Below are 144,179 nucleotides of genomic sequence, written 5' to 3'. Positions count from 1 at the left end.
TTTGCCACCCATAGGGAGCTCTGACAATTCTTACACAGGCCTGCCACTGCAGCCTGAGTGAAATAACGTCCACGTTATTTCACAGCCATTTTACACTGCACTTAAGTAACTTATAAGTCACCTATATGTCTAACCTTTACCTGGTAAAGGTTGGGTGCTAAGTTACTTAGTGTGTGGGCACCCTGGCACTAGCCAAGGTGCCCCCACATTGTTCAGGGCCAATTCCCCGGACTTTGTGAGTGCGGGGACACCATTACACGCGTGCACTACATATAGGTCACTACCTATGTGTAGCTTCACAATGGTAACTCCGAATATGGCCATGTAACATGTCTATGGTCATGGAATTGCCCGCTCTATGCCATCCTGGCATTGTTGGCACAATCCCATGATCCCACGGGTCTCTAGCACAGACCCGGGTACTGCCAAACTGCCTTTCCCGGGGTTTCACTGCAGCTGCTGCTGCTGCCAACCCCTCAGACAGGTTTCTGCCCTCCTGGGGTCCAACCAGGCTTGGCCCAGGAAGGCAGAACAAAGGACTTCCTCAGAGTGAGGGTGTTACACCCTCTCCCTTTGGAAAATGGTGTGAAGGCAGGGGAGGAGTAGCCTCCCCCAGCCTCTGGAAATGCTTTCATGGGCACACATGGTGCCCATTTCTGCATAAGCCAGTCTACACCGGTTCAGGGACCCCTCAGCCCTGCTCTGGTGCGAAACTGGACAAAGGAAAGGGGAGTGGCCACTCCCCTGACCTGCACCTCCCATGGGAGGTGCCCAGAGCTCCTCCAGTGTGCTCCAGACCTCTGCCATCTTGGAAACAGAGGTGCTGCTGGCACACTGGACTGCTCTGAGTTGCCAGGGCCAGCAGGTGACGTCAGAGTCTCCTTCTGATAGGCTCCTTCAGGTGTTGCTAGCCTATCTTCTCTCCTAAGTAGCCAAACCCTCTTTTCTGGCTATTTAGGGTCTCTGCTTTGGGGATTTCCTTAGATAACGAATGCAAGAGCTCATCAGAGTTCCTCTGCATCTCTCTCTTCACCTTCTGCCAAGGAATCGACTGCTGACCGCGCTGGAAGCCTGCAAAACTGCAACAAAGTAGCGAAGACGACTACTGCAACTCTGTAACGCTGATCCTGCCGCCTTCTCGACTGCTTTCCTGGTGGTGCATGCTGTGGGGGTAGTCTGCCTCCTCTCTGCACTAGAAGCTCCGAAGAAATCTCCCGTGGGTCGACGGAATCGTCCCCCTGCAACTGCAGGCACCAAAGAACTGCATCACCGGTCCCCTGGGTCTCCTCTCAGCATGACGAGCGAGGTCCCTTGAATCCAGCAACTCTGTCCAAGTGACTCCCACAGTCCAGTGACTCTTCAGTCCAAGTTTGGTGGAGGTAAGTCCTTGCCTCCCCACGCCAGACTGCATTGCTGGGAGCCACGACTTTTGGAGCTACTCCGGCCTCTGTGCACTTCCGTCGGAAATCCTTTGTGCACAGCCAAGCCTGGGTCCACGGCACTCTAACCTGCATTGCACGACCTCCTGAGTTGTCCTCCGGTGGCGTGGGACTCCTTTGTGCAACTTCGGGTGAGCAATGTTTCACTCCTGTTCATAGTGCCTGTTCCAGCACTTCTGCGGGTGCTGCCTGCTTCTGAGAGGGCTCATCGTCCTGCTGGGCGCCCCCTCTGTCCCCTGACGCAATTGGCGACATCCTGGTCCCTCCTGGGCCACAGCAGCATCCAAAAACTCTAACCGCACGACTTGCAGCTAGCAAAGCTTGTTTGCGGTCTTTCTTCAGGAAAACACTTCTGCACGACTCTCCATGGTGTGGGACATCCATCCTCCAAAGGGGAAGTTTCTAGCCTTTGCCGTTCCTGCAGAATCCTCAGCTTCTACTTCCCAGTAGCAGCTTCTTTGCACCCACAGCTGGCATTTCCTGGGCATCTGTCCACTCTCGACTTGGTCGTGACTTTTGGACTTGGTCCCCTTGTTCCACAGGTACCCTCATCTGGAAATCCATCGTTGTTGCATTGCTGGTTTTGGTCTTTCCTGCAGAATTCCCCTATCACGATTTCTGTGCTCTTTGGGGAACCTTAGTGCACTTTGCACTCACTTTTCAGGGTCTTGGGGTGGGCTATTTTTCTAACCCTCACTGCTTTCTTACAGTCCCAGCGACCCTCTACAAGGTCACATAGGTTTGGGGTCCATTCGTGGTTCGCATTCCACTTTTGGAGTATATGGTTTGTGTTGCCCCTATCCCTATGTGTCCCCTTTGCATCCTATTGTAACTATACATTGTTTGCACTGTTTTCTAATACTATACTGCATATTTTTGGTATTGTGTACATATATCTTGTGTATATTTGCTATCCTCATACTGAGGGTACTCACTGAGATACTTCTGCCATATTGTCATAAAAATAAAGTACCTTTATTTTTAGTATATCTGTGTATTGTGTTTTCTTATGATATTGTGCATATGACACTAGTGGTACTGTAGGAGCTTCACTCGTCTCCTAGTTCAGCCTAAGCTGCTCTGCTAAGCTACCATTATCTATCAGACTAAGCTGCTAGACACCCTATACACTAATAAGGGATACCTCGGCCTGGTGCAAGGTGTAAGTACCCCTTGGTACTCACTACAAGCCAGTCCAGCCTCCTACAAGAGGTAAGTGGCAGAGAGAGTGCCTTTATAGGTGAGTGACTGGGTGCATGAGCACCTGTATGGAAGAGTAACTGGATGTGTGCATGGCTGTATGGGTGAGTGACTGGATGCATGAGTGCCTATATCGGTGAATGACTGCATGTCTGGCTGGGTGAGTAGGTGAGTATCTGGCTTTATGAGTGCCACTATCAGTGAGAGTCTGGGTGTATGAGTGGTTGTACAGGAGAAAGACTGGGTGTGTGAGTGGGTAAAAAGCTGAGTGACTGAGTGTGTAAGTGGCTGTATGGATTAGTGACCTGTTACAGGACTGTCTGTAAAGGTGATTTACTGCATGTGTGAGTGGCTGTATGGGCATCTGTTTGGCTGCATGAGTGAGTGCATGGTTGAGTTACTGGGTGAGTAAGTGGCAGAATGGGTAAGTGTCGGAGTATCTGAGTGGCATAGAGCTGAGTGACAAACTGCGTAAGTGGCTGTATGGCTGACTGACTGGGTGCACGAGCAGCTGTATGGGTGAGTCACTAGCTGTGTCCATGACTGTATGGGTGAGTGACGGGGTGCACGAAAGTTGAATGAGTGAGTGGGTGTGTGTGTCACTGCAAAGGTGAGTGAGTGGGTGCCTAAGTACCTGTATGAGTAAGTGATTGGATGCATTAGTGTCTGTATGGATGAGGGACCTGGTGCATGAGTGTCTGTATGGAAGGCTGACTGCATGTGTAAGTTCCTGTCTGGGTGATTGATTGGGTGTATGAGAGTCTGAATAGGTATCCGAGTGTGTGAGTGGCTGTAGAGGCAAGTGACTGGATGAATGAGTGGGTGTATGGGTGAGTGACTGGGTGTGTGATTGTATGGATAAGTGTGTGGTTGACTGGTTGTATAAGTGAGTAATAGGATGGAAAAGAGTCTGTATGGGTGAGTGTCTGGGTGCATGACTGAGTGTATGGGTGACTGCCTAGCTGTAGAAGTGGCTGTATAGCTGACTTACTGAGTACATAAGTGACTCCAAAGGTAACTGACTGAATCTTTGAGTACCTCGATCAGTAACTGATAGAGTGTATGAGTGTAGGAAAGTCCTTCTTTTTGCCGTGGTCACCCCCCAGTTTTTTGACTGATACTGGTGGTTACTGACTCTGACTGTGCCCTGGGCACTGCTAACCAGTCCCAGGGCCAGTGCTCAGTGTAAAATGGATTAAGCAAATTAGGCTAATTATATTTGGCTGTACCAACCTAACTATAAGACCCTAGTATATAGTAGGGCATGTAGGTTTAGGGGCCCCAGTATAGATATTACTCTCATAGGTGCACTGCTGTGGCGCCCAGTGTCATTTTAAAAGCAGGTCTGCCTTTCTGGCTGCTTTTAAGACAACCATAACCCTAAATTTGACTTTGGAATTACAAGTACTTCCAAAGTTCTAAGCTACCTTATTTTTACATATACATGATCCCTAGGGTATGCCCTAAGTGCCCCCAGGGTGGGTGCAGTGTAACTGTAAGCAGGATCTTTATGAAAGATGTTTTATGAGCCCTGGTGAGGGAAAAATAGCCACATTTGTTTTTCCCAATGTAGTGAGTAGGCTCCATAGGCTAACATGGCGATACTTTATTTAAAAATAATAGTCTTATTTTCCATAGGAAGGAGCTCAATATAGCAAGTTTGATATTACATTAAAAGTTATCATAAATCCAACAACTTGCCTTTGTCAAATCTAATATAACTTGGACAGGGAAATAGTTTTAGAACTCTTGCTAAAGTTACCAACTTCAGCCCTGAAGTGCCCTTCTCTGACTGTTCATCCTCTGGTGATGAGGTGTGACGTGGTCTAGGCTGAAACAAAGGAAGCATCTGGTAGTAGGAGATCTGCCTCAGCAGATGGTAGAACAAGATGGGAGAGAGCAGCCAGGCTGGTCTTCAAAGAAGGAAAGGACATTTGGAATAGCAACTGGACTTCCCCCATTTCCTGCAACCCCAGACAGCCAGGTGTCCCCTGATTAAATTAAGAGAGGGCTGAAAAGTGTGTGTTAAGGGAAACTTAGCCACACCAGTGGATGGACTTAGCCAGACCTAAACTCTAAGATTGCATTTTTGAAATCTTGGAGTTTTGAGGAATGTTGCTCTCTGGGGATGATTTTTGCCATACTTCCCAGGAAGTGGTCACTCAAGAGGATGGTGTCCTGCATGTGACTGAACAGGAACACCCCCTTGCTTGCCACCCCAGTGGCAAGGATACATATGGCAGAGCTGCCTCACACTTCAGATTCCTACTGGAAAAGGCCAAGAAAAAGAAGGACTGCCCTGCTGGACCCCTAGGCTGCAGCTGGACCCTGCACTCAGAAGGACTACACCAGCTGCACACTTTGGGCTTCTCCAAGAAAAGGGCTTTGCCTTACATCTACAACTCCAAGAAGGGACTCCCTGCAAGCTACAGGTGAAAAGGAGCTGACCAGAGTCCCCTGCATCAAGTCTGCAAAAGTAGCCCAACTGAACAGTGATCAATGCTCATTTAAAGATTTTGACCAGGTGCATTCTGGGAGTTCAAGTTCTAATCCCCACTTAGCACCTCAGAGCTTCTGGAACCTTGGGGTGAGTTGTGGACACTTGAAGGACCTTAAAAGTACTTCTGGGAGAAGATGCAGAGGTTTGGAGAAATTTGAACAACCTTGGAAAAAAGCTCGACAAATGGACCGACCTGACATCGAGAGTCACGCCGGTCAATGTCAACCGCAACCTGGCATGACTTGCAGGTTCATCCTGCTGAAAAGCTCCAGAGCACCAGACTTCCAGGAGTTGACTGGGGCCACTGAAAGGCAATCTGAAGATGTTGCATCGAATTTGGCTTGCTGAGGAGGATCATCCAATGTTGGGGAAGAAAAGCTCCAGAAAGGTTTCTAAGTCAGAAGGTAAATGTTTGACTGAGACTTCCCGCACAGTGCATCCAAGGAGGGATTCATCGTGGTCAGCCTCAACTTTCGACTTTGTCCTTGTCGGAGGAAATCTTCCTGAAAAAGAGACAATGTAGAAGCTCGACCGTCGCCTCCTGCACGAAGAGGGCTCCAGCGAGGTCGGCCTCAACTTGTGACTTTGTCCCGATCATAAAGAAATCTTCAAGAAATTTTCTATGTGTGAAGGTAAAACTTAAACCAAGGCTGCCCGCTCCATGTACCCGAGCAGGGCTCCATTGTGGTTGGCCTCAAATTTGGACTTTGTCCCAGAGTGACGCTTTTGATTTGTAGGTGCTAGAAAACATTTAGAGCCTCATTCCGAGTTTGGCTGTTGCAGGCCCACCATGTTGGCGGTGGCAGTCAGACCGCTAACAAGCTGGCAGAGAAGACCATCTAATTATGACATTGACGGTATTTCCTACGGAATGCATTCAAAGCACCACTGGTACTCCATGGTCAGACCGCCAAGGACAAAAATGAAGGCACCTGCAGGCTGGCAGAGGCCATGTTTCCGCCGGACCTATTGTGAGGCTGCACACCTCCAAGATTTCTGCCTCGGTCGCACCACCACGGAAACCCTGGCAGAAATTAACTCTATAAAAGGAAGCCATACATGTCCGGAGCTGCCATGGAACCAGCACTAGACAGCATTCCGCTGCTTCTTCAGAAACTTCACCGATGACAATGACAGCAACTGTAAGTACATACACTTACCTGTTACTGTTGCATCTTGTTAATATTTGTATGGTTGGACAACATACCATCAGTAGCGGGGTTCAAGGGCGACACTCATACGTAACTGTACATGGACATGCAAACTCATAAACAGCCACACAGACAACTGGACATACACAGTACACACTACAGCCAGCGCACACAGACACATGTCAAAAAGACACATTTACACATGGAAACACCGCAGAGGCCCAGTCTCACGTAATAACAAACAATACCACAAATGCACCATCATCAACACATTGGCAAACACTCACAATAGACACTGCCCAGGGACACATCACACATACAACACAACCTACAACCAACATGGAACAAACATACACAACTGCATAATCAGACAACTTACCAATGAACACACATATCACACACACAGCACATTATACCTGTCACCACATGCACAAAACATGCATCCTCACACAGTCAAAGCACATAAAGCCACACAACACAGCAACATACTCATGTCAAAACAAACACCACACAATACCATGACAACAACATGTCTGCCACACACATGCCCATCACACAGCACACACCTTACCCCTGGGGAACAGAAGCACTGCACACACCCACACATATTAGCTATACAATACAGGATGCGCAAGCACCACACACACACATACAAATGTTGAAATACAACCAATGTCACCCAGGTACAACCCTAACCTAGTAAAGGAAATGCAGGGCAATGATGTGACCAGGGAACCAACAACTAGTTGATCTGACTATATTTAAAACCATAAATGTATTGAAAGTCAAAGGCCACAGGCCAGTCCATTATCACAATAATGTGCACCAAAGGCACATATTGGTGCCCCAAACCTGACTCCTGGCTGCCATGTAAACTCCGCAGGTAAGGGCATCAAGGGGGTAAGCAGGCACCTCAGAGATTATCAGGGGAGGGGTGGTGGCTGGGGAGATGGTGCTTAGGCCCGGGAGGGCAGCTTTGGGATTTGTCTTGAGGGGTAGGTTTGGGCTTGAGGGAGGGGTCGGTCTTCATGGGAGGCATAGACTACTTAGCGGGAGAGGGACATGAGTACTTGCATACTTGTAGGAGAGGTCTTGGAGGTGGAAGGGATGGATTTGCAGAGGGTACCAGCACATGTAGGAATGTCACAGGGGAGAGGAGTAGGGAAAAGGGCAAACTCAAAAAGGAACGTTTTTTACCCACAAGGGGACGGTTAGAGCAAAAGGGTCTGGGGTGGAGGTAGAGTGAGTAGTTGTATGAGGTGTTGTTGTGGATATCTTGGGTGCATGTTTATGGGAAGCATGCTTGTGGGTGTCTGTTGGAAGGATGAGTGAGAGTGTTTATGTGTTATGGCTTGAGGGTGGTGGTGGTGCTGGGAGATGCCGTGGTGGGTACTTGTCTGTCTGTTGAGGTGGTGACTGCAGATATGTTGGATGTGCAGCATGTAGGAGCGTCAGTGGTTGTTGTGTCTGCAGGCGTGGTAACTGAGGTGGATGTCTGAGGGTCTGCTGTGGTGCTGTCTGTGGATAGGATAGGGGTAGTGGCTAGAACTGTGAATATTGGTGTGGTGTCTGTAGGTGTGTCTGGTGTGCTGTCTGTTGTGCTGGGGGTGGTGTGGTGTCAGGCCAGGTTGTGACTGTTGCTGTGTGTACATCTGAGTATTGCTTGTGTATATGCCAATGGTGTGTCCTTTGGTGCTTTGGTTTGTCTGAGCTACCCCTAGATGTTGAGGTAGAAGCATGCCAGTTTGTTTGTGTGCTTTGGCAGGGTCTGGGGAGAAGCTTTTGGGATTGGGAAGGGGAAGGTGGAAGGGCTACGCTAGACAAAGGGTGCCTGGCTCCCATCAGTGTGGAGGCCAGAGCCTGAAAGGATCTCTGAAGGCCAGGCAGTGCATCATGAATGCCCTCCAGGAACGCATTACTCTGTTATATTTCAGTTGCCAGTCCCTAAGTATAGCATTCATGATGGTCGACTGACCCATGGAGATGGACCTCAGGAGGTCAATAGCCCCCTCACTGAGGGCAGCAGGGGCTGAGGCAGAGGTGCCTGTGACAAAGGTGATGCCCACCCTCTTGGTTGAGGGGAAACGGCCAACTGGATGGGCAGCTACAGGGAGGATGGTGATAGAAAGGTGGGTGGCAGATAGATATGGTGCTGGGGTGGTCTCACATGGGTCCTCTGCCACCACGGGGTGTCCACTGGAGGAGGAGTCCAAAGATGGTGAGGTGGATCTGATCTCCCCTGTAGCACTCCCCTCCGGGCCACTGGGTCTCTTGGTGTCAGTGGTATCATGTCTTGCGGTCCCATGGCCAGCAGTTTCCCCACTCGGCTGTGCCCCGTCTCCTTTGCCTGCCGATACTGATGCTGGAAAACAGGAAGAGCAGTAGGGTCATCACATTCTTTTCAGACACTAACATCACACTGTATACATCATTCACATTACATCCAGATGTACTACACCCCCAGGTAGTAACAGGTTAGTGCCAACATCATGTTACAACAAGCTAATATCTACACCCCTACATGACAGCAATGTCACACACCAACTAAGCCACCTATCGCACACCTACTATACCATCATATCAGTTAAGCTATCACACTAACCATTCCATGACAACCTGACTTGGCAACATGATTCTGGGTCCCTATCCACAGCAACAAAGTCAACCAATAACCAAGCAATGGGAAATAGTGGTAACATTCATTTCCACATATCACATATACAAATTCTACCCATACCTACATTCTTAGCTGATTTCATGTGCCGGGAAAGGATCCTTATCATATGGCAAACACAAGACAGCATGTTTCATGTTGCATAGAAGCCAAAACCAGTTTGTGTCACAGAGTCCACAACCTCCGCAATTTAAAATTGCAAACATGCAACCACTATATTTAGCATTTTCTTATTTTGAGTATGATAGAGGCTAAACACATATCACCAACGCATGTAGCAATAGTGATTTAGAAAAAGATTATACTTTGTTGTCCTATTCATCTTAGTCATTCTCCACCTGTAAACAAAGTCTTGCACACTCATAGGGGTCTCATTAGCCCGTGGCGTTTACCCACACACAACCACAGGTAGCATAACTACTCCTTAAATATAATGGACACCTCTCACGTGCATGCAGGCCCCATACAGTACAACATATTGTGGTGAGTGGTAACAACAATAGCCGAATGTTTGAGTGGCAACATCACTATCCACATTTCAGACATGAGTAGTCTTACATCTGTATCGGAATTTGTCAATGACATGAAACCACATCTGAGAATACCATGATAAAGACATACACCTTGACATGACTACACATACCATTCCACCCACATGTGAATGTGAACTACAACATCTGCACCATAATGTAGTCAGTGCAAACAATAGGTTTCCATACTAAAAGCAATCTAAATATACCCAATATAGCAAAAGAAAGTATGTCTATGATAGATCACAATGTTTATTGATGATAGAACCTTACAATGTACACATAATGTTGGCAAAAACCTGTGAATAATGTAACTGTTCATATGATGTCTTGGCCTATTTAGCATGCCCACAACACAATGATAAAGGAAATAGCTGCGTAGCCACTTACCATTTATATAACATGTACATGGTACTACTATTCAGAGCTCTGATAACAATTTATGTGTTGCAATAGTAGTCTAGCAATACCTCCCTGCTTTCTAACATCTAAGATGTCCACTCAGAAGAGACATTACAAGGGCCAATGTACAGTCCTCACTTACCAAATGGATTCACCCCCTAATAGCTCTGAGTACCTTTAGCAAGATTGACATCTTGAAATATCAGATGGACACTCATCAGAACCTGATGAAAAGTAGGTATGACTAAAACTTGCCAGACTCTATGTGCGTATAGACATGACTCAAGGTGCATTGGAATGGACAGAGGGCTGACCATCATGATATTGAGAGTGTGAATCTGTAGGTGGGGAGGAACAACAAGCAGAGTATATATAGCTGTATAGCAGTATAGTGGTGCACATATGACAAAGCCACACGTGCCTCATCATATGCTTTTGTACAGAAGAGATAACATAGGAGAGTAATATGTCCCTATACACAATAGTATGTGCACACCTGTGTATCAATGTCAAGGACTTTACATCTATGTGGTCCTTGGAGATCTTTGGCCCTTTGCACTTATCACATTGTCACAGCTTAGATTCTATCACTCCATACACTGACCTGGCAGAAGGATGGAACTGTGTTAAGTTAGTACTTGTCCCATTGTGGCTGCTGTGCTGCCCTCAAACACCTGTCCACCTTAGGGTAGGCCACCGCCAATACGCAGGCCATTACGGGGATTAAGATCCGATGGGCACCCCTTCCACCTTGGGAGGACATAATCAGCTGGGCCTCTGTGGGCTTCCGGGCCCAGCGTCTCAGGTTTTCCCACCACTTCCTACAGTGGGTACTCTGCCAGGTGTGGACCCCAAGGGTCCACACTTTCTGGCGATGGCACTCCAGACACCCTTTTTCTGGTGGGAGTTGACCTGCATGAATGACAAAGACAAGAGGAGAAAGTCATGTCCACATGTACCATCGAAAACAAGAAGGGTGAAGCAATAGCTTCTGCAACTAGTCATACATACACTTCCTCCAACATCCCTTTCTATGTGAATGACCATCTGCATACAGGCCATGTGTGAAGCTGAGTCAGGCATACAGCATGCATATCCAGTACCAGGGCTTGGCTAGAAACATATGACCAGACCACAAGCATGTCTTTAAACATGGTATAAGTATATAACTATTTCAAACTTCACCTTAATTTATCATGGTATACATCTTTTTTTTCGGTCTGTCAGGTTACATACATTGCACACTCTCTAATATGTATCAGGGATCAAAACCATCTATGCACATGTCCATCTACCTACACATATCATATCAATCCTTTATTTCACCACATTTCATCTACATCATCATACTCTCAATATTTCACACATTGGTATTGCAGGGCACCATAGAGCTGTTCATACAGGAGTAGGACCTCCTCCTCAAGCTTGTCCTGCTCATCAGATAAGAAGGCAGGGGCCCTATCACCTGCAGGACGTGGCTTGATTGCGCCTAGAGGCAGTACACAGCTGCTCAGGTTGTGGAGGTCTTGCTGGAAGCCATTCAAGACTCAAGTGAGGCATGAAGCATGAGATGGCGGTCATGTTCGCCACGCCCAGGACTCTCACCACCGGGGGATGTTGCTACTGGCCCAAGTCTGCCAAAGGCAGCAAGGTGTGTCAATGGCAATTTCCACCACGATTGTGACCGCCTACCGCCATGACCACATCTGCCGGCGGAGTTAGGTCACTTCCTGATGTCCATTACAGTAGGTCAGGCAGCTGCCATTTTGAGGCTCATATATGTACTTTAATGTTCTGAAGGTTTCTTCATTGACTAAGATTCATATTTGTGATAATGTGTTAATTGCTGGCTTAATGCAAACATATAGCAATGAGCATGTAATATGTAAAGGATGTGAAAATGGAGTATCTTGAGTTATGTACATGAAACAGTATTGTCAGCAGAGTAATGACAATCTGAACTTAGTATAGGTGTTCCGACTATGTTACACATGTTGATGTCACTTTTACAGTATGTGACATGTTTCCTCATCTAAAGAGCATGCTAGGGGTAAGGGGATTCTAATTACTGTATCTAGGCAAATGTTGCCTAGGTATGTGTTGAGTACAACCTTGTCACCGTTTCATGTGACATAATGTAGCGTTATCAGTGACTTTGGTGTGAACATACTTATGATGTATAGACTGAGACATACATATACTTTCTGGTTTGTCCCACATAGTTACCCTGGCATGAGAAGAGCAAGACAACCTCTAGCATACTGCCCACTCGCAGACCTGCATACTATGGAGGAGCAACATGTCATCCAAATATACCACCTGGATAGGCAGACCATCATGGATCTCTGTCGTCAGTTGGAGCCAGATCTGATGCCTGCCATTTGTAATTCCAATTGTGTACCTCCCGTTGTCCAAGTCATATCAGTGCTGCACTTCCTGGCAACTGGGATCCTTTCAAAATACAGTGTCCCTGAATGTAGGGATGTCTCAGCCCATGTTCAGTCTGGTTTTAAAGGCTGTATTCTCTGCATTGTTGAAACACCTGGACAGCTACATCAGATGTCCCTAACATGAGGATTTGGTCCATGTAAAGGCTGTTTTTTATGCTTTGGGACATATTTCACATGTGGTTGAAGCCATAGATGTACCCATGATTCCTGGGTTCCCCCAAGTGCCATGAACAGGTATATAGTAACAGGTAAAACTTCGACTCCATCAACATCCAAGTGATCTGTTTGGCTGACCTGTACATTTCACAAGTTTGTGCTAAGTATCCTGGGTCAGTCGATTTCAATGAGGCCCACAACACGGCGTGTCATGGAGCAGACTTTTGGGCTCCTGAAGGGAAGATTCTGCAGCATTGACAAGTCTGGAGGAACCCTCCTCTACTCAACCAACAAGGTTTTTAAAATTGTTGTTACCTGATGCATGCTCTACAACCTCGCTCTGAGACATCAGATACCGTTCATACCAGGTGAGGGAGAGCCAGCAGATCCTGTGGGTGGAAATGTAGATTTGCCAAGTGAGGATGAGCATGATGAGGATGAAGCTGGAGATGATCTCATCAATCACTACTTAAACTGAATCAAGGTATGTGATGTGATGCAATACAAGTGAATCAGTGGGGTATTGGTGAGGCTAGGAATGCCAGATAAGCTTCCTAATATGACACTGAGATAGGTCATAAGTGGCCCCAAAGCCCATGACTCAGATATGCATGCAGATTGTTACTTGGAGCTGTGTACAGGGCTGTATGTACGTAGTCTAATGTTTTCACAATGCACAATCAAGGTAACATATGTATATATGATTTTGCAGTATAGTGTACATGTATCAATGAGACCTATACCGTATGTTTGTCAATTCCAGCTTGCAGATTGACTGTTTGGCTCATCCTCATTTGGCAATTTCAGACAATGTCACAGGCAGATTAGATTTGCAGACTGACATGTGAAGTTACCATGGATTAAAACAGGTACTGTGTGGCATGAGATTTGTGGTGGGTGAGTACTATGCCCAGACTGTCAGGACAGTAGGATGGTAGTGTCCTTTTTTATTTTTAGAGCGCATTCTGGCTATTGCATCAAAGCGCTTACCAGTGAGAGGAGCAAACCGGTGAAAAGTGAAAACAAGCAGGGGTAGATTAGTGGGCAAAAAGCCAGGTTTAATTTGTTTCCGGAATCGCATAAAGCTTCCAGCTTCCTAATATGTGAACGAAGAGAATTCCACAACTTAGTTGCAGTGACTGTAAAAGCCTTATTACCCCATTTGGTTTTCCTACAGCGGGGCACAAGGGCCAGATGAAGTCTCGCTGATCTCAAATGGCGGCCAGGCGTATATACCACTCTAGTGTGGAGTGAAGATATCCAGAGCCCTGGGCATGCAAAGCCTACTAAGTAATACAAAAACCCTTAAAGAAAATGCGCTTTCCAATGGGCAGCCAATGTAGCTGTCTGAGCTCTTGGTAGCAGATGCCATCATAGGGAGAGGGAAGCATCCCGAACAACGAGTCCTGAACCATGAAGTCGTGGAAAACGAAAGCAAAACGCTTTCGTTTTCCACGACTTCCTTGTTCAGGGCCTTAACCACGCATGTGTGAACCACATACATGCGTGGTTAAGGCACAGAAGAAGGGAGTCGACGCGATCAAGGAGGAGGTAAGTTGGACTGGGGCTGTTTTTTTGGAGGAGTGGGGTGCTCGGGGTGAGCAAGGTTTAGGAGTGGGCGAGGGGGTCAGGGTTTAGGTTTTGGGGTGGGGTGGGGGTTGGGGTGCTTTAGGTTTTAGGGGCGGGGTGGGGAGTCGGAGTATATTTAGTTTTTGGGGGTGGGGTGGGGGCTCGGGTGATTAAGGTTTAGGGGCGGGGAGGGGGGTCAGGGTTTAGGTTTTAGGGGTGGGGTGTGGGGTTGGGGTGCATTAGCTTTTAGGGGAGGGGGTTGGGGTTGTGGTAATTTTGGGGGTGGGGGTTGGGGTGGTAGTGGGGTTGGGGGGGTCGCAGTAATTTTTAGGGGTGGGGGGCCAGAAGGGACGCAAGCTAGAACCATGCATGCTGATCACTAATGCCTTTACCAGGAATGCCTTTACAACTAAAAAAGGCATTTGTGATAAAGGCATTAGTGATAACAACGAGGTTGTTGTTCCGACTTCGTTGTTCAAGCATGGGTGGTTGAAGCACTCGAACACTAGGTGAGTTGCAGTGTTCTGTATGAGTTGCAACATATGTAGAGAGCCTGATTGATATTCAACAATAACACATTGCAGTAGTCAAGTTTGGACATAACCATAGCAAGTACAACGGAAATCCCATGATCTTTAGGGCGAAGGGCCACATTTTCTTAACGGTTTTGATCCTTCAAATACAGATTTTGATGTTTTGATTAACCTGTAAGTCAGAATTCAAGGAGCTATCGAACAATATCCCTAACTGGTTTGCCAAAGGTAATGGAGATGGCAAAACCCCACAGTATTGGAGCCACCAGTGAGTACTCCATAACAAACTATCTGTGCCGAAGATAAAAAATCTCGGTTTTCTTCCCATTCATTTTCAGCCAGTTATGGCTCATCCACTTGTTTATCCTATTCATACCATTATGGAAGCTATCTTCCACTTCTTCCCAGTTCCTATCTAATGAGATAATGAGTTGGGTATCATCTGCTGATGAAGTTCCCTGGAAGCCAAAGGAGCGGATCAGTTTCACCAGCGGTGCCACATACAAGTTAAATTAAGTAGGACTGAGCGGTGATTCCTGAGGGACACCGAAAGGGATTTGAAACGGGGCAGCTCTAATGTCCCCACAGCTCACAATAGTGGATCTCCCACTCAGAAAGGAATGCAATACACCAAGCACAGCAACCCTCACCCCTGCCTGAGGCAGGGGTTGCTTCATCAGCTGAAGAGAGATGGCGTCAAATGCTGCCGAGAGATCCAGTAATACCAAGATAGCTGCCCCACCTTGGTCCACAAGTCATATAGAATCAGAAGTGGCAATTCAGGCCGACTCTGTGATATGAGATTTCCGAACCCCATGCTGGGAAGGATCTAAACTTCCATTCTTCTGGAGAAAATTAGCCAGCTCAATATTGAGGTGCTTTTCCACTATTCTAGCAGGAGTAGGCAATAAGGAGACCGGGCGTAAGTTCTTCAGGTCGCCAGGGTCATCTCTGATTTATTTTTCAGTTGTATGACAATAGCCTTTTTCCAGGAGGAGGGAAAAACCTTGGTATCTAACACCTCCCAAAAAGCTATTTCCAAGGCTTGAGAAATACGATCAGGTGCCAACTCTAAAACCCTAAGGGGGCAAGGATCGTCTGGAGACCCAAATCCAATCCCTGTCAAAAGAGATTTGATTCTATCAGCCAAGAACTGGGGGAATCTAGTTAGTAACGATCCACTGAATGTCCCTCGCCAGCCACAAGTTCATCATGAACCAGATACAGAGAATGCTTAACAAAATTAGCATTGATCTATAACACTGTTTATAAAAAGTCTGCTACCTTATCACAGAAGCCTTGGGAGTTCTCAAAATCGGAGGGAGTAGTAGTGGAGGCAATGAACAAACCATCTTAAAGAGTTCTTTGGGTACATTGGCTGCTTCCTTAATCTTAAGAGCATAAAAATTAGTTTTAGCTTACCTAATTGCCTGTTTATAATCCCCAAGAAGCGCCCCGAGTTTGGTTCTCTCTCCCAAGCCCCGGTCTAATTTCCATCTGCATTCCTGGTGTCTACATAGTCTTTGGAGTTCCTTAAGCTCTGTCTTATGCCATGGATTCAAGGCTCTCCTACTAACCTTCCTCAGGGGGGCAATGTTACCCACTGCTGCCCTTATCCCATGCTCATATTTTTCAACCATGGAGCTATACTGCCACCCTTCCTGTCCCCCAGCAGTTTTCCAGCACCTGCAAGAACATTTGTTCTCCAATTTTCCCCCAATTTCTGACTTTTTTGGCAGCAGGAGTTATGAAATTAAATCCTCCCCTCCCTGTCACCTTAAAGGACAGAAGTTGATGGTTGGACAAATCGAGAGCCTGGTTCTACATAAGAGTGCAATCGTCATGTCGAGTAAATATACCATCCAGGGTTTGTCCCGCCCAATGGGTAGCCGACGTAACCCTCAAATCCCAATCAAATTTGGTCATAAGATCAATTACGGTACAAGTAGCACTATCCATCACCTAAGACAATACATTTAGAAGTCATTATTAGTGGTTCAATGATAAGGGGCCAATGCAGTAAGAAAGAGTTCTTAGGTCCAGGGGGATGATAAATCAAGAGGCCCTCAGCCCAGATAAAGTTCCTATGGCGTTTCTTAAAGAAGGCCCCTTCACATATTTTTGGGCTAACATTAATAGGTTCTATAGAGCAATGGAATTTATTCCTGTAAATCACTGCCAGTCCACCCCTCCTCCTACCAGGTCTATCAAGCCTGGCGTATTCATAGCCTGTGGGGGTGGCTATAGGAAAGTCAGGACCAGAATCTTCCCTGGCCCAGGTCTCCATTACAAACAGGCAGTCCAGAGCCAAAGCTTCAATGTTATCGCAAATTTCTACACTGTGTTTAATTAGGGATCGCTCATTAATCAGTCCACATTTCAATTCACTCAAAATAGTATCCCCTAAATCGTCAGAAATAGTAGATTTATCTCTAGGCACAGAACAGACAAAAATTTTAAGGCAACTCTGCCCAACTTTTCATGTGCAATTAGCACACCTCCAGCCTCCTAGCTAATCCAGCTTGGCCAGCTCCCTGCCTTTACAATTTACCTGAGAGGCAAGATCCACCAAATATTGCTTGAATACTGAAGGCGTGGGCCATCCTGGGCCAACTGGACAGCCTGTCAATCCCCTGGATCTGGGCAGGTGCAGACAGGCTTGCCCTAGGCGAGCCTTCGGCACGCCAGCGGCGTGCCCACGGCCCGATCGGTTTAAATAACGAAGGCCTATCCATGCGGCTTCAGCAGGACACAGTCCCTGAATGACTAGACCACCAACCTGCACTGGAGGCTCACAGAGCAAAAATGCCACCGTAGAACATGGGGCGGGCTCTAACAGGCCCGTTTAAGCCCCAGAAAGCAGCGTAACAATAGTGTGAGAGCTCCTTACCAACTGCGCGTGTCCCAATTCAAAAGTTAACTTTACTTAGGAAATAAAATTGCATTTTTAAAAATGAAATAAGATATGTAAAAACAGAAGCCCCACCAAGCAAAGCAGTGCGCTTTACTATCTGTCGCTGCGTGCCAGCGGCCCGATTGGTTTAAGTACTGAAGGCCGATCCATGCGGCATCAGCAAGACCCAGTCCCTAAATGACTAGACTACCAACCTGCGCTGGAGGTTCATGGGGCAAAAACAGCTGCCATAAAACATGGAGCGGGTTCCAACAGTCCCTTTCAAGCCCCAGAAAGCAGCATAACAATAGTGCGGGAGCACCGCACCACCTGCACGCGTTCCAATACAAAAATTACCTTTACTTAGGAAATAAAATCACAATTTTAAAAATGAAATAAGATATGTAAAAACAGACGCCCCACCAAACAAAGCAGTGCACTCTACTCACCGCAGACTAAAGACCTGTTTGGTATTGGAGGTGGGGTCATTTGTCTCTGACACATGTCATAATGTGGTATCCAGTCCCTCTTACATCAAAATGTTTTGTGTTGTCTGTGAGTTAACTTGTACATAGCTGTCACTGTGTTTCCACTTTGCAAACCAATGTGCATGTGTCTGAAGACTATCATAGGTGAGTGGAAGGCATACAGATACCTGACCATGGTAAGTGGGAGGTTCCATGACTGGAGACATTAGTACTGACCTCTGTCTGTTTCATGGGGCATGGTCAATCGCATTTGGAAACTGTGGTATGGGTATGTCATAAGGCTTTAGCTGATGATACATTGAACCAATCTGTTTGCCTCCTGGGATAACGAAAGCCTGACATGTCCCTAACTTCAGAAGTCTGTGGGTTGGTAGTGTTTGACATCTATGCTGCAACACTGAAGTTAGTAGCAGTACTTCACTCTGTGCAAATTGGCATTCTCCAAATAAAGATGTGGGAATGTACAATACAAGTGATTTGTGTCATGTACATAATACATTGTCAATGCAATATGTAACCTGGTTATACAGTACATGTGTAATGACGATAAATGTTTTACATCAGAGAGCAACATTTTGATACATGCCTTTCATACATTACAGATGTATATGGTTTATAAGTCACACTAACACATGAGCTGCGGTTAAGTGGTACTTATTGGAGAGTGCACAGCAAAATGAGTGATAAGAAACTAAAATTACACAAACATAACACTGAAGGGTTCAATCATGGTGGATGAATTAATCAGGGTAGCCACTACACCATTTGGAAACACAAGTCCAGTGTCCTTGTACCATAGTGAAATGGAGATAGGTTTCAGAACAGTCAGCAGGGTGTATCTGTGTCACACAATGGGAACCAATCAGTAGAGGTTCACTTCCTGGCAGTGGGTGTGGTCTTGGCATCTGCTCCTCCTGAATGTCTGGGTGGATGTCCACATTTGTGGGGGATTCTTCTGCTACAAAGGGTGGGGTGTCTGAAGAATTCCCTTCTCTTGGCAGGGCCTCCATTCCACCAGAAGCCACAGATGTAGAAGGGCCTGTTGTTTCATTGCTAGTGGAAGAGGCCTGATGTTGGGTACAGAACCTACTCAAGGTGGTATTCATGTCCCTCAGAGCCCCAGCAATGGAACCAGGATGGCATTTTGGGCCTGCCACTGCTGCATGGCTTCCAGATGACTGTCCCTCTGTAGCTGTTGGATCTCCCCCATCATGGTCAGTACCTGGCACATCGTGGCTTGGGAACGTTGGGAGATAGTGTCCTGGTTAGAGACCCCATCTTCTGGGCCATACCATCCCTCCCACACACCCTACCCCCACGAGCCTGTGCCCTTGGCACAGCGTGCCCACTCCCACTGGTGGCAGGACCTTCATTGTCAGGGGTGACAACAGGAGACTCAGGTACCTGTACTGGGGGCAAATGATGGAAGATCCTGTCCTTGGGACACAGGATTGGGGGCAAATGTTTACCTGAGATGCAAATTCAACAGGGCAGGGAGGAGTTGATGTGGATAGGGTGAGAGTCTCAGATGTTGACTGAGCCAGGTGTCCCTGATGGGACAGCTTTGTCCTCAGTGTCCTCAGTGTCCATACATCCCGATGTGTTTTCCTCACTGGGGCATTCATCAAGAGGGGTTGTGTCAGTGTCTGGTGTCCTCTCCATGTTTAGAACGGCAAGGTTACCTATAGGAAAAGCAGAACACACAGTTGCGGTAAGTGATGAAACAAGTGATGTCTCACTTTGACAACTAGACATGCTATGTGACACTGCCTTTACTTGATCTCCTGATATGACAATGACAGGAGGAGGTGGGGGTCCACCACCAGTCTTGCGGAATACCAGCTGGTGCCTGACAACCTTGGAATGTGCTTTCCCCATGAGGTTTTTCCACCTCTTGCTGAGATCCTCCCTTGTGTGTGGGTAACTGCTTACAGAATTCACCCTGTCGACTATCCTTTATCACAACTCCATTTTCCTGGCTATTGATGTTTGCTGGACCTGTGCTCCAAAAAGCTGTGGCTCCACTATGACAATTTCGTCCATCATGACCCTCAACTCATCATCAGTAAAATGTGGATGTGTTTTGTGGGGAAATGATAGTTGTGGAAGAGACTGTGAGGTAGTGAGAAATGTGTTGGAAAATGTTGAGGTGTGGGTGCTGTGATGTGAGTAGGTGACGGTTATTGTGTATTGTGTGGGATACAAAAGTGTGTGTTGTGTATGCTGTGCAAGTGTGGGTTGAGTACTGAGTGAAATGTGTAGGAGTGCCTATTGTTTGTTTTGCTAGTTATTTTTATCTTTTTCTAGTCCTTGGCTGTGAGTGGCATTCTGGTTGGTTATCATCAATAAAAAGTTACACATCTAAGAACTCGACTATCTCTTTGCTGTACTGGTAAGTGAATCTAATATTCACAACATTTTTATTCAAATACTGAAAAAAATCCATCAGCTGGTCAGTGATGCCTATCTATAGCATGAGACAATCATCTATATATCACCCCCAATATAATATATACGTATGCCATGTCGCTGCCCTGGGTCCCCAGATCCACTTCTCCTCAAACCATCCCATAAAGAGATTTGCATAAGAAGGAGAGAACCTGGAACCCATCGCTACTCCCTGCTTATGCCTGTACCATTTATTATTAAATAGAAACACATTCTGGTTCAAGATCAAATCGACCATACTCAAAAGCATCTCTGTGTGTTTCAATATACTAGCTGATCTTCTCTGTGTCATATGTTTCAGTGCTCGTAGACCCACATCATGTTTTATACTAGTGTAGAATGCCACCACGTCCAACGTAACCAAGATCATACCATCCTTCCATTGGATACCCCCCAATAGGACCAAAATATGCTTGGTATCCTTAATATGAGATGGTAGGTTAACTACTAAGGGTTGTAGAAATATATCTATAAATTCTGAAATTCTCTTTGTGGGTCAACCCATACCTGATACTATTGGTCTTCCTGGTCGAAAAGGGAGTTGCTTATGTATCTTTGGTAGAGTATAAAAACATGGAAATATTGGGCGAACAATTCTCAAATATGTGTACTCATCATCATCTACCAAACCCTGTTGGTGCCAAATTTTTTGTGAATTATTAATTTTATTTGACACAGTACAAATCAGATTGAACGTCAGACTTTCAAAACAATCTTCATCCCTCAGTTACCCATAAATCTCATTGTCATAATCCACTCAGTTCATTACCACAATATTTTCTTCTTTTTCAGCTTGGCTAATAATAATACTGTCATCCTCCTGTAACGTCTTCAGTGTTTGCCATTCTCCATAACTTAAGTTATTCCTGATTTTTGCTCGCTCTCCCTTTTGCTAACTGCTTATCTATGTCACAACTCACTAGTTCATAGAAGGTTTCAATATTGTTGTCATTAACCATCCTGGGTGTCCAATTTGATTTTTTCTTCAGTACACTTGTTTCATGTAAACCTGGTGAAATATCCAAATCCTTCAATACTTTCAGAGTAGTTGTTGGAAGGTCCTCATAGTCTGTAATAGATAGCAGGGCTGCAGTATCGTGTATATCTTGTATAGACAATTCACTATACTCCAGTTTCCGACTTGTTGCTCTAACTTCTTGTCCTATTTGCTGTCTTAATTTGAAAAATCTTTTCAATTTTAATCGCGAACAAATTTATACTAATCAATTTTAAATCTACAAATATCCCCTATACTTTTTGGGCAAAAGACAAAACCTTTACTCAAAAGTGATAACATCTCTACAGTAAGGGTTTTGTTCACTAAATTAGTCACATTTAGTCTCTGACCCACAGTTCTTTTTAGGTTCTCTTGTCCCTCGATCCTGTCATACCGCTAGTTTGATATGTTAATACATTGTATTGTTCCCTTTTCAGACCCCGTAACTTGATCAGCTTAGCCGCGCTTATCCTCCTTGTCCATAATGAATGTTCCTCCATCTATTCTTGTGGTCCACTTTCTATTTTCATTTCTTTTATAACCTCCGCTCCACGGAAACTGCAGAGGGACTAAGTTTACGATCTCCCTTTACCGATAACCCTCATTCAAGGAAATCAAAATGGGAGTATTTAGATACTCGATTGCTTCCTGTTCCTCAAAATAAAATCATTATCCACCTCCTGATCAAAGACCTAAATTAGTCCCTATTAGTACAATTAACTAAACTCGTCTTTGTGCTACTGTCAGTACTGAGTTATTATAACTATATATTTATCACTTGTGTTAGATCCTATTTTATTAAAGTGAGTTGCTTGCTTTAAAAATTCACTTGTGCCTGCATGTGCCACCTGTATATATACACAATCTCCTATCCCCTACCATATCGATTCATCTATACGTGCAACCCCACATCGATATATTTTTAACTCAAATTTTACTCTTTGTAAACACATTCTATGATCCGCTATAATTTAACTTTTAAACTCCTTTCCACACTCTGTGAATTACATTCTCATTCTGGCACCATTAAAACTGTGTTTCATTTATATCAAGTACCTCAGAAATATTCGATTTCTTGATCTGTATTCAAACCAAATTCCACTGCCCGTAGTCTCATAATCCACATGGATTCCCTCCTTCTCAATTGTAGTTCTCTATTACCTCCCCTGGGGCCCAGAAGAACATTTTTTAAACCAAAAAATCTAAAGATCTTGTTAACAGACTGTTTCTTACATGATTTCATATGTTGCACAATGGGGTATCTATCATCCTCTTGCTTGATTCCCCTCATATGTTCCCCAATTCTCACCCTGAGGGGACGAATTGTACTACCTACATATATCCGTTCACACTCACAAGATATTATCTAAATATATATTACATAATTAGAATAAAAATTGATATTTGTATTTTAAAATTCTGACCTCTATAATACGTACAATCCTGTTTTCCATGCCACGCCCAGCTACACACACCACAGTGTCCACATTTATAGAAGCCTCTATTCTGTTTCGTTAATCAGTCCTCCTTTCCCTTGGGTTTTGGATAACTGGGACATAAAATATTTCCCAAAGTTCTTCCCCTCCAATATGTAATCTCCTGTCTATTCATTATACAATCATCCAATAATGTATCCTGCCTTAAGATACTCCAGTGTGTTTTCAATACCTTTCTAATACTAATAGTATTTGAAATCTCTGTATAGTCTATGATTAGTCTAATCTTGTCCTTGTCTCTGTCATTCATCCTGGTATTCCGGGACACCAGGGTTTCAGACCTAGTAACCTGTTGAGCCTTCTGTTGTGCACTCCTTATGACCTGTGTCTGATAACCCCTTTGTACAAAACTTTGTCCCATATCTTGTATAAATTCATAAAAATCACAGTTTTTACTGCGGTTCCATCTAGCCCTTTGCATTTCCCTAAAGGGTATTGCATGAATTTGATGCTTTGGGTGTGCACTTGATGCATGCAAGATCTCTTTGCTGCATTGGTAAGTAAATCTAATATTCACATAATTTTGATTCAAATACTGACAAAAATCCATCAGCTGTTCAGTGGTACCTAACCATATCATGAGACAATTATCTCTATATCGCCCCCATTATAATATATACGTCTGCCATGTCGCTGCCTCGGGTCCCCAGATCCACTTCTCCTCAATTCATCCCATAAAGAGATTTGCATAAGAAGGAGAGAACCTGGAACCCATCGCTACTCCCTGCTTTTTCCTGTACCATTTAATATTAAATGGAAACACATTCTGATTCAAGATCAAATCTACCATACTCAAAAGCATCTCTGTGTGTTTCAATAGACTAGCTGATCTTCTCTGTATCATATGTTTCAGTGCTCGTAGACCCACTTCATGTTTTATACTAGTGTACAATGCCACTGCGTCCATTGTAACCAAGATCATACCATCCTCACATTGGATATCCCCCAATAGGCCTAAAATATGCTTGGTATCCCTAATATGAGATGGTAGGTTAACTACTAAGGGTTGTAGAAATATATCTTTACATTCTGAAATTCTCTCAATGGGTCCACCAATACCTGATACTATTAGTCTTCCTGGTGGAAAAGGGAGTTGCTTATGTATCTTTGTTAGAGTATACAAACATGGAAATCTTGGACGAATAATTCTCAAATATGTGTATTCATCATCATCTATCAAACCCTGTTGGTGCCACATTATTAGTGAATTATTAATTTTACTTGTCAGGGTACAAATCGGATTGAATGTCAGACTTTCATAACAATCTTCATCTCTCAGTTGCCCATAAATCTCATTGTCATAATCCACTCTGTTCATTACCACAATATTTCCTCCTTTATCAGCTTGCCTAATAATAATACTGTCATCCTCCTGTAACATCTTCAATGCTTGCCTTTCTTCATAACTTAAGTTATTCCTAATTTTGCTCGCTCTCCATTTCGCTAACTGCTTATCTATGTCACAACTCACTAGTTCATAGAAGGTTTCAATATTGTTGTCATTAACCATCCTGGGTATCAAATTTGATTTCTTCTTCAGTCCACTTGTTTCATGTAAACCTGGTGAAATATCCAAATCCTTCAATACTTTCAGAGTAGTTGTTGGAAGGTCCTCATAGTCTGTAATAGATAGCAGGGCCACAGTATCGTGTATATCTTGTATAGACAATTCACTATACTCCAGTTTCCGACTTGTTGCTCTAACTTCATGTCCTATTTGCTGTCTCAATTTGAAAAATCTTTTCAATTTCAATCACCAAACAAGTTTATAGTAATCAATTTAAAATTTGCAAATATCCTCTCTACTTGTTGGGCAAAAGCACAATCCTTTACTCAAAAGTGATAACATCTCTACCATAATGGTTTTGTCTGATAAATTAGTCACATTTAGCCTCTGAACCACTGTTCTTTTTAGGTTCTCCTGTCCCTCAATCTTGTTTTCATGCCCCCCTTTCTTTGGAAACCTCTTTCTCTCTTCCCCCTTTGGGTTTTCCTGGGAATTCTCTTCTCTGTTCTCTATTCCCCTGTTTTATCCACCACATCTCTTGTAAGAAAGTATTTTTGTTCTCAGATACTCCTCCTGAAATATTTACAACTCCCCCCTCCACATCACTATCACTTGTTTGGGCAACACTGAGTGAAGATGAGCCCAAACAAATTGATGTTGTTGATTGTGCCTGAGAAATAGTTCAGTTTACTACGTGATCATACTTGCTTGGAAATGTAAATACCCTTCCATTCAGATAGTCCCACTCATCCCTCTTTAATTTCCTAGCTTTCCTTTGTTTAATCTCTTCTTGATGTCTAGATAATATTTCATTCCGATTTTATATTTCTTATCTGTAGCTTCCACTAGACCAGACTCTGTTATTTCCTTCTCTAGTGCTGTTATCTCAGCCTGAAATTTTGAAACCTTCCTGCCAGCATTTTCTATAGGAATATCCATCAGTCTCTTAGAACTTGCTGTCAATTCTTTATCCCATTGCATTGATAAATCCATGTCTAAATCATCATATGTTGGAAACATTTGTAACCTGAGACCCCTCGGGATTCTATTCAGTTTTCTGTATTGTTTTAGTGTGGGTCCATCCCACCACTTGGACATTTCATTTTTCTTAAGATTTTCCAACCTGATAAACTTATCCTTCAGTCCTTCCGTGTATCTTGTCTAGGATCTGGCTCATCGTGTCCTGGGAATGTTGGTAGGCTCCCAGGATCTCGGGGAGTGCCTCCTGGAGAGTCAGTTCCCTGGTCCTGTCCTCCCCCCTGGCTCACAGCAGTCCTCCAGTTTCCCTGTTGCCTGTGCCCCTGTTGTCTCTGAATGGTGTGCCAACTGCCACTGACCCCAGGTCCCTGATTGTCTTGGGGGTGAGGTGTGGCTTGGGGTCCCTGTACAGGTGGGCACACTGCTGATTGATGTGTCCTAGGGACAGAGGTTTGGGTACACTGGGTGGGTGCTGTGGTGTTGGATCCTGATGGAGAGGCTCTGTGGTGGTCTGCGATTGTGCTTGGGTGACTGGCTGTCCGGTTGTCCCTGATAGGCCAGGTAGGTCCTCCAGATCCAGAAGTCCAGAGTTACTGTCATCAATGGGGGCCTCTTCTGTTGGGGGACTGGATAGTGGTGGCACGTCCTCTCCACTGACATTGGCTGGGGTACCTGTGTGGGGATGTAAGTGATGTATTATGCTTCAAGTGCATGACATTTGTATCTCCCTAGCTTCCCCTCTATGGTTAATGTTGTCCTGACAGCATTTGCTTGTGTATGGTGATATATTGTGGGATTGTTAGTTTCCCTATGCTGTGCATGCTTTAGTGATGGGTGTACATGCAGGGCTGGGAGGGGTGTCCATGCATTGGTATGGCATGCAGGGCTTCGCATTGGGGTTAGTGAAATGTGTAGGTGCAGTGTGTGGGTTGGAGTTGAGTGATGGGAGTGAGGGTGTGTGTCTGAGATGGCATGCAGGTTTTGGGTGGGTGATGATTAGTAAATGTTGACTTACCAGTGTCCAGTCCTCCGGCTACTCCAGCGAGTCCCTCAGGATGCAGTAATGCCAGTACTTGCTCCTCCCATGCAGTGAGCTGTGGAGGAGGAGGTGGGGGTGCACCGCCAGTCCTATGTATGTGGAGCTGGTGCCTTGCTGCTATGGAACGTACCTTCCCCTGTAGGTCGTTCCACCTCTTCCTGATGTCGTCCTTTGTTCTTGGGTGCTGTCCCAGGGCGTTCACCTGGTCAACAATTTTCCGCCATAGCTCCATCTTCCTTGCAATAGATATCTCCTGTACCTGTGCTCCAAACAGCTGTGGCTCTACCCTGACAATTTCCTCCACCATGGCCCTCAACTCCTCCTCAGTGAAATGGGGGTGCCTTTATGGTGCCTCTGGGTGTTGTGTGATGTGTGTTGGTGAGGGTGTGTTGGGTAATGTGGTGGGGTGTGTGATGTGGAGTGTGTGAGGGGTGTAATGGTGTAAGTGGTGTGTGTCTAGTTGTCTCTGTACTCTTCTTCGCAGTCTCCTGGTGACGATTAGTGTTGGCAAAGGGTTGTGGGTAATGTTGGTGTGCGTTTTACAGTGGTGTGGGTGTGTGGGTGTGATGTGTGTATGGGTGTCAGGTGTGTGTATTTGGTATTGGCAATGTTGTGTTGTTTTGTATGTGGGTGTCCATTCTGTGCACAGCAGTAAGTACCGCCAATGGTTTACCGCAGTTGAATGTCCGCCATGGTGATTCGTGGTTCATAATGTGGTGGGCATTGTTTTGTTGACGTAACAGTATTGGTTTTGGGACTGCCACTTTGGTCTGGTGTATTTGTGTATTTGTACCCCTAAGATGGCGACGGACGCGACTGATTGTATTTCCTCGTGCGGCTATTATAGCAGTTAAACGGATTGACCACCATCTCACTAATACTTAGTACATTGTTATAAGTGAAAATGAACCACAACTATGCCTTTAAAAAGCCCTGGTGAACGCACCCCATAGGGCGAAACAGGTGTTGGCTGAATACCTACTATGTTCTACGCCTCATCTACTTGTTGCACAATATGAAGCTATTCACAACTGTCTAATAAACCTCAAGTTTGACTACATATCTCGAAGTACTTTTCCAATTCCTTAAGGAACATCATTGAATATTTGGCATTTGGATGCTTATAAATCATTGATACACAAGTGGGAACTTGCCATTTATCAGTAAGATTTGTGTATGTGGCTGTATTCTTTCGGATTAGTGTGTGTGTGTGCCATAATATGGTGAACAGATATCCGCCACCGCGGTTGTATGTTGGCGTCCGTCAGAGTGGCGGTAAGCGGGATTTACCACCAATGTCATAATGAAGGCCTAAATATCTTATTTTTGAATGATGTACTGCTAACATTCTAAAATGATGAAAGGTGCTCTGCCACACTTTCTTAGAAAAACATGCTAAAGAATGTCCTTGCAAATTCTTACTTTGCAAGGATCAAACCCTTACACAATTGATTTTTTTCTCTTAAGGCTTCTACTTGGAAATTCATGTACAAAAGCTCATAATAAATCAATTGATTGTTGCTGAATAGTGCAAATACTGCTACACCTCCATTGGAAAACAGGATCCTATGCACGTCTTCCCTGAACATTGTCAGCTATCAACTCTTCCTTATCTCTAGGAACAATCTTCTCTTTTTTTAAATTGAAGTCCCTTCTTCCATCTAATAACATCGACCAGTTGAATCCACTGTATGTACTAATGTGTTCTCTTGCAGATATGCTTCTTCTTTAAAGTGAGGTTCTGTGCTGGATGTATGCTTTCATTCACTTCCAAGACAATTACAAAAATTACTTTTATTAACAACTCTTTTCCTTTGGCTACATCTTTTCATACCTAACACCATTTTATTCAAGGTTTCATCCTATTTATTATCAAAATGAAAGGTTTCCTCTTCAAGGCAAATGCCTTGCCAAATATATCCTCAATCATTTTTTTTTGTTTCAGAACCTTTGTTCTCCTTCTGTACTGCTTCATACTTTTTAATAAGATTCTGAATTACTCAAAACACAAAACATTCACACTCTAATTTCCTTCAACTGTTGCTGTCTTCTGGTTGAACTGTTGCTTTTCTTGTTCGACTTCTTTTGTCCATTTTCACAATTTGTTTACTTTGTCTGACTAATTTAGAATTGTCGTCTCTCTTTAGTTAATCTTGACATTTTTTTAGTTTCCCAAAGACAAATTGTAGAAACATTTTGTTTGCTTTCCAGCAACTCCTTTCTCTTTACTGACATTGTACAAATGTAGTTTTTGTTTTGCTTGACTTGAAGTAGATATTATAATTTCCACACTTTCCTTTTCTGTTATGTTTTGTTGTGTCAGAGCGGTTGGGGGAGTCGGCGGCGTGCGACGAAGGTCCCTCGGCAGGAAGCCGGGACTGCGGCTGTAGAGGGGCCGGCAGCAGCTAACACGGAGACATTTTGGTTTTCGGCCCTTCCGTAAAATTCTACATTACTTATATTTTATCTGCGCCCGATTTCCGTCAGGATTTCCCCTCCGAGGGGCTGCAGCTCAGGGACAGAAGGTAACGCAGCCCCTCATCTGCACCCGCCGGAGACTCTTCTGCATACCTCTGCGTGCGTACTACTGCCCGAATCAGGCGGGAGTCTCCAGGTTCTTAAGGAAAAGCTTTATTTCGGCGCTCTCCCACTCTCCCGCTAAAACCTGCCCCTGCTTCTCGTCCCGCCTGTTGCGCTCCCCGCCGTGAGTCGTGAGTCACTGAGAGGGAAGTACTAGGATCTGATCTGAGCCCGCAGGTAGTGCAAACCCGGGAGCAGGGGAGGGGGCAGAATCAGGAACCCACCCACCCCTCCCGCTGCAGCCTGCGCAACAACACCGGCACTGGAGCCCGCAGCCCCCGCCGAGGGGATCTCAGTGTGGGGTACGGCGAGAGGGGCAGGGCCTTGGGGGTATCGGAGGCATCGGAGGTATCGGAGCAGCAGCAGCCCCGGAGTTGAGTGAGCCCGGTCGGAATAAGTGCAGGCGCTGGGTGGGTGGGTGTGCACCGCCACGAGAGGAAGTCTCCCGCTAGGGAAAACTAGGAAAACTAGGAAGTTATCCTGTTATCCTGTTCTATTTTGGAAAGAGGAAGGAACCGAGGGTCCCGACAGGTAAAAGGAACGGAAGTAGCGCCTCGTGGCCTGTGTGTTGCGGAATCTCCCTGATAGTCACTGGGAGTCATTACCACGAAGGCAGAGAATGTTATGTTCTGGTTGATGCACCTTCTCAGTGGATTCAAACGGGGAATAAATCGAGATAACCGGCTGACGTGTATTGTTGTGGGGGCACTTTGATAAATAGGCAACCAGTCGATTCATTGAGGAATACTTCCACTAGATAATTGACGACCCTGCTGTTCCCATCATGTCCAAACTGAGGTCCTATAAAATGGCTACAAATAATGACTCGAAGACCTTGGATAACTATCTGTTTAAAGTAGTTAGTAAAATTAACAAAGATAGGAGATCATCATTAAGTAGGGTTAGTCCAGAAACATCTCCCATAAGGCAGTGCTTACCCCCTACATCAATGTCTCAGAGTGTCTCGACTATTTCCAACAATGAGAACGATTTAAATATTGATGTTTCTGTGGTAGAGCAGGCTTGTTGTTCCGAACCAATTCAAGTACAGGATTGGACATTACCATCAAGGTCTCCTCTTATTCAATCTCCCACTAGGAGAGCGGTACGTGCCTGTAGGAAGGGGCCTGTCAAGAAAGCAGGGTGTCGAAAGCCAAAAAAAGCTGGCCCAACAGCTACCAATAGGGGAAATGTCCCTGAGTCCACCAATATTATTGAGGGGACTAGTCTGCACTCAAGTCAAATTGATCTCCTGGTTACAACTCTTGAATCTAAATTGGAAGCATTGGTCAGTCCCCTGGTGGCCAAGGTAGAATTAGTGCTTCTTAGGGTTACTAGACTGGAGGGCCTTGTGGAATCTTGCCTGACTCGGTCTACTGTTCCACTGAGTACCCACTTAGACTCAATAGGCTCTATGGATAACCGCTCAGTGGGTTCAGTTACACACTCTATAGTCAGTAATAGGGTGGAGGGCTTGGGGGTTACTGTTCAGGCCCCACCGACTGTAAGTGTGTCGACTGCCTCTTCCTCGTCTACATCGTTAGTACGGTCGGCTAGTGTACAAAATACATTTAGTCAACCACGATCAATACAAAGGAGTACTCAGGACTCTATACGAGGGTCAGTCATTGATAGAAGAAGTATAACTAGGCGACATAATTCTATTAATCTCCCGCCAGAATGTGCACCATATATTGTGGTTCTAACAAATGTCCCAGAGGTTGATATGTGCTTGAATGGTTCTGGGGTAGAAACGTATCATGCTCTCAAAAACAAGACGCTTGCTTGGTTGAATAAGAACTGTGGATTTCCTTGTTCCCTTGCAAATGACATTTTATTTACCCGCAGAGTTAGCTGGATTGGTAATGGCCCTAAAAATAGAGGTGGAGACTGTATTATTATAAATTTTAAATACCCACAACACGTGGCAACAGTGCTTCTGAGAGCTGCAATTTTGCCAACTCTAGAAAATGCGGTTCTTGCTAGACCTCTTGGCTTCTTTTATAATTATGGGGCCAATATTCAATGTCGCCCGTTGTATGTGCAAGGGCAATGTTCAAATGAGAACGGAAGGGGTATGGATGTCTGTACCCCGAATGTATTTGTGAATATGTCCCGGTCTCAAATTAGGGGGGAGTCAAGTCGTCATCAGCTGAATTACAGGCAGACCGTTAACACTTTACCTCTTCACAATGGGTTTGCTGCCTTATCCTCTATGGAGGAAAATGATTGACTGCCAAATGTCTTGGGAAATTCTTCCCAGTCTTCAGCATCGTCCATCAGGATTGCCACATGGAACATTGCTGGCTTAAAGAGCAAGTCTGGGATAGCCGAATGGGAAAGGACACTAAAATCTTTTGATGTCATTGCTTTACAAGAGACTTGGGATCAAACGAATAGCTTTTCCCTAGATGGCTTTTGTCATTTTTGCATTCCAGCTACAAATAGTGTGGCAGGAAGACCTAAGGGGGGTTTATTAAGCCTTTTCAAACTGGATATGAAAGGCATTTTAACTCAATGCCCCTCGGGCTCAGTAAATTGTCTAATTGTTGAGCTTTCCACCCAGGATAAGGGTAAGATTCTTTTTATAAATTTTTATAATTCGCACGCTAATGATTGCACCAGTCAAAACTTGGATGACTTGGATACATTTTTGTCAGTCTATAGTATAAATGTTAATACTTTTGAGGTAATATTATTAGGGGACTTTAACATACATCCATGTACCCTACCCTGTATTAGGAGGGATGAGGAAGGCCCTCCCTTTTTCTCAACTGCTCATCCAGAACATACCAGGCAGGGGGATTATCTTGAGCTTTTCCTCGCTAAATGGAACTTATATGAGTCTGGCTGTGGAGATGGGAATAGTAGGTCCCCTACGTTTAAGGGCAAAGAAAATGGTACTATTATAGATTATATTTATTTGTCTTCCTTTTTGTTAAATAGTGTTTTAAATTATTGTACTGAGGTGTCAGTTTTTAGTGATCATAATCCTGTTGTACTTGTTTTTAAGAATACTGAACTGATTTCTCTAAAATTAGTTGCAGAGCGTGGGGGCTTGAACCTTAAAGTCAAAAACCAGAATCGTAGGTTGAAGTGGACAAAAATAGTCCCTGAAACTTTTTTTCAGGAGGTCTTATATAAAGTGGAGGATGAAATCTCTACATGTCTAGCGGAAAATCCAGATCCCAAGGAGGTTATAGTAGCATTTGATCAGATTTGCTTAGAAATTAATTGTAGTCTCCAGGCTAAATTTAGCCAGAAGGCGCTAGAGGGCAATAGATGGTTTGATAAGGAATGCTCTAAAGCACATGGTGTATTAATAAAGGCATTAAAAACTATTCCTAAAGATCGATTAAAAATAATAAATGCTAGGAAAGTGTATAAAAAAACTATTCTAGAGAGGAAAAGGACTCTGAAAGATAATGCCTTGGCCCAACTTTTGGATCCAGATACCCTAAAAAACAGTGGTTTATTCTGGAAAATAATAAATCAGCCCTTTCTTTCTGATGAAACTAACACTCCTTTAGAGGCAAATATTCCAGATGAGGGTTGGATAAAACACTTTAGTCAGATATACTCTAATATTGGTCCTCCTGGTGGAATTTTAGCAGATGAAGTTGGGGAAATCTCCCCTGACAAGGTTGCAGTTATTTTTTCAGTCGCAGATGTTGAAAGGGCTATAGACCTAACCACAAAAAACAAAGCCCCGGGCCCAGATGGGGTACCTGGGGACGTTTTTAAAAGTTTTCCAAAATTTTGGTCTAAGGTATTATGCAAGGTTTTTAATAATTTTGCATTTGATAAAATCCCGCCTTCTTGGAAGAAATCTATAATTATACCAGTGTTTAAAAAGGGTAATAGGCAAGACCCATCTTGTTACAGGCCGATTTCACTGATTGATTCCTCAGTGAAAATTTTAGGTCGAGTTATCTTAAATAAATTGAACGATTGGTTAACAGAGAAAGGGGTCCTAGCAGATGTGCAGTATGGTTTTAGACCCAAAAGGAGTACTATAGATCAAGGCCTGAATTTGTATTTATTAATAGAGAAATACACGAAGGAGGGTTCCATGTATCTGGGGTTCATGGACCTCTCGTCAGCCTTTGATCTTGTAAATCGATCTAAATTATGGAAAATCTTACTTGACATGGGACTGGACAAGGCTCTTGTTAACCTCTTAGTAGATTTACATACTGACCTAACAGCTTCTGTTAGAGTTACTACTGCAGGGCGATGCACTAGCCACTTTAACTCAGAAAGGGGAGTCAGGCAGGGGTGCATTCTGGCTCCCCTCCTTTTTACTATTTATATAAATGCCTTGGAATCCACACTAAAAGATGCTACCCAGGACACCCCACGGATAGGAGAACTCGGTATTCCGGTTCTCCTATACGCGGACGATGCTGTCCTGCTTTCTCGTACTGGTGTTGGTCTTCAACGATTATTGGACGCCTTTGAGGTTTTTATGACTTCCCTGGATTTAAAGATTAATGTTAAAAAGTCCCAGATTATGATCATGGGTAAGGGTAATAAAAATAAACTCCCCAAAATGTTTACTTGTGGGAGGCAAGACCTGTGTAGAGTAGCAATATTTCCATACTTAGGGATCACTTTCGATGAGAAAGGTTCTTGGGGCCCCCAGATAAAAAATAGAAATGTTGCCCTTGCAAAGTCGTCTTCTGCTCTTCGGGGTTTTATGAATAAACTCAGGGCGAGGCCAATTGTTAGTTTGCTAAAAATTTATGAAGCAAAATGCCTTGCAATAGCAACGTATGGAAGTGCGATATGGGGCCATTGCTCTATGGAAAGTATACAGATCACGGAAAATAAATTTCTAAGATCGGTTCTCTCTCTTCCCCAGTCTACTCCCACACACATTGTCCATACTGAATTGGGTGTGGGCTATATTTTAGACTTGATCAAACTGGCCCCCGTTCTAGCCTGGCTAAAGATTTGGCTGAATCAATAAATTCCGCTCAACCATTCCATTTTAAAAGATTGCCTGCAGCTGGATAAAGTAAATAAAATAGCGTGGCTAGTTTATATCAAAAATTGTTTTGTTAGATTAGGGAGATCGGATCTTTTTTATTCCCCGGAATCAATAACTGTTAAAGATATTGGATTGATTAAAAGCATGATGAAAGAACTGTTATGTTTAGAAAGAGAACAAGTTGAATATGAGAAACCATTGGTGCGGGCCAGTATCATTTTGAGTACCTATGTGGGCCCTGAATTATATTTGTCTATTGTAAATCAACCCTTGCACCGGTTTCTACTCACACGCTTTCGGTTTAACCTGATCTATCTAACTCTTGGCCATTTTCAAACCTGGTCTCTTCCGGAAAAAGGAACGCCGTGTAATTGTGATAATTTTTCGATCCAGAATACAATGCATTTTATGTTATTCTGTGATCATTACGCGGCCTTAAGAAAGAAATTTTTGTTCCCAATTTTAAAGGAGGAGGGGTTTATACAGGTTAAACCTGCCCTCTTGTTCTTACAGTTATTGCAGACCCCTAGGATTATGTTCCATGTTGCTAGTTTTTTAGTGGGAGCTGTTAGGGTTAAGAAAAAGAAGTTCGCCATCAATCCGATTATTTTATTGTAATGAATTGAGTGATTAATTAACTTCTTATAGGAAATGTAATTTCTGCGAATTTGGGAGAATATTAATGATTCACGTTAAATGATGTTTCTAGGATGTTTTACTTTATTGACCCTCCTCTTAAACATTGTAGATAATATGAATTGTTGATTGCTTGTAATTCTTGATTGTTCTGTTTTTATGCCTTTTTATGATATTTATTTATCGAAATAAAGTACTTTGACTGACTGACTGTTTGGCATTTTTTAAACATCTTCCAATGCAGAAATGGATCTGTGGAAATAAAGAAATATGTCAAGATTGTTTCTCTATAAAATAGTCTAGTTCCCTCCATAAAAAAATATAAATATCCACGACTGAACAAGTCATTCACCATGCTTAAACATTCTCTGCATTTCAGATACCCAGAATTTTCTTCATCATCCAAAGTCTAACAACACAAAATCATGATCATTTTATTGATAACATAGTTATTTTGCATTTTAAAATAGACCTACCAAGCAAAACATATCACTAGCTGGAGTTCTTTCCAGCATAGCCCTTTGAAATAATCAGCAATATTTATTTTATTATATTCACATACTATACCTCATATACCTAATCTATCTTCTAAAGCACACGTAAACTATATGAAGTACAACTTAAAACTATAATTCTTCACAACCCTTTCCAAAAAAAGGTAAATTTTAACTCGGAGGCATTGATCCAAAACGTGTACTACTATATTTAAAATTTTTATAAAATATTCAACATGTTTCTCACTATACCTCAATTAAAATAGATTTTTAGATTTTATATTGTTTCACAAAATTAATGACCAGAGCTTGATCTAAAATTACTTATAGAATTTACATACCTGTAAATAGCTTCCGATGATTGATAAAATTCTTTTACAACCTGACTTGTGCTCTTATTTTTTTTGCTGACTAAAAAATTCGAAAAAGAATGGTAGTCCACTCTTAGACCAAGCAACCAGACATGGCAACCTATTTAACTTTGCTGTCAGTGATACTGTCATCGTTATCAAGTCACAAGCTTAGTTTAATCTTTTATTTATGTTTTCCCACTTCTCAATGGTTACTGTGTGTTATCCCTATTTGGTGCTCTTAGTCAGAAGCCCAATTTGCTTTTGTGTGCAGTTGTACCACTATGAGGACCAAAAAACACACAAAGGCCTGTACCCCGCATTAATAAAGATAGCTCTTAGCGAGGGTCTTTGAGCCAATTTTATCCTTCATTTGCTTTTTTGTTCCCTCCTCTCTCCCTCTCTCCCTACTTACCTGCGGGAAAGTGTGGCATCATCAAAAAGAACTCCGGCAAAGAGCCCCCCGAAAGGGTGGTGCCCGTCAGACATTGCAGCGCCAGTCTGACGAGGAGCTGGTCCGATGATGAAGCATGACACCCATTTGGGTGTGTGAGGACTCTTGCTCCTACTAAATAGGACCCCCTAGTACTCACCCTGTTTTCTTCTTGCTCTTTAGGAACAGTGTATTTCATTATTAGAAACTGTTATTGGAGGGTATACACTGGACCTCAAAATCCTCCGAATCCCCTTAGTTTTTGATGTGTTGTGGTGGCAATGACCTGGGCACATTGACTGGGGCACGACTGGAAATCCTAATGAAGGACACCTTTGTTCAATTAATGCACCTTTTCCCTCACGCAGCATTTGTGTTCTGTAAGATATGCCAGAGACAGAAATGGAACTGGTCAGCTGAATTCTGTCCACAAATAGACAAATGCAGGAAGCAGATTAATAAAACTGTTTTAGCATTTCTCAGAGACTATAACAGGGGCTCAGTAGACAATAAGAATATCCACTTTGACATGGATGGCATATACAGAATGGATGGTGTGCACCTCACAGGTGAGGGCAACAGAGTCTTTCTGACCAATTGAAAACTGTGCATCTGCTTGTATATGTACTAATCATAAATACCCAACAAACACACAGGCTCTTATTAGAGCTACCCTATATTCCACACACTATTTGAACTGAAAAGCAAATATGATTTTTTTTTTATATGTTGGATTCGCAATGCAAAAGCAAAATTAAATGCACAAAACCCAATATCTTTTTCATATGTTTTTATGTTTAGTCTCTATGGACCAGTCCATTTTTGAATACCTCAGAGAAAATATAATTACATTTTATTTCTGACTGGACACCTGGGAAAGTTGATCTTCCGCATGGTTTATCAGTGTCAATGGGTCTGTCATTGGGTGCAAGAGAGTGTCAATGAATCTGTGAATGGGTGTCAAAGTGTCTTAGTGGGTCTGGGACTGGCTGTGTGAGTGTCTGAGTGCCTCTGTGAGTGGGTGTATAAGTGTTACTGGGTCTGTGAGTATATGCTTGAGTATCAGAGTTGGTCTGTAAGTGGGTGCATAAAGACCTGAGTGGATCTGTGAGTGGGTGCATGAGGGCCTCACTGGGTCTGTGCGTAGGTGTGCAGGTATTAGTGGATCTGTGATTGGGTGCATGAGTGTGCGTCTGCATTTGAGAGTGGGTATCTAACTGTCTAAGTGGGTCTGTGACTGGTCATGTGAGTGTCTGAATCGATCTCTAAACGGGTACATAAGGGTCTGAATTGATCTATGTGTGCATGACGGTAATAGTAGCTCTCTGAGTAGGTGTGTGAGTGTCTGTAACTGCATGAGTGTCTGAGTGGGTTTGTCAGTGCCTACGTGAAGCTCTGAGTGGCTCTGTAAGTAGATTGTATCAGCATCTGAGTGGTACTATAAGTGGGTATGTTAGTGTCTCAGTGGATATGTGAGTGAATGCGTAAGAGTCTCAGTGGGTCTGTGAAGGGGTGCATAAGTATATGAGTATATGAGTCAGTCTGTGATTGGGTGCATAAGTGTCTTAGGGGGTCTATGACTGAAAATGCAAATCTCCAAAGGGGTCTGTGAGTGGCCTCGTTAGTCTCTCAGTGGGTCTGTAAGTGGCTGCATTAATATCCAACTGGCTCTGTGAGTGGGTACGTAAGGGTCTGAGTGGGTGTGTGAGTCTCTGAGTGGGTCTGTGAGTGAGTGTGTCAGTGTCTGAGTGGGTCTGTGAGTGGGTGCATCAGTGCCTGAGTGGGTCTGTGAGTGGTTGCATGAGGGTCTGAGTGGGTTTGTGAGAGGGTACATGAGTGTCTGAGTGGGTCTAAAAGTGGGTGTGGGAGTCTATGAGTGGGTCTGAGTGGCTGCATGAGTGTCTGAGTGAATGTGTGAGTGGACATATGAGTGCATGTATGAGTAAATGAATTAGTGTATGAATGGTTACATTAATTCTTTGTTTTTGCTTATTCATGATTAAACTCAATTAATCTTGATTAATACTGATTAATCATGAATATCGTGCAGGAAGAAAAATCATTATAAACCCATCATTTGACCCTCAAACACCCCTACATCACACTCCTGGGGTCAGGGTACCTCCACCCGGACCCCTTTTGCTACATTTCATTTTGTTTTTCAGCTCCAGGGGCCCTCTCTCATAACATAAAATGGCAGCTGCAACTTACTGTACAGGTTGTGACCAGTCTTTTTAAAATTTCCTGTAAACTACTGAACAGATTTGTACCAAATAAGTGAAAGCGTAATCTGCGCACCAAAAGCTAGCTTTCTGCCAAATTTGGTGTAATTCCATCCAGTGGTTCGGGCTGTATTTATGTCTAAAGATTCTATGGGAATCAACATGGGAAAAGCAACTCTTTTTACCCCTCCTCTTTTTCTCTGCCCCTGCTTGACAGATCCCCCCAAAACTCCTGTGCACAACAAGAATCATCAGGGCATTTTTTGGGGGAAAATATTGTGAAGATTCGTCAAACTCTGCCAAAGATATAGGCAAGTCAAAAAAAAAATTCTCTATAGAAACATGGTCCTAACCATGGCATTTGCCACATTCCCAGATTTACAAGATTTTGTAAACCTGGGAATGCTTCAAAAGTCTGTGCCTCCCCAGGGGAGGTGCAACGAGGAGAAATTAATTTATTTCTCTTTGTTTTTTCCCCTTTCTATGTGTGCTGAATTCTGCAGCACACATAAAAAGAGGAAAACATCTCCATTGATAACATCATCCCTACATTGCAGACACCCTTGCACCATGGTGCAAGGGTGTCTGCGTTGGCACAGGGCAGACCATTGTCCGCCAATGTCAGGGGGAAAGGACAGGAATGTGCTGTATCTCAAAGATACAATGCATTCTTGCCCTTTTCTTTTGACTCCGGGCAGAGAAGCAAGAAGACTTGCGGTGCTGCCCTGCACCAAAAGGTTGTAAATGAGGCTCTAGATGGGGACTGATAGATTCTTGGCAGTGATGCATACGCAGACGAGAGACTACTCATAATTTATGAGCCTGCATGAACTGCACATATGTTTAGATACATTTGTATGGACCCCAGAAGTAAACGCACTAACCCATGAAGTGAAACATATAACCTGCACCATATCAGACCACAGCTCAGTACTATTCCACCTGAAATGGGAGCATTTTAAATAAAGCATTCCCATATGGAAACTAAAACCTGAATCCCTGGAGGATCCCCATTACCAAGACATTACCAGAGACAATATTCAGCAATATTTTGCAGAAAACAGTGGCACAGCCTTCTCCCACCAAGTGAAGTGGGATGCTTTTAAAGTAGTAATCAGGGGAAAATGTATAGTCAAGTTGGTGGTCTAAGAGGCACACTGCTACAGGAAGTCCAAACACCTGCTGAGGGTTGTGGAGAGAGGCAGACCTGGGTGACCAGATCTACATTCAAGGCTACTGGAGTGTAAGAAGCAGGTGGCGAGTCTGATGTAGTGACTCAGGTGTTTCGATTTTAGAAACTATATGGTCATGGCCCATGAGGAGCATGACCACACAGGATACCTGCTGGCATGGCTGGCTAACCCACCAAAGAGGGACTCAGTGATAGTGGAAATTGAATCTGACAAGGCATCCAGACTGGACAGACAGGAAGAGATTAAACAACTCTTTCTCTGCTACAATACAAACCTATATGCGAGCTACGTAGAACACAACAGTGAATCTCTTAGTGCCTACCTGACCCATCTACCCCTTCAAACCCTTACACATGAAGAAGCTGAAGGACTGGGAATTACAGGAAAGTAGGACAGAATTAAAGGGTTTAGCAAAGGGAAAGATGCAGAGATCTGACGGGTTCTAGGTTGAATTCTATGACAAATATAAGGAGGAATTGGCCGCAGAACTCGAGGAACTATACAAAGCAGCCAGAGAGACAGAGAATGTCCCTATGTCTACGAAAGAGGTGTTGGTGATACCCTTGTTGAAACCAGTCAAACCCCGACATGACTGCAAGGCATACCAGCCATTGCCAATGCTTAATATTGACTGCAAAATCCCAAACTAAATATTGGCAACCAGACTCCTCCCACATACGCCCAAACTATGTACCTCGACCAAGTGGGATTCATTCCATATCACAATGCAGTGCTAAACATAAGACGGCTGCTGACACTTCTGGAATCTAACCAAGGACCACCATCAGGTACCAATATGTGCTGTCGATATAAAAAATGCATTTGACAGCTTGGAGTGGAATTATTTATACGGGGTGGTAGAGCGCATGCAGTTGGGGGAGGCATTTTTTATGTTGACCAAACTTCTATATAAGGACCCTACGGCTACAGTCTGCACAGGCCAGGCCATCTGTGAGAGCTACAATATAGGCCGAGGAACAAGACAAGGATGTCCCCTTTCATCAATGCTATTTGCGTTGGCAATTGAGTCATTGGCCTGCCATGTCAGACTAGGCAATTGGTATCAGGGAATGCAAGTGGGTGACTGGTATCACTGAATAGCTGTGTCCACGGATGATTAGTTACTCTTTCTTAGAGACACAAAGGAGGACATGAGGGGAGCCAGGAACTTGTCGGCAGAGTTTTGGGCCTCATCGTATTTAAAGGTTAATTGGAAAAAATCCAACCTATTCCCAACAGAAGTGAACCCAGGGTCCCACAGAGGGGTTAAACCCTTTTACAATGGGAACAACAGTGTTTGTCTAACCTGGGCATCAGAATCATCACGAGCATGCTGACCTCCTGGGTGGGAATGCGTGACTATGTTTGGTCTCAGTGATTTAAAGACTAGAGTTATGGAAAACACGTCCACTCTCACTGGCTGGCAGAGTTGCATTGCTTAAAATGGAAGCGCTACCACGACTGCTGTACTATTTTATGGTACTACCACTGTGGATCCACAGAGGGCTGAGCCGAGAGCTAGACTCCCTGACCACTGAGTTCATATGGGGTAATGGACTCAAGCAAGTAGCGCTAACTACATTAGAATGTCGACCTCCAACAGGGACCCTTCCTGCTTCACAGGGCAGTGAGGAAAACATTCCACAGGCACTGGAAAATGGGTCAAACAGAACCACATCTCATAGGACATGCCAATACAAAGTAACACCCTCTGGGACCTACAGAGCAATAACAGTCATTTATAAAGCAGTATAGGGAGATGTACTCCTGCCACTGGGCACTCTTCGCAACAAGTGGGAGGGAGACCTGGAGATTCCAATCCTCAATGATGACTAGAAAACAATACTAGACAGGATACCCAAGGTATCCTGAAATGCCAGAATCATATTGATTATTTTTTCTGTACTTCACAGGGCCTAGCAGACTCCTGACTGCATTAACAGATTTTTCAGCATACATGATGCTGCATGTCCGAGCTGTGGAGAGGTTGGAGCAGAAATTATACACATATTATGGCACTATTCTACTTTGCAAAACTATTGGGAGGAAGTAAAGATGGTCACTGCAGGGGTCATAGAGAGAGAAGTTCCTTGTTTCCCGAGTCATTGCTTGCAAGGTTGGTTGACCATACATCCAAAACAAAGGTCACAAGCAGATTTTAAGATTTGGCATTCTTATTTGCAAAAAGGGAAATTAACAGACATTGGAAGTCCTCATGGAGATACTAGACAGGGCATAGGGTTGAATGACACAGCCTATGACTTAGTGGCACTGGTGGGCTGTTTAAAAAAACAGATTCCCCTGCCCCACTGTCCCCATAAGGAAGGAAAATTAGTGCATTAGCTGACTCCCAAAATTGTTCATACCCTTTACCTCGGGCCATTAAAATAAAGAAAACCCACTACGGCATATGTACAACCATCAGAGTGACTTTGATGGAACAAACCTATCTTCCTGGACTGTATAACGAACTGAGACACAACTCAGAAAAGGAAGGGGTAAGGGGGAGGGTTAATGCTTGGAAATTGCTTTGTATGTGGTCACCTTAAATATGACATGATTTGCAAGTCCATAATGGGCAGTATGGCATATGAAATATACATTGAAACCTCAATAAAATTTGTTTCAAAGAAATAGAAGGTGATCTAGAATTTAAAATGAGAACATATGTTCTGTAAATTCACACTATCTTTCTTGGACATGTGATAATAAAGTTTGACATTCTTAGTAAAACTTGTGCTTCCGACAGGAACAGCCTCTCAATTGATTCCCTAGTGTTGTACTACAGTCTCCCACAGTGTTCTAAAGAATAACTAGAGTGTTAACAGTCTTACTTATGACAACAGTATAGCACACCTCAAGCCATCTTGATTGAATCAAATTGGTAAGACAGAAAACATTTGATTTAGAAAGCAACACATTGAGGGGCTTCATTTTGTTATTGTAATTATGGTTAGTGCTGTAGAAAGAAAACTTAGGACATGTTTTTAAGAGAGTTCTCAAATATCTTCCTCTTCTATTTCATTAAGACATTCTAACAGGCAGACTAAAACATGCACTTTCAATACCAGCTGCAGACTGCCAGTTAACTCCCTAGTGATCAGCAGCTTTACTACAATGTTCTAATGAGCAACTAGACATATCTGAACACCATCTTGATGGAATCGAAGTAGAAAAGTAGGAGCTTTTTCTGCTGAGGATACTGCAGTTAAAGAGGAAATTAGGGAACCTCATAACAAATAAGTCTCCCAAGATGGTCACCAGAGAAAAAAAAAACATATGTTGCAAATATCAAACAAATGTAGCCCAGGTATAGCCGAATGTCAGAAGATTACAAACCACTAAATTGTATTTGTTTTCTTTTTACATTTTTATATAGTGCAGACTTGACCTGAAGGTATTGGTACCTCAGCATCAGTTACAATACACAAGGACACATTCATTTTGGTTTTAGGCAAGGGTAGATTAAGTGATTTTCCCAGACTGACAGGATGTTGAGCTGACACAGAAACTCAAACCTGGTTCAAGAGTTGCAAAGTCTGCAGCTCTGGATGTAACGCCACACCCTCTCCAATAAGTGTAACAAATAATCAAGTGATCAACTGGATCAAAAAACATAAAGATAGCAAATAATTTAAAAGTGCTTTGTCGCTATTTGAGTATGTCCTAAAAGTAGATTTTCAGAGCACTACCCATAATTTCTATAGGACTTTTTAACATTTCTTAAGGAAATGCTTTAGGTATTATAGTTTTGATTACATCAAGATGACATCAGGCCTACCACACATTTACAATAATTATAGAATATTAGCAATCTAGCTGTTCATTAGAATACTGTGGGATGGCAGAGTGCAGGGACATGGACTCAGATAAATGAGGGCAAGGAGGAAGGTGAAGAGGCAACAAGTTGAACACGCTGGGCTGGTGGGAAGGGCAAGGGCAGCACAATGGACCATGGAGGGCAAGAGAAAGGGGCAACAAAACAACCAAGCAGGACAGGCAAGATAGGCTTTATTTTATCTGTCTCCTGCCTAAAATCTCTTCTTTTTAATATAAATCACTGGAGAAAATCAATCCAAAGTTTTTTTTCAAAATCTTTCTCTTACCAAGTTTAAAAAGTTGGCAAGTATGGAACATTGGATCCTGGAAGGCAGAAGGAATGGGGTAGGGACATGGACATGGACTTGGATAACTGAGGGCAGGAAGGAGATGGGTAGGGGCATCAAATTGACCTTACAGGGTTGGCATCAGGGGTTGCAACAGCACCATACACCACACAGGGCAAGTGGGGCAAGTGGGGCAAGTGGGACAGCAGTGCAGCACAATGGGCCATGGAAAGCAATAGGGAGAGGACAGGGTCCTGCACATGGACAACAGAGAACAGAAAGGAAGAGGCAAGGGCAGCAAGCTGACCATACCAGACAGATAAGAGGGAGAGTTGCAGCATAACAAACCATGAAGGGCAGGAGGGACGGAGCAGGGGCACGTCAATGGGCCAGACAAAGCAGGTTGAAGGGAATAGGGTCCTGCACATGGAAAACAGAGGGCAAGGGGACAGGGCAGTAGCAGAAGGCTGACCATGGAGGGAAGGCAGGATGGGCACTGGAAGCACAACTCACCATGGAGGGCAGTAGTGAGACCAAAACGACATATGCACAGACAACAGAGGGGAGGTGGGAGGGGTTCAGTGACACCAAGCTGACTACACAGAGCAGATGGGAGAGGCTGTGGCAGCACAAAAGACCATGCATAGCAAGAAGCAGGGTTAGTGGAAGCACAATGGCCATGGTGGGCAAGAGAGGGCATGCTCAAAGCACCAAGGAGGACAGAAGGGCAGGGGAGGGGGCTGGACACAGGCAAGAGAGGGCAGTGGAAGGGGCTTCACAACAGACCACTCAGGGTAGGCAGGAGGAGCAGTTGCAGCATAAAAGAGAATAGAAGGAAGATGGGAGTGGGGGCAAAATGGACCATGGAGGAGAGGAGGGAGGGGATAGGGGCATGTAATTCAGACAGGTAGGCAGGAGGTGACGGGGGCAGCAGTCTGACCATACTGGGCAGGTGGAAGGGGAATAGGCAGTTCAACAGAACGCTCAGAGTAGCTAAGAGTCCTGTGGCAGGTTCATGGAAGATGGTGGATAAAAAGGAGGGTGCAGGGGCATGCACATAAACATCAGAGTGCAGGGGGAAGGAGGGTGGAGTAGCAAGCTAAGCACAGAGGCTAAGCAGGAGGGTTAAATCAAGCTAAATGGAGGAGAGTGGTAGCACATAGGACCATGTAGTGCAGGAGGGAAGGGGCTGGTGCATGTACTGTGACAATAGATGGTAGGAAGGAGGTGGAAAGGGCAGAAAACTAACTGTTTAGGGCAGGCGAGAAGGGCTGTGGCAGTACAACGGTCATACTGGGCTGTAGTGAGAGAGCAGGGCCATGGACTTGGACAATAAATGACAAGGAGGAAGAGGGCAGGAGCCGAATGTTTAGGTAGAGGCAGCACAATACCAGGCACTGAGTACAAGCCCCCCACCCCGCATTGCGATGGGCATCTTACTTAACGTTAAACAAACCCTAGAAATTCCCTGAAGAAACCAAAAGTTACAGGAATGTTAAAGTTAGGAAGCAGAATTAAAAAACCTTAGAAATTTTGAAGTTGCACACACAAAACTACAGAAATTCAGCTGTTCTAGTTAGAGTTATTTGATATAACTATAACTCATGTTCTAAGGCAAGTATAACTCATGCCCCCACCATGCACTGTTTTTTCATCAATAATTTTTCTGAAAATGTTGCAGTGATAGTATCAATGATGCTGTAGAAGATGTCATCAGAAATTTAATATGTGGGGTAATTAGCTGTGAATGGCAAGGGTGCTAGTTATAGTTACTTTAGGGCATGAGTTATAGTTATTTGAAGTAACTCTAACAAGTTTTGCTCTAAATTTTTACCCAAATAGAGTACTTTCTAGTAGCTAATTACCTTGTTGAAGAAATGTAAAGTGCATATTCCATAGTGCAGCTGTGTAAGGAATCGCAAGGTAATATCTCCAGTGATTTGGGTGTCTGTAAATTTGGCAATGTGGTTGTTCCTCGAGTGCCTTCACACATAAATCTGTAAGAACATGAATCCTCATGTAGAGAAGGTATCAAGACTACAAAGAGATTCTCCATCAAGCAAGGGCACTTCCTCTTAATTATACATAGTAAGTGCTTCTTTGGTGGTGATGTGCTTATATTCCTCTGCATTAAGGAAGCATCTTCAAAACTGACAGGAAACCTGCTGAGGGGACCTTCTGGTAAGCTGTCCATCATTCTAGAAAAATGTGGGAACAAGTTGTATACCACTAACATATATGTGGCTGAGCGAAACAGACAGGCTTTTAGGTAATATTCTAAACTTGTTGTGGTTAAAATGGAGAACGACGAGCTCTGTTCTCAACAGGAGATGACAAGAAAAAAAACACTTGTCCATAATATATTCCCCTCCCAGGGACTGTGGAGAGAGGCCTTAGCGGTCCCTGCTGACTCCCTGCCTCCAGTTGGAGCCAGGATTGCTCTTGGGCACAGGGAACAACTAAAATGCTGCTTCCTAAGTGCAGGAGTAATTCTTCAATCTGTTTTCAAGTTGTCAGAAAAACAGATGAAAAGTCTGCTCCCAACAAGAGGAAGCAGTTTTCCTGCTCCTGCCCACTGGGAGCAGACTTACAGTTTGCTTGTGGTTGGCAGAAGCTGTCATATCTCCAGCTCAGCAAAAGAAAACTGCTATCTCCCTAGGTTGGGCAACTCAGGAAATAGGGAGCTGGCGTGGGGTGGTTGTCCCAGGGCCATTAATGGCTTCAGAAGGAGGGCTGTAGAGCTCCCCTTCTTTAGATCAAACAGGGCCAGGCATGAAGAGGTGGTGGTCCTCTCCAATTTACTAAAAAAGCCCCTGGGAGGAGGTGGTCTCAGGTGCTCTGTAGAGCCGGTGGAGGTGGGTTCACGTGGCCTCCCTCCTCCATTTTCTTAATGCCCTGGTGAGGTGGTGGTCCCAAGGACTCTCCCCAGAGTAAGGAGGGGGTCCTTGAGGCCCCCTCCTTTTTTAAATTAAAGTTCAAGGGAGGTGGTGGTCCCTGGGGAATGCTGAAGTGCCAGGAATGTGGCAATGTGTGCTCCCCCTCACAATTTTTTTATATGGCACAAGAATCAGGATCTGGCCCACCCGGAACCTAAACAGTAAACAAGCACGGTATTAACATCTCATCAAAGTAGTTTAAAAGAAAGATTCACCTTCCAGCCTCTAGAAATAATTTCATGTTGTGCTTTGGGGATCAGTCTTTAGGCAACCAATGAGCAAGTATCTACAGCCTTGTCATTATAAAAACAAGCCTCTGCTGAATATTAGCACTTCAATGGATCGACTTAGTAATGTGCTGGGGTAGGTTACTGTTCCCCATGCAAACCTTGGCTGTGGTTGCATAAAAGACTGATCACCAAGCACGACAAGAAACTATTTCTAGGGGCTGGAAAGTGAATCTGTTTTCAACAATTTTGATGAGATGTTAAGATCGAAAATGTGAGTAATGGAGCCTTTTTTTAGACAAGGACTTTTATTGAGTTACTGCATATGCACTTGAAAAGAATATGACCGCCAGTTCTCCTCTACTGGAGAGGCTGGTGGTGCTGGTGGTCCTAATTCACCAGGGTAGCGAAGTCCCTTCTAAGCTGGTAATTACATGGCGGTAGCACTTGGCATGGGCAGAGCAGGGGCCCCCCTGGCCAGCCCTGTTGGAAAATTGCGACAGGTGCTGGTGCTTCCTATGCACTACAGCATTGCCGCCGGCTCTATTATGAGCCGGCGTCTATGTTGTAGGCCGTTTCCCGCTGGGCTGGCGGGCCAAAACTCTTTTTCGGCCCGCAGACCAGCAGGAAACTCTTAATGGGGCTTGAGGAAAGGGGACCGCACTGGCGGTAACCTGACCACGGGAGTTTGGCGGAAGGCCTTTTCCATCCGCCAAGCTCATAATGTCCCCTGAATGTCTTTCTGCAATCGTTGAAAGAGGAAGAAACAAAGAGAGATAAATATCAGTCTTCTCATCCTTTCTCACCTTGGCACGTTAATTCCTTGTTAAATCCAGTGTTCGATGCTGACAGTGAGTGAGTCATGCACCTTTTCATCAATTTCCACAAAAGCTTTCTTCATTCATGGGTGGCCCCAACCCTGCTGGGTAGCTTCAGCTACGGGATGGAGTACCCCGTTCAATAAATGCACGGCAAAAAACAAAGTGCCAAGGCTCTATTCCCATTGCAAACAAAACATTTATTGTAAATAACATGGGGCTGCAACCAGTCATCCTCATCCTAACGCATTTTGGCTGCATATAGTCTAGTTTATATATATATATATATATATATATATAGAGAGAGAGAGATATGCAAATTTATATATGTGTGTATATATATATATATATATATATATATATATATATATATATATATATATATATATGGAAAATGTCACTTACCCAGTGTACATCTGTTCGTGGCATGGGACGCTGCAGATTCACATGCTGTGCATTATCCTGCCATCTAGTGTTGGGCTCGGAGTGTTACAAGTTGTTTTTCTTCGAAGAAGTCTTTTCGAGTCACGAGACCGAGGGACTCCTCCCCTTTCGGCTCCAGTGCGCATGGGCGTCAACTCCATCTTAGATTGTTTTTCCCGCAGAGGGTGAGGTAGGAGTTGTGTATATAGTAAAGGTGCCCATGCAATGGAGTAAGTATGTATGTACAGAATGTGTCTAAAAGTGATATATATTTACAAATTTACAAATGTACAAGTTTAATCAACATTTAATATACAATTTTCATCAACTTATAACGGCTACAGGCTCCCGGGGAGGTGGGAGGGCGCATGTGAATCTGCAGCGTCCCATGCCACGAACAGATGTACACTGGGTAAGTGATATTTTCCGTTTGATGGCATGTGTAGCTGCAGATACACATGCTGTGCATAGACTAGTACGCAGTTATCTCCCCAAAAGCGGTGGTTTAGCCTGTAGGAGTTGAAGTTGTTTGAAATAATGTTCGTAATACTGCCTGTCCTACTGTGGCTTGTTGTGTTGTTAACACATCTACACAGTAATGTTTTGTGAATGTATGAGGCGTAGACCATGTGGCTGCCTTACAGATTTCTGTCATAGGTATATTTCCTAGAAAGGCCATTGTGGCGCCTTTGTTTCTAGTGGAGTGTGCCTTTGGCGTAATAGGCAGGTCTCTCTTTGCTTTAACATAGCAAGTTTGAATACATTTCACTATCCATCTGGCAATGCCTTGTTTGGATATTGGATTTCCTGCATGAGGTTTTTGGAAGGCTACAAACAATTGTTTTGTCTTGCGAAATAGTTTTGTCCTATCAATGTAATACATTAGTGCCCTTTTGATGTCTAATGTATGTAAGGCTCTTTCGGCCACCGAGTCTGATTGTGGAAAAAAGACTGGGAGTTCTACTGTTTGGTTTAGGTGGAACAGTGATATAAATTTTGGTAAAAATGTGGGATTTGTGCGTAGAACCACTTTATGTTTGTGTATTTGTATAAAGGTTTCTTGTATAGTAAATGCTTGTATTTCACTTACTCTTCTAAGAGATGTGATAGCTATTAGGAAGGCTACTTTCCAGGTTAAGTATTGCATCTCACAAGAGTGCATGGGTTCAAATGGTGGACCCATGAGTCGTGTTAATACAATATTGAGGTTCCATGAGGGAACTGGTGGTGTTCTCAGGGTATGATTCTCTTTAGACCCTCCATAATGCTTTGATGACTGGGATTCTAAAGAGTGATGTTGAATGTGTAATCTGCAGATAGGCAGATATTGCTGTGAGATGTATTTTAATGGAGGAAAAAGTTAGCTTCGATTTTTGTAAGTGTAATAAGTAGCTTACAATGTTTTTTGCGGACTCATGTAGTGGTTGAATTTGATTATTATGGCAGTAATTAACAAATCTTTTCCATTAATTTGAGTAACAATGCCTTGTAGTAGGTTTCCCAGCTTGTTTACTGACCTCCATACATTCTTGTGTAAGGTCTAAATGTCCAAATTCTAAGACTTCAGGAGCCAGATTGCTAGATTGAGCGATGCTGGATTCGGGTGTCTGATCTGTTGTTTGTGTTGAGTTAATAGATCTGATCTGTTTGGTAGTTTGATATGAGGTACTACTGACAGATCTAGTAGTGTTGTGTACCATGTTGGCTTGAGTTGTACTTGCATGGAGGTGTTTTGAAACATTTGAAGAAACTATTTGGATCAGTGTATTGGACTTGACGTTTCAAACGTATATTAAAAATGGACATTTTGATTTCCTCAAGTTTACTGATGTAGTTTTTATATGTATAATTATTGTGTTGAGGTGTGCCGCACATTGTATCAATGTATATTTGGTTTTGTTTAAACTTGTAAGGGATGGGTGTGTTCCCTTGTGCTGGCACCCTTTTCTTCTTTGTTGCAATTTCTTTTTTCTCTTTTGATGTTTGAATCATTTTTGTGCCATTTATAATCCTGAGCGCCTGCATTACCCTAACTTCTCACCCCATTAGCATATTCAGTGTTGTGTACCATGGTTGGTGAGCCCAAGTTGGTGCTATTAGTATTAGTTTGAGTTTGTTTTGACTCAATTTGTGTAGTAGATATGGAAGGAGTGGGAGAGGGGGAAAAGTGTAAGCAAATATCCCTGACCAACTCATCCATAACGCATTGCCCTTTGAGTGAGGGTGTGGATACCTGGACGCAAAGTTTTGGCATTTTGCATTTTCTTTTGTTGCGAATAGGTCTATTTGTGGTGTTCCCCAGCTTCAAAAGTAAGTTTGTAGTATCTGGGGATGAATTTCCCATTCGTGGGTTTGTTGATGATCTCGACTGAGATTGTCGGCTAACTGGTTTTGAATTCCTGGGATGTACTGTGCTATTAGGCGAATATGATTGTGAATCGCCCAATGCCAAATCTTCTGTGCTAAGAGACACAGCTGTGATGAGTGTGTCCCTCCCTGTTTGTTTAGGTAATACATTGTCGTCATGTTGTCTGTTTTGGCAAGAATGTTTTTGTGGGCTATTAACGGTTGAAATGCTTTCAATGCTAGAAACACTGCTATCAGTTCTAGATGATTTATATGAAGTTGGCTTTGTTGAGCGTCCCATTCTCCCTGTATGCTGTGCTGGTTGTGGTGTGCTCCCCACCCTACCATCGAAGCATCTGTTGTGATCAAGGATTGAGGCACAGGGTCTTGGAATGGCCGCCCTTGGTTTAAATTTATAGGATTCCACCATTGAAGCGAGGAGTGTGTTTGGCGGTCTATCAACACTAGATCTTGAAGTTGACCCTGTGCTTGTGTCCATTGTGTTGCTAGGCACTGTTGTAAGGGCCGCATGTGTAGTCTTGCGTTTGGGACAATGGCTATGCATGAAGACATCATGCCTAGAAGTTTCATCACAAACCTCACTTGATAGTGTTGGTTTGGGTGCATGTTTAGTATTAAATTTTGGAATGCTTGTACCCTTTGTGGACTTGGAGTGGCAATCCCTTTCTGTGTGTTGATTGTTGCTCCTAAGTACTGTTGTATTTGACACGGTTGTAGATGTGATTTTTGGTAATTTATAGAGAACCCTAGCTTGTGAAGGGTTTCTATAACATATTTTGTGTGTAGAAGACACTGTTGCTGAGTGCTGGTTTTTATTAGCCAATCGTCTAAGTAAGGGCATACGTGCATGTGCTGCATCCTGATATGAGCAGCTACTACCTCAAGGCATTTTGTGAATACTCTTGGTGCTGTTGTTATCCCGAACTGTAACACTTTGAATTGGTAATGCACACCTTGGATTACAAACCTTAAGTATTTCCTGTGGGAAGGATGTATGGGTATGTGGAAGTAAGCATCCTTGAGATCTAATGTTGATATGTAGTCCTGTTGTTTGAGCAAGGGAATCACGTCTTGAAGTGTCACCATGGTAAAGTGATCTGATTTGATGTAAAGATTTTGGGGGTCATTCTGACCCTGGCGGTCCAAGACCGCCAGGGCCGGGGCCCACGGAAGCACAGCCAACAGGCTGGCAGTGCTTCAATGCCCATTCTGTCCGTGGCGTTAATGCCGCGGTCAGAAAAGGGAATCCGGCAGTTTCCCACCGGATTTCCCCTGCTTGGGCTGAATCTCCATGGCGGCGCTGCTTGAGATTCCGACCCCCTTCCCGCCATCCTGTTCCTGGTGGTTTTTACCGCCAGGAACAGGATGGCGGGAACGGGTGTCGTGTGGCCCCTGGGGGCCCCTGCACTGCCCATGCCACTGGCATGGGCAGTGCAGGGGCCCCCTAACAGGGCCCCATAAAGATTTTCACTGTCTGCATTGCAGACAGTGAAAACCGCGACGGGTGCAACTGCACCCGTCGCACCCCTGCAACTCCGCCGGCTCCATTCGGAGCCGGCTTCATTGTTGCAGGGCCTTTCCCGCTGGGCCAGCGGGCGCTCCTTTGGCGGGCGCGCGCCGGCCCAGCGGGAAAGCCAGAATGGCCTCCGCGGTCTTTTGACCGCAGATCGGCCAAATGGCGGTTTCCGCTTGGCGGGCGGCACCTGCCGCCCACCAATGTCTGAATGAGGGCCTTAGTGTTCTGATGTCTAATATGGGTCTCAGTGTATTGTCCTTTTTTGGAATCAGGAAATACAGGGAGTAAACACCTGTTCCTTTTTGATGGTTGGGCACTAGTTCTATTGCTTCTTTTTGTAACAATGCTTGGACTTCTATTTGTAACAGATCCAAGTGTTGTTTGGACATGTTGTGTGCTCTTGGAGGCACATTTGGTGGTAATTGTCGAAATTCTATGCAATAACCATGTTGGATAATGGCTAGGACCCACGAGTCCGTAGTTATGTCTTGCCAATTTTGGTAATAATCTGTGAGTCTCCCCCCCCCACAGGTGTTGTGTGTTGGGGGTTTGTGACGTTGGAGTCACTGTTTTGTTTGTGGGGTTTTTTGAGCTTTGGAATTTCCCTCTTGGTTTAGGGAACTGTCCTCCCCTATATTGTCCCCGAAAACCTCCTCTTTGGTATTGGCTCTGGTATGTGGGTCTGGCCTGTGAGGTGGAAGGTTCTGTGGCTTGGGCCCGAAACCCCCCTCTAAAATGTGGCTTCCTAAAAGTGCCTCTGCTCTGTGGGGAGTAAGCGCGCCCATGGCTTTGGCTGTGTCAGTGTCTATCTTTAGTTTGTCTATAGCTGTATCCACCTCCGGCCCAAACAATTGTTGTCCGTTGAAAGGCATTTCAGCACAGCCTGCTGGATCTCTGGCTTAAACCCGGAGGTGCGTGTCTCCCAATGGTGACCGCCGTGTTTACTGTTCTGGCGGCTGTGTCTGCTGAGTCCATAGTCGATCTTATTTGGTTGTTGGAGATACTTTGGCCCTCCCCTACAACCTGTTGGGCACGCTTCTGAAACTCTTTGGGAAGGTGTTCAATGAAATGTTGCATTTCGTCCCAATGTGCCCTGTCGTATCTTGCCAGTAGAGCTTTTGAATTGGCAATTCGCCATTGATTGGCTGCCTGTGCTGCCACCCTTTTGCCTGCTGCATCGAATTTCCGACCTTCTTTGTCGGGTGGTGGTGCGTCCACAGAAGTTTGTGAGTTTGCCCTTTTCCGGGCTGCTCCTACTACTACTGAATCAGGAGTTAGTTGTTGCGTAATGTAAACAGGGTCCGTAGGGGGAGGTTTATATTTCTTCTCCACCCTAGGTGTGATGGCTCTGGTCTTCACCGGGTCTTGAAACACCTGTTTGGCGTGTTTTAAAATGCCTGGTAACATTGGCAAGCTTTGGTATTGGCTATGTGTTGATGACAGGGTATTGAATAAAAAATCATCTTCTATAGGTTCCGAATGTAATGCTACGTTATGGAAAGTAGCTGCCCTGGAAACCACCTGCATATAAGCAGTACTGTCCTCTGGTGGTGATGGCCTTGCCGGGTAACACTCCGGACTATTATCAGAGACTGGTGCATCGTACAGATCCCATGCATCTGGGTCATCTTGGCTCATCCCTGTGTGCGTTGGTGACTGCATCATTGGGGGTGTTGCTATTGGGGACAGATGTGGTGAGGGCGGTGGCGATGGCTGTGGAGAAAAATGTGGTGATGTTTTTTCTTTAGCCACCTTTGCTTTTGGCTGCATTTCCGTTTCATGGAATGCGAGCTTCCGCTTCATTTTAATTGGGGGAAGAGTTCTTATTTTCCCCGTGTCTTTTTGTATATGGAGCCTCCTCTGTGTATGGTCTGCTCTCCCATCTCCAGTTCTTGTCCAACCTTGTGGCCTTGTAGTTGTGAGGAAGGGCCCTGTTCGTCCGTATAGGAGCTTTTTTTTGGCTCCGAGGATGGGTTTTTCGGCACCAAAACCTTCTCAGCAGTCTTTTTAGGCTCCGAAGAAACCTTTTTTGATTTCGGGGTGCCGATCTCTTGGTGGTGAGTTTGGTCGGAGCCGGTATCTCGGTGCTGAGTATATTCTGAGCCGGTATCTCGACCGGACTCGGATGTCTTTGGCTTCTGTGTGCCCTTTTTCGTTGCCGATGATTGGTCACCGTGCTTTCGGGTAAAGCCATGGCCTGTCGGCGGTGGCGTCCCCTGGGCCTTCATGATTTTCGAGTGAGTTTTGGACGGGCTGGTTTACTCACCGTTTGTTGCCTCGTCGGGTGCTCACTCTCGGGCTCGTCCGAGTCCGAATCTGGGATGCAGAATGTCTCCTCCTCTTCGACGTCGGGTGTCCGGTCGGTGTCGATGCCATTTGAAGCCTTCGAGCTCTCCGGTCGCGCAGTGTCTTCTTGGACCGAAATGCCCGACAGGCCTTGCACGTATCCTCTTTGTGTTCGGGGGACAACCACAGATTACAGACCAAATGTTGGTCTGTATAAGGATACTTAGCGTGGCATTTGGGGCAGAAGCGGAATGGGGTCCGTTCCATGAGCCTTGAAGATGCACGTGGTCGGGCCGACCAGGCCCCGTCGAGGAGTGGAAGCCCCGAAGGGCTGCCGGAGCTCTTCTTTTCTTCGGTGTCAATGTGCTATGTCTAGCCCGATCGCAAACAATACCGTCGAATTTTCCATTTGTTAACTAACCTTTCCGAACCGAAATATGGAGCGAAGAGGAACACGTCCGAACCCGATGGCGGAAAAAAAACAATCTAAGATGGAGTCGACACCCATGCGCAAGGGAGGTGAAAGGGGAGGAGTCCCTCGGTCTCGTGACTTGAAAAGACTTCTTCGAAGAAAAACAACTTGTAACACTCCGAGCCCAACACTAGATGGCAGGATAATGCACAGCATGTGTATCTGCAGCTACACATGCCATCAAACATATATATATATATATATATATATATATATATATATATATATTTTTTTTTTTTTTTCACTGAAAACTCCAAAGGTTACATAGACTTTATAGTTATATAGTTAGGTTCAGAATTTACTTTCACAAAGCCATAGAAGTTCAGCAGTTATAGTTAAAGTTATTTCAAGTAAGTATAACTCATGCCCTAAGGAAGCTCTAACTCGGTCTCCCGCATGCACAGTTTTCTTCTCACTAATTTTACTGCTAATGTTAAATTTCTAGGAGGCTGGCTCTCTATATAGTGTACAAAAAAGACATGCACTGTGCAGAGAGTCCAAGCAAACCCACCTTGTTATTCAGAGGTAAAAAGCAGACCTCCTAATTCTCTGTTTTTGCAGTAGTGTGGGCAAGCAGTTAGGCCTTTTTTGAAGATGTGCTAAGCATTTGTAGCACTCAAAGTATCAATAAATGTGGACACACACTTGGAAGAATAACTCAAGACCAACTTACAAAAATACATCGAATTTTTATAAAATTCTTAAGACTAAGATCATCAATATATGGTAAGTACTTCTAATGTTATGATTTTTCAAAGTTTAGCAAAAATAGTCTCTTTGTGCGTAATTATGCACCATAAAAATAAATGGGAAACATGTTAAAAATGCATGTAAAATTAGGCAATGCTCTCACAAGTGTCACCTTATATATTTATGTTGAGATCGTTGAGTTGTCCTGTAGGCCAGCCGGAGAAGTATGGGCGGTTTCCGGTACAAGTAGGAGCAGTAAATGAAAGTCTTGGAGCTGGTGCACAATAGAGAAGGAGACCACTTGGAAACATACTGCACAGGTGGACTTAAAGATTAATCCGGTGAGTCCCCTTGGAATTTAGAGGTTGCAAGGGGTTAGGTAGCCCTATGGCATAGCTGGTTTGGCGTTACATGAGGTCGGGAGTCCAGATGGAATGGAGCTAGGCCAGTCAAGGATTGTGCATCAAGGGATCCTTGGAGCTGGTGCAGGTCACTTAGAGGGTGGATTGCGTGTCAGCAGGGCCACTCTAGGGGTGGTTCTTGGTTGTCATGAAGTCCCTTGACTGGTGCTTGCTTCTGGTCCTTGGATAGTCCAGAGTAGACTTTTCTTCTAGTTGCCCAATATTGGGGGCTCAGTACCCCAGACAATGGCACATCTCAGCTTCTGGAGGTTGCAGTGCCACCAAACTTATCACACAGACAGGGTTTGTCCTCCAGGTCCTTTGGGTGGAATTTGGTCCAGCTGCTACATCTGGTTCATTGGTCAGCAGCCGGTAGGTGAACTGGACATTACCGGTTGCTTGCTAGCAGTTTGCAGGAGAGTGATACCTTCACTCTGAGGAAGGTTCTTGACAATTTGTAGAAGGCTGGAGGTGCTCTGATGGTTTTTAGATTCCTTCAGGTTTCCAGGCTGGGTTTGACGCCTTTTTTTTCTTGCGTCAGGACTTCTGTTCTCGTACCTTGGGTCTTCTTTGTTCCTGGTCGTCTTGTGCTCAGCAAATCTGATCTGCAGGTCTATGGAAGGCCACTAAATACAGCACTTAGTGGGCACTAGGGGGAGTACTTGGTAGGGGCCAATGGGCCACTTACCTTAGGGTGGCTACACCCACTATGTGATCACTTCCTGTGGGAAGGGGTCACATCCCTAACCCTGTTTGGCTATTTTCCTACCATCCAAGATGGAGGAAAATGAAGTGGAGTGGTCACCTCACCGGCCAAATCTGAGGGGTGTGCAGGCTGGTGGTGGCCACTCCTACTACTCTGGCTAAGTTTTGCAATCGGTTTTCCTGCTCAAAGTTGGTGGAAAGCCATTGGGTGGCCATTTGCTGCTAGCAGCAGAGTCAGAGGTCAAATTTCAAAGGTGGTAAAACCTTTGAAGCTGACCGCTGGTGCAGGGTTCTTGCCGGGGGGAAGAAGTGCAACACCTCCACCCAGGAAAAGCTTTGTGTTCTGGCTCCTGAGAGCAGAGACTCTCACCAAAGGAGCCCAGACTTCTGTCTGGTGGTGACAGGGTGGTACAAAACCATTCAGCAACCAAGCCAGGTCTGTTAGGTTTTGCAGGGGGCACCTCTAAGGTGTCCTCTGGTTACATGTTACACCCACACTGGTGTCAGTGTTGGATTTATTGTATTATTCTGAGGTGTTTGATACCAAACAACAGAGTGTTCAGAGAGGCCATCATGTAACTGGGGAACTCGTAATGACAAGTGTCCAGCACATGTATTGGCTATGGCTTCCGTGTACACTTAGGGGCATATTTAAAAGCCCCTGCTGCCACCAGAGAGTCACTTTTAGTGGCACTATGGTGGAGCTATGCCCTGCACCATAATTAGAAGGTGTTGTTAAGCCACCTTTTGTGGCTTAACACCACCTTGTAAATACAGCCCCTTGAAATGCAGCACTTTGCGTGGAAGGGGCTTGCAATGGGTGTTCCTGTGGGCGTGTCACAGCAATAGCTATTGCTTTTTGATGCATTTTGACGCTGCCCCAGATTTACAGGTTTTCATAAACTTGAGGCAGTGCCAAAATCTAGCACCACCCCTGGTGGCATTAGAGTGGCACAACATGGAGAAATGCTTTCATTTCTCCTCGTTTTTTGGTCTTTCTATGTCTGCTGCACTTTGCAGCACACATAGAAGGAACAAATCACCATTGAAGATTGTTTTTGTGGAGGAAGGTGACCCTTCCTGCACAAAACACATCTCCCCGTCAATACATCCATTCTTGCAATGCAAACATAAGCCCTCACATGCATTATGGTGCACCCTGCCTTAGGGCTGTAAGGCCTGCCAGAGGGGTGACTTACCTATAGTGCATGCAGTGTTGGCGTACATGGCACTCTTGGCCATGTCGAGTTGGCAACTTTTAAATGCACCATATTATGCACTTGCAATGGCAGGTTGCATGAAGCTGGTGTGGTGCCTCTCAGAGTGGCACACTTGGTGCTGCAGCTCTGGGGGCGTTGGGGGGCTCTTCAGTACCCATGCCTTAGGTACCAGGGGTTCCATTTACTAGGGACTTATGAGGGTGGCTGAAGTGCCAATATATAGTTCAATTTTGAGGAAAGGGATCTGACCTGGGAACCTGTTTATCAGGGGCCCAGGGCACTTACAGTTTGAAGCCACACCATTTACAGGCAAAACAGGGGGCTACCTTGTCAAAAGTACCCTTCCCCTGGTGAGTCTTCATCCTCAAAGTGGAAGAACCTGGAAAGGCCATCTGCATTGACATGGGCAGTCCTAGGCCTGTGTCCCACTTTAAGGTCCATTCCCTCTGGAGATATAGATCACCTAAGCAGTTTGGGGTTTTTCACCTTTCATCTGTTGAAGCCACCTGAGAGGCCTGTGGTCTGTCTGAACCATGAAGTGAGAGACAAACAAGTATGTCCTCAGCTTCTTAGAGGCCCAGACCACAGCAAAGGCTTTCCTCTCTATGGAATTCCCTATGGAGTAGTCTTCTGCTTGTAAAAGAAACAGACTGGCCATGTCCCTCATTCATCATTGGTCTGGGTTAGGACTGCTCCTATCCCATGTTCTGAGGTGTCTGTTTGGAAAACAAACTGCCTGGAGTATTCTGGAACTTTCAGGACTGGGACAGAGCACATTGCATCCTTCAGAGTGTCAAAAGCCTTTTGGAAACTCACTGTCCAGTTGATATTTTTGGGCATTTTCTTAGAGGTTAGCTCCGTGAAGGGTTGGCAACTATGGTGCCATAATCCTTCACAAACTTCCTCTAGTTTTCGGTCATGTCAAGGAATGCCCTGACTTGGGTCTGGGTGGTTGGAGCTTTCCAAGCAAGAATTGACTGGATCTTGGGCTCTAGTGGCTGACCTTTGTCTCCACCTACCAGGTGGCCGAAGTATACAACCTTTCCCTGCCCTATCTGGCACTTACTGGCCATGATAGTGAGGCCTGCCTTTTGCAGGGCCTCAATGACCTTTCCAAGGTTGGTCAAGTGGAGAACACTGATCTCTCTGTTACTCTAGGGATCAGATCAACCTGCCAGTACTCAAATATAAGATCAAAGGTACTGGCTTCCCCTAATCTGTCTAAGAGCTCATCATCTCTTGTAATTGGGTGTGCATCTGTTTTTGTTACTGAGATGAGGCCCCTGTAGTCCACACAAAACCCAAATTCCTATTTTTTTTCCCTTCGAGTGAGGCTTGGGAACTAAAACTACTGGGTTAGCCTAGGGACTTTCAGAGGATTCAATGACACACAAATTCAGTGTCCTATTGACTTCAACTTGAATGTTTCTCTGACATGGTCTGACTGCCTATAAATGTCATTTTTGATAGGCAAGCTGTCACCTGTGTCCACATCGTGGGTACAACAATTAGTCCTACCAGGGGTCAGAGAGAATAGTTCAGCATACTGGTTGAGGACTAGCCTACAGTCAGGGTTCTGTTGTCCGGTGAGGGTGACTGAGAAGACCACTCCATCGACAGAACCATCATGTGGGTTGCTGAGGAGGAGATCAGGGAGAGGTTCACTCTCTTCCTCATGACCCTTATCTGTAACCATGAGCATGGTCACATCAGCTCTGTCAAAATAGGGCTTCAGGAGCTTGACATGTATAATCCTTTTGTGATTTTTGCAGCTACCCAAGTTAACTAGGTAGGTGACCTCCCCTTTTCTTTCAAGTAAGAGGTAAGGCCCAGGTGGCTTGTCTTGGGGAGCCCTTGGAGCCACTGGCTCCAATACCCACACTTTCTGCCCTGGTTGGGACTTCACCAATACAGAGGCTTGGCCATACCAGTGCTTCTGGAGCTCTAAGCTGGCCTGAAGATTTTTGTTTGCTTTCTCCATGTACTCAGCCGTCCTGGAATGAGGGCCAAGTATATAGTCCACAATGTCTTGCTTAGGCTCTCTGAGAAGCCTCTCCCAGCCTCCCCTCACAACACTCAATGGACCCCTAGTAGGATGCCCAAACAAATGTTTAAGGGAGGACATCCCTACTCCCTTTTATGGCACATTCCTATAGGCAAAAAGCAGACATGGAATTAAGACATCTCATCTCTTTCTGAGCTTTTCATGGAGTTCCCCAATCGTGCCTTTCAATGTCTGGTTAAATCTTTCAACCAGTCCATTGGTCTGTGGATGGTATAGGGTTGTGAACGTATAAGTCACTCCACATTCCTGCCACATATGTGTAAGTATGCAGACAAGCCGTTTGAACCCCTGTCTGATACTACCTCCTTAGGAAAGCCAACCTTGGTAAAAATACCCAATAGGGCCTTGGCCACTGTAGGGGTGGCAGTGATGGTCCTAAGTGGGATGGCTTCAGGGTACCTAGTGGCATGATCCACTACCACTAACATATAACTTTTTCCTGAAGCTGTTTGAGGTTCAAGAGTACCAACAATTCCAACCCCTACCCTTTCAAAGGGCACCCAAACTACAGGTAGTGGGATTAAGGGGGCCTTCAGGTGGCCACCTGCCTTGCCACTGGCTTGGCAGGTAACAGAGGACTGACAAAAGTCCTTCACCTTCTGGGACATTCCAGGCCAGTAAAAGTGATAGACTAGCCTGCTCCAGGATTTGTTTTTGGCCCAGATACCCAGCTAGGGAAATGTCATGGGCTAGAGAGAGGAGAAACTGTCTATACTGCTGGGGAACTACCACCCTCCTGGTTATACCAGGCTTGAGGTCCTGGCCTCAGTGAACAGGAGTCCATCCTCCCAATGAACTCTGTGGGTATCACTGACACTACCCTTTTCTTCCTGTACAGCTTGCTGCCTCAGGCTTTCAAGAGTGAGACTGTTTTTTTTTACCAAGGCACAGATCCCCCCTCGATGATCCCCTTGGTCCTAAGAGCTTTTGGTGACAAGGCCCAAGTTCTGCAAACCTATTTCCCACTGGGGTTAACAAGTCCTCTTCCTGGGAAGAGGGGTTCTGACTTGTGGTCTGTCCAGAAGCGGGTCCCCCAGTAGTCTTGCCTTTACTCTGGCAGGGTTGGTCCATTCTTCCAGGATTCAAGACCTCTTGTTGATTCTGGAGTTTGTTCTGTGCCCTTGCCTTGGCACAACCACATTCTGGGAGCCCAAGCATGGGTCCTCAGTTTTACTTCAGCCCAGGGAGATTGCTCCAAATCATTTCCAAGCAGACAGGCGACAGGGATGGATGGGGACACAGCCACTTTTTTTGCCCACCTACTCTCCCCCAGTCAAAATATATGATTATTGTGTGATGGATCTTTGTGTCATTGTCAGCATTGGTGACAGGATATGTTTTCCCTAACAGGTAAATGACCTGAGTGGACCGGGACCTGGGTCACCATGGTGGCACTGGCCCCTGTGTTCCCCAAGGTTTCTACCGTAGCCCCATTCATTAAAGGGTGATGCATGTATTTGTAAATGTTAGTTGGCCAGGCAGCACAGGATTGATCTAGCCCCCCTCAGTGACTAATGTTTCCTCTCTGTGGTCAGTGGCATGTTCAGGCCACAACAGTAATACCACCTGGAGATTGCCAACTGCATTTACTGCAGGTAGACTAGAGGCAATTTTCTGGTTTTTACAGCTAAGGTCACCAATTTGGTGTCCTTTATTTTTGCAATCATGACACCAAGCCTTGTTGGGATCAAAGTTCCTACCTTTATACCCCCCCCAGGCTATGAGGAGTCTCAGGACCCACCCTGCTGAACAGATTTTGGGGGCCTTATGAAGACTCTTCATTTTCATTTTGGTTCCCATCTTTCCCTTGGTGTGGCTTTTTGGCCTCTTTCTTTTGGTCTCCCCACCAGTGGTCTTGCCTTGCCCTCGTGGTCTGCCTTCTTCTCAAACTTTAGAGAAGAGAGTGGACCTAGGTACTGATGTACTGATATAGTTTCCTATTGTAACAATTATTAAAATTATGGGGGTCATTCTGACCCTGGCGGTCCATGACCGCCATGGCGGAAGGCGGCGGAAGCACCGCCAACAGGCTGGCGGTGCTTCCTGGGCTATTCTGACCGCAGCGGTAAAGCCGCGGTCAGAAAAGGGGAACCGGCGGTTTCCCGCCGGTTTTCCCCCGGCCCATGGAATCCGCCATGGCGGCGCTGCTTGCAGCACCGCCATGGGGATTCCGACCCCCTTCCCGCCAGCCTGTTTCTGGCTGTGTCCACCGCCAGAACCAGGATGGCGGGAACGGGTGTCTTGGGGCCCCTGGGGGCCCCTGCACTGCCCATGCCACTGGCATGGGCAGTGCAGGGGCCCCCTAACAGGGCCCCACAAAGATTTTCACTGTCTGCTTTGCAGACAGTGAAAATCGCGACGGGTGCCACTGCACCCGTCGCACCCCTGCAACTCCGCCGGCTCCATTCGGAGCCGGCTTCCTCGTTGCAGGGGCTTTCCCGCTGGGCCGGCGGGCGGCCTTTTGGCGGTCGCCCGCCGCCCTAGCGGGAAAGTTGGAATGACCGCCGCGGTCTTTGACCGCGGTGCGGTCATTCGGCGGTAACCGCATGGCGGGCGGCGACCGCCGCCCGCCGCGGACAGAGTGACCGCCTATGTTTTTTCGTAATTAAATTATAAAGACCATCAAAATCTTGTACCTTGTTACCTTCTAACCAGCCACTGAGCATTTTTACTGAATAGTCAATGCATTCTACCTAGGACTGACTCTGGGTTTTTTGAGTCTCCCTGAATTTAATTCTATATTCTTCAGTTGTTAGCCCAAAACCCTCAATCAGGTTAGCCTTCTTAAAGTCATAGAACCTGGCATCTGCCTCATTCAAGGCCAGAAGCCCATACCTGCACTTGTCTGGGAGCAATCCCCACAACAGAGAGCCCCAGTGTCTTCTTTCTATATCCCTGCATATACGGACTCTCTCATAGGCAGAAAACCACTTGGTGATATCATTGTCCTCTGCATAAGGTGGGACAACTTCTTTTGGGAGTTTTAGGTTGAAAGACTTCTCTTTCCCCATAGTTACTTGACTGCTCCCACCAGAGATGGGTCCTAGGCCAATTTTGCTTCTTTTTTATCTCTAGTTCCAAAAGTTGAACTTCTAACACCAGCCTTTTGGTCAACCTAACCAGAACCACTTCCTCCTCTGTGGGGGTTCCAACTTCTAAGACAGGGGATCCTACCTCCTCCCCCTCGGTTCTTCTGAGTTATCTTGATTTTCTGTTCCTGAAAGACCCCCCTCATCTACTGGGTGTACAGTCTCATATTTTGCCAAAATCTGCCTAATATTTTCTGTGGCAGCATGAGTGTGAATTTAGTGACCTTTGCAGAGAGCCCTTAGGTGGGCATATTTAAATCTCATCCAAGGGGCCAAGCCGGGCTCCTTATCCTGGTTCTCTGCATCAAATATCTTTCTCACTAAAGTTGGGACTTTTTTAACTTTTGGAAGAACTTTTGCAAACTTTCAAAGACTTTTGCAAACTTTTGCAAACTTTTTCTAACGCCTAACTATAGTACAGACTTTTAGCTTCTAATCACTTGTTTTGTTGACCTAACTAGGGCCCTAGCAATTAATTTAACATTTTATTTGTGTGCTCACTTAGTGACAAAGTGGTTTCAGCAAATGCAAGGTCTTGTATCCCACTGCTGATCTAACAAATGTAGGAGACTGGCTCTCTATACAGTGTACGAAAAAGTGTTTTACCTTGATATCCAGAGGTAAAAGCAGACCACCTAATGCTCTGTTTTTGTGGAAGTGTGAGCAGGTGGTTAGGCTTATTTTTTAGAGCAGTTATTATACTCACAGTATCAATAAATATTGGACACGCACTTGGAAGAATAACTCAACACTAATTTACAAACATTCTTCAGATTTTTATAAAATTGATAAGATCAAGCTCATCAATATACAGTAAGTACTTCTCTTGTTATGATTTTATAAAGTTTAGCATAAATAACCATTTTGTGTGTAATTATACACAATAAGAATGAATGGGGATAACTTTAAAAATGCATATAAAATCAGGCAATGCTCTCACAAGTGTCATCTTCTATTTTTAGGTCGAGATCATTGAGATGCCCTCTGGGCCAGTCAGAAAAGTTTGGGTGGATTCCAGTTCAAGAGGGAGCAATGGCTGAAAGTCTTGGAGCTGGTGCACAACGAGAAGGGGACCATTGGGAAACACACTGCACAGGTGAACTCAAAGGTAAGTCCGGTGGGTTCCCTTGGAGTGTAGAGGTTTCAAGGGGTTAGGGACCCCCAGGACACAGCTAGTTTGGTGTTACAAGGGCCAGGGAGGCAGAATGCAGTGCAGAAAGGTCAGCCAATGTTCAGGCGCAAAGGGATCCTTGGAGCTAGGTGCAGGTCTCTTTGAGGGTGGATTGCAGGTCAGCAGGGCCACTTCTGGGAGTGGTTCTTGGGTGCCCGGAAGTCCCTCAACTGGTGCTTGCCTCTAGTCCTTGGACAGTCTGGAGTGGATGTAGGAGGCCGGCCTGGTTTGTAGTGGGTACCTTGGTTACTTACATCTTACATCAGGTCCAGTTATACCTTATTAGTAAAATGTAGTAATGTTCTAGCAGCTTAGGCTGATAGAGGTAGCTATAGCAGAGCAGCTTAGGCTGAACTAGGAGACATGCAAAGCTCTTGCAATACCACTTATAATTACACAGTACTTATACACAAGTAAAAACAATACTCAGTGTTCCCAAAAATAAAGGTAGTTTATTTGGGTAACACAGTACCAAAAATATCTTAGAGGCAATACTCCTTCTGGAGGTAAGTATTATACACATTATATATACTAGACACCAAAATAAGGCAAGTAATTAGACATAGGATCGCAATGGGTGAAAATAAGTCGAGAGGCAACACAAACCATATACTAAGAAAGTGGAATGCGAATCCCAAATTCTTCCCTAGACAAGTGTAATGTGTGCAGAATTGCTGGGAGAGTAAGAATACAGTAAAGGTAAGTAAATTTTCCACCCCAGAGCCCAGAAAAGCAGGAATAAAGTACTGTAAGTTTCCTTAGGACACACTACACCTCATGATTAGAGTTATTGCAAGAACCAACCAAGTATGCAAACAACAAATGGTGGATTCCTGGACCTGAAGAACAGTAAAGGAAGGAGACCCAGTCCAGAAGTTGAAAGAAGTTCCAGGAAGGACAGGAGCCCCTGCCAACCTAGAAGAGAGTGCAAAAGAAGAGTCCCTGGTTGGAAGAAGACTACAGAAATGTACTCAAGGAAGATGTCAGTGGGTTCCTACATGATGCACTGGAAGTCCCACGTCGTGAAGTTGGATGCAGGATAGTTTTGGTGCTGGATTCCTCCAACATGCCTTTGTTCCATCAAAAGTTGCATTTTGCATCAGATAGGCGCTATCTGGACCCAGGACGGACCTGGGGGCCTCAACTCTGTGCGAGGAGGAAGAGAGGGCTCTCAGCACTTCAGAGAGCCCTCAGAGCACCACATGGCACCCACAGGAGTCCCAGGACACAAGGACAAAGGAGGTGCCAAATGTGGTTGGTGCAGCACTACAAAGGAAGGTCCAACATCACTGGAGAACAACTCATTGAGTTGAGCCTCACAGAATAGAGTGCTGGGGGCCTGGGCCAGGCTGTGCATGAAGGAATTTTGCAAATAGTGCACACAGGCCTCAGGAGGTGAAGAAGATGTGGTACACAGGGGTACTGTCATTCTGGGGGAAGGCAAGGTCTTACCTCAACCAAATTGGGACAGCAGGACCTCAGGACAGTCTGCGTCGATGGAGTCCACCTTGTGTGTTCCAAGGAGCACGCTCGTCACTAGGAGAGGAGTCCAAGAGAACCGGTCATTGACTTAGAAGGTGCCTGCTTCAGCAGGGGAGTGACTCTGTCACCCCACGGGAGATTTCTTCGGTCCTTCTGGTGCAGGGTGAAGACAGGGAGTCCTGAGAGCATACACACCATGGAAACTGTTGCAGTTGCTGCCTGGAGCTGAAGTTGCAGAGGGAAGGTATCCCTTCTGGATACTTTGTTGCTGTTTCAGTGGTTCATAGAGCAGTCTGCATGGATCAGAGGTCAGAGGATGAAGTAGTAGTTGCAGAGGACTCCTGCTAGAAACTTTCAAGTAGAATATGAAGAGAACCCACAGGAGGGATCCTAAATAGCCCTAAGAGGGGGTTTGGCTACTTTATCAGGTAAGGACCTATCAGGAGGAGTTTCTGACATCACTTGCTGGCACTTGCCACTCAGAGGCCTCCAGAGTGCCCCCACACCTTGCAAAGCAAGATGGCTGAAGTCTGGGACACACTGGAGGAGCTCTGGACATCACCCCTAGGGTGGTGATGGACAGAGGAGTGGTCACTCCCCTTTCCTTTGTCCAGTTTCATGCCAGACCAGGGTCTGGGGGTCCCTGAACCGGTGTAGACTGGCTTATGCAAGGAGGGCACCATCTGTGCCCTTCAAAGCATTTCCAGAGGGGGGGGAAGCTACCCCTCCCAGCTTGTAACACCTATTTCTAAAAGGAGAGGGTGGAGCACCCTCCACCCAAAGGAAGTACTTTGTTCTGCCTTCCTGGGATTGAGCTGCTCAGACCCCAGGAGGGCAGAACCCTGTCTGTGAGGTGGCAGCAGCTGTAGCTGCATTGCAAGCCTCAGAGAGCTGATTTGGCAGTACTGGGGGTCCATGGTGGAGCCCCCAGGATGCATGGAACTGGCTCCCCAATACCATATTTGGAATGGGGGACAATTTCATGATCTTAGACACCTTACATGGCCATATTCAGAGTGACCATTGTGAAGGTAAATATAGGTATTGACCTATATGTAGTGGACGCGTGTAATGGCGTCCCCGCAATCACAAAGTCCCAGGAATTGGCCCTGAACTATGTGGGGGCACCTTTGCTAGTGCAAGGGTGCCCTCACACTTAGTAACTTTGCACCTAACCTTCAGTAAATGAAGGTTAGACATATAGGTGACTTGTTAGTTACTTAAGTGCAGTGAAAATGGCTGTGAAATAGTGTGTGCACTATTTCACGTAGGCTGCAATGGCAGGCCTGTGGAAGGGTTTGTCTGAGCTCCTTATGGGTGGCAAAAGAAATGCTGCAGCCCATAAGGATTTCCTGGAACCCCAATGCCCTGGGTACCTAGGTCCCATGTACTAGAGAGTTATAAGGGGGGTCCAGCGTGCCAATTGAAATTGGTAAATAAAGGCACTAGCCTATAGTGACAAAATTAAAAGCAGAGAGAGCATAAGCACTGAGGTTCTTATTAGCAGAGCCTCAGTGACACAGTCAAAAACGATACACACCACACACATTAGGCCACAAACTATGAGCAGCAGGATCCCAGTGAGACAGGCAAAAACATACTGACATACAGATAAAAATGGGGGTAACATGCAAATAAAGATGGTACTTTCCTACAGTGGACTTTTCTTCTGAGTGTCCGACTTTGGGGGTCCATTAACCCAGGCAATGGCATGTCTCAGCCCCTGGAGGTCACAGTACCACCAAACTTGGCACACTGGCATGATTTGTCCTCTGGGTCAGTCAGGTGGACTTTGGTCTAGCTACTCAGCCTGGTTCATTGGTCAGCAGCCGATCAGTGAACTGGACATCATTGGTTACTTGCTTGCAGGTTGCAGGAGAGTGATACCTTCACTCTGAGGGATGTTCTTGGCAATTTGCAGAAGGCTGGAGGTTCTCTGGGGGGTTTTAGAGTCATTCAGGCTTCATTGTGACACTCTAAAGTGATTGTCGATTCATTGGAGCAGCAGGCATGTTTGGCATCTTTTTCTTCTTGCATCAGGATTTCTGTTCTCATGACTCAGGTGTTTTTTGTTCCTGGTCTTCTTGTGTCTATCTAATCTGAGCTGCAGGTCTAGGGATGCCTACTAAATCCTCATTTAGTGGGTGTTAGAGGGAGTACTTGGTAGTGGCCAATGGGGCACCTACCTTAGGGTGGCTACTCACATTATGTGACAACTTCCTGTGGGAAGGGGTCACTCCCCTAATGCTGATTGACTATTTTCCTATAATCCAAGATGGAGGAATATGAAATGAAGTGGTCAACTTACCTGTCATACCTGAGGGGTGATGCAGGCTGGGGTTGGCCACTCCTTCTACTCTGGCTAAGTTTTCCCACCGGTTTTCCCATTCAAAGTTGGGGAAACCCCATTGGGTGGCCATCTGCTTCTAGCAGCAGAGTCAGAGGACAGATATCAGGTGCCTGAGGGAGGAAGTGTAACACCTCCACTCAGGAAAGGCTTTCTGTTCTGGCTCCTGAGAGCTGAGACTCTCACTTGAGGAGTCCAGACTTCTGTCTGGTGGTAGCAGGCTGGTAAAAATCAGTCAGGACCCATACCAGGGCTTTTAGGTTTTGCAGGGGGCACCTCTAAGGTGCCCTCTGGGTACCTGTTATAATAAATCCACCACTGGCATCAGTGTGGGGTTATTATTCTGAGTTGTTTGATGCAAAACAACCCAGTATTCAGAGAGGCCATCATGTAGCTGAGGAACTTGTAATGACCAGTATCCAGCACATATATTGGCTATGGCTTCCCCGTACACTTACTATGTCTTAAGGTTTTGTAAAGAAACAATAGGGGCATATTTGCTCATGCACACATATGCCCTCACATGCATTATAGTGCACCCTACCTTAGGGATGTAATGCCTGCCAGAAGGGTGATTTACCTATAGTGTATGCAGTGTCAGTGGCATGGCACTCTTGGTGAGTGCCATGTTGAGTTTGCAACTTTTAGATACACTGTGTCATGCACTTGCAATGGCAGGTTGCATGAGACTGGTGTGGGGCATCTCAGAGTGGCAAAATTGGTGCTGCAGCTCTGGGGGGGGGGGCTCTTAAATACCCATTTGCCAGGAACCTACAAGGGTGGCTGAATTGGCCATACAGATTACAGATTTGGGGAAAGAGATCTGGCCCTGGGAACCTGTTTAGCGGGGGTCCAGAGCACTTATAGTTTGAAACCACATCATTTTCCAGGCAAAATTTGGGGGGCTAGCATGTCAAAAGAGGCCCTTTCTCACAATATTGATATTTTTAATAATGTTATAAAAATTGTCATAAGTGCTGTAATATATGGGGCAATTAGCAGTGCATGGCGAGAGCTTGAGTTATAGTTACCTTATGGCATGAATTATAGTTACTTGAAATAACTGCAAGTATCACTGCTGAATTTCTATAGGTTTGTGTGAGTAAAATTCAGAACCTAAATATAACGTTCCTCTAATCTTTGTTTTTTTAAAGTGATAATCGTTTTTTTTTATGTAAAGTAATTATAATTACTAGATATTAATTCAACCTCTGCCGTGCCCGGCCTTTGGGTGTGCCTGGTGGGGGGGCTGGCTGCAGGGGTGGCCAACCACTAAAACCACCCGACCTCGCACTGCGCATGGTCTTCAGCCATGTGTGGCAGGGGTTGGCCACAGTATCCATTTGTCTTGATGTGAGAATAGGTGTCAGAGGGTGTCTCTGGGCTTGAGAGTGTCTGTCTGGGTATAAGACTGGGTATGAGAGTGTCTCTCTGGGTGTAATTGTAGCTATCAGAGGGTGTCTATGGTTGTGGGAGTGTTTCTGTGAGTGTATGTGTGAGTGTCTGTGTTGATCTGTGAGTGTATACGTGAGAGTTTGATTGGGTCTGTGAGTGGGTGCATGAGTCTCTGAGTGGGTCTGTGAGTGTGGGCAAGAGTGTCTAAGTGAGTGTCTTGATGCGTCTGTGAGTGTGTGAGTGAGTGTCTGTGTGGGTGTGTCAGTAGCTGTGTGAGTGGCTCTTCCACAAAAGAACCTCACCTGCCTTTCTCCCCAACAAAAATCCACAGCTTTGCATGAACCTACCAAAGTGGAGTTCTTTCTGCCTCCTTGGATAAATGTCCTGAATGTATTCTACACTACAGTTGTGTAAGGGAGCACAAGGAAATGTCACCAGTGATCTTGTGTGCGTTTTGGCAACATGATTCTTCCTGTTGCCTGTTTCTCTAAAATTCTGTAATGAAATGAATCCTCCTATAGAGAGGCCAACCTACAAAGACATACATCTCCACCAAACCAGGATTCTTCCTCTAAGTAAGTGCTTTTTTGTATTGTGGAAATGTCCTCATATTGATCAGCATCAAGAATGTGCTATCAGAATCCTCTGGAAATGCACTGGGGAACTCTTTTGGAAGCTGTCCATCATCCAGGCTAAAGGGGGGAAGACATATGCATACGCCTATGGTAGATGGTGCGGGACCAAACGGGCGAAACTTCTGGTTGATTTGTGGGTGATTTGCATATTTGCATCATCTGAGCAATTTAAAGAGAGAACCATATTATGTAGGAGAGGTGTGGTGTGCAGCCCCCCCTCCCTGGCTCGTTCTTGATCCCGGGAACCCCATTTCCCGGGTCCGACCTTAATTGAAGGGAAGAGGGGGTCACATGGCCCCCTATCCCCAGGCCGATTTTGGCCCCAGGGACCCCATTTCAAGGACCCAGCCATCTCCCCTGGGTGCCCCTCAGGGCACTCTGTGTGCAATGGGACCACAGGGGAAGCCTCAAGGCCCATGCTGTCACAGCCAGCTCCTTGCCTCCTGCGGGAGCTGGCATTGCTTTTACACACATAAAGCTACTAAACATGCAGCTCCCTCTCTGCAAAAGTAATTATTTCGTCTCTCTCCCTGCCCTCAACTCTGAGGGCAGGGAAAGAGATGAAATCCCTGCTTCCAGTGGGCAAGAGCTGTTTGACAGTTCACACCCGCTGGAAGTAGAATGTGTGCGTTGACTTGGTGGAGCAAAGAGCTATGTTTCATGGTAAGGTACCTGTAGACATAGCAGTAGCTGGCCCTTGGGGGTTGCGGTCCCCAGGGACATTATTGGCTGCACAAGGGAGGCCACGCATTTTAACTTAGTCTCAGGAGGTGGTGATTGTAGGAGGCTGGCCTGCTTTGTAGTGGGTACCAAACGAACTTACACCTTAGACCAGATCCAGTTATCCCTTATTAGTGAAATGTGGTCAGTGTCTAGCAACCAGGCTATCTGGGGGTAGCTGTAGCTGAGCAGGCAAGTCTGATCTAGGAGACATGCAAAGCTCTTGCAATATCAATACTCTCACACATGAAAGAAAATACTCAGTGTTACAAAAATAAAGGTGCTTTATTTTTAGTGACACAATGCCAAAAATAACTTAGAGGCTATACTCCCTTAGGAGGTAAGTAATATACACAGTATATATGCTAGAATGCAGAAATAGTTGTAAAAACAGTTAGAAAACAGTGCAAATAGTGAAAATCACAATAGGTCGTAATGAGCCTAGGGGGATCACAGACCATATACTATAATAGTGGAATGCGAAAGTCGGTTTCCCACCTAGGCAAGTGTAGTGTGTAGAGGGGCACTGAGAGTGTTAGAAAACACCAAAGGCAAGTAATAGAACCCACTGCAGAGGCCAGATAAACAGGAGTAAATCACAGTAAGTTTCCTGAAATGCATAAGAAGTCATGATAGAAGATTATGCAAGAAACAGAAGAGACTGCAAGACACCAATGAGTGATTCCTGGACCTGCAGACCTACGGTAGAAGAGGATCAAGTCGAAGAAGCACTGAGGAGCCCAGGGAGAACAGGAGCCCTGTTAACCCGGATGAAGATGCAAACGAAGGACCACCGGTGAGAAGACAGTCAGTTATGCACCCAAGAAGACAGATGCTGGTTCCTGGTTGGTGCAGAAGATGTCCCACACCGGATGGATGATTGCAGTCTGGTTTGAGTTGCTGGATACTGCCAACAAGCCTTGGCACACGCAAAGCTCGTTGTTAGCAGAAAATGGTGCTCCCAAGGACTAGGAGGGACCTGGTGGCCTCTACCCAGGAGGTTGAAATAGAGGAGCTCTCAGCAACTCAGAGAACCTTCAGAAGACCAGGCAGCGCACACAGGAGACCTACAGCAAGGGGACAAAGGAGGTGCAAATGGAGGCCCATACAGTACAACACAAAGGGATCCCACACCGCCAGAGAACCACTCTGGAAGCTGTGAGTCGCAGGATGGAGTGCTGGGGGCCTCAGCTGTGCTGTGTATGAAGAACTTCATGGAAGGTCGCCCACAAGCCTTGGCAAATGCATGTCACGCAGTGCATGGGGTACTGTCTTGCATGGGGACGCAAGTCCTTACCTCTACCAAAGTTGGACAAGCGGTCCTTGGGACTATCGGGCTCATATTAGTCCACCACCTGTATTGCTGTCTCCAAGCACGTCTTCTGGTGAGGGGACCCACGCCACCAGTCATTGCTGCAGAGAGGTGTCTGCTGAAGCAGGGAAGTGACTCCATCACTCCACAGGAGATTCCTTTGGTTCTTCTGGAGCAGGCTGAAGACAGGCAGTCCTCAGAGGATGTACGACCTGGAAACAGTTGCAGTTGCTGGCAGGAGCTGAAGATACAATGTTGCAGAAGTCATCTTTGCTTCTTTGTTGCAGTTTGTAGAGTTCCTGGTGGGTTCAGCTGCTGTTCCATCAGTAGAGATGAAGTAAAGAAAGCAGAGGATTCCTGCTGGAGTCTTGCAATCTGAATCTGAAGAAACACACAGGAAAGAGGCCCTAAATAGCCCTGAAACGGGGATTGGGCAGCTACACAGGTAAACACCTATCAGTGGAGGGCTCTGACTTCACCTGCTGGCACTGGCCACTCAGATGCTCCCATAGTGCCCCACCACCTTGGAAGCCAAGATGGCAAACTCAGGGACACTCTAGCGGAGTTTTAGGCACCACCCCTGGGGTGGCGATGGACAGGGGAGTGGTCACTCCCCTTTGTCCAGTTTTGCACAAGAGCAAAGACTGGAGGTCCCTGAAATGGTGCAGACTGGATTATGCATGGAGACCACCATCTGTACCCTTCAAAGCATTTCCAGTGGCTCTGGGAGGCTACCCCTCCCATGCCTGTAACACTTATTTCCAAAGGGAGAGGGTGTAACACCCCTCTTCCAAAGGAAATCCTTTGTTCAGGGCTTGAGCTGCTCAAGCAACTAGAAGGCAGAAACCTCTCTGTGATGTGGCAGCAGCTGGGGCTGCCTGTAAAACCTCACAAGGCTGGTATGGCAGTACTGGGGTCCACTGTGGAGCCCCCAGAGTGCATGAGATTGTGCAACCAATACTAGGATCAGTTTTGGGGTACAGTTCCCAGTTGTTAGATACCTTACATGCCATATTCAGAGTTATCATTGTGAAGCTGGACATAGGTATTGACGTATGCCCAGTGCATGCATAAAATGGCATCCCCGCACTCATGAAGTCCAGGAAAATGGTCCTGGATGGTATGGGGCCACCTCTACTAGTATAGGGGTGCCCTCACACACAGGTACTTTGCACCCAGCCTTCAGGGTTGGAAGGCCTGATATATAGGTGACTTATAAGTGACCTGGTGCAGTGTAAATGGCTGTGAAATGGTGCATGCACCATTTCACACAGGCTGCAATGGCAGTCCTGTAGAAGCTTTTGCATGGGCTCCCCATGGGTGGCAAAAGTAATGCTACAGCCTATAGGGATTCCCTGGAATCCCAATGCCCTGGGTACCTAAGTACCATATACCAGGGATTTAGAAGGCGGCACCAGTATGCCAATTTGGGATGAAAAACTGGGTTACCAGTATGTAGTGTCAACTTTGGGAAATGAGAGAGCATAAGCATTGGGGTCCTGGTTAGCAGGACTTCAGTGACACGGTCAAGCATACTGACAAAAACAGTGAAACATACTGACAAGCAGGCCAAAAACCATAAGCACTGGGGTGCTGGCTAGCCGGATCCCAGTGACACAGTCAAACACACTGACAAGGAGGCCAAACATGGGTGTAACCATGCTAGAAAGAGGCTTTTTTCTCACACAACCCCCCCCCCCAAACGAAGGACAATAAGGTTAACCTTGGCCAGTTAAGACTTTATTGTCTAAGTGGTGGAGAGTGGAGAGTACATCTGCAATAGAGTGGTTACTCCCTTTATTATCCACTGTATGGTCCCTTCCCTGTGGGCTGGTGGGCCACCCTGTTTGGAGCTTTTTAGCTAAAGAACAGTGCAAGTGCGTATTCTGAGCTTCCCTATTTGCAAGATTAAAAAGTTTTAAAGTGGGGCAGTGTGACTGTCCCTGGGATCCTATGTCAAGACAGGGCTGCTGTCCCAAGGATTGCAATGCTAGCCAGGGGTGCTGTCTCAGCAAGGCCAGAGCAGAGCAACAGTTTGGCCCCATGGATCTAAGAAAGGCCAGGGTTGCTGTCCCTCTTGGGTATGAGCAGGGCAGGGCTGCTGTCCTAAAGGCTCCACATAAGGACAGGGTTGCTGTCCTATGTTTTTGAGGTAGTGCAGGGGTGTTGCACTAATGTTTCTCTGGGAGGGCTGGAAGGTTGCTCCAAATTGACCAAAACAGTGCAGTTATGCTCATCTGTTTCATTGTTTTCGCAGAGAGGGACTTTTACCTCTGGGAGTTAAGCTGTGGTAGCTGTGGACTCCCTTGGTACAGGTTGCACCCTAGAAGAGGCATCTCCCACAACAGGATGGTATCCTTAGTGGTAGGGTGGGGAAGGGATACTTTGACACTCTTTTTACCTGTGGTGGGAGGAGGATCCTGAGGATTCAGGGCTCCTTCTCTTCATTGCTTTTTCATTTCACTTGAAATGAGTGGAAGCATTTCCTCAGGGATATCCAGTCCAGCATGGATGCATGGTTCCTAAACTCTACCACAGCCCAACCTCAGACCTTGAGGTCATTACCTAGGAGACAGTCTACAGGCAAGCTAGGTGACATCACCACCTGCTTTGGGCCAGTAACACCACCCCAACTAAGTTGCACTACAGCTAAGGGGAGAGACTGAGTGGAGTTGTTGACATCAGTAACCTGGTACTTCTGTCCAAGGAGGTGTTGTGCAGGTGACACCAGGTTTTCAGTCACCAAAGTGATATTGGCACCTCTATACCTGTAGGCCTGGGCAGCAACACCATTTATTTCAATTGACTGCTTATACTTATCCAGGTTAAGGGGACAAGCAGCCAAGGTGGCAAGGCCAATGCCACCAGGTGAGACAGAAACTGTCTTGGGGGTTTCTACACCTCCCCCAGTTTCTATGATGGACCCAAACATGAACCCAACCACACCTTTACTTTGACTATTGCCAGTAGTTTACTATTACTTCTACTAGGGTTACTAGAAGTTGAAGTGGTTGTAGAAGTGGTGGTAGTCTCAGGGGCTTTACCTGGACAGGACTTATTCCCTGGCCTATGGCCTTTATCCCTGCACACTAGGCACCAATGCTTTTTATTGTGTGTAGAAGAGGAAGAAGAAGAAGTTTTATCCCCACCCCTGGAAGAGTGTTGTGGACCTGAAGAGGAATCTTTATGTTTATGTTTGTCCCAGTGCTTGTCCTGAGATTTATCATCATCTTTCTTCTTTTCTTTGTCACCGCCTGTATGAGCTTTTCTGCTCACCCTTGTTCTGACCCATTTGTTTGCCTTCTTTGCCAATTCTTGGGGCGAGGTCAGATCTGAGTCTAACAAGCATTGGTGTAACAAATCACACACACACATCTATTCAAAATATGCTCTCTCAAAATCAGAATATATAGACCCTCATAATCAGACACTTTGCTGCCATGTAACCAACCTTCTAAAGACTTGACAGAACAGTCTACAAAGTCAACCCAAGCCTGTGAGGATTATTTCTTGGTTTCCCTATACTTGATTCTGTATTGCTCTGTGGTGAGCCCAAAAACATCTATGAGTGCATGTTTAAGAATGTCATAATTGTCTGAATCCATCTTTCTGACAGTGAGGAGTCTGTCCCTCCCTTGATCATAGAAGGACAACCAGTGAATAGCAGGCCACTGCCTTTGAGGGACCCTCTGAACTTTACAGGCCCTCTCAAGTGCAGCAAACCACATTTGGATGTAATTCCCCCCTTGTATGGGGGAACAATTTTATGGACGTTTCTAGAATCAATGGTGCCCTCCCTCACCCCATAATTCCTGAAACTGCTGCTACGACCATGGGGAACTAACCCCAGCCCCCACCTTTCCCTTTCCACAGCTAAGGCCTCTCTATCTAGGGCCAGCTGTTGCTGCTGCAGCCTCAGCCTGGCCTCTTCCAATCTCAGTTTTCTGAGCTCTCTATCTATGGAGTCATCACCTGGAGCGGATGTCTGGGACCCCTCAGAAACTGAGGTGACATGGGAATGTGCAGAGCTAGATCTTTACCTAGCTTTGGTAACCCTAGTGACATGGGGTTAGAATTCCCCTCCCTCTCCTCCTCCTGGCTCCCAAACTGCTCCTAGTCATCCTGGAGAAGAAGACTTAACAGGAAATTCTTATTAGGGTTCTTCCAAACCTCTAAGTTTCTCTCTGAGCAAAGCCCCCTTCGATCTTTGAAAGTCAGGTTCTCACAGGGAGTTCCCATGACTCCGGGGGTGGCCTCAGAGGAAGAGATGGGGCCGCATTATGACATTGGCGGTAAATGCCTCCTACCGCCACGGGGATGGCGGCCATCATACCTTCGCTCTGGCTACCAGCCGCCAACCACATTATGACTGTAGACGGAATACCGCTAGAAGGCTGGCGGTATTCCGTCGACGTCATGGCGGCGGACGGTGGTAAGGCCAGTAGCAGCGCAATGCCAGAAAAACAGCACCTACCATATCATGAGCCATGATACAGCCTGGCGGTGTTTTGCTGGTGGATGCTTCTGCTGGCAACAGCGCCACGTCCCGTCTCCTGCCAGAGGACCCCCTGCAAGCAGGTAAGTCGGGTACCCCGACAGGAGAGGGTGTGTGTGTGGGGGTGTTATGTGTGGGGGTGTGTGTGTCTGTTTTTGTATGCGTGCCTCCGGGTGTGAGTCACATGGAATGTGTGAATGAATGAATGAATGTGAGTGTACATGTATTTGTGTGTTGTGAATGCGTGTGTGCTACAATGTATATTAGTGTGTGTTACAGGGTGTGGGTATGTATGTATGTATGCGTGCGTGGGTGGGTGTATGTGGGTATGTGTGTGTGCATGAGCGTGTATATGTGCGCACGTGTGTGTTTGTATGTCGGGGGTCTGGAGAGGGAGTACGAGAACTCTAAGGGGGCGGGGAGACCCCCATCAGTGCCAGGGATGGAATTCCCTGGCACTGATAGTGCCTACTGCCATGGTTTTTGGGTCGGTAGATTTGTCATGAAAACCATGGCGGTAGGTGGGTCATAATGCCGAGGGTGGGATTGTGACAGCTGCCTGGTTAGAGACCGAAGTCTCCAGCCCGGCGGCTGATACCACTCTGGCGGACGGAGTGGTACATTGGCAGTTTGGCTTGAGCCAAACCGCCAATATCATAATTTGGAAAAAAGTACCACCAGCCTGTTGGCAGTACCTTTCCCCAAATTACCGCCGTCTGCCAGGGTTGTAATGACCCCCATAGTGTACTAAGTTAGAGTAAAGTGAAAGGAAAGGAAAAGACCTACATTACCTGACTCTTAGGCCCGCATTATGACATTGGAAGTAAGTGATAGAGTGGTGGTAATACTGCCAACAGGCTGGTGATAATTACCATCAAAGTTTGACCATGGCGGTGAGAACTCTCATAGACCGCCAATGTACCAAACCAATTGCCAGGGTGTTAACACCACAGACCACAGAGGTAGCCATCAACAGCCAGTTGGAAGACAATGTACCACCCACCATATTGTGACCCAGGAAACACTATGATTTCTGGGGTGGTACCAACACCAACAAAAGCCTGGTGGAAACACATCACAGAAAACCAAAGACTCACCATCGGAGACACAGGGAAGAACAACGCCGGCATGGAACTGGAACTGCAAGTCTTCCTGATGCTCATCTACGCCATGCTCCACCTGGAACACCAACAAAGATGACGATGGTGAGTACAGCCCCCAGCACACAAGGGAGGGAGGGAGGAGAAGGAGAGTGACACACACATGCAGATTACACACCCGACACACACACACCATACACACAACCAGCTGCAGACATAAAATATTGGCACACAACACACTGCATAATAATGCAAGGACAATAAGAATGCAGTAATGAGAATGTATGATTGTGAACAGCTAGCAAAAGAACCATTGTATGAAAAACAGATATGTACAAAGGTACACAAAGGGCCAATGCCCAGTCCAAAGTACTAAGGGCCCACATGGCCACAGGGCACTGTCAAAGGCCCAACTCGAATCTTGACTTCATCTGGATAGAACTCTGCAGGGGCATCAGTTTGCAAGTGGGCAGGCACCTCAGGGGGATGGTGGGTGGGGGACACCTCAGCCGAATACGGGAACAAGCTCATTGGTTCTGGAGGGAGCTCTATGCCCATTTCTCTCTGCTGGGGAGTGCAAGGTCACAGTCTCTCAGGTTGGTGACTTGCCCACTGCTTCTGGAGGAGGCTCCATCCCAGTTCTCTCTACTGGGGAGTGTAAGGCAACAGTATTTCAGGTGAGTGACTTGCCCACTGGTTCTGGAGGGGGCTCCATTCCCATTTCTCTCTGTTGAGGAGTGCAAGGCCGCAGTTTCTGGAGTGGGTGACTTGCCCACTGCTTCTGGAGAGGGCTCCATGCCCACTTCTCTATGCTGGGGAGTGCAAGGCCACAATCTTTCTGGTGGGTGACTTTCCCATTGCTTATGGAGGAGGTTCCATGTCCACTTCTCTCTGCTGGGGAGTGCAAGGCCACAGTCTCTCAGGTGGGTGGCTTGCCCACTGCTTCTGGAGGGGGCCCCTTGTACAGCAGTCCTTGGAGGGTGGCCTACATGCCCTCCGCTGGCGGTGAGGGCTCTACTTTGTCTGGAGGTGAGTCTTGCACTGTGTCAACAGGTGAAGGTGCTTCCTGTGCAACCTCTGCTGGAGGTGAGGGCTGCCCTGTCTCAGCAGGAGAAGGTGCCTCCTGGGCAGCCTCTGCAGGAGGAGTAGGTTGCATTTCCTCAGCTGGCATTTAGGGCTCCGTGGCCACTGGTGGTGGTGGTGTCACCCTGACAGCCTCTGCTGGAGTGGAGGGCTTCTTTCCCTTCATGGCAGGAGGAGTGGGATCCTTAGCCTTCCTGGCAGGGGTTGAGGGCTTCTTCCCCTTCATGGCAGGATGTGCGGGCTCCTTAGCCTTCCTGACAGGAGTCAAGGGCTTCTTCCCCTTCATGGCAGGAGGTACCGGCTCCTTCCCCTTCATGGAAGGAGTTGAGGGCTTCTTCCCTTTCATGGCAGGAGGTGTGGGATCCTTATCCTTCCTCACTGGTGGAGTGGGATCCTTCAGACTAGGAGGTGTCTCTACTTTCCGTGTGGACCTTTTTTGGCTGATGTGCTGGGTCATTGGGACCCTGTTCTTTTACGGGCAGGACGAGGGAGAGGGGGAGAGGGGGAGGGAAGAGGTCAAGTTGGGCATGGAAAAGCTTCTTAAGTTGGGCGGGATGAGGGAGGAGAGATGAGTGTGGGGGTTTAGGGAGTGACTGTTGGAGGTGAATGTCTGCTGGACTTGGGTGCAGGTGCATGGGGAGTGTGCTGACAAGAGTTTTGTCTGTCCTGATGAAGCACATGTGCAGCTACATAGCTTTTCCCCAAGTGGAAGATTTGGCTACTTTGAAAGCCGGATTCCAAGCAATGGACATATCCCCAATATTGTTGGCTCGATTGACTGGACACATGTAGCATTTGTACCGCCCGCCAGAATGAACAGGTGTTCAGTAATCGTAAGAGTTTCCACTCACTGAATGTGCACATGGTGTGCCTAGCAGACCAGTACATCTCCCAAGCCACTGCCAAGTATCCTGGGGCGGTGCATAACGCCTTTGTCCTGAGGAATAGCAGCATCCCAAACGTGATAGCCCAACTTGAGAGGCACAGGGTGTAGCTTATAGGTGAGCCAGGGCCCCACCCACTGTATGTTAGTGTATCCCTTCAGGTGCCATCCCCATCGGATTGTGTAAGGCTAAATGTTGTCCCTCAATACTTGCAGGTGACTTTAGCTACCCAAACCTATTGTGGCTGCTGACTCCTGTGAGGAATGCCAGGGCAGGGGCTGAGGAATGTTATAATGAGGCACATGGACAAACCAGAAGAATTATCGAGAGGACATTCGGGCTCCTGAAGGCCAGGTTCAGGTTCCTCCATCTGACAAGTGGATTTCTGTGCTACTCACCCACGAAGGTCTGGCAGATAGTAGTGGCATGCTGCATGTTGCACAACCTGGCCCTCAAATGGCATGTACCTTTTCTGCAGGAGGAGGAGACTGGAGATGCCCCTGTGGCTGCAGTGGACCCTGAGGACAGTGAGGATGAGGAGACAGAGGATAAATATGAGGACAACCGAACATCAGTTATACGTCAATACTTCCAATGGCACACAGGTGAGACAGTGCAACTGACCATTCCTCTGACTATTGATGTTTTTTTGTATGGCTGTAGCATGATGGCATTAACTTCCTTTGAATCTCAACTTACTGTCACCTATGGCTTGTCATATTACAGATGTTGGTGAGGTAACAACTGTGTACTGATGTGATGATTTCAGACAGCTACAGGTCATTATTTATATGCTCTCACAGTGTTCAGATCCTTTGCACTAGATGTGACTGTTTCCATAAATGCACATTTTCAACACATAAATTACTAGTAGTCAAGTTGTGTTCAAAGGCGTTTATTGTATTGAGAGAAAAGTGCAATGGAATGGGGTGATGGTGGAGGAATGTCCATGGTATTGTTCCAGTCTGTTTGTAGAACAGATCCAGTGTCTAAGGGGCCATAGGAAGGGGAGCAAAGCCAGTTCAAAGTGCACCAGATGACAGTGTGGGACACAAGGGGGACAATCAGGAGAGTCTCATTTCCTGGCGGTGGTCTTGGCAAGTGTCTCTGGCTTCTGTCTGGGTGGCAGGGACTGTTTGTGGGGTGGTTCAACTCCTGCAGGGAGAGGTTTGCTAGGGGCCTGTGGGTCCTGTGGTGGGGCCTCCTGCTCACTAGCTGCAGTGGAAGGGGAGGACTGGTCAATGGACTGGCTAGTGGTAGGGGCCTGCTGCTGTGCTGTTGCCTCCCTCATGAGGTTGGCCATGTCTGCCAGCACCCCTAATGTGGAGATCAAGGTAGTGTTGATGGTCTGCAAGTCATGATCCCCTGATACTGTTCCTTCTTCAGCTGCCTCTTCTCCTGCATGCTGTCCAGGATCTGGCCCATCGTGACCTGGGAATGTTGGTAGGCTCTAAGGATCTCTGTGAGTGCATCCTGGAGAGTCGGTTCCCTGGGCGTGTCCGCTCCCTGGCGCACAGTGGTCATCCCAGTTCCCTGTTGCCTGTGCCCGTGTCCTCTGAACGTTGTGCCCACTGCCACTGACCCCAGATCCCTGATTGTCTTGGGGGCAAGGTGTGCACTGGGGTCCCTGTACAGGTGGGCACACTACTGATTGACGTGTCCTGGGGACAGAGGTGTAGGTATGCTGGGTGGGTGCTGTGATGTTGAATACTGAGGGGGAGGCTCTATGGAGGACTGTGAGTTGGCTGGGGTGACCGACTGTCCAGTAGACCCCGATGCTTCAGGTTGTTGGTCCAGATCCTGAAGTCCAGAGTTACTGTCATCACTGGGGACATCTTCTGTTGGGGGACTGGATAGTCATGGCACCTCCACTCTGCTGACATTGGCTGGGGCACCTGTGGGGATGTAAGTGATGTAGTATGCTTTATGTCTGTGACATATTGTACATCCCTGCCTTCCCCTCTATCGTTACTGTTTCCCTGCCACCTTTGTTTGTGTATGGTGATGTATTGTGGGATTGTTAGTTTCCCTATGCTGTGAATGCTTTAGTAACAGGTGTACATGCAGGGCTGGGAGGGCTATCAATGCATTGGTATGGGGTTAGTCAGATATGGCTCCATCTTCCTGGCATTGGATATTTGTTGTACCTGTGTCCAAACAGCTGTGGCTCTACCCTGACAATTTCCTCTACCATGACCGTTAACTCCTCATCAGTGAAAAGGGAGTGCTTTATTGGAGGCACAGGTGTTGTGTGGTGTGTGTTGGTGAGAGTGTGTTGGGTAATGAGGTGGGGTGTGTGATGTGGGGTGCATGAGGGATGTATGGGTGTATGTGATGTGTGGGTCTAGCTGTCTCTGTGTTGTTCGTGTCACTCTCCTTGCACTAATTGTTGTTCATAAAGGGTTGTGGGTAATGTGGGTGTGTGTTTTATGGTGCTGTGGGTGGGTGGGTGTGGTTGTGTATGAGTGGCAGGTGTGTCTTTTTCGTATTAGCCAATGTAGTGTTGTTTTGTATATGGGTGTCCATTCTGAGCGCGGCGGTATGTACCGCCAATGGGTTACCGCCATTGAATGTCCGCCATGGTGATTCGTGGGTCATGATGTGGTGAGTGTTGTTTTGTTAGTGGAACAGTATGGGTGCTGGTACTGCCACTTTGGCACTGACCTTTGTGCTGGTGGATTTTTGTATGTGGCTGTGTTCTGTCGGATTGGTGTGTGTGTGTCATAATATGGGGAACAGATACTCTCCACCGCAGCGGTATGTTGGTGGCTGTCACCGTGGCTGTAAGTGGGATTTACCGCCAATGTCATAATGAGGTCCTTAGTCTTTTTAGTAAAAAGGTGAAAAGACTAGATCCTGTACTAGGTATACTTTTGTATAGCTCTAGGTCTAGAATCCACTTTCCTGTGGAAAGCACTGGTGACAGAGTGATAAGGCAATTGCAAGTACTTATCCCAGCACTGCCACAAATGTAGGAGGCTGGCCTGGTTTGTAGTGGTTACTAAAGGTACTTACACCTTAGACCAGGTCCAGTTATCCCTTATTAATGAAATGTAGTCAGTGTCTAGAAACCAGGCTGTCTAGGGGTAGCTGTAGCTGAGCATCCAAGGCTGATCTAGGAGACATGCAAAGCTCTTGCAATACCACTGTGTAGGAGGCTGGACTGGTCTGTAGTGGGTATCTAAGGTACTTACACCTTATACCAGGGCCAGTTATCCCTTATTAGTGAAATGTAATCAGTGTCTAGAATCCAGGCTGTCTAGGGGTAGCTGTAGCTGAGCAGCCAAAGCTGAACTAGAAGACATTCAAAGCTCTTGTAATACCACTGTAGTCACACAGAACTCACACACATGAAAGACAATGCCTTGAGACTATACACCCCTATGAGGTAAGTAAATTATACAATATATACACTAGTAACCAAAAACAGGTAAGTAAACAGTCAGAAAATAGTGCAAATAGCAAAAATCACCATAGTATGCAATGAGCCTAGGGGGAACACAAACCAGATACTAAAATAGTGGAATGTGAAATTTGGTTTCCCACCTAGGCAAGTATAGTGTGTAGAGGGGTGCTGGAAGTATAAGAAAACACCAAAGGTAAGTAAAATAACCCACCCCAGAGCCCAGGAAAGCAGGAGTAAAACACAGCAAGTTTCCTAAAACACACTATAAGTTGTGGTAGAAGATAGTGCAAGATCCAGAAGAGACTGCAAGACACCAAATATGGATTCCTGGACCTGAAGACCTGTGGAAGAAGGGGACCAAGTCGAAGAAGCATTGAGGAGTCCAGGGAGAACAGAAGCCCCTGCGAACCCAGATGAAGGTGCAAAAGAAGGACCACAATTGAGATGACAAGTCAGTTATGCACCCAAGAAGACAGATGCAGGTTCCTGTTTGGTGCAGAAGATGTCCTACCCTGGATGGATGATTGCAGTCTGCTTTGCGTGCCTGGATTCTGCCAACAAACCTTGGCAGACTCAAAGTTTGCGGTTAGTGAAAAATGCCACTACCCGGGACCAGGAGGGACCTGGTGGCCTCTACCCCGGAAGGGGAGGCAGAGAGGGCTCTCAGCAACTCAGAGAGCCCTCAGAAGACCAGGCAGCGCACACAGGAGTCCCACAGCATGGGGAGAAAGGATGTGCAAATGGAGGACCATGTAGCACAACACAAAGGGATCCCATGCTGCCAGAGAACCACTGAGGAATCTGTGCGTCACAGGATGGAGTGCTGTGGGCCTAAGCTGTGGTTTGCATGAAGAACTTTGTGGAAGGTCGCACACAATCCTTGGTGACTGCAAGTCATGCAGTGCATGAGGGTACTGTCTTGCATCGGAAGGCAGGCCCTTACATCCACCAAAGTTGGACAGCTGGACCTTGGGACTGTCGGGTCACTTTAGTCTACCACTCGTGTTTCTGGATTCATGCTTGTCATCTGGAGAGGGGACCCATGCCACTGGTCGTCACTGCAGAGAGGTGCCTGCTGAAGCAGAGAAGTGACTCCATCACTCCACAGGAGATTCCTTTGGTTCTCCTGGTGCAGGCTGAAGACAGGCAGTCCTCGGAGGGTGCACGACCTGGAAACAGTTGCAGTTGGTGGCAGGAGCTGAAGATACAATGTTGCAGAAGTCATCTTTGCTTCTTTGTTGCATTTTGTAGAGTTCCTGGAGGGTTCAGCTGTGGTTCCTTTGGTAGAAGATGAAGTAAATGATGCAGAGGAATCCTGCTGGAGTCTTACAATTTGAAACTGACGTTACACCCAGGAGAGAGACCCTAAATAGCCCTGAAGGGGAGATTGGTCAGCTACACAGGAAAACACCTATCCGGGGAGGGTTCTGACGTCACCTGCTGGCACTGGCCACTCTGATGCTCTCAGAGTGCCCCACCACCTTGGAATCCAATATGGCAAAACCCAGGGATACTCTGGGGGAGCTCTGGCACAACCCCTGGGATGGCGATGGACAGGGGAGTGGTCACTCCCCTTTCCTTTGTCCAGTTTCATGCCAGAGCAGGGACTAGGGGTCCCTGAACCAGTGTAGACTGGATCATGCAAGGAGGGTACCATCTGTGCCCTACAAAGCATTTCCAGAGGCTCTGGGAGGCTACCCCTCCCATACCTGTAACACCTATTTCCAAAGGAAGAGGGTGTAACACTCCTCTCACAAAGGAAATCCTTTTTTCTGCCTCCCTGGGTATGAGCTGCTCAAGCAACAGGAGGGCAAAAACCCGTCTGTGAGGTGGCAGCAACTGGGGCTCCCTGTAAAACCTCATAAGGATGGTATGGCAGTACTGGGGGTCCACTGTGGAGCCCCCACAGTGCATGGGACTGCAACCAATACTAGAATCAGTATTGGGGTCCAATTCCCAGTTGTTAGACTCCTTACATGGCCATATTCGAAGTTACCATTGTGAATCTGGACATAGGTTTTGGCCTATGTCCTGTGCAAGCGTAAAATAGCATTCCTGCACTCATGAAGTCTGGGAAAATGGCCCTGGATGATGTAGGGGCACCACTGCTAGTGCAGGGGTGCCCACACACACAGGTACTATGCACCCATCCTTCAGGGTTGGAAGGCCTGACATATAGGTGACTTGTAAGTGACCTGGTGCAGTGTAAATGGCTGTGAGATGGTGCATGAACCATTTCACACAGGCTGCAATGGCAGTCCTGTAGAAGCCCTTGCATGGGCTCCCCATGGTTGTCAAAAGTATTGCTGCAGCCTCTAGGGATTACCTAGAACCCCAATGCCCTGGGTACCTAAGTACCATATACTAGATACTTATAAGGGGGCACCAGTATGCCAATTTGGGATGTAATACTGCGTTAACAGTATGTAGTGACAAATTTGGGAAAAGAGAGAGCATAAGCATTGGGGTCCTGGTTAGCAGGATTCCAGTGACACAGTCAAGCATACTGACAAAAACAGAGAAACATACTGACAAGCAGGCCAAACACTATAAACACTGGGGTCCTGGCTAGCAGGTTACCAGTGACACAGTCAAACACACTGACAAACAGGCCAAAAATGGGGGTAACCATGCTAGAAAGAGACTGCTTTCTCACAGTGGTCCCCTGGTCTGGGGGTCCGCAATGGACCCCACACATCATTTTATTTCAACCCTGAGGAGGTAGTGGTCTCCGAGGCAATGGGGACCACATGCCCCCCCCCCTTTATTGCACTGACTTGGCCCTTGGAGGTGGTGGTCCCTGGGGCTGGGTGTCTGCAACGGACCCCATCATCATTTTCTTTCAGTCCCCGGGGCATGTGGGGGTCCACAGGATCACCCCTATTATAATTAAGGCATTTTGCCCCAAGTAGGTGGTGATGCCCTGGGTGCAGGGGTTGCGCAGCTGGCCAGCATTCTATTCAATTAAAGCCCCGGGGAGATGACAGTCGCTGGGGCATAAATAGGCCCAGGACGGGACCCCGTGTGCCCCACTCGCACCAAATATATATATTCTCTAGAAAACAACAAATGTCACAGCAACGTTATAGTTAGGTTGACATTTTACCATAGAAATTCATCAGTTATAGTTAACAAAGCTAATTATAACTTATGCCCCTGCCATGCACTGCTTATGACCTTGTATATTGCATCACTCATGACATGGTCAGTGACATCACTGATGACATCTCAAATGACATCACTGATGACCATTCACTGAATGAATGTGTTTCGTAAATGTTTTGAGACTTAAAGATATATACTATCCTGATGAATAAGTTAAATTCCTATTCATTTCATGCTACTGAACAGTTATACTATTTGTAACATATATCATCAGAACTATGATCTGTATTTAAAGTGAGTGTAGCATTCTTTAATATAATACTCTGTATCCTGAGACATAGCCCCTGCTGGTATATGTGTGTGGTAGTGCAGTGAGACAGTCTAGGGGTCTGATTTAGATCTCGGCGGAGGTAAATACTCTATCACATATGTGTCAGATATCCCGTCCGCCGTATTATGATCCCATTATATTCTATGGGCATCCTAATACCTCAAACAGAATGTCCATCACGTTTGTGATGGATTATTCCGTTCACAGAGATCTAAATCAGGGTCTAAGTTGTTAATGGTACTTCACTACACACTGATTCGCTAATTTACCTCTGCTTGTTAATACACTATGTTACATCTCTTTCCTTTGTGATAATTTAGTGTAGTAGGTGATTGAAATAAATTGTTCTATTAACTATAACCTTTGCTCACATTGATGGTTCACTATATTAGAATTTTCAACGGAGTGACTTGTCTGCTGAGACTTTTCTCCAGCTTAAAGAATAATTTTATAAGTGGTTTATTATGTATTGATGTATCCGGTAACACAACTGTAGCAATTGTATGTTATAGTGGTTCATGTAAAACTCAGATCTGAAGTACAAGATCCTTCCACGTTAAAAAAATGTGTTATTGTGGTTGGCCACACACTATCCTACAAATGTACCATTTTTATTTTGGTGATTAGTGTTTACTGTAGCTGTTCATAGTGCACACCACTTTCTGCTCAGAAATATCTCTCATGAGATAAATGAGGATAGTAGTTGTTAAGCTTATAATGAGTTATCTGGTGTAAGTTTCACCTGTGCCATCTTCTTAGTTTTAAGACATTCAAATTGTAGTTGATGTTACCAGTAATGTCACTAACCATGAGTGATGTAAAACGTGAACTCATGAACAGTGCATGGAGGGGACATAAGTTATATTTAGCTGTGGTAAACTGTGGAATTTCTATCATTTTGTATGGGTAAAATGACAACTTAACTATAACATCACTATAACCTTTTTTTACAGTGAATTTCAAAGATTTTTTAATTCTATTTCCTAACTCTAATGTACCTGTAACCTTTGTTTAATTCAGTGGATTTCCAAAGTTTTTTAATTTAATTTTCATAACTATAACATCCCAGGAACCTTTGGTTTTTTCATTGAAAGTTTTTGGATTACTTTTTCCTCATTTTAATGTATTACCAATCTATGGTTCATTTAGAATGTTTGTAGGCTTTTTTATAGTACAAAGTGTACTCCTATTTCATTTTCTTATTCAATTGATTTTTTTAAATTGTGAAATCTTTTCTTAAATAAATATATTTTTTATAATGTTTTATAACCTCCACAGGTCTGAAAAGTAAGGCGGGACTATAAGTACTCAATTGTTTCCATTGTGATTGTGTGATCAGCACAAATTCACGAATTCAAATTCAGTGCGTGTATCAGTGTTTGCCTCGGTGTGTCAGTGTATGTATCAGTGTGTGCCTGGGTGTGTCAGTGGGTGTATATGTGTGGCTGGCTGTGTCAATGCCTGTATTAATGTGTGGCCAGGTGTGTTAGTGCCTGTATCAATGTGTTCCTGGGTGTGTTAGTAGCTGCATTAGTGTTTGGCTGGGTGTTTCAGTGACTGCATCGGTGTGGCCCTGGGTGTGCCAATGGGTTTATGAGTGCGTGCCTGTGTGTTTCAGTGCCTGAATTAGTGCGTGCCTGGGTGTGTCAATGTCTGTATCAGTGTGTGCCTGACTGTCTCAATGTCTGTATCGGTGTGTGCCTAGGTGTGTTGGTAGCTGCATTAGTGTTTGGCTGGGTGTTTCAGTGACTGCATCGGTGTGTGCCTGGGTGTGCCAATGGGTGTATGAGTGCGTGTCTGTGAGTTTCAGTGCCTGTTTTAGTGCGTGCCTGGGTGTGTCAATGTCTGTATTGGTGTGTACCTGGCTGTTTCAGTGTCTGCATCGGTGTGTGCCTGGGTGTGTCAGTGGGTGTATGAGTGCGTGCATGCTTGTTTCAGTGCCTGTATTAGTGTGTGCCTCGGTGTGTCAATGTCTGTATCGGTGTGTGCCTAGGTGTGTTGGTAGCTGCATTAATGTTTGGTTGGGTGTGTCAATATCTGCATCAGTGCGTTCCTGGGTGCGTCAGTGTCTGTATCGGTGTGTGCCTGAGTGTGTTAGAAACTGCATTAGTGTTTGGTTCAGCGTGTCTGTATTAGTGTGTGGCTGGGTGTGTTGGTAGCTGCATTCATATTTGGTTGTGTGTGTCAGTGTCTGTATTGTTGTGTGCCTATGTGTGTTATTGGGTGTATTGGTGTGTGTCTGGTTCTGTTAGTTTCTGCATTGGTGTCTGTCTGCGTGTGTCAGTGGGTTTATAAGCTTGTGCCTGGGTGAGTCAGTGTTTGATTTAGTGTGTGCCTGTGTGTGTCACTGGCTGTATTAGTGTTTGTCTGAGTGAGTCTGGACCTGTATCGTTATGTGCCGTGATGTGTCACCGGGTGTTTCGGTCTGTGCCTGGGTGGGTCAGTGCCTGTATCATTGTGTACCTGGGTACATCAGTGTCTGTATTAGTGTATGCCTTGGTGGCTTAGTAGCTGCATTAGTGTTTGGTTGGGCGTGCCGGTTTCTGTATCAGTGTGTGCCTGGGTGTGTTAGTAGCTATGTTAGTGTTTGGTTGGGCATCTCAGAGTCTATGTCCGTGTATGCCTGGATGTGTCAGTGTCTGCATTAGTGTTTGGATGGGTGTGTTAGTGTCTGCATTAGCATGTGCCTGGGTGTGCCAATGGATGTATGAGTGTGTGCCTGGGTGTGTCAGTGCCTGTATTGGTGTGATCCTGGGTGTGTCACTGGCTGGGTTGGTATGTGCTTGGGTTTGCCAGGGTCTGTATATTGTGTGCCTGGGTGTTTCAGTGGCTGTATCAGTGGGAGCCTGTGTTTGTTAGTAGCTGCATTAATGTTTGGCTGGGTGCTTCAGCGTCTCCATCGATGCGTGCCTGGGGTTGTTAGTAGCTGAATTAATGTGTGCCTGGGTGTGCCAGTGTGCATATTGGTGTGTGCTTGGGTGTGTCAGTCTTTGTATCAGTGTGTGCCTGGGTGTGTTAGTAACTACCATAGTGTTTGGTTGGGTGTGTAAGTATTGTTGTGTGCCTGGGTGTATCGGTGTGTGCCTGGGTATGTCAGTGGGTTTATCAGTGTGTGCCTTGGTGAGTCAGTGTTTGTATTGCTGTGTGCCTGGGTGTGTCAGTGGCTGTATCAGTGGGTGTCTGGGTGTGTTAGTATCTGTGATAATGTTTGGGGGGGCATGTCGCTACCTGTATTAGTATGTACCTGAGTGTATCAGTGGCTGCATTAGGGTTTGCCTGGGTAAGTCACTGTCTGCATCACTGTGTGCCTGAGTGTGTCAACTGGGTGCATTAGTGTTTGGCTGGGTGTTTCATAACCTGTATCGGTGTGTGCCTGGGCATGTCAGTTGGTATATCAGTGTACCTGGCTATGTCAGTGACTGTATCAGTGTGTGCCTGGGTGCGTCTGTATCTCTGTTAGTGTGTGCCTCGGCTTGTCAGTGGGTGTATCGGTGTGAGCCTGGGAGTGTCAGTGGGTTTATGAGTGTGTGCTTGGAGGTGTCAGTGGCTATATCAGTGTGCACCAGGGTGTGTCAGTGTCTGGGTTGGGGTGCGTCTGTGTGTGTCAGTGGCTGTATCACTGTGACTGGGAGTGTTGGTAGCTGCATTAGTGTTTGGTTGGGTGTGTCAGTGTCTGTATCAATGTGTGCCTGGGTGTGTTAGTAGCTGCATTAGGGATGGGAGTGTCAGTGTCTGAAGCAGTGTGTGCCTGAGTGTGTCACTGGCTGCATTAGTGTTTGGCTGGATCTGTCAGTGTCTACATCTGTGTGTGCCTGGGTGCGTCAGGGTTGTATGAGGGTGTGCCTGGCTGCATCAGTGCTTTATTGGTGTGTGCCTGGATGTGTCAGTGCCTGTATAGGTGTGTGCCTCTGTGTGTCAATGTCTAAACTGGTGTGTATACGGGAGTGTCAGTGGCCTTATCAATGTGTGCCTGGGTATGTTAGTAGCTGCACTGGTGGTTGGGTGTTTCAGTATGTGCATTGGTGTGTGCCTGGGTGCAGTGCTTAATTTGTGCTCGTTGTTTCCGGTGCGGAGCACCGGCACTTATTTTTGAGGGCCGGGGCCTCAAGTATTTGCTGCGAGCAAAAGACAAATATGGGAAAGACGGAGGTAAGAAAAAACGAAAAAGCGTCACAAAGGGAGAAATTAGAAAGCTGCAAGAGTGATCTAAAGCGTCAGGGAGTGACTTTATATGGATTGAAGAGGCCCAAGATGGCTTTGGGATTACGCCTCCTCAGTATTCTGTGGTCACACATTCAATTTCAGCAGCCACGTGTTTAAGGGGAGAGCTTTGGGCACTGGCACCTTTTTATTTACAAATTAAGCACTGCCTGGGTGTGTCTTCGGGTGTATGAGTGTGTGTCTGCGTGTTTCAGTGCCTGTATTGGTGAGTGCCTTGGTGTTTTTGTGCCTGTATCAGTGTGTTCCTGGCTGAGTCAGTGTCTGCATCAGAGGGTGACTGGGTGTGTTAGTAGCTGCATTAGTGTTTGGTTGGACATGTCAGTGTCTGTATCAGTGTGTGCCTGGGTGTGTCAGTGACTGTACTGAAGTGTGCCTGCCTGTGTCAGTGGCTTTATCAGTGTGTGCCCGGATGTGTCCATGTCTGTATTTGTGTCTGCCTGGGTGTGTCAGTGGCTGTATCAGTGTGTGCTTGTGTGCGTCAGTGTCTGTATTAGTGTGTGTTCCTGGGTGTGTCAGTGTCTGCATCAGTGTGTGCCTCGGTGTGTTCGTAGCAGCATGTTTAGTGTTTGGTTTGGCATGTCAGTGTGTACCTCAGTGTGTGCATGGGTATGTCCCTGGCTGTATTAGTGTTTGTCTGGGTGTGTCAGGGCCTGTATCGTTGTGTGCATGGGTGTGTCAGGGGGTATTTCGGCGTGTGCCTGGGTGGGTCAGTGGCTCTATTGTTGTGTGGGTGTGCCAGTGGGTGTATGAGTGTGTGCCTGGCTGTGTCAGTGTCTGTATCAGTGAGTGCCTGGGTGTGTAAGTGGCTTTACTAGAGTGTGCCTGGTGTGTGAGTCACTGCATTAGTGTTTGGTTGGGCATGTCAGTGTATGTATCAGTATGTGTCTGGGTTGTTAGTAGTTGCATTAGTTTTTGGTTGGGCATGTCAGTGTCTGTATCTTTGTGTACATGGATGTGTCAGTGGCTGCATTAGTGTTTGGCTAGATGTTAGTGTCTGCATTGGTGTGTGCCTAGATGCGTCAGTGGTAGTATGAGTATGTGCCTCGGTGTATCAGTGAATGTATTGGTCTGCGCCTGGATGTGTCACTGGCTGTATTAATGTTTGGCTGGGTGTCTCAGTGCCTATATCGGTGTGTGCCTGGGTGTGTCAGTGGGTGTCTCGGTATGTGCCTGGGTGTGTCAGTGGCTGTATCAGTGTGTGACTGGGAGTGTTAGGAGCTGCATTAGTGTTTGGTTGGGTGTGTCAGTGTCTGTATTGATGTGTGCCTGGGTGGGTTAGTAGCTTCATTAGTGTTTGGTCGGGAGTGTCTGTGTCTGTAGTGGTGTGTGCCACTGGCAGTATTAGTGTTTGGCTGGGTATGTCAGTGTCTGCATCCACGTGTGCCTGGGTGTGTCAGTGCTTGCATTGTTGAGTGTCAGTTCAGTATTCCTATGTGCCTGGATGTGTCAGTGCCTGTGTTCAAGTGTACCTCAGTGTGTCAGCGTCTAAACTGGTGTATGCATGGGTGTGTCAGTAGCATTATCAGTGTGTCTGGGTATGTTAGTAGCTGCATTAGTGTTTGCTTGGGTGTTTCAATGTGTGCATTGGTGTGTGACTAGGTTACCACAGGGTATATGAGTGTGTGCCTACATGTGCCTATATTGGTGCCTATATTGGTGAGTGCCTTGGTGTTTTAGTGTCTGTATCAGTGTGTTCCTGGCTGTGTCAGTGTCTGTACCAGTGTGTGACTGGGTGTGTTAGTAGTTGCATTAGTGTTGGGTTGGACATGTCAGTGTCTATATCAGTGTGTGCCTGGGTGTGTCAGTGGTTGTAAGAGTGTATGCCTGGGTGTGTCAACAGTGTGTCTGCCTGTGCCATTGGCTGTATCAGTGTGTGCCTGTATGTGTCTGTATTTGTATGTGCCTGGGTGTGTCAGTGGTTGTATCAGTGTGTGCGTGGGTGTGCCAGTATATGTATTAGTGTGTGTTCCTGGGTGTGTCAGTGTCTGCATTGGTGTGAGCCTCAGTGTGTTAGTAGGTGCATTAGTGTTTGGTTAGGTGTGTCAGAGTCTGCATAGGTGTGTGTGTCAACAGAAGCTTTATTCGATCAATGATCATCAAAGCAGTACATAATCAATATCATCATAAATAAAAATATAAAATACAATTCCATCCCAAAAGCTTAAAACCACATGGTAACACCACCTAAAAAAAATAAATACAAATCCTAAAATCATGTTATTAAGTAAAAAGATCACCTCCACTGACTGACTTGACGGAAAAGACTCGTCCATCGGTTTTACTAATATAAAAGTTCCTTATACGCCATGCTGACAATAAATATTTACTAACAGAATATATTAGCATTTTGGTAGTATCGCTTTCTAGAATCCTCAATGCTGGTGCACATTCCCTTATTCTCATTTCTCGGCACAGATCACGGATCCACTTAGACCTAGGAACTTTATATGCAGGGCAGAAAAACATAAAGTGCACCATTGATTCAGAAGTGTTACCACACACAGGACAAGTATCATTAATCACATTTGAATCCCATCTGCACACTACGGTCTTCAGTGGTAAGGTCCCAAAGCGTAATCTAGCATATAGGCTTTTGCCAAGAATGTCAGGTATAACGTCTAGATAAGATTCAAACCTTGGGTACTATTTAATGTCAATAAATGAGTTGGTTAGGTGACCCATGATTTGTGGTTGATAACATCGTTCCTCAAATAAGACCAATAGACCCGCTTCAGTGCTTGGAGATGGACTTTCTCAAGTTTGTGAGGGTACTGCCAGTAATCTCCTAACTCCAACGTCTTGAGCCAGGTGGATACATGCTTAACCCACGGAATAGAAGCTGAATTGGTACATGTTAGCAAATCTAAGAGTGAGGCTTTATAGACGACTAATTCAGGAACGGTCCATAGCCTGACCCAGTACAACAATGGTCTTAAGTTTATCAGGTCGGCTATCCGTTTTATACCCAGGTCTAAAAACAAGGGGATCAGCGGTATACTAGGGGGACAAGCACAAAGGGCCCTTGCAAAGCTATTCTCCCCTAGGGTAAGCCTGTTGTTATCAAGAAAGCCCCATATTTCCGCACCATATACAGCAGCTCCCTGAGCCTTTGATACATAGATCTTAATAGCTGTGGAGACCATTTTTGTAGAGGTACTCCTGTAAAAACGAAGGATAGATTCTGCATTGTGCTAGAGAAGGCCAGTGCTTTTATTAATCTGTTCTCCCCAATGTAAATTGTCAGTTATCCTTACTCCTAGGTAATCTATGGAACTGACCTTAGTCAGGGAATCACCTTTTAAGTTGATGGTACACTTCTTCTGTTTCCCAGAGCGCAGAACCATTAGCTTCGTTTTCTTGGGATTTAGCTCTAGTCCATAGTCCTGGCACAATGCACTAAACCTATCAATGAGGATTTGCAAACCCATAGGCGTCTTTGAAATTAAAAGCGAGTCATCGGCAAAGAGAAGAATGGGGATTTTTGGGCCCCCAGAGTAGGGGCATCGCTCTGGCAGGCCATCATAACCTGTACCACCTCGTTAATGAAAAAAGAAAACAAGATCGGTGCCAACACACATCCCTGGCGAACACCCCTATTTATGGGGATTTTATCGGTCAGTTCGCCTAGGTTGCCCCAACGAACTTGCGCATAGGTTCCTTCATGCAAACGCTTTAGTAAGGAGACTAGATTGCTGGGGACCCCTATTCTGTGTAAGACTACCCACAACTTCTCCATGGAACCAGGTCGAAGGCTGATTTCAAATCGACAAATACAAAGTATAATGGCTGATTGGCAAGAACAGTGTGTTTTCAATACAACACAGCCAGCCTAAAGACTTGGTCCACTGTACTAATTCTAGGTCGAAAACCTGCCTGGAGGGGGGATAATACCTTGTGTTCCTTGGCCCATTGCATTAATCTGCCAAGAAGTTGTTTGGCAAAAATCTTTTGCAGATTGTCTATAAGAATAATCGGCCTGTAGTTAACTGGTAGATTTACATTACCCTTTTTATGGATAGGTATAATCTCTGCACCCTTCCAGGTTGATGGAATCTGCCCTCCTTCAGAAATTATATTGGAGAGTGCATTAATATACCAACCCCATATAAAGGGTTCTGATCTATAGAGATCCCCTGGAATCATATCGGGTCCTGGAGCTTTCCCAGGTTTTAGCGAGCGAATTGCCACTAAGGTTTCTTCAATGGAGAAACTAATGGGGACCTCAGTATCTATGGGACCCCTTCCCAATAGAGCAGATGAAAGTACAGTATCTTGCGAAAAGCCAGGCTCTTTTCTCTCGCCATGACTTGTGGGAGTCTCTGGGGTATCAATTTTGCCATAGAGGCAAGAAAAGTGATCCACTCAACTTTCTGGTTGGATGTGATTCATAATGGTAGTTCTACCCCCTTGCTCTCTTTTAGCTAAAAGTTCCCAGAATAAGCTATTGTTGTTAGATTCAGTTGCATTAAACAACTCCTGCCAAATTGAGTCCTCCCAGGTTTTTTTTAGCTCGTGTAATGGACTACTTGTATTTGCGTCTGGCCAGCTGAATATCCCATGTGTACCCTTTCATAATAGCATCCTTTACCCCTAACTTGGCCCTGGAGCATGATTTGTCAAACCAAGTGATGTTAATCGGGGACCTACCTTGCAACCTTACCCCTTTTAACCTGTAGAAAATATCTTGAAGTTTGACAACCATATTTTCATGGATACGAAGAATAGGGATGTCTTGAGGGTCAAAATCTTGGTAAGGTGCCAAATGATCTAAAAAAGATGAATAGATTACATGCAACAGATAAGGATTTGACACCACCTTCGGCCATCTAACCTTCATAGATACATTCTTCACAGTGGGAGTAGGGACCATAGTAACTACGTTGTTAGCGGATCGACAAAATACATCCCCAGAGATAGACAATAACACCGGATAATGGTCACTTTCACTTCTAAGGTCTACCTTCATATCTCTGAGCTGTGGCCACAGTCTTACATCGACTAAAAAATAATTGATTACGCTAGTACAAATGCCTCGTTTGAAGGTGGGAGCAATAACCAGGTCAGAGGGCATGCGACCATTACAGGCCCTGAGACCATGCTTCAAACAAAGTGAGGCCAGATGGACTGCTAAATGAGTACGAGGACAGTAGCAATCAGAGTTCAGTTGCATAATCCCCCATATTTGATCCTCCTCCATAGTTAGCCACTTAGTAATGTCGATGGTTCAAAAGTACAATTTACGTCCCCAGCTATAATCAAGTAAGATGAAGATTGAATAGCGTCTAAGAACTCGAGGAGCTGAATTAGGGTCTGAGATTCTACTCCCCGTGATACTGATCGAGCATAAACATTGATAAGGGTTATGATCAGATTCTGATGAAATGTTATTTGCATCCCCATCAAGTCAACACAATCAAACTGTATGATCTTATAATCACATTGTAATCTTTTGTTCAGGAGAATTAACAACCCCCCCCCTTTTGCACAACCTGACCCTTTTTCTGAAGGCTGGGCGGGAACGTAAAAAGAAAGAAACCCATCGATGATAGTCCTATCCTCGCCCAAGTTTCTTGGAAGAGGCAAATGTCTTGGGTTTTTACATATGAACACCAGTCCTTGTCATCCAATTTCCTCCCAATACCAGCTAAGTTCCAAGACAGTATTGATAGACCACCAGTAGCATCAGGTATAGCTCTAATTAACTGTGGGGCATCCTCTAGAGTTAACTTAATAGTGGGGCTCAAGGGCGACTCCTCGATTTTGTCCTGTCCTCTGCATAGGTGTGTGTCTGGGTGTGTCCCTGGATGTATTGGTGTTTAGCTGGGTGTGTCATACCTGTATTGCTGTGTGACTGGATGTGTCACTGGGTGTTTCAGAGTGTGCCTGGGTGGGTCAGTGGTTATACTGCTGTGTGTCTTGATGTGTCAGTGGGTGTATGAGTGTCTGCCTGGCTGTGTCAGTGGCTCTATCAGTGTGTGCCTGGAAATGTCAGTGTCTGTAGCAGTGTGTGCCTTGGTGTGTCAGTGGCTGCATTAGTGTGTGTCTGTGTGTGTTAGTAGCTGCATTAGTGTTTGGTTGGCATGTCAGTGTCTGTATTGGTGTGTGCCTGGATGTGCCAGTGGCTGCATTAGTGTTTGGCTGGGTGTGTTAGTGTCTGCATTGGTGTGTGAATAGGTATGTCAGTGGGAGTATGAGTGTGTGCCTCAGTGTGTAGTGGTGTGCGCCTGGGTGTGTCAGTGGGTGGCATTAGAAGAGGGACCATAAATTCTGGTAGAAAGAGGGGAACACAGCTTAATGCTGGTAAGCAGATATGCTGCCAGAAATCTAGCCCATTTGTCGAACAACTTGGTGACAAGTAGAAAGGTAAGGATCAGAGCATATATAGGTATTTGTTTTGTTGAAATAATTGAGCCAGCACATAAACAATCACTAATGGCGATTTGGCACTTCTGCATGTGCTGCATAATGCAGCACACACAGAAGTGCCAAAGTATCAATTTGAAGTGATTGTTGATGTGCAGGAAGTGACACCCTCCCACACATAAACAATCATGTCTGGCATTTTACTCTTTATATTTGTGCTGCAGAATGCAGCATGCAGAGAAAAAGCAAAAAACGAGGAGGAATAAAAGTTTTCCTCCTCGTTGTGCCTTGCTAACGCCACACTTGGGGTGACGTTGGATTTTGGCACTGCCTCAGGTTAACGAGAACCCATAAATGTGAAGCAGCATCAAAATGCAATGGGTGTTGCTTTGGTACGCTCACAGCTGCACCCATTGCACATCCCTTCCATGCAAGGGCTGCATGTGAAGGGGTCGTATTTGCAAAGTGGCGTTAGGCCACAAAAAGTGACTTAACGCCACCTTGTAAATATGGCGCAGGGCATTGCGCCAGTGGAGCATCACAAAAAGTGACACTCTGGTGGCACTGGAGGCCCATAAGTATGTGCCTCTAAGTTCTTAGAATAAGGTGCATACTTGTGGTATATGGCGAGATCAGGCGATAGACTTTAAATGGTAAATTCTTTAAGATTGTGCCACTCACTCATTTTAATTATCTTGTTGAAGTTACTGTTACTTAGCAGGGATGAAGATGTACAAATATAGGGGGTCATTACAACATTGGCGGTAAAAGCCGCTTACCGCCGTGCAGAAGACCGCTAATACACCACCGCGGCTGCGGAATTCCGCCACAGCTATTATGACACACATCTCGGAATCCGCCGAAATCCAGACACCCACACAAGCCCACCACACCAAAGGTCAGTGTTAAAGTGGCAAAAACAAAACCTCTACCTCCACGCCAACAGAAACACGCCCTTGCTATTACGACCCACGAATCCACGCGGCGGTGTTTCAACCGCAGTATTCCATTGGCGGTACACACTGCCACACTCAAAATACACACACATCTCCAAAACACCGCCACATTGGACAATTTCAAATACACACACCTGATACACATACAAACACCACTCCCACACACCCAACACAATATAAAACACACACCCACATCACCCACAAACACCTACGCCCAAAAATTAGTCACGAAGACCAGAGAGACAGCACAGAATAGACAATCCCAACACACAGAGGCACACAACACCATCACCCACACAACATCCACGCACAAAACACCACACACCACTACACATCACCACACACATCAACACTGACACCGCCCCACACATCACACACACCACCCCATGTCACGCCAAAGACACCCCCGCTTTTCCAAGGAGGAGCTCCGGGTCATGGTGGAGGAAATCCTACGGGTACAGCCACAGCTATTTGGCTCACAGGTGCAGCACACATCCATAGCCAGGAAGATGGAGCTATGGCGCAGAATAGTGGACAGGGTCAACGCTGTGGGACAGCATCCAAGAAATCGGGAGGACATCAGGAAGAGGTGGACCGACCTACGGGGAAAGGTGCGTTCAGCGGTCTCCAGGCACAACATCGCGGTTCAGCGGACTGGCGGCGGACCCCCACCTCCTCCCCCACAACTAACAACATGGGAGGAGCAAGTCTTGACCATCATGCATCCAGAGGGCCTCGGAGGAGTCGGTGGAGGAATGGACACTGGTAAGTCAAATCTTAACTATCAGATCTCCCACCCTACCTGCATGCTATCACACATCCCCACACTCACCCCCTCCCCTATCACCCAAACTCCTCACTAATGTACTAAGAACACAAACCACACATCCCAACACCAAGCCCTGCATGACACAACTAAGCATGGACACCCATCACTAAAGCATGCTCACTGCACATACCCATAACAACCCCTAACCATCATCACACAAGCCCCCACACAGGAATGCTTGCACTGGGGTACACGCACACCCACCCATTGCACACAATGACACACACACATGCAATAATCATGCTCTTATGCCCCTGCAGAATCACGAAGGACCATCACCACACCGGAGGGTCCAGAAAACTCCACTCCACCCACAAAAGAGGCCCACAGTGACGATAGCAGCTCTGCCCAACTGGATCCTGATGACCAGCCCGGACCATCGTGGGCCTCGGGACAGTCGGTTCCCCTTGCACAGGCACAGCCCAACATTGACCTTCCACCCTCTGATAACACCAGCACAGCACCCACCCAGCGGGCCCAAACCTCCGTACCCAGGACAGGTCAATCAGCTGTGTGTCCACCACTACAGGGAACCAGGATAACCCACCACCCCAACAACAACAGGGACCTGGGGGCAGTGGTAGTGGGCACACGGTCCAGGGGACGGAGGCACAGGAACACAGGGGAACTGGGAGGGCTGCTGTGCGACAGGGGGCGGACAGACCAAGGGAACCCACTCTCCACGAGGCCCTCTCCTCCATCATGGGAGCATACCACCGCTCCCAGGAGACGATGGCGACGGTCCTGGTCAAGTTTCAGGAGACCCAGCGCCTGCAGGAGAAGCAGTATTTGGGGTTCAGGGAGGAGCTCAGGACCATCAGCTCCGCCTTGGGCACCATCATAGGGGTGCTGAAGGACATACAGCAGACCTTGAGGGACACCGTGGCACTCCAAGGGGCCCCTGACACTAGCATGGACGATGAACTGCCCACCACCTCCGCCGGCGCTAGTGGACAAGACGCCCCGCCATAGGACCACCACACCAGCACCCCACCCCCTGCAGACAGACAACCACCACGCAAGCGGTCCCTGAGATCCAGGAACAGGACAGAGCAAGATGGCAAGACCCCCGCCAGGAAATGAGACCACCCTGATTGTCCTCCCACTGTCCCACTTTGTTACCCTGTCCATACTTAAACTGCCCCAGCTCCACTTCCTATGCCCATATGGGCAGTGCACCTGTGAGACTAATAGACTGGACTCTGCCATGGACATTCGACAACCCCCTCCATTTTTGAGCACTTAAATAAACACCCTTGAACCACAAAACAATGTTGAGTCAGTCTATGATTTGGTAAAATGTATTATCAATGAGTGGCAAAATGTGTTTCTAGTTGTAAAGGCAACATACCTATGTCACACATTACAAGTCCTTGAAGGATGCATGTAGATGACACACGTTGGTAAGCACACCTGTGAAACCGTAATGGAAAGGAACAACTCAGTTACCAAATAATCCTATGAAATTACACACAGGATAGAGGAAGACGTGTGACAGTGAATGTAATGGTAAAAATGAAAATGTTCTCACCTGTGTGTCACTGGAAATATTGCTGTATGACTGACTCCCTGTTGTTGTTGTCTTCTTCCTCAGCTTCCTCCTCATCACTGTCCACAGGCTCCACAGGCTCCACAGCTGCCACAACACCATCATCTGGACCATCCTCCTGCAGAAAAGGCACCTGGCGTCGCAATGCAAGATTGTGAAGCATAGAGCAGGCGATGATGATCTGGCACACCTTCTTCGGTGAGTAGAATAGGGAACCACCTGTCATATGGAAGCACCTGAACCTGGCCTTCAGGAGGGCGAAGGTGCGTTCAATCACCCTCCTAGTCCGCCCATGGGCCTCATTGTACCGTTCCTCTGCCCTGGTCCTGGGATTCCTCACTGGGGTCAATAGCCAGGACAGGTTGGGGTAACCGGAGTCTCCTAATAGCCACACACGGTGCCTCTGGAGTTGACCCATCATATCAGGGATGCTGCTATTCCGCAGGATGTAGGCGTCATGCACTGAGCCAGGAAACATAGCATTTACCTGAGAGATGTACTGGTCTGCCAAACATACCATCTGTACATTCATGGAATGATTCCTGTACACCTGTTCACTCCTGTGGGGGGGGACCAGAGCTACATGGGTGCCATCAATAGCACCTATGATGTTGGGGATATGTCCAAGGGCATAGAAGTCACCTTTCACTGTAGCCAAATCTTCCACCTCAGGGAAAATTATGTATCTCCTTACGTGTTTCAGCAGGGCAGACAACAATCTGGACAGCACGTTGGAAAACATAGGCTGGGACATCCCTGATGTCATGGCCACTATTGTCTGAAAAGAGCCACTTGCAAGGAAATGGAGCACTGACAGCACCTGCACGTCAGGTGGGATTCCAGTGGGATGGCGGATTGGTGACATCAGGTCTGGCTCCAACTGGGTACATAGTTCCTGGATAGTGGCACGGTCAAACCTGTAGGTGACAATTAAATGTCGCTCCTCCATTGTCAACAGGTCCACCAGCGGTCGGTACACCGGAGGATTCCGCCATCTTCTCGATTGTCCCAAATGACGGTGCCTAGGAAGGACAACAGCGACCACAGAGTCAACTTTTTTCCAGGTATGTACCCACAGTTACACAGAAGACGACACCAAACACAAAACCCTTCCTGTATGTGTGTTGAGTGTAGGCCTAGCTATGTGTGACGCAGAAGTAAATGAAGCCATGTGGGCCCATGAAATGGAGGCTGCCTGACCTCTAAACTGGGACAATGGGATTGTCGGGTAACTGCGTTGCCGTTGCATACGGTCTCGGTAGGCGGTAGTAGACCGTGGCGCAATGCTGCATTGGTTAACATTGGACCCTATGGGTCCCAGGAGCCAATGAACAAGTGCGCCGCCGGTGATGATACGCACCGCCACGGACGTCACCGCCATTTTCTATCTGTTCAATCACTAGATACCTGATCCTAGACAGGAGAGGACCTACACTGCAAGTGCTGCTGTGACCTCGGTCTGGAAGCGACGATGGCTGCTGCGTCTGGGGAAGGGTCCCTGCCTTCAGTGCTCAGGAGTTGGAGAAACTAGTAGACGGGGTCCTCCCCAGTACACGCTACTCTACGGTCCTCTAGACCAACAGGTAAGTACACAGGTAGCACGTTGTATGGGCTAGGCCTGGGTAGAGAGGGCTGGTTGTAAGAGGGAAGGGGGCAGAGTTCAGGGAACATTAATGCATGTGAATGAATGTTCCTCATGGCTAGGGTAGGGAGGGGGGACACTCACATCGACGGTGCAGTTGGTAATGACTTCTCTTCTTCCCTTGTGCATGTCATGTAGGTCAGCGCTGACCAGAAGAAGGACATTTGGTGTGCCATCGCCAAGGACGTCCGGACCCTGGGGGTTCACCAGAGACTGGGGCACCCACTGCCGGAAAAGATGGGAGGACATTCGCCGCTGGAGCAAGAAGACGGCGGAGGCTCAGCTGGGGATGGCCTCCCAACGTGGGTAGGGTGCCTGTTGCACCATGACCCCCCTGATGATCAGGATCCTGGCGGTGGCCTACCCGGAGTTCGATGGGCACTTGAGGGCATCACAGCAGACACAAGGGGATGAGTACAACCTCATTCTGGGTACTTGGCGCGCAGTGGAGGGGCTGGCTGAGGGAGGAGGGCTGTGGGTGTACCTAGGCCAGGCAGAAATACGTAGGCTAGGTCCCTCCGTAATGCAGGCCATGTGGCACTCTACCCCACTGCAGTAGAGTGCCAAGTACAGGTATACATGCCCCCGGGGCATCCATGTGTGCAGATGTCCACCATAGCCATGTAGGCCAGATCCCAGAAATTGCATCTGTAGAGGCCAGGAGCACGGCGTAGTGCAGGGGTATGCTGTGTCTGTATTGTCCGCCAACGGTAGCTGTATGCAATGCACTCAACCTGTCTTTCTTCTGTCTTCCCCCCCCCCTTTTTGTGCTCTCCCTGTTCTTTTGTGCATCAGCATCATCAGGCGGAGGTACAGTGGCACCGGAGCACGAGGGAGCTGCATCCCACATGGCCATGGAGGGCCACACCACGGACTCAGAATGCACCAGTGGGATGGAGGGCGAGGGGAGCTTCACGTCGGCCACCGGATCACCAACCAGCGACACGGACTCGTCTGCCAATGGGAGCTCCCTTGTGGATGTGGCACCATCTGTGCGCCCCACTTCTACAGGTACAGCTGCCACCGCCCTCCCAGCAGCCCCTCAGCGTTCGCCCCGTGCCCGCTCACCCAGGAGGGTGGGCATCACCTTCGCCCCAGGCACCTTAGGCCCTACCCCAGTCACCCCTGCTGCCCTCAGTGAGGAGGCCATTGACCTCCCCAGGTCACTCACTGTTGGGCAGTCTACCATTGTGAATGCCATCCAGGGTGTAGAAAGGGAATTGCAACACGGCAATGCATTCCTGGAGGGCATTCATTCTGGTCAGGCTGTCCTTCAGCGAACCCTGCAATCTCTGGCCTCAGCACTGATGGCAGCCATTGTTCCTGTGTCTAGCCTCCCCCCTCCAACCTCCTCCACCCAGACCCAATCCCCTGTACCCCAGGCCATCCCAAGCACACCATCAGACCAGCATGCACACACCTCAACACACAAAAGTAGCTCAGGCAAACATAGACACCACAAATCCCACAGGCACTCACACAAGCATCACACACATACAGACACAGCAACATCCACTGCCTCCACTGTGTCCCCCTCCTCATCGCCTCCCTCCTCCCTCCCAGTGTCGTCTACACTCTCACCTGCATGCACTACATCTACAGGCACCAGGATTCGCACCAGAACACCCAGCACCACACCCCGCTCACTTGCAATCACCACCTCCACTCCCATTTACACGTCCCCTGTGTCCTCTCCCAGTGTGTCTATGACGCCCCCTCCCAAAGTACACAAACGCGGGCACCCACACACCCAACATCCATCCACCTCACGACAGCCTCCAGTACCTGCACCTGCACCCAAAACACCTAAAGTGACACCTCCTACAACGACCTCCTCTTCCTCCACTCCCAGACCCCCTCCAGCTACCCATCCCAATGTTCATCAGAAACTGTCCCTCTGCAAAGTTGACCTTTTTGCCCCCACCCCCACCCCTCCAATTCATCAGTCCCGTCGTAGCGCCTCAGCCAAAAAGCCTCCAGTACCAGTGGTGCGTGTTCAAGGTGTGTGGAGTGCACTGGCCACCAGGGCAGGCAGTGTGACACGGAGCCAAGGCACTTCCAGTCCACCCCCTGTAAAGGCTCTGAAGTTGGAAAATGGCAGACGGGACCGTGTGAAGACTCCTGGAGGCAAAACAACTCACAGGGGTACCAGGGGGATTGCAGAGTCAGCTGTGACTCCTCCAAAGGTGGGGAAGGGCCAGAAGAAGTCTGCACAGTCTGGTGTGAGCATCACGGCGGAGAAGGGCGGCATCCTTCCCGGCGGCCAGGGACGCCACCGCCAGCACCGTCGTCACTGGTCAGGAGACCACAGCAGGAGTCAGTGCCCAGGAGGGCCCAAGTATCGTCACTGGTCAGGAGACCACCGCCACCGCCGGACTCAGTGCCCAGAAGGGCCCAAGTATCGTCACTGGTCAGGAGACCACCGCCACCGCCGGAGTCAGTGCCCAGGAGGGCCCAAGTATCGTCACTGGTCAGGAGACCACCACCACCAACGGAGTCAGTGCCCAGGAGGGCCCAAGTATCGTCACTGGTCAGGAGACCACCGCCAGAGTCATTGCCCAGGAGGGCCCCGGCAGCCACAGCCCCACTGGGCAATGAGGGACCGTCATGCCACACACCAATGCCCAGTCCAGAGAACGTCATGCCACACACCAATGCCCAGTCCAGAGTTCGTCATGCCACACACCAATGCCCAGTCCAGAGAACGTCATGCCACACACCGCTGAACAGTCCAGAGACCGCCATGGCAAAGCACCGCTGAACAGTCCAGAACCGCCATGGCAAAGCACCGCTGAACAGTCCAGAGACCGCCATGACAAAGCACCGCTGAACAGTCCAGAGACCGCCATGGCAAAGCACCACTGAACAGTCCAGAGACCGACATGGCAAAGCACCGCTGAACAGGGCATGCACTGCTGAACAGGGCAAGCACTGCTGAACAGGGCATGCACCGCTGAAGAAGGAAAAGACCGCCACATCAAGCATCGTTATCCCATGTGCAGCTGGGACAGTGACGGGGACAGGAACTGTCACGGGGAGACTAATCCAGTCTGGGCACCAGTCCCCCTCCAGAACCAGTGGAGAGATCCATCCACTCCGTCTGTCCTTCACAGGATGAAGCACTCTGGGCACCAGTCCCCCTCCAGACCAGTGGAGGCTGTTATCTACTTTAGAGACTGTGGCTTTGCACTCCCCAGGATGGTCCAGTGGGCAACCCACCCACTGTAGAGACTTGAGAGACTGTGGCTTTGCACTCCCCAGGATGGTCCAGTGGGCAAGCCACCCACTGTAGAGACTTGAGAGACTGTGGCTTTGCACTCCCCAGGATGGTTCAGTGGGCAACCCACCCACTGGAGAGACTGTGGCTTTGCACTCCCCAGGATGGTCCAGTGGGCAAACCACCCACTGTAGAGACTTGAGAGACTGTGGCTTTGCACTCCCCAGGATGGTCCAGTAAGCAACCCACCCACTGTAGAGACTTGAGAGACTGTGGCTTTGCACTCCCCAGGATACATCAATGGGCATGGAGCCCCGTCGTGGATCTGGCTTTGCACTCATCCGGCTGAGGTGCCCCCCCTTCCCTTGCCCCTGAGATGCCTGTTGTATTTCTCTCTGATGCCCCGGCAGTGTTCTCTCCATTTGTGGACAGGTATCTTGTGTGGGCCTCGCCCATGCATTTTTGGACTAGTGGTACACGGACATTTATATGTGCATATCTGCACTACTTCTCGTAATGTATATACTTTTGAATGATTTTATGATATATCTGTATATATTTGAGACATGTATATTGATACATTACAATGTTTGAACTGATTTCGTTTTGTCTTTGCATTCTTCCGGGGGGGGGGTTGTGGGTTGTTACTGTGATGTTTCTCAATGCATTGGTGTGTGTGTTGTAATATGCGAGGGTGGGGGTGGGGTTGGGGGTGTTGCGTGTGTGTCCCCCTGACTTTTGCCTGCCCCCTCCCCTATGTCGTAGGTGCAGTACTCACTGTTGTCTTCGCCGGCACCGGCGTTGGTCTTCGTAGATGAGTAGGAATACGAGGGCCGGTAGGATTTGTAATTCCGGCTCCATGGTGTCCTCCTTCCTCGTGGGATGTGTTCAGGTGAGCGTTTTCACATTGCAGAAACTGTTTTCGCCGTGTTTTTATCTACGGTGAATCTGCCCCAGAAAAGGTGGCGGATTGGCGGTTGTGATACTATGGGCGGTACATTGTCTTCCGCCTGTCTGTTGGCGGTGACCGCCGCACTGCTTGTCTGTACCGCCGTGGCGGGCGGTGTGTTAAAGTGGCTGTCTTTGTTGGCGGTTTCCGCCAGGGTCACGATTCCCTTTTTTTCTCCGCCGGCCTGTTTGCGGTATTACTGCACCTTTAACACCGTCCGCCAGGGTTGTAATGACCCCCATAATGTTTTTTGTATTTTTGTAACAAACTTAGTCATTGGACCAAGGTGTATACGCTTCCTGTGGGAAGGCACTTGCGGCTATACAGTGAGATCAGGTGATAGATTTTAAAATGGTAAATTCTTTAGGATTATGCCGTTCACCCATTTTAAACATCTTGTTGAAGTGACTGTTGCCTAGCAAGGACGAAGAAGATAATTGGTAAATTTGAAATGTAGAAGTAGGGTGTAAACATGACGTACTCATGATATCAATGAATGATGAAGCACTAATGAAGTAGTGGAATATGGGGGATACTAATTGACTGAACAGAGATTTCCGATGAAGGAATTATCTTTGTAAATAGGAATAACAGGTCACATAATATATATATTTGCTTGACAGGTTGGATCAGCAGAAAGAAATTAAAAGAAAATCATGACTAAACAATATAAAACACATCATATTATGTAAGTGACATTTATGATACTTATGGTTTTGCACACAAAAGCAGGATGTGAGGCTATAGTTCAATATTATGAGACTATTAAGGGTGGTTCATGATAGTGACCTAATTGACATTGTGAAATATATTGGATGACTTTTACAGGCATGAAGAAGCTACACTATCTGATGGAAGAATATGTGAGGGGGCACATAAATCTTTGTGAGCTAGAATTTTAACAATGTAAATATTGAACATTGTATTTTTTACACAACATTACTTAAGGTGTTCTTATCACAACAGGAAGTGTGATTGGTATTTATGCATGTTTTTATATGGCCTGATGAAGTTCCTAGGATGGAACTAAATGAGTTGGCTGGGTCTGCATGGAATGAAAATAAAGACATTAAATAAAGGAAAATGCTGAATAATATACGGAGTACTGGACAATTTATGATTGAATAGCTCCATTTATGCCACCAAAATGGATGCTGCTCAACATAGAGCTTGACATTTTGATAAAGATATGATCTATTGTATTAAGGTGCTCTCTTTGTGGTTAGTTATATTCATAAATTAGTTGGTTGTAAGCAGTCACAACTTGAGGACTGGCACCACAAATCCAATTACACTAGGGACTGACCAGTGCAGCTGGATCAACCACAACTGCTATTTTGCTAGTGTGTGTCAGTGGTTGCATTAGTGTGTGCCTGAGTGTGTCAGTGTCTGTATCTGTGTGTGCCTGGATGTGTCAGTGGCTATATCTCTGTGTACCTGTGTTTCTTAGTAGCTGTATTAGTGTTTGGCTGGTTGTTTTAGTTTCTGCATCAGTATGTGCCTGAGTGTGTCAGAGGCTGCATTAGTGTGTGCCTAGGTGTGTTAGTGCCTGTATTGGTGTGTGGCTGAGTGTGGCTGGGTGTGTCAGTGGGTGTATCAGTGTGTGCTCCGGTGTGTCAGTGCTTGAATTGATGTCTGCATGGGTGTGTCAGTGGCTGTATTGGTGTTTGCCTGGGTGTGTCAGAGGCTACATGGATGTGTACCTGGGTGTATCACATGCTGTATTGATGTGTGGCTGAATGTGTTGCTGGCTGCATCAGTATGTGTTCAAATGTGCACTGTAAAAATGTAATGTTATAGAACAACACTGAAAGAACGGATTACTAAAGAACATTACTTTAATAGATGGTGCCATTGATCTGTATAAAATGAAAAAAAAAAATATGAGTTAGTACTACATTTCATAACATTGTACATTAAAGTTATATTCTCTGCAATGCACAAGTTGATATTTTAAATAAAACACTGCACACTTCATATGCTCTCATACGTTATCTTACATTAAATGTAAGCATTTTATTTTCCCTCTATAGGGCTCCATACTTCTACACCATAAATGATGTCCTGTATAAAGAATTATACTTGAAAAGTGAGGAAGAACAATCTTATAAACTGTAGAAATAAACTGTAGAAAACAGAAAACTGCACAGTATGTCACTGTATTTAAGCAACCCTATGCATTCCAATCACTAAATTTGTTTTACCTAATATTTTACCTATACTCATGCAACTAAACTAAAGAAACATATGATAAAAATATTTCCTTGATCATTAGAACTGCTACAGTACTACCAATAGATATAAAAGACACCAGGATATGGAAAGCCTTATAAAGACATCATCCCTAGTAGGCTGTAGGATGTCATAAATATCGATAATGCATCAACTACAACTACACTATTTCACTTTTACAACTGTAATCCTCCTTAGAACTTTGGTTCAAACAAGAAAATAGAAGAATTTGATAGCTTTTAAGGCAGTGTTTGTTTGAATTTGAGGTTTGTATCATTATATTATGTCCATCCAGTTTTACTTTTTAAATAGACAGTGTAGTGTCCAGATGTAACAGTAACTCATTCACGAAATATGATAGCCATAGTAGTATATATTTTTCCAGAAAACTGCTCTAAAGTTTGTAAACTCAGATTACAATTCACTGCCCTCTGCTCTTCATTGTTGTACCATTAACTGCACACCAGCATATGGAAAGCCTTATAAAGATATCACCCTTGGTAGGCCGTATGATATCATGCATACTGATAATGCATTTACTACAATGATATTATTTCACTTTTACAGTTTTAATCCTCCTCACAACTTTGGTTCTAAAACCAAATATAGGATAAGAATTGGATAGCTTAAAAGGCAGTCTGTGTTTCAATTTGAGGTTGCTATCATAAGATTCTGTCAATCTAGCTTTACTTTGTAAATAGACAGTAGAGTGACCAGATGTAACGGTAGCTATATGTTTTCCAGAATTAAATATCTGTCCTGCTTTAAAGGTTTTAATCTGTGTTTTCAATTTAATGGCATTGGCTCTGCATCATTGTAGCATTAAAATAATATATTTGCCTTGTCTTTGTATACGTAATATTGACATAAAATCATATCGACAATGTGGGAAGGTATTGTTTTGTGTAGCTTGCTTGAACAATCTGTCAAAAGTCACAGTTTTACAATCTGAAAGTGTAAATAAATTAATTGATCAGAATCTATTTCTGTACTTGAAATGAATGAGCAATCTTTACACTCACGGTTCCATGAGTAACTAAGTCCATATAACTCTTCAATAGGTGCTTCCTTATCTTCTAAAATTGTAAACATCAGCATTAAAAACTCCTGTGCATCTTCTTGAGTGTTTCACGTAGACTACACAGCTCCAGGGCATATATCTAGAAGGTTTTGAATGTGTGACGCAATGTGTTATAGCTCTGTCACTATGCAGACATTCCGACAAAAGAAACAGTGCAGAAGAAAATGTCTTATTTTGTTCTGTTCAATTGCAAGAATAGCATGAGGTAATGTAAGGAGGACATTGACAACAGCATTGGCATACCAGCTGACATCAGATGGGTTTGAGAATGGTAACCAACAATATCTCCTTGATTAACTTTTTTTTTCCTTAACAACTTACTTTGTGTTTTTCTTTAGCTTCTTTTCAATAACATAACTACAATCCTTTGAAAGTTTTTGCTTTGTACACATGCTCTGTTTTTCATAATCTGGATACTGTCTTAATGAGGAGCATAAACACTTCTTATCCGGTTGTATCCTTTCACACAACTTCAATTGCATTTACTTTGCTGTCATCAGATTCAACAAGATACAGATTGGATAATTTTCTAACTCGAGATAAGACTACATAAGACATCCCTTTCTTTAAACACTGTACTGTCAATATTAATAGATGCTGCATCTTCAATTAAAACTTGGGATTTATGAATAGTCAGTGTGTATGCAAGAGAAACTGGGAACTATTGAACATAGAAGTCTTTCACAAGTAAAAAATGTACAATGGACCTTCCAATCTTTTTTACGCCATCAACCTGATCAAATTATATTGCTATGTAGTCAACCTCATTCCTATTAGGAAAGCAAATTAAATCAATCACTTTACCAACAGCATCATTAACTATTACTTTCTCAACATTTAAACTGTGAAGCAAAATTCTTCTATAGTTCTTGCAAACACTCAAACATTTCTCTAATCCTGCAGTCCTGACAACAGATTTTTCTAATAAATCCAGTCTTGCTTGTAGCTTTTCAATCAGGAATACTGTCACACCCTCGTGTTCTATTTCATCCATTGCTGTAAGTTACAAAATGTCTTCTTTCTCCAATTCCAGCAATTCTTTATTGAAAGGCCTCCAGTGTAGGCACTAGGCACACAATGGATTTTCCTTATTGAATGAAAGTGAACATTAACTCTGATGCTGTCTTGTTCATTAGAAACAGTTATTTAAGAGCTGACTTTCTAAGAGACACTTCCCACTTTTTGAGAGAACACCTACCCTAATATCCTTTAGAACATTTGCATATGCAATATCATATGCTTGTTACATATTCCTAAGCTGTTCTTTGTATTGACAGTTTAACCAAATGTACACATTTCCCATACTTCCCAAAGAATTCCGAGTTGCATCATGGAGCTGTGTTTTGAACACAGGCTGTCCTTTCACCGGTGTAAATTGTTATAGATTGCCAAACACAGTCAAGTATTTTCCTTCGAATAGTACATCATAGTCTGTTCTTAGAATATGTTGCATTTTTAAGAGTACGATGGAAAGCATTAAGTTTGAGACCATGCTCACCTCATCGATGATTAAATGTTTTATCTTTTTTAGTACTCTTGAGACTTCATGACAAGCTTCACCGGATAACTTTGGTATTCCAGCTAATCTGTGGATGCTGTTACTACATATGATAAATTACACTCTGTAGTTTTCTGTAGGAAAGCAATGCTAACTTGTATTAGAAAGCTTTTACCAGTGCCAGCTTGACTGTTGGCATTCAAAAGTATAGACTTAAATGATATGCATGTACACTCTTTCTCTCATGGCGGAATCCATGCTCAACTCTGTCTTTAACTTCCTTATCTGTTTCTTTTTGCTCCTCATTTAGTTGTCAAACTAATTCTTTACAATCAATACTTTACTGTCTTGTGTGTTGCATTGCAGTCTTCACTTCTTTCATTGCAATGGCAGCTTCTTTTCAATAATTGGCTGTCCAGGAGGATTGTGACTTAAAGGACCTGAACTTTTGCTCCTTTGTGAATTCTTCCTAGCTATCTCAGCAGCAATTGTTTCTTTCTATTCAGTCTCATCATTTAACATTTTCAAATAGTTAGGAAAGAGTGAACACTCAATGCTATCCTTTGCAGCATTGAAAGAGCCTTCATAGCAGTCAAACTCTCGGAGTAACACATATTCAAATGTCCAGGCTTAAGCAGTTGTAGAAGTGCCAAACAGACAAACTCTTTTTTTCTGGAGTTTGGCTACTAAGTTTTCTAGGGTGAATTAGACTTGCTTTTGTGTGTCGTACCAAACACCCGCACATCCAATTGCTGAAAATGTCCCTTCATCTATGTTTTCTATCATATTGTTTCTATGGGGTCATTCTGACCCTGGCGGTCATTGACCGCCAGGGTCAACGACCGCGAGAGCACCGCCAACAGGCTGGCGGTGCTCTCAAGGGCATTCTGACCGCGGCGGTTTGGCCGCGGTCAGAAAGGGGAAACCGGCGGTCTCCCGCCGGTTTTCCGCTGCCCTAAGGAATCCTCCATGCGCCATGGGGATTCCGACACCCCATACCGCCATCCTGTTCCTGGCGGTTCGGCCGCCAGGAACAGGATGGCGGTATGGGGTGTCGTGGGGCCCCTGGGGGCCCCTGCAGTGCCCATGCCAATGGCATGGGCACTGCAGGGGCCCCTGTAAGAGGGCCCCACAAAGAATTTCAGTGTCTGCTTAGCAGACACTGAAATTCGCGACGGGTGCAACTGCACCCGTCGCACCCTTCCCACTCCGCCGGCTCCATTCGGAGCCGGCTTCCTCGTGGGAAGGGGTTTCCCGCTGGGCTGGCGGGCGGCCTTCTGGCGGTCGCCCGCCAGCCCAGCGGGAAACACAGAATCACTGCGGCGGTCTTCGGACCGCGGAGCGGTGTTCTGGCGGGGGAACTCTGGCGGGCGGCCTCCGCCACCCGCCAGAGTTAGAATGACCCCCAATATCTTTAGTGTTCAAGTGCTTCATAATGCCAAACATTTTCAAGATGTGGACTTCTTTTTGATAGTAAGTATCCAACATATTTGTTGTGACAATGAAAGTTCTTTCTGTGTCAAATCCTGCCAGGTTCTGAATTTCTGGTAAAGACTTCAGAACTCTTTTTCATGTGCAGAACTCTTTTTCATGTTCATTGACTCAAACAATTCCTCTTGGCTTCGAATATAAACTAGCTGAGCTTAACTGGCCACAGCACCCATAGGATCCAATGTTTCTATGTTAAAGCATCTTCAAAGTAAAGCTGTACAATTGCTTGGTTACAGACTTTTCATCGGAAATCTCTGCATACGTATCCTTCATCTCCGTCTTCTCAGATGTTTTATGTATAAAATCACTTAACGAGCAATATTTTTAGAACTGTCTGCCACAAATTGAAAATCCATATTCGCATTCCACCTTTTCAGAATGATAGGATCATAGTCATTAATATATGAGGAAAGTTCTGTTCTTCTTAGGTTGCATGTGATTTCAGTGATTTTGGAGTAGGTGCATGCCCCACTGCAGATAAAAAACTGTTCACTCTTCCTTTGGAAATCCAAAACAGCACTTTGTGTATGTTTTTCTTTAGCTCTGTATTTCACTGACAGTGTTTCCCAATCTACAAGATTGAAAGCACAGAACTTGCTGTTTCAGGTCTTTTTTATCACTATCTTTTTTGGATGCCACATGCCACATACTGTTCTATGAAAGAAAGTGCAGACCAATCTGTGTCCGTTCCAAATCTTTTATCCATAACAGCATATCAATTTGAGGAGCATCTCTTGCTTGATTCTCTTTACACCAAAATAAATCAGTAACTTCTCCAAGAGGTGGATATTTTGTTGCAGATGAAAGACAGCATGGATTGAAATCTGTAGCTAAAGTACCTACAAACATTTGCAGGATGCAAAGAGCAACGTTTTCCAGGTGTCTTCAAATTGGTGTCCTTAATGTCAGAGTTTGCTTGTCTCAAAAAGTCAAGTAAATCAACCTATGAATATTCTGCACAACTAGGGTTACAAGCCAATTGTGTCCACCTAAATTTTGTAGCACACATTTCAACTCAACATGATGATGATACCAATACTCGTGTGAAGATTCGTTTGATTGGCTTTCAGGAGCAGTACCCTCAAGAGGCCCACCTTCCTGCAGCTCCGACTCTGTTTGTATGCATATACATAGTATCAGAATGGCCACATGAGGGGAAGGGAATTAGGGATGGTACTGCAGGGAGGGACACCTGGAAGCAGAATATGAGAATTAAAATCCTGTCTGTTCTTTCTCAGTAAATATAATATCAAGGTTCAAAACCATAGACAATAATACCTGTGAATACTGTGTCCTTCTTTTGTATTAGGGTTGATTAAAATACTCTTTATAATACTTGAAGGCTCTCAGTATTTGTTTTACCTGGAACTATTTGTTAAATACTCTCAAACCATCATCAAACTATAAGAATTAATTAGCTTTACATTCTTCTCATATTTATGATTATGGGGGTGATTCTCACCCTGGCGGGCGGCGGAGGCCGCCCGCCAGAGTTCCCCCCTCCAAAATACCGCTCCGCGGTCGAAAGACCGCTGAGGGTATTTTGGGTTTTTCACTGGGCTGGCGGGCGACCGCCAAAAGGCCGCCCGCCAGCCCAGTGCAAAACACCTTCCCACGAGGACGCCGGCTCAGAATTGAGCCGGCGGAGTGGGAAGGTGCGACGGGTGCTGTTGCACCCGTCGCGTATTTCAGTGTCTGCAATGCAGACACTGAAATACAAAGTGGGGCCCTCTTACGGGGGCCCCTGCAGTGCCCATGCCATTGGCATGGGCACTCCAGGGGCCCCCAGGGGCCCCACGACAACCTATACCGCCATCCTGTTCCTGGCAGGAGAACCGCCAGGAACAGGATGGCGGTATGGGCTGTCAGAATACCCCATGGCGGCGCAGCTTGGGCAGCGGAAAACCGGCGGGAGATCGCCGGTTTTCCGCATCTGACCGCGGCCAAACCGCTGCGGTCAGAATGCCCTGCGGGGCACCGCCAGCCTGTTGGCGGTGCTCCTGCCGACCCTGGCCCCGGCGGTCAAGGACCGCCGGGGTCAGAATCACCCCCTATGTCTCTTTTTCTCTTTACTTTCGGTTTCACTTCTTCCTTTATGTGAAGATCATGAATATAATAACGCTCATTGATATGTATTATTGTTCATTATAACACTGCCTTTTATGTTTTAATACTTAGCCAAAGTTCACTTTCGGTTTCGTTTTCTGTTTTAGGTGAATATCATTTAATAGATAACAATCATCGAAATATAAATATTGCTCATTATGACATTGATTTCCCTGATTCAATACTTAACAAGAGTTCACTTTTGATTTTGTTTCGCATTTTATGAGAACATCATGGAATTACAAAAGTCATTGATATATTAATATTCTTCGTTACAACTTTGATTTCACTGCTTCAACACTTAACAAAAGATCCCCTTTGATTTTGTTTCTCGTTTTATGAGAACATCATGAAATCACGAAAATCATCAATATGTTAATATTGTTTGCTATGACTTTGATGTCACTGGTTTAAAACTTTACAGAAGTTCACGGATGATTTGCCCTGCCATAGACACTCAAAAACCCAAAACTTAAACATTTGAACTTGTTGCTGGATTTCAACTCTTTTGATTCTATAAACAACCGTCGGCCTCCTACCTGACAGTGACACAAAATATTCGGAGAATTCAGATGGCAACAGGTGATGACACACTGACTCTGACACTCTGGGGCTCGGAATGAAGAGCATCCCAGAGACAACACAAGACCTCCGGCTCTGTCGTGAATTACCCGCACATGTCAGTGAGCGGGGCTGCTTTTATAGCCTCAGACATGGCTGTGGAAGCTTCTATGGAAACTGAGGAAGGACACAAGGATTACTGCTAAGTTCAACAAGACTTGGCAAATGTAACTGATTGCTACAGTTAAACTGGGAACTAATAGGATCAACACTGTAATGATCAATAGCCTATTAACATTGACCCTATTACAATGAGTCTGTAACACAGCCAACACTTACTGCTACTGTCCTGTAATGTACACTATCACTGATGTAAACAAGAATGAAAAAATGGCTGTTAGCTTGCCTACAATCGAAGCGGAGGAATCTTGACAACTCGCTGGTCCCTCGTTTGAATGCCATTCAATTTATCAAATTGTACCCCAACTTCTCATCCTTTCCATGAATTTTGTCATAAAATATTTTGCACACAGATTTTGTACATTAACTCCTGTTTTAGGTATGTGGTTAACAGCATATGATAGTCCAGACAAATCTCTTTTAAATGACAGGTGGAATATATATGGAATACTTTGACTAAATGTAGGGTCCTCTGAATAAATTCTGGTTGACCTGTACTAAGCTGTTGGTATTTGCACTCGGTGGTCATCACACCGTCCACCTACTCCAGTTGGAAATAGTTGTGGAAAACAGGGAGCCTCTAATCATTTCTCCCAGAATCACATTGGAGCTCCTTGAATGCAGTGGATGGATACTGTAGTGTTCATATATTTCTTCAGATTTACTTCTCTCCACTTTTTCAATCTGTCCACTTGAAGGTAGCATTTCATTCTCCATACAACTTCCATCTGCAACAACATCTACATCTTTGTAATAAACTTTATTTTGTTTCTGGTATAACATAGCTTTTTTACCTTATTTACATCCACTAGCTCTTGCAAGAGTGTTCTTTTGTGGGCCCCCCATTCACTAGAAAAAAAAAGTTATTTATCTATATCTCTCTCTGCACCCACAGTTTCAATATTCAATTTTAAATGTAAAGATAAGTAGACAACTCTACCTTTAAGGCATTTCTGGAGCTAAGTCGGTGGTAGTGTCCCACTCTTTGGTTCCATAAGAACTATTGGTTGAGTGTATAAATTGTATTAGTATTGTTCATAAATATTTAAATTTTGAAGTTTATCAGGAATTGGAACCAACTCTAACTTGTTATGCATTGCTCTGGCAGCTGTTTTGTTGACCTCTAATTTATCATAGCAATACTTACTTATGATTTACTGCGATGACAAATCAAAGCGTTCCTCCACACAGAAATCCAAAGCAAATACTAGCCACTTATCTTTGCTTTCTTGTTGAGTTTTTGAGAACAAATCAACATTTTGAGTTTGGCTTTTGTAATGAGTGCATCAGCAACAAATGCAAACAGAGATTGGTTTCTCAATAGAAACTGCATTATACTTAGCAATCTCTTGTGCAATTTTATCAGTACTAATACCTGTGTTCTGTTCCTCTCACCTGGACATATTAAATCCTAATTTTCCCTAGACTACTCTTCATGACCAAAGGAACATAACTGAGCATGTTCACAAAAGTTTTGTACCTGTGATAATGTACCATGTTAATGTACTTTATTCACTTGTCCTAAACACAGTGCTAGACTTTTTACAAAGGAAAGTCTCCTAACTAAATTTTGCATTTTAGAGTGATGAGCAGCCAACATTCAGAAATGATGGGAGGTGCTTGTGTACACATTTTTGGATAGACATGCCAGTGAATGTCAAGATTGCAATTTTCTGCTTTATACCTTTACCTGGAAATTCACCTAGGAAAGTTCTTAATATATCAATTGATTCCTGACGAACACTGCAAATACTACTGCAGTTCCATTTGTATACAGGTGCATGTCTACGCATAACTTGTACCTCTTCAGCTTTCTCTTCCTCTACATTTCTAGGAACCATCTTCTCTTGTACAATGGGAGTATCATCTTTTACCTCATAGGATTGACCAGTTGTTTCAACTGCATGCACTGAAGTGTTCTCTTGTAAGTAGCTTTCTTTATTAAAGAAAGGCTCAGTACTAGACGCATGCTTTCATTCGCCTCTGAATATTTTACAAAATGTATTTTTATTAATGTCTTTTTTTTGGTTTCTTCTCTTCGTAGACAACACTGTTTTATCCAGTGTTCTCATTCTGTTCAATATCAAAATAACTACTTTCTGCTAAATTCTGTATTATGCTTTCTAAAAACATTCTCACCCGTATTTCCTTAAATTGTTTCTGTCTTCTTGATGTAGCTGCTTTCTTATAAGATTTCTCACTTTCATTGTTCCTTACCCCTTTTCCTTTCAAGCTGATTTTAAACCTCACTTTTTGTTAGCACGTTTTGGCACATTTTGCATTTTTCCATAGAATGTTTTTAAAAATCTTCTGAGTTCGCTTTACAACAGCCCTTTTCTCTTTAAGCAGATAGTATTCTTTCTTCAGTTTTTTTCTTGATTCAGACTTTCGGCATTTTAAATCTTCCTTTGCAAATACAAGTAGGTGTCTGAAAAGCGAATAAACAAATTATTTAGGTATACACTACATACTAATAAATTATGTACTCTAAGCAATTAAGTAGCTGTATAGTCAGTGTGTAACAGGCATTATAAGTCTGCCAGTTTGGATGTATAAATGCGTGTGTCAATTCTTAAGACCAAATTTACACCCACAAAGCCCTGTGTGGCACTCTTTACTGAGCAGAATTATGGGGGCACAAGGACCTAAATGCGCTGCTGCTATCTGAGACTCGATTTTTGTGGCACCCAACTGGACTTCCTCTTAGCACCCCACTGGTCCATCTTAGATTGGATATAGGCCTCAGACTGATCTCCAATGGAGGTTGGTGTGACACCCATAGTTTTCACCATCTCTTGGTACTTGCTTTTGTTGTTGCCTACTAGGCAAAACTGAGCTTACAATCAATTGACTCAGGCGCTTCTGAGGTAGCGCAACCCTGATGTTGATCCCTTTTTAAATTTAAAGAATATTACACTTTAGTCTGTCAGAGAGAACAGACTTTTTTTTAGCTTACAGTTTTAAGCATTACTGTGGTTGTGAAGTGTTACTGATTCTTCTTCTTTTAAAGACTATAGCACTTTATCTGGTTGAGGGGATCAGCAGCACTGATCACCCTTCCCAGATGAATGACGTGCTTAAATTATAAAACGCACTAGTTGATTAGAGTACCAAATATGATGTATACTGATTTGTTTGTCTTATAAATAATACCTGCTTTTATATTAGGATCGTATTTTATTATGTGTTTTTAATTGTCTTATCCCTGTGACCACTGTTTTTATTTGTTCTTTTATGGCAGAAAGCCAAAATAAAGATAATTGAACTTAAGTTCATATCTGTAAGAGCTTATCAATCAGGTATAAATGTGTCTGAGTGAATCTGACTGTGCCTGTATGGGGATGTGAGTATGTTTGTTGATGTACAGGTGAGTAAGTGGGTGTGTGAAAAGTTTTGTTAGTGTATTTCTCAGTGTGACAGCTATTGTCTAACTAGCAGTTTTGAGTTCATAGGCACTTTTCTGAGACTGTCACTGGATTTATAAGTGTAGTAGTTATGCAATGTGTAACACACACTGTAAGTCTGTCACCTTGAATATATAAATGCATTTCTAAGTTACAGTGTGGATATTGACTGTGCAAGAGATTTAAGTGTGCCTAGCACCACCTTAGCATTATTTTTTTATGTTAAGGTGGCGCTAAAGTGGCTTTTCCCATCCACCATATTTTCAAAGTTGTGCAATGCATGCATTGTGCCACTTTGTAAACCCTTGCGCCACATTATGCCTGCGCTGGGGTGTGTCACTGGATTTGTAAGTAACTATGTAGGTGTGTGACTGCTTACCTTAGTGCCTCTATGGGTCTCTAAATGGGTATGTAAGTGTCTATATGGATTGCTTAGTGGCCGTGGTAGTGAGTGTTGGGGTATGTAACTGTGTGTGAAAGTGGCTTTGTTTGTGCTGGGTACATAAGTGCTGTGTAGATGTTTGAGTGAATGTGTAAGTGGCTCTGTCACACTCTGACTGATAATGTGAGGCACTCTATGATTTTGAAAATAGGTATGCCAGTAGATGAATCAATGGGTGACTGGTTTTATTCCTGGGTGTATGGTTGTCTACATCTGTCTGTAAAAGAGTTCTTAATGGATACCAAAATGTCTCTTTATCTCTGAGTGATTCACACAGTGCCTGCATGGGGGTGTGAAATAGTATGTTAGTTAATGTATAGGTGAGTAAATGTGTGTGTGAATGGATTTCTTTAGGTCTACATCAGTGTGTCAGTTACTCTCTGGCTATACTAGTATGGTGATCATAATCTCTTTTTATAAGTTAGAAACTTTGTGTATAAGTACCTGACTGTATTTCTGAGTGGGTACAAATTATATTCTATTCGTTTGTTTCTTGTAGGTAATCATCTGCGTCTATTTCCAATACATGTTAATTTATAGCAGCTTAATGAAACAACTATTATTAATCTTTAAAAAAATTCTTCCTACTTTGCTGTTTACTGTACTTTTTCTTATCATAATGTACTATTCCTTTTATATTCTCTTTTACTCTTGTGTACATTCTACACACTTCCTTCCACTGTTTATACACACATACCTTTTAAAATACATTTTTTTTCAAAGTGCACCCTAAATCATGTACCTGTAAAGTCTCTTTGCTATTCTCCATTTTTTTCCTCAGTATCAGTTAGAAGCTCTTCTCACTCAAAATGTGAAGTCACAAGTACAATAATGGTGAACCAGTAATGGCAAACTTTTCAATTCTGCTTTCAGTGATACTGATGTAGAAAACAAATCACAACCTTCTTTTCATATTTCACATTTGTTCTATTACTTCTGAATGGTCAGTCTTTTTTAACCCCTTGTGAGATTCGTGTTGAGAAGTCACATTGGTAGGGTTTTGGACAAATCAACGGATCTGCTGTCATGTTCAGCAGTGCCCCCCACACAATTACTGGGGTAGGCCTGGAACTCCGAATCAAAGATACCTTTGGTAAATTAATGGCACCTTTCCCACACACTGCTTTGATGTTCTCGTACATTTATGAAAGGCAGAAGTGGAATGGTCTACTGAATTCTGACCACGGATTGATAAATTCAGGAAACATGTCAGTAAAACTGTTTCTGCATTCATTAGAAACTATAACATGGGATCCACATGCCACAACAACTTTTGCTTTGAAATAGATAGAATATATAGAAAGGACAGAGATAGGCAACAAGGTATTCCTCAACAACTTGAAAAAATGCATCCTGTTTTAAGTGTAGTTATCATTTACACATCATAAACACAAAAACCTGTTTTCAGAGTCAATGCTCTTTCCATGGAAAGGTTTCTTTAATTTTCCATCCCTTTTACAAAAAAAATCATATTAGGATGCGCGGATCCAACGTGGATTCAAACACCAAAAGCACTCATCCAATACACAAAAGCAACAATTGTGGATGTGTTTGTTGGTGTGATAGTTTTATAAGTGTATAAATGGGTGCAAGTGGGTGAGTGAGTGTCTGAGTGGGTTTGTAAGTGGGTGTGTAAGTGGGCATGTGAGAGCCTACGTAGGTCTGGTAGCTGGTGTGTGAGTGTCTGAATGGGTCTGTGAGTGGGTGTATCAGTGTCTGAGTGAGTCTGTGAGTGGGCATGTAAGTGTCTGAATGGGTGCATGAGTGGGCGTGTGAGACTGTGTGGGTGTGTGAGTAGACATGTGACTGTCTGACTGGGTATGTGAGTGAACTTGTGAGTGAGTGGGTCTGTGAGTGGATGTATGCGTGAGTGGGTCTGTGAGTGGGTGTGTAAGTGTCTGCGTGTGTCTGTGAGTCGGTGTGGCAGTATCTAAGTGGGTCTCTGAGTGAGTGTGTAAGTGTCTAATTGGGTCTGTGAGTTGGCATGGGAGTGTTTGTGTGGGTATGTGAGTGAGCTTGTATCTGTCCAAGTGAGTCTGTGAGTGGGCTTGTGATTGTCTGAGTGGGTCTGTGAGTGGATGTGTGACTTTCCTTGTGGGTCTGTGAGTGGGTGTGTGAGTATCAAAGTGGGTCTGTGACCTGGTGTGGGTGTGTTTGATTGGGTCTGTGAGTGGCTGTGTGAAGGTCTGAGTCGGTTTGTGAGTGGGAGGGTGTGAGAGTATCTGAGTGGGTCTGTGAGTAGGAATGGGAGTGTCTGTGTGGGTGTGTGTGTGGGTGTATAAGTGTCTGAGTGGACATGTAAGTGTTCATGTAAGTGTCAGAGTGGGTCTGTGACTGGGTGTGGGAGTGGCTGAGTGGGTCTGTAAATGTGTGTATTAGTGGGTCTGTGACTGTGTCTGTGAGTGGGTGTGTGAGTGTCTGAGTAATTCCATGAGTGGGTATGTGAGTGTTTGTGTGGGTCTGTGTATGGGTGTGTGGATGTCTGAGTGGGTTTGTGAATGGATGTGTGAGTGTTTGTGTGGGTCTGCAAGTGGTGTGTGAGTGTTAGTCTGGGTCTGTGAGTGGGCGTGTCTGAGTGGGTCTGGGAGTAGATGTGTGAGGGTCTGTGAGGGTCTGTGAGTAGGTGTGTGAGTGGGTCTGTGAGTGCATGAGTGGGTCTGTGAGTGGGTGTGCGAGTGTCTGAGTGGGTCTTTGAATGTGTGTATAGTGGGTCTCTGAGTGGGTGTGTGAGTGTCTCAGTGGGTCTGTGATTGGTTGTATAAGTAACTGAGTGGTTGTGGGAGTGTCTGTGTAGGTCTTTGAGTGTGTGTGTGTGTGTGTGTCTGAGTGGGTCAGTGAATGGCTTTGTGAGTGTTTGTGTGGATCTGTGAGTGGGAGTTTGAGAGCCTGTAAACTTCTGGAAGGGATACATGAGTATGTGTGTAGTTCTTAGTGGATCTGGGAGTACCTCTGTGGGTCTGTGAGTGTGTGTTTCTTTTTACAATTTGTGTAGGGATCCAAGTATCATTGCAGATTCACACAGGGGCCGCTTTAAGCGCTGTGGTAGATCAAGGGATCTCAAATGTGGGAAAAACATATTTTAATGCAATTTCTTCCCTGTCATACATTCTTTTGACACTTCTCTAAAACACCCATGGGGTCAGGGTACCTCTACCCTGACCCCTTCAATAAAATCAAATACAACTTTTCAATTCCCAGAACTATATCCCAATACTTGAAAATGGTGGCCGCAACCTCCCTGTCATGTTGCACCCATCCAATCAAGGCATCGCTGGTGGCGTGTTAATCTGCCGATCCACCATGGTGGATCCATGGAGGATCCTAATCCCTAGATGTACAATTTTGTTTTTCCTTTAATAACCTTACATCCAGTTTCTCTTGTTAGAAGCGTACCATATGGGGAGCTTGGGCGGGCAAAACGCACCTGTAGCACAGATGATACATTTAACACTGCACAGGAGGATACCACTAACAGATTAATAGTGAAGGAGTATCTGGAAGGTACTTTACAGTTGGCTTGTGATTGAATTTCTAAATGCACTCAGGAGATGGCCTTTTTCGGCCCCAAGAGATTAAGGCAAGAGAAGACAAAGCAGATTAGGTTCATCACCACATATAATGATCAACATAACTCACTTAGGAAGGCTCTTCGGAAGCATTGGAGTTTGATTCAAAAGGATCCAATCATTGGTACTGAGGTTGGGAGGAAACCATTGGTAACATACAAAAGGGCAACATCATTGAGGGATCGTTTGGTTAACAATGTTATCAGAAATAAGAAGAAACATTGGTTGAACCCCAAACCAGGCTTTAATAGGTGCAATAGGTGTAAATTGTGGAAGTATGGGGTGAAGCTAATAGAATTTAAAACTGGGGGAGGAGAAACCTTCAAAGTAAGATACCCATTGAACTGTAAAATAGAATTTGTGGTGTAGTCCTCTTTTGCCCAGGTCCAGTGCATAAACATATATTACAGCATTTTCGCACAATTAGGAACATGGAGAAGACTTACCCATAGCTATACATTTCAAAACAACGCATGGAGTATATCCAAGAAAACTGGTATATGGTGTGCTACATTGCATAAAAAAATCTGGGGACAGACAGCTACAGTTGAGGGGACTTGAGTCAAGATATATTTTGAGGGTAGATAAATTGAACCTAGGGGCCTTAATATAGATGAGGAGTTGTACACCCACTTATAATACGTTTGATCATGGCATGCAATATTTTAACAAAGTGCTCTTTGGGAAGTTGTAATTTGGGGAATGTTTGTTTTTTGTATTTACAGGACCACAGCCAGGAGATATGTAGACAGTCATAGGAGAGAACATTTTGCAGTATGACAGTTGATTTGGAAGGAGAGTATTCGTAGGGCCCTGCTTTTCTTTTATTTTCTTTTTATAATTGTTGTAATACTATAGCATTATATGTAATCAATGTCGCCCACTTGGGCTTAATTTTGCTTCTGTTTTGTTTTGATTAATTAATTTTGATTTGAACAAATATAATAATTCATGTGAAGAATATGCATGTAGTCAAGGAAGGCTATTATGATGAAATTGGGTAATAATAATGCAATTAATGTTGCCCAGTTGGGCTCAATTTTGCTTTTGTTTTACATTTATGATGAAATTGGGAAACAGTAATGTGAGGGATATGTGGAGATGAGTGCACAGCACTACTTGTACTAAAAACATATTGCCACTAATCTGGCATTATGTGTTGAAGCAAAACTTGTACTTCTTTGATGTTTATATTTAATTTTGTTGTGGATTTATTTTTAAATTGTTATTATTATCATGCATTTCAAAACAGAGAACTATGAAAATGTTTAATATTGAAAAATTAATTAAAAAAACAGGAACAAATGAGCTTTTAGGGAAGTACTCAGCAATGTGTGTGCTAGATCAATATGGCGACTGCCAGGTGAAACCATGTGTGTCCTTATTTAATGTTTAATTCCGCACAGCGGAATCATATATGTTGTTGTTTCTTGAAGTTAGTGTCATGAACATGGCCAGTTATGACTGAAATGTGCTGATGTTAGTTTTGTCTGTTCGAGCTTGGTAATAAATGTATCGCTTCCACCAAGCGTGGCACCCTTGTTTCCTTTGATGTGCATGGGGAACAGGACTGAGAAAATTTAAAACGCCTGGGCGCAGGTGGAGTGCTGTACACCCTTGGTGTTCAGGAGCCAGCTGAGTGTGCATCTATGTTGGTGAAAAATAAAGATATATATTAGAACCAACCTACTGGCAGTTGCTTGTCTCAGTCTTTTGGGTCATTTAAGTAATCTTTATGAACTTTTCCAAAGAAAGTGTCCCTTAGGCTTTTGTTGAACATGGAAATTTTCAGGGTGATCCATCAAGCAGAAACCATGAAAAAAGGGGGGGTTTAAAAAGTGTTTTTCCTATGTTAATTTCCATAGAGATTTTAGATATGACTACAGTCCGAAACAAGTGTGTTTCTCATGCTAATTCCTACAGATTTAGATATGACTAAAGTCTGAGCCGCTGACAAAATTACACCAAATTTGACAGAAAAGTAGCTTATGCTCCAGAAAGCACCCTTTTCTATTATTTGGTGTGAACCTGTTTTGAGAAAAAAAGTAAATCCAAATTTGTATATCTAGGGATGCAGAGGCTCCACAGATACCAGAGATCTCATGCTGATTGGCTGGCAACACTTCAACCAGGACTTGCTGGCAGCCGTTTGGCACATGGCTTCAGCCAAATTCCAAACAGTCAAAAAGAAAATGTAAAAAAAAGGAAAGGAGCAGGGTAGGAATACCCTAACCCCCTAGCCTTGGGGCTGGGGTCTCCCTTGTATGCCCCCATTGAAAAAAAAAACATTTCTTAAAACTTTTGGGCAAAAACTGAGGAGGGTCCACCAAAAATGTAAAATAAAAAACAAGCACAGTTTCCCATGCTTCTTGTTAATTTAGTCCCCTGGCAGGGCCAAGCCCCGGTGGCATACATGTTATCTCAAGTAACTATAACTCATGCCCTAAGGTAACTAGAACTTGTTCCCCTGCTATGCACAGTTTTTTTGGCAAAACATTTCTAGCAAATATTACATTGCTATTATATTGATGTCATGAGTGCCGTAATTTGTGGGATAATTAGGAGTGCACAGCAAGAGCATGAGTTATAGTTACCATAGAGTACTGGCTTTAGCTACTTGGGATAACACTAACTATAACATGCAAATTTTTATGTTTTTTGCCATTTAAAATATGAGCCTAACTATCATGTCCCTGTAACCTTTGTGTTTTAATGCAAATCTCTATGTTTTTTTTAACGTAAAGTAATTTTCATTACTACATTAATCCAACCACCACCGTACACAGCATTCGGCGTGGGTGGTAGTGGTTGGCCACAGAGCCTAGCCTCTGGCCAGTCCCTATGCCAACCCCCAAACCATACAACCCCACGTCTAGCACGGTCTTTGGCCATGCACATAAGGAGTTGGCTGCAGGTCTGCATGGTCCCACTCCCTGGGCCAAAATTGGTCCCCGAGGCCCTATCCCCCTGGCCCAGCATTCTAAAACTTTGTTTTTTGCAGTGGTGGGGCCATGCAGCCCTTCTCCCCCTGCCCATTGTGGGCCCGTAAACCCAATCCCCCTGGACCCAGTGCTAATATATATTTTTTTTGGGGGGAGGGATGCTGCGTGGTCCCACTCTCTGGGCTGATCTCGGCCCCAGGGGCCCCATTCAGCATGGCCTGGCCATATTACCTGGGTGCCAGCTAGGTCACCCAATCAGCACTGTTGGGGACCTCAGGGGGATCCTGAAGGCCCCCACAGTCCCAGCTGGCTCTCCGCCTCCTCGGGGAGCAGGCATTGGTATCACATACAGGGAGCTGCTTAACATGTAGCACCCTGTCTGTCACAACAATAGTTTTCTCTGTTTCCCTGTCTGAATCCCTGCAGGCATAGAAACAGAGGAAACCTCTGCATCCAACAAGTGAGATCTGTTTCACAGCTCTCATTTATGGAACCAGAGTGTTTACTCTGACTTGGTGGGAGCTGTCAAAGCTCCTGCCAAGTCAGAACCAACAGGTAGGTCCCTGAGGTGGGCACCCTGGGACGTAGCAGGAGCTGCTCCTGGGGGGTGGTGGTCCCTATGGGGATTATTAGCTCCACAAGGGAGGACGCCTGACCCTCCTCCAACATTTCAATTAGCCCTGGGGAGGGGTGGTCCCTGGGGCACGAAACAGACCACCTATCTTATTTAAATTTAGCTCTGGGGATGTGGCGGTCCCCGTAGCTGCAAGGGGGCCTGGTGGGCCACCGTATTTCATTCAATATTTTGCCTCAGGAAGGCGATGGTCCCTAGAGCTGCGGGAGGTGGGCAGGACCATGCATTTAATTAGATGTTAGTGTCTGGTAGATGGCAGTCCCCGAGGCTGTGGGGGAGTGGGTGGCCATTGAATTTCATCCTATATTCTTCCCTGGGGCGGCGGCGGTCCTCGGGGCTGTGGGAGGGCCAGGCACCCCCCCCACATTTAATTAGATGTTAGCACCGGGGAGGTGGCGGTCTTGGGGATGCAGGGGGATGGCCCCATGCATTCCATAATATATTCTGCCCCATACAGGAGGTGGGCCTTGAGGCTGCGGGGGAAGGCGGACTCCCACATTTAATAAGAAGTTAGCTCTAGGGAGATGGTGATCCAAGGGCTGTGGGGGGCATGTGGCCACCCCTCATTTCGTTATCTATTCTGCCCCAGAGAGGTGGTGGTTCCCCAGGCTGTGGGGGGCCAGGCAACCCCCACATTTATTTAAATGTTAGCCCTGGGGAGGTGGTGGGTTCAAAATTTCAATGCCTTCAGGACCTTGCCCACACTGAGGCTTCATTTAAAGAAGCGCGGGAGCCTGCACTTTTTTTTTTTTTAATTTTCACCGTATCCACGGACTCCCGTTGAAAATGTTTAAAAAATGTTTGCCATGGTGAATCAGGCTTTGTGTTTCTTACAAAATCTATGCAACATGGAGTAACCTTATCCTAAGTCATGACTAAAGGTTTCTGTAAGTTTAGGTTTATTTTTTTAAAAAATAAATTAAATATGAGCTCCTTGCTTGCTAGCTGTTGTTTGTTTGACTTTTTCATCATGATGGTTTCAGTCTTGGATTATCCACTGACTCTGTGTTTTCTTTCAGTCTAATTGTCTGTGATGCACAATCCTCCTCAATTACGCTTCAGTTAGAATTCACTTTGCAAGCATCATTTACAATAGGTGGGACCTTGTTTTGTGAAGTCTTCCCTGCGTGCGGCAGCCCACAACCACCAGCATTAAGAAGGCCCTTAAGGAAACCCTGCAGTAAGGTTTGTGAAGATTGAGAAAGATAGCAGACATCACTTAATTGATTCAGGTAAGAGCTAGATAAGAACTTAGGGCCTGATTCAGAAATCGGCAGAGGGAATACCCTGTCACAAACATGATGGATATTTTGACCTCCATATTACGATCCCCATAGAATAGAATGGGATCGTAATGCGGCGGATGGGGTATCCATCACGTTTGTGACAGAGTATTTCCCTCCGCCAAGATCTACGTCAGGACCAAAGTACTGAAGCTGTACTCAGAAAGGAGAGATTGGTATTTATGTGTATGTTGTTGGCACTTGCCAGTCTCTTTTAGCGGTCAATAGTTACAGAGGCAAGAACAAGGGCAGTATCTAAATAGCATACAATTTTTTTCTTCATGATGGTTTCAGTCTTGGATTATCCACTAACTCTGTGTTTTCTTTCCGTCTAACTGTCTGTGATGGACAATCCTCCTTAATAACGCTTCAGTTAGAATTCACCTTGCAAGCATCATTTACAATAGGTGGGACCTCGTTTTGTGAAGTCTTCCCTGTGTGTGGCAGCCTACCACCACCAGCGTTAAGAAGGTCCTTAAGGAAACCCTGCAATAAGGTTTGTGAAGATTGAGAGAGATAGCAGACATCACTTAATTGATTCAGGTAAGAGCTAGATAAGAACTTAGGGCCTGATTCAGATATTGGCGGAGGGAATACCCTGTCACAAACATGATGGATATTTTGTCCGCCATATTACGATCCCCATAGGACAGAATGGGATCGTAATGCGGCGGATGGGGTATCCATCACGTTTGTGACAGAGTATTTCCCTCCGCCAAGATCTACGTCAGGACCAAAGTACTGAAGCTGTACTCAGAAAGGAGAGATTGGTATTTATGTGTATGTTGTTGGCACTTGGCAGTCTCTATTAGTGATCAATAGTTACAGAGGCTAGAACAAGGCAAAGGGCAGTAGCTAAATAGCATACAATTATTAGTGATAGGTGTAGCCGGGTGCTGCAAAACCTCATCAAACAATAAAGTCAAAGATATAAAGTACAGTTTTCTGTCCCCACTTCGGTAGCGGGGTACACTAGATTGCAGGAAGTATAACTTACTGAAGAATAAATGCATGGCACTATACATCATGTAGTGAAAGCTTAGGGGATAAAGTGGATGGATAGTATAATATGTGACAATTTCAGAAGACAGCTTCTTGTATTGCTCCCATCACCACAAAGCTACACTCCCTAGCAATGCAAAGCTTGACACCAAAGATAAAGGCCCCTTTATATTTTACCATAAGAAACCCACCCTCTCCACCCACAAAAGTTTGCCTTCCTGCAAAAACCCATAATGTTCTCTTTCCCCAATCATCCTTCCAACACTCTCAACTCATAAGAGGTCCACCCCCTTCCCAAATCAAAACCTAAAACCATACCCTCTCCTCAACTCTCCACCACACCCTCTCTACCCACAACAGGCCTGCCCATCAAAAAAAAAGTTCAATCAAATACGTAATTGAGTCATTCAGGTCCTTTTGGACATCAACCAACTACTGGGCCAGTTTCTATGGGCCAAGCCTGATGAAAGCCAGCTCATGGAGGGTGCCTTAGAGGAGGCGGTCAGTTGATGATGATGATGATGAAGGGGGCTCCTGGTGTTCTCGCCCTGGGTGATAGTTGTGGACCCTGGATGCAAGTGGTGGCAGTGGTGTTGAAGACCTGGCTGGTGGTCCAAAGAAGTTGAGGCCTGTGCCTCCTCCTCTTCCAAGGCTCCCAGCCTTTAAGAAGGAAGAGGCACAGGTCACCATGGCATCCTACTTTTGGTGCCGCTGGCAGGCAACTATATCCCATTGGGATGGTTGGCCGGCTCCAGCAGCATGAGCAGTTGTATAATCAAGAAAGAAAAAACAAGAACTGTGATGCTCAGTGCAAACATTTGTTGATACTGGCTATAGTGACACTGTTGCAGAACATTGCTGGCCTCTTAGGACCATTAGAATTGTTGATATGATTAGTCACAGGGCTACGTTTTTCCCACACATGCTTCATATACAACAGCACTGCCTGCAACGAATTAAGCCAGACTACCAACATAATCAAAAAGTGATTTTTGTTTAGAGGATTTTATAGGGTGAACCGGAACAGACTCTTCTGCCCAGATTTAAGAGGGCCTAGAGCCTCCTTGCCCCACATTAGTGTCATTTGTTATGTCGCTAATGTGTCCCCATGAGGCCAAATTCGCCACGCAATATTTACAAAGTGGAAAAATGCATGCAATGTGCCACTTTGTAACCCCTTGCACCACAATATGGCCCTCATTACGACCCTGGTGAGAGGTGATAAATTGGCGGTTATAACGTCAACAGTCTGGCAGTAAGTACTGCCAAATTATGACCATGGCGGTGATAACTCCCATAGACAGCCAATGTACCACACCAACCGCCACGGCAGAAACAACAGCCACCACGGCGGTAGCCGCCAACAACCAGGCAGGAGACAAAGTACCGCCACCATATTAAGACACACGAAACCGCCACCTTTTCCAGGGCGGTACCAATGCCAACAAAAGCCTGGCAGAAACAGAGCTCAGAAGTGAAAGGACTCACCATTAGAGACACAGGGAAGAACCACACCGCTATGGAACCCGAACTGCATGTTTTCACGATGATCTTCTACATTATGCTCCACCTGGAACACCAATGCCAACGGAGAAGACGACAGGGAGTACAGCCACCTAGCACACAAGGGAGGGAGGGAGGAAAACGAGAGTGACACACACACGCACGACACACACACACCATACACACTGCCAGCTGCACACGAAAATCAATTTGTCCCAGAAAAACGACAGAATAATGCAAGGACAACAGGAATTGATGAAAGTGATTGTAATAAGATAAAATTCAAAATTAATAATTTGATTTGTCAATGAAACAGATATGTACATATGTACACAAAGCGATACTGCCCAGTCCAATGTTTAAAGGGCCCACATGCCAGAGGGCACAGTCTAAGGCCCAACTTGAGTCCTGACCACATAAGGATGGTACACTGCAGGGGCATCAGTTCACAAATAGGCGGGCCCCTCAGCCAGATGTGGGAACAAGCCCACTGGTTCACAAGGGGGCAACATGCCCATTGCTTTGTCCTGGGAAGTGAAAGGCCACAGTCTCTCAGGTGGGTGACTTGCCCACTGGTTCTGGAAGGGGCAACATGCCCATTGCTTTGTCCTGGGAGTGCAAGGCCACAGTCTCTCAAGTGGGTGTCTTTCCCACTGGTTCTGGAGAGGGCAACATGCCTATTGCTTTGTCCTGGTGAGTGCAAGGACACAGTCTCTCAGGCTGGGTGACTTGCCCATTGGTTCTGGAGGGGGCAACATGCCCATTGCTTTGTCCTGGGTAGTGCAAGGCCACAGTCTCTCAGGTGGGTGACTTGCCCACTGGTTCTGGAGGGGGCAACATGCCTATTGCTTTGTCCTGGGGAGTGCAAGGCCACAGTCTCTCAGGTCGGTGAGTTGCCCACTAGTTCTGGAGGGGGCAGCCTGCACGGTAGCCCCAGGAGGGTGGACTGCATAGTGTCTGCCGACGTTGATGGCTGCACTGTGGTGGTGGTTGGAGGAGACTCCTGGGCAGCCCCTGCACTCACTGATGGCTGCATGGTGGTAATTGTTTTAGGATTCTCCTGGGCAGCCCCTGCACTCACTGATGGCTGCATATCCACAGCTGGGCCTGGGGGCCCCGTGACAGCAGGTGGTGGTGGCAGTGTTAGCCAGACAGCTTCTGCTGGTGTAGAGTGCCTCGTCTCCTCCTGTTCATGGTTCAGGGATCCCTTACCCTTCCTGGCAGGGGTGGATGGGCTCTTCCCCTCTCTGCCTGGTGGTGCAGACTCCTTTCCCTTCCTCACAGCTGGGGCATGCCTCTTCCCCTTCCTCACATCTTGTGCAGGACTCTTCCCTTTCATTCCTGCCGATGCTGGCTCCTTCCCCTTCAGTGTCGTAGGTCTGGTATCCTTACCAGCATGAGTACATGGTGCTACCACTGTCCCCGTGGACTGTTTGGCTGAGGTGCTGGGCTGTGTCCTTGGAACCCTGGCCATACGTGCAGGACGGGGGAGGGGTAGGGAAGAGGTCAAGATGGGCAAGGAAAAGCTTTTTAGGGACGTTCGGCCGGGAGGAGGGAGGAGTAATGGGAGTGGAGGATGAGGGAGTGGTTGTTGGAGGTGTATGTCTGCTGGATTTGGGTGCAGGTGCATGGGCTGTATGCTGATCTGAGGTGGATGGCTGTTGGGTGTCTGAGTGCTTGCGTTTGTGTCCTGTAGGAGGGGGGGGACAGACACGGTGGGAGAGGACACAGGGGACGTTTGCATGGATGGTGTGGAGGTGTCTGCCAGTGTGAAGTGTATTCTGTTTGGTGTGGTGATGCTGATAGTGGATGTAGATGTAGTGCATGCAGGTGTGAGTGTGGATGTAACTGGGAGGGAGGTGAAGGAGGAGGAGGTGGGTGAGATAGTTGAGGCTGTGGATGTTGTTGTGTCTGCAACGGTATGGTGTTTTTGTATGAGTGCCTGTGGGATGAAGTGTGGTGCTTGTGTTTGCCTGTGCCACTCTTGTGTGTTGCCTTGTGTGCATGCTCGTCTGTCTATGTGCTTGGGATGGGTTGGGGTTGAGGAGAACGGGACTGGGAAGTGGAAGCTGGAGGGGGGACGGTAGAAACAGGGACAGTGGCTGCCATCAGAGAGGAGGCCAGAGCCTGAATCGATCTCTGTTGGACCATCACACCACCATGAATGCCCTCCAGGAATTCATTGCATTGCTGCATCTGGGATGCCAGCCCCTGGATGGCATTCACAATGGTTGACTGCCCTACATAGATGGATCTCTGGAGGTCAATAACTTCCTCACTCAGGGCAGCAGAGCTCACTGGGGCAGGGCCTGAGGTGCCGGGCGAAGGAGATGCCCACCCTCTTGGGTGAGCAGGCAGGGGCAACTCGCTGAGGGGCTACTGGGAGGGCAGTGCTGGTACGGGGTGGTGGCTGTACCTGCAGCTGGGGTGGTCACAGAGGTTTTCAGCCACCACCAGGGAGCTCCCACCGGAGGAGGTATCAGAGTCTGTATTGTCCCCTCCCATCTCCATTGTGGTGCTCCCCTCGACCTCCATCCCACTGTTGTCCTCGGCTTCAGTGGACTCTGCCTCCAGTGTCTTGTGGGATGCAGCTCCCTCTGTCACTGGTGCCTCTGCTCCTCCGCCAGATGATGCTAATCAACACAAGGACAGGATGACAAAACAAGAAAGGGGGGAGAGAGAAAAAGGACACACTGGGTCAATGACTGCACCAACACCACTGTTGGCTTACACAGCACCCTCACACAGGGAACAGGCCTACCCACAATGCATTGCACTACCAGTGAAATGGTTAGTCACCAAGGCATGAGGAGGAGCACACACTGCCAACTGCAGCACACCTGGGACCCACGCAGCCCTGCCTAGAAGTGAATATTAACAAATAAGGTTACCTGTTTTTGCCATGCAACCCTTACCCTTCTGAGGACATACGCTGCTATGTCTGGCCTGGCCTAGAGGCACCCACTAACACACAACCACCACCTGGATACCAGTCCACCAGCCATAAGTTGTAATGATACCCACTGTACACACCCCCTTGTGAAAGCTGTGATTCCCTCAAGTGCCCATCCAGCTCAGGGTACGCCACCAGCAGTATGCAGGCCATCAGGGGGATCAGGGTCCGACGGGCACCCCTTCCTCATTGGAAGGCCATCCCCAGCTGGGCCTCCACGGTCTTCCGTGCCCAACGTCTCAGGTCCTCCCTCTGTTTCTGACAGTGGGTGCTCCGCCTTCTCTAGACCCCCAAAGGTCTGCACGTCCTTGGCGATGGCATGCAATAATCTCTTCCTTTGATGGGCGCTGACCTGCAGAGGTAATACATACAGGAGAACTCCATTAAACAAACAGTCCAGCATGTCACACACATGGCCCACCATACCCGATCCCATCACCCTTGCAAAAAACATAGGCCAGCTCACAACATGTACACCGCCAACAGGCATTCCCCCCACCCACCCTTACACAATGACTTCACACACATCTCAATGCATTCATGCCACATGCATCGTGCCCACAGTGTACTCACCTGCTGGTCTGGAGGCCCATACAGCAGTCCGTAATATGGTGGGACCCCCATCCACCAGTCTCTCCAACTGCTCCGAAGTGAAGGCTGGGGCCCTTTCCCCGGTCACACAGGCCATGGTAGGTTCCAGACACAGGTCACAGCAGCACATGCATTGTAGGCTTCTCCTGTGGAAGGTCAGGAAACAAGTGAGGATTGAGATAGAAAATGGCGGTCATGTCCACAGCATTGTACACCGTCACTGCTGGCGTGGATCCCCATTGGCTACTGTTCCCCATATGGCCCAATATAATCCAATGAGGACTAGCACAGCGGTTCCCGACCGCCTACCGCCACTGTGCACAACGTCGGCGGAATTACATCACTCCAACCTGTCCGTTCACACAGGACAGGCTGTTGCCATTTCAGGGGGTGTGAACAGACCTATCGATAATCTCTGCGTCACAGGATAAATAGGCACATACTTTTAATTTACACAGTCCCAAAACATGATTGCATGATGTGAACTGCTGTTGTGGCATAGTTGTTCAAATTGTGACAGCCTACTCACTCTTGTGACCCTTAGATTCCTACCACTGCGGATGAATAGGAGATGGGGACATAACCCAGTGTACAGACTCCTGGTCGACTTAGCTACACTGGAGGACAGGCACATAATATTCACCTATAGACTGGACAGGGCCACAATCACAGAGCTGTCTGCCTAGTTGGAGCCTGACCTGATCTCAGCTATCCGTCATCCCACTGGGATCCCCCTCTTGTGCAGGTTCTATCAGTGTTCCATTTCCTGGCAACAGGTTCTTTCCAAGTGACAGTGGGCTTGGCAGCAGGAATGTCACAGCCAATGTTCTCAATCGTGCTGGCAAGAGTCTTGTCTGCCCTGGTAAAACACATGTGCAGGTACATTCCTTTCCCCCAGGTAGAAGATTTGGACAATGTCAAGGCCAGATTTTATGCAATGGGACATATCCCCAATATTATTGGGGTGATCAACAGTACACATATTGTGTTTGTCCCCACCCCCCAGCAGAAAGAACAGGTGTTCAGGAATTGTAAGAGTTTCCACTCCATGAATGTGCCAATGGTGTCCCTTGCGGACCAGTACATTTCCCAACGTCAATGTTAAATATCCAGGGTCATAGCATGATGCCTTTCTGCTGAGGAATAGCAGCATCCCAAATGTGATGGCCCAACTACAGAGGCACAGGGTGTGGCTTATAGGTGAGCCTTGGACCCCACCCTCTGTATGTTGGTGTATGCTTCTGTGCATGGCTAAATGTTGTCTCTCAATACTTGCAGGTAACTCTGGCTACTCAAACCTATTGTGGCTGCTGACCCCTGTGATGAACACCAGGACAAGGGCTGAAGATCATTATAATGCAGCACATAGGCAAACCAGAAGGATAATTGAGAGGACCTTCAGCCTCCTGAAGGCCAGGTTCAGGTGCCTCCATCTGACAGGTGGATCCCTGTGCTACTCACCCGAGAAGGTCTGCTAGATAGTAGTGGCATGCTGCATGTTGCACAACCTGGCCCTTAGATGCCATGTACCTTTTCCGCAGGACAAAGAGACTGGAGATGCCCCTGTGACAGCAGTGGACCCTGAGGACAGAGAGGATGAGGAGGCAGAGGATGAGAATGTGAACAACAGAACATTAGTCATCTGTCAGTAGTTCCAATGACACACAGGTGAGACTGTGCAACTTCACATTTCTATGACTTTTGTTGTATTCTGTGTGGCGTTGGCATGCTGGCATTACCCACTTGTTTCCTCTACTTACTGTCACCTATGGATTATTATTTTACAGATGTTGGTGAAATGACAACAATGTTGTGATGTGATCATAACAGCCAGCAACAGGTCATTCATTCTGTGCTCTCACTGTACAGTTAATTTGTAATGGATGTAGCTGTTTTAATCAATAAAAATTTGCAATACATGAAATACTATTAGTCAGTTTTATCCAAGTGTGTGTTTTGTAGTGCTAATAAATTGAGGGGAAAGTGAAATGAATGGGGTGATGGAGGAAAGTCCAGGGTATTATTCCGGTCTGTTTGTAGCACAAGTTCAGTGTCCAAGGGGACATAGGAAGGGGAGCAATGGAAGTTCAAAGTGGACAGGGTGACAGAGTGGGACACAAGGGTGACAATCAGGAGAGTCTCATTTCCTGGTGGTGGCAAGTGCCTCTGGCTTCTCTCTGGGTCGCAAGGAACGTTTGTGGGGTGGTTCACCTTCTGCAGGAGGAGGGATGCTGATGGCCTGTAGGTCCTTTGTCGGGCCTCCTGGCCACTAGTGGCAGCGGAAGTGGAGGGCTGTTCAGTTGACTGGCTAGAGGTAGGGGCCCCCTGTGTGCTGTTGCCTCCCTCATGATGTTGGTCATGTCTGCCAGCACCCCTGCAATGGAGATCAGGGTGATGTTAATGGCTTGCAAGTCCTTCCTGATCTCCTGATACTGTCCGTCCTGCAGGCGCCTCTTCTCCTGCACGTTGTTGGAGGATCTGGAACATCTTGTCCTGGGAATGTTGGTAGGCCCCCAAGATCTCAGAGAGTGCCTCCTGAGAGTCGGTTCCCTGCTCCTGTCCTCCCCTGGTGCACAGCAGGCCTCCCAGTGTCCCTGTTGGCCTGTGCCTCTGTCTCCTGAACGGTGTGTCCACTGCCACTGACCCCTGGTCCCTGATTGTCTTGTGGGCGAGGTGTGGACTGGGGTCCCTGTACAGGTGGGCACATTGCTGATTGATATGTCCTACCGACAGAAGTGTGGGTATGCTGGGTGGGTGCTGTGGTGTTGGTTCCTGATGGGGGAGACTCTGTGGTGGTCTGTGATTGGGCTTGGGTGACCGGCTGTCCAGTGGTCCCTGTTGGGCCAGGTAGGTCCTCCAGATCCTAAAGTCCAGAGTTACTGTTATCACTGGGGGCCTCTTCTGTTGGGGGTCTGGATAGTGATGGTACCTCCTCTCCACTGACATTGGCTGGGGTGCCTGTGGGGATGTAAATGATGGATTATGCTTCAAGTGTCTGACATTTGTACTTCTGTAGCTTCCCCTCTATGGTTGGTGTTGCCCTCCCAACTTTTGCTTGTGTATGGTGATGTATTGTGGTTACGTTAGTTTCCCTATGCTGTGCATTCTTTAGTGATGGGTGCCCATGCAGGGCTGGGAGGGATGTCTATGCCTTGGTATGGCATGCCGGGCTGGGATTTGTGGTTAGTCATATGTGTAGGTGTAGTGTGTGGGATGGTGTGGACTGATGGGAATGAGGGTGAGGGGGTGTGATGGCATGCAGGTATGGGGGGGTGATAGGTAGTGAATGTTGACTTACCAGTGTCCAGTCCTCCGGCTACTCCAGCGAGTCCCTTAGGATGCAGTATTACCAGTACCTGCTCCTCCCATGCTGTGAGCTGTGGGGGAGGAGGTGTGGTCCACTGCCAGTCCTCTGTATGGCGAGCTAGTGACTTGCTGCTATGGAATGTACCTTCCCCTGTAGGTCGTTCCACCTCTTCCTGATTTCGTCCCTTGTTCTTGGGTGCTGTCCCATGGCGTTGACCCCGCCCACAATTCTCCACCATAGCTCCATCTTTCTTGGTATAGATATCTGCTGTACCTGTGCTCCAAAGAGCTGTGGCTCTACCCTGAACATTTCCTCCACCATGACCCTTAACTCCTCCTCAGTGGGGTGCCTTTGTGGTGCCATGGGTGATGTGTGTTGGTGTCGGAGTGCTGAGTAATGTGGTGGGGTGTGTGATGTGGAGTGCGTGAGGGGTGTATGGGTATTTGTGGTGCGTGTGTCTACTTGTCTCTGTGCTCTTCTTATCAGTCTTCTGGGAGTAATTGTTGTTTGTAAAGGGTTGTGGATAATTTGTGTGTGTGTTTTATAGTGCTGTGGGTGAGTGGGTGTGGAGTGTGTATGGTTGTCAGGTGTGTGTTTTTAATATTGGCCAATGTTGTGTTGTTTTGCATGTGGGTGTCCATTCTGAGCGTGACGGTATGTACCACCAATGGTTTACCGCCGTTGAATGTCCGCCGTGGTGATTCGTGGGACATAATGTAATGGACATTGTTTTGTTGGGGTATCTGTATGGGTTTTGGGACCGCCACTTTATCACTGACCTTTGGTCTGGTGGATTTGTGTATGGGGCTGAATTTTGTCAGATTGGTGTGTGTGTGTCTTTACATGGTGAACGGATATCTGCCACCGCAGCGGTAAGTTTGCAGCCGTCACCAGCGGGATTTACCGCCAGTGTCATAATGAGGGCCTATATCTGCGCCCGGCGTAATGTATGCACGGGGGTTGTTCTCCGTTAGGGGCACTGCAAAAATGGTGCAGTGGAATCTAAGAGATTGTTTTCAATGATTCCCTATGTACTTTGCAGGATTAGTGCCAAAACTTTTGGCGCAAATCCTGCACAGTACATCAATAGCCCCTCTTCACTTTTACCATGAGTCGAGATTCCAAACGTAGGGGCTGATAGAGTCCGGAAGGTGAGATACTCTGTCATGCACATGCTGGATAACAGATATCTTGTCCGCTGTATTAAAGTAGATACTGGATAGAATATAAATGATGCACTGTAGTACAGTAAACAGGGGTATTATTTTATTTGTGACATTTGTCACAGAGTATCACATCCACCAAACTCTAAATCAGCCCTGTATTCACACTTTATACTCTGGCCTCCACCTCAGAATATTTCCAACAATTTTTTTTACTTGGCAGTGGAGAGTTAGTCTACGGGAAGGTAAGTTATGAGGATTGCCATATACAGAGATAGAATTTACATTTTTGTCTAGGCTGGGGCAGGAAGTATGATGAAGTGAAGTACTTGTAGGTGACTGAGTGGTCACTGGGACACACACATTGCCTTCGGTTTTGGTGCATTGCAGACTCCATGCTATACTGTTAACTGAAGCAGATACACATTTCATTGCCTACATTGCAGTACCAAATTAAACTGCCCTCCGGGATATCAGCCTCACTCAACAAATACAATATTGTCAATAGGAAAGCAAGGTGACTTTCCACTTGCCAATCCCGCAACTGAGACTGCTCCCCCTCCCTAGACTTGCTGGCCCTCCTCCATCTTCCCTCGTTGGCTGGAGTTGGAGGTGGCACTGGTGGAATGCGTGCCTAGACAGAAACATACTGCACTCCTTTCAGATACCAGATTAGCCACCAAAGTAAATATTTTGAACAAGGTACAACATCAATACCTCTCTGAAGATGGGTTAGCTATCAGTACCTTTTATCAAAAGTATCACTTTGGGAGATTTGCTTGGCAACACTGTAAAAACCAGGCAGTCAACTTGTTTCTCCTAATGGAGGGACAATAATAAGGCAGTTAATGGAAAAGAATGAAATGCAACAAAGGGGTGGAAGTGAATGCAAAGGACATATTTTATTGGTTGGTAATGGTATCTAATTTATGAAATGCTGCACTGTCATGAAAACTACTAGCATAAAATAACACTGGGGGCCCATGACCACTCTATCTCTGTCCCTCTGCTTTTTGACTGTTTGATTTAGAAAGCCTTCTCAACCAACATCGTTAGTGAATACTTGGGTCTGCGATCCTCTTTAGGTCACCACAAATCAGTTCTCCTAACAGTACTACACATGATATGTAAAAGAGGGGCGATGGAAAGCTTACTAAAAGAAGAGCAGAAGAAAGTTACAGAGAGGAGAAAGCCAGCTGCAGAAACAGGAAAAAAAAGAAAACAGATGTAAATGCAATGATAGCAAACATTTGGTAGGGGAGTTGAAAAGGAAGCAAAGATAGAAGGCCCCACACATCACAACATTGGTAGTGGTGGCTGCTGCCAGGTCCTTTGATGCCCTCTCCCCCTTGGACCCTTATGAAGGGAATAAAGATAAAAAGATTAGCAGTACTCTCTACAAAAAGAAACATATTGACAGGCACAATATTGCACTTTTAAATCAGATAGCCTATATTTAGTTTAAAAATAACATTTTTAATTATTCATGTATTCCAACGAAAGACCTATGCTTCTGCGCCTCCTTTGAGTATTATTGGGGCAAGTTGGTCTGCCTTTGCGTAGTACACATTAGGGAGATTGAGACAATAAGAGCTACATAAAGCCACAGAGAAGAACTCTTACACACCTGATATACTCCTATCGTAATAGTGACATCCCTTAAATCAGCCCAACTGAGCACCTGACTCAAACTGGAACAGAATTCTGACATTATCATTAACTTGATGTCCCCTCCAGTCCTTCAGTCCTACACCCTCCCTGTCAGGCTGGGACTATGTACCACTACTCTGGATACCAGGTTCCCGATTTATCTAGTGTTTGTGTTAACCTTGTGGCATGCAAGGTGACCCAATGGCAATGCAAACCCTTAAGTGATATCTGCCAAAGAATGCAAAGCCTCCTTGCGTGGCCCTGTGTGGCCTGGTATTTACAAGCCCCGTGAACCGTTGGTGTGCCACTTCTCGTGAAGCACCAGTGGAGCGTAGTGAAGACCCATATCTGCAAGGCCACGCTAATCCACTTTGAAGGTTTTTCATGGCCTTGTAGGTAAGGTGTAAGGAAACACAGTGCAAGATGCTGCGTTGCGTTACATTGTGTCAGGGAGGCCTACCATGGGCGTTGTAGTGGGTGTTCGCGCACGACACCCATGGGCTTTGACACATTTACAAGAATCTATAAACCTGGGAATGCATCAAAACTATACGCCTCCCCAGGGTAGGAACAAGAAGGAGAAATATCTTTACTTCTCCACATCATTTCTTCTTTAAATGTGTGCTGCATCATTTAGCACACATAGAAAGAGGAAGATGCCTTTCTGGATTGTTTTTGTGCAGGAAGTTCCCCCTTCCTGCACTAAAACAATCCTGCTGACAACGTAGATGCCTTTTGCACCATGGTGCAAGGGTGCCTACGTTGGCTCTAGGAAGCAATTTGCACGCCAAGGCAGGGGGAAAGGGCAGAAATGTATTTTGTAAATACAGTGCATTTTTGCCCTTTCTCTCTGGTGCAGGGCAGCACAGACAGGTCACTTGCACAAAACAATTAAAGGTGTAATGTGGCATCCTTGCACCATAATGCAAAGGTCCCGGTGTTGGCACTAGGCAGCACGCACGGTGAACCAGCACAGGAAGCACAGGGAGAGAGCAGGAATGCTACATATCTTGGTAAATATGTTGCATTCCACCCTCTCCCGTTATCCATGTGTGGCATAGCAAGTTGTCTTGCTACCTTGCACTATATGAACTTTCGATAAAACCGGGCCCTATGAACTCAACAAAGTGTATGGATAAATCCTGGTGAATTACATGTCCACTCCTTTTGAAACAAAGACAGTGGACACAACTGCAAGCACTCTCTGATGACAAAAGTGCATGTATTTATGCAAGTGGCACACACTAACACTAAAACACCTCTTGACTGAACATGGTACCATGCTCATAAACAAAATGTCCTTTTTGCAAAAGGAAGTACATGTGGCCAGAATCATTCTTGCAAAGATACATGTCCATACATAAATATGCCTACTTGAGTACACACATGTATTTTACATTTTATAATAAATTAACACATTCATATTATATATAAAATATATTATTATATTAAATAATAAATATATATAGTCGCACTGAGTTGAATAATACATGAATATACACACATAAAATATATGCATTTAATTAAATCCACAAAAATGAATATCCATAATATATACAATATTTTTTGTGGCCAAAACATATTACTTTGTGGCCATGCAACAAATAAAATATCCGAGATCGGATCCGAACTGTTTTGGAGACTTTTTTCACTCATCAAGCAGGTGTTTTTTTGATGGAGTTAAATATATATATATAAAGCATCTCGAGCAGGTCCCGTTCCCCGTCCAGGATGTCCACTCAGCAGTGTGTCAGCTGCTACTGGGTTCTCAGGACGCCAGTGGTGCATTGCATGCAGTGCTGTACCTACCTCCAGACCATCTGACACTCCCGCAGGGCGTAACCCATTCCAGGCTTGCCTCCTGCCAACAACATGCAGGAGAAGTGGCTCTGCACCAAAAGGTGAGTGTGGCCACTTTTGCCTTGCCAAAAATAAGGCAGAGCTGCACCCCTGGGGAAACACCCGTAACAACGACTCACAAACCATGAAGTCGTGAAAAACGAAAGCGAAACAACGCTTTCGTTTTCCACGACTTCCTGGTTTTGGTACCTTAACCGCGCATGTCTGAACTACGTACATGCGTGGTTAAGGTACAGAAGAAGGGAGTCTGAGTCAACGCAGTGAAGGAGGAGGTAAGTTGGGCTGGGACTGGGGCTGGTTTTTTTGAGGGGGTGGGGGGCTTGGGGTGATTAGGGTTTAGGGGAGGAGGGTCAGGGTTTAGGTTTAAGGGGTGGGTTGGGGGGTTGAGGGGTTTAGGTTTTAGGGGTGGGGGTAGGGACTCGGGATATTATTAGTTTTTGGGGTGGGTTTGTGCTGGGGGTGATTAGAGTATAGGGGGTGAGGGAGGGTCAGGGTTTAGGTTTAAAGGGTGGGTTGGTGGTTTGGGTGTTTAAGTTTTAGGGGCGGAGTGGGGACTCGGGTATTTTTAGTTTTTGGGGTAGGGTGGGGGCTGGGGGTGATTAAGGTTTGGGGGTCAGGGTTTAGGTTTAAGGGGTGGGTTGGGGGTTGGGGTGTTTAGGTTTTGGGGGGTGGGGACTCTGGGTATTTTTAGTTTTTGGGGTGGGGTGGGGGCTGGGGTTGATTAGGGTTTAGGGGGAGAGGGGAAGCATGCTGGAACCCTGCATGCTGATCAGTAATGCCTTTACCAGGAATGCGTTTACAACGGAAAATCATTGTAAACGCATTTGTGGTAAATGTATTAGTGATAAGAATGAGGTAGTTGTTCCGACCTCGTTGTTGAGCCATGGGTGCTTGAAACACTCGTGGTTCTGACATATAACCGCACCCCTGATCTTTGTCATCACCCACATGGAGTATAGGTGGTTCTGCCTACTGCTGACATCTAGACTGTTCTGTTTTCCTTTCCATCCCAATCTGACTTCCAGAGAGCACAGGTCTGGAAAGGAAATCAAAACCAAAGTACAAAAAGTCACAAAAACACACACACAGAAATGTAAATACACACAGTGAAAACCTGAAAATAATAAAATAATGTAATAAAAAGGTGGAATTGAGAAAAGCACTGATCAGATGGGTTGCAGTGGGTGGGAATGGAAAAGCAGGACTCAGGGGTAGCAATGAACAGGGGCAGGCCACATAAAACAAAATGATTGTGTGCTTGGATACCACATGATACTGTTTGCACTGATTTTTCAGTGCGGAACGCACTAGCAGTACTAAATCTCAGTGCAAGCAGCACAACATGCATTTTCTGACCATTTGCAGAATTCTGTGGACTATTTAGCTCCACATAATTCCACTGAGTGTAATTCTTCGAGTTCTGCCTAGGCCTATTTTAAATGTGTTTTTTAAATTAATTTCTGAGTTTGACTGCAAGGCTTGGTCTATAACTAGACCTTGCGCCCATCCCTCCGCAGTGGTCACACCCTTTGCCCCTTTAGCACTCTGGTGTTTCAATTTTGTTAGGGTTTGCTGTCTAGGTTTTAGGGTTTGGGAACCAGCTGCAAGCTCAGTGACCCTGCACCACAACCTGTATTGGGCCTTGTTAGAAATGGGGTCTCTAGTTGGCAGAGGTATACACCCTTGTCCAAGTAGGGATCACAATTCTAGTCAGAGTAAGTCACGCACAATCCAAATTATCCTGTGTCCACCCTCTGGTAGCTTGGCACTGAGCAGTCAGGCTTAACTTAGAAGGCAATGTGTAAAGTATTTGTGCAATAAATCATACAGTAACACAGTGAAAAACCACAAAAAGACACAATGCAGGTTAGAAAAATAGAGAATATGTTTCTGAATAAAATAATGTTGAAAAAATAAAAAGCCAATGTACACAAGCAAAGTTATTAATGTTTAAAGATTAAGTCCAACTAAAGCGCCTAGAAAAAACAATCTCTCCAACTGGGGCTATCAAGCTATCATGGCATTGTTGACGGAGTCGTTCCCAACAATCCGACTTCACCACTGCCGGTCACGGAGTCACATGGACTCCCAGGTACAGTACAGAAGGCTGTGGTGTCGCTGGCATCGCTGAAGTCGTTCCGAAGTCGATGAAGTCCATGTACTAACAAAAAGCTAGCAGTGGAGGTCTTTCTAGTCCCTGAGACCCCAGAGCAGGAGGCACGCTCAATCGAAGCCTTTGGAGAGCACTTTGGTGGGAGGCAACGTCCTTCCAGCACAGTCAGCGGTCAGCAGGGCAGCAGTCCTTTGCAACAAAGCAGTCTAGAGAGTCCTTTGGGCAGCCAGGCAGGTCTTCTGACAGAGTTCAGGTGAAGGTACTGAAGTGTTTGAGTTGGTGGGGTCAGAGACCCAGTTTATAGACCCTTAAAATGCCTTAGAAGTGGGGAAGCCTACTTCAAAGAGTGGTTTTGAAGTGCACAAGTTCCCCATTCATTGCAGTCCTGTCTGCCAGGGTCCCAGTAGTGGGTTTTGCAATCCATTGTGTGAGGGCAGGCCAATAGGCTTTAAAATGTAAGTGTCAGGCCTTCCACCCTTCCACCCCAGGAAGACCCATTCACTATGCAGATGACTGCAGGTGTCCCTGAGTGTCCTGTGTTTGTGGTTGTCTGGGTGAATTGGACAAGGGAGCTGTCAACCAGTCAAGCCCAGAAGTTGATTGGAGACAGGCTGTAAGGCATAGATGTTTTTTAAGAGAAATGCTCACATTCTAAAAGTGGCATTTCTAAAATAGTAATAAAAAATCCAACTTCACCAATATGCAGGATTTTCTATTACCATTCTGGCCATACTAAATATGACTTGGTTACCC

This window comes from Pleurodeles waltl, chromosome 3_1 (genome assembly GCF_031143425.1).
Source record: "Pleurodeles waltl isolate 20211129_DDA chromosome 3_1, aPleWal1.hap1.20221129, whole genome shotgun sequence".
In the NCBI taxonomy this organism is placed as follows: domain Eukaryota; kingdom Metazoa; phylum Chordata; class Amphibia; order Caudata; family Salamandridae; genus Pleurodeles; species Pleurodeles waltl.
This window is presented reverse-complemented; position numbering follows the sequence as displayed.